General features: G+C 40.7%; 1 protein-coding gene across 13 annotated transcripts; it reads left to right on the forward strand.

Moving 5' to 3' along the window:
• The first annotated feature begins 1959 nt into the window (after positions 1–1959).
• KLHL13 (kelch like family member 13) lies at positions 1960–89276 on the forward strand. 13 transcript variants are annotated; one of them, XM_029996812.2, is made up of 10 exons: positions 12633–12697; positions 21340–21398; positions 24911–24956; positions 25782–25851; positions 66954–67095; positions 69090–69222; positions 69417–69613; positions 77218–78013; positions 85596–85709; positions 87720–89276. In XM_029996812.2, coding segments are annotated over exons 3-10 (1941 nt in total). In that variant the 5' UTR covers positions 12633–12697; positions 21340–21398; positions 24911–24955; the 3' UTR covers positions 88208–89276. The 13 variants fall into 13 exon arrangements, with proteins under 13 accessions (XP_029852673.1, XP_029852677.1, XP_029852675.1 ...); XM_029996815.2 differs by lacking the exons at positions 24911–24956; positions 25782–25851 and adding an exon at positions 2029–2065; XM_029996816.2 differs by lacking the exons at positions 24911–24956; positions 25782–25851 and adding an exon at positions 13555–13657 and having other exon boundaries at positions 12682–12697.
• Positions 89277–144179: the final 54903 nt, after the last annotated feature.

Raw genomic sequence — 144179 nt, forward strand, 5'->3', positions numbered from 1 at the left:
CTGCTAGAGAGTTACTTAACCAGAATCTCTTTCACTCTGAGATAGATGATGCACTGGCTTTGATAAGCCAATTTCAAAGGTTTCCAGATAAAAGACAGCTTTAAAAGCAAGCAATGTTGGAGATATGCAATTCTCAAATGATGTGGTATGGTCTCAAAGGTTGTTTAACCTTTCCTTTAGGGTTAAAGCTAGCATCTTTCAAGCCAAGGACATTTGCCAAGCTGAAGTTACAGAGCTGCTGTGAGGAGTGGGTTGCAGTCTTGGCTGGAAGGCTACCTACGGCTTCATAATTAGTTTTACATCCATTTCTGCCCTGAATTGCATTGCTGAAATTCCTGTAACTTCATTAGGGTTGACTGGGTTTAACTAAGGCATTATTTGCCCTAAGATACCTACACTCAAAAATTTGCTGAATGTTGGAGGTTCAGTAATTAAAGGTGTGTTTACAGAAAACAATACAGGCAGAACGGCAGAAAACAGTTCCCAAATCAAAGCCGCAGCCTCATGAAAGAGAGAAGAGGCCTGTGAAGAAACTTCAGGGTTACCATCCTGCAGTGCTACAGGAGCAGGTGAAGCAGTTCAGAGCTTTCTGGTAGCAAACGCCATGGCCAGGAGAGCAACTTGGGGCTGGCCTTTCACTTGCTAATAATGCTGGTCCCAAATTAATCCCCTGGAGAACACAAGGAGATGTTTTTGTACATCTATCACTCACATTCACTAAGTCACCAAGGACTGTTGCTGCCTCTTGCTGTCTGTCCTCCCTGCTCTTCCAGCCGCTCTCCTGACCCTGCTCCTGGAGACAGACCCCCTGCCAGCAGAGGTCCTGCCCCTGTGCACCCCAGCCCCCCCTCCCCATTCACCCCTCCATCCGTCTATCCACCCATCCATCCACCCATCCATCTATCTATCCATCCATCCACCCATCCATCTATCCATCCATCCACCCACCCACTTATCCATCCACCCACCCACCCACCCATCCATCCATCTCTCTATCCATCCACCCATCCATCCATCCACCCATCCATTCTTCCATCCATCCACCCATCTATCCATTCATACACCCATCCATCCACCCACCCATCCATCCATCCACCCACCCACCCATCCATCCATCCATCCACCCATCCATCTATCCATCCACCCACCCATCCATCCATCTATCCATCCACCCATCCATCCATCCATCCACCCACCCACCCACCCACCCATCCATCCATCCACCCACCCATCCATCCATCCACCCATCCATCCATCTACCCACCCATCTATCCACCCATCCATCCACCCACCCATCCATCCATCCATCCACCCACCCACCCACCCATCCATCCATCCATCCATCCATCTACCCACCCACCCATCCATCCATCCATCCATCCACCCACCCACCCACCCATCCATCCATCCACCCACCCACCCATCCATCCATCCACCCACCCATCCATCCATCCATCCATCCACCCACCCACCCACCCATCCATCCATCCACCCACCCACCCATCCATCCATCCACCCACCCATCCATCCATCCACCCATCCATCCATCTACCCACCCATCTATCCACCCATTCATCCACCCACCCATACATCCATCTATCCATCCACCCACCCACCCACCCATCCATCCATCCATCTACCCACCCATCCATCCATCCACCCACCCATCCATCCACCCACCCACCCATCCATCCAGCCACCCATCCACCCACCCACCCATCCCGCCCCCCTCACCGTCCCGCGGGCACAGGGACCACGCCCCTTTCCTCTAGCCCCGCCCCTTTCTCCACCCCTCGCCCCAGACACGCCCACTCCCCTAGCCCCGCCCACCGGGCCTTGCCCCCCCGCCAGCGCCGTAGCCCTCGGGCGCATGCGCACGGGCCCGGCGGCCCGCCATGTTGGCGCGGGCGGTGACGCGGGGTGCCGGGAGGCGGGGCCAGGCGGCGGCTGGGCGGGCGGGCGGGCGCGGGGAGCGGGGCCGCGCTCCCGGGCCGCGCTCGGGACTTCGGGAACGCTCCGCAGCGGGGCCCGCGGCCGGGGCCGGGCGGGCAGCCACAGCCCGCAGGTGAGAGGGGTGCGCGGGGCCGCTCTCCGGTTCTGCCCCGCTCGGGGTCCCGGCGGGGCCGGGGGGGCCCCTGTGTCCTGCGGGGCCTGTGCGGCCGGGGGTCGCGGGCCGGCCCTCTGTGAGCGGTGCGGGGCCGGGGCGGCGGGGTGGGGGCTGCCTTTCTGCTGGGGGAAGGGGGGGGGGGGTGTCCGCCCCGGGGGCGGGGGGAAGGGAGCGGTGTTTGCAGCGGGGGGTGCCCTGTTTGCAGCGGGGGGCTCCGGGGGTGCCCCGGTTGCTCTTGGGGGGAGGCGGGGGGTAACCTCTCTGCGAGGGGAGGGCCAGCGTGTTGCAGTGTGGGGGGACCCGGTTTGTGAGGGAGGAAAGGAGGGGAGCCCTCTCCGCGGCCGGGAGTGCCCTGCGAGGGGGAAGAAGGAGGGGTGCGCCGTGTGCAGGGGGGAGAGGAGAAGCGTGCCGTGCCTCCGGGGGGGTGTAAGGTGGCCGGGGAGGAGGAGGAGGAGGTTAGCGAGGGCAGGCAAGGGGGTCTTGCAGGAGTGGGGTCCTGGGTGGGAATGGCGGGGAACAAAGCGGGGCTGGCCCGGCTGGGGGGGGGTCACAGCTGGCGGCTTGCTTCGGGACTGGGCTGGCTGCTTTGTGCCTCTCTGAATAAAGTGTCTTCAACTCTCCTTTTCCAGGCATTGTTTTGCAGCCGTTGTAATCGTTTTCTTCCTTCCCTCGACCCTTTCTGCTCGTCAGTGTTTATTGTTCCCTGGGCTTTAAATAGGCTGGTTGAGGTCTGGGTGCAGGAAGGAGTTTTGGGGATTAGTTTTGAGATGCAGCCATTAGAAATGGGGATGTAACTGTAGGTTGTAATTAACTTGCTGGTTTCCTCTTCTCCCTGTTTGCATAAAATTTAGGCCGAGCTCTGTTTTTGCTAGGTACTCTTCAGGACTTTTCGCCTCTGTATGAAAAGTGTGATAGCAACTTGAGAGCCCTTTGGAGTCTTGGCTCAGGTCCTTTGTATAATTCAGGACATGCAAGGTGCACTTCTTTTTCGGTTTTGTATGGCAAAGGGCTCTTGAGCTTGGATGTTCTGGGCATTAATGAAACTGATGCTGACTTGGACCTGCTGTGAAGTCTGCATCAGAAATATCTCCCTTGGCCATTTAAATATGGCTCGTATATTTGAATAGAATGCCACAGAGGAGTCTTCCTTAGTCTTTCCCCAGTGTGCTACGTGTAGTGATAATGCTAATGAAGAACCTTCAGGGCACTCTCCCCACTTCTCTGATTTCACGGTAAAGCCTGTTCTGCAATCCCATTTAATACTAGAATACGCTGCGGAGTGTTGATAGTAAAAAAAGTTTGGGTAGTAACTAGGATTAAATGCTATCCTGAATGCAATTCTTGTGATCTCTTTGATTCTATGACTTTCAAAATTATGCTCCTAAACATTTTGCTTTACTTCTGAAGTTCAAAAAATTGTAGTGAGCTGCCAGCACAAATTAGTGTGCTGCTCTGCTTCAAAGAAACAAGACTGTTTCTAGTGAGCCTTGGCTTGACACCAAGGTGTCAAAAATGAATTAAAGTGACTTTGCCCCAGCCAGCATTTTTTTAAAAATTATTTTAAAGAGTTTCTTCTGCTTTACTGTAAAAGATTCACTAAACTGAAAGTCATCTGAGGCCGTAGTTCAACCGTACCTAATCTGTAGCAGTAATAGTGGCTTGGGGAATTCTGTGACTTGTGGTATCGCTGGCACAACTGGTGATGCCAGGCATGAAGCAGATCAGCAAACTTACCCAGCCAGAAAAAAAGGGTCATGCACAGACTCCCTGATCCAGTTTGCAGTGGAGTCCCACAAATGATAGCAGAGCATGTCTGTGGGGAGATGAACACTGGGATCATCTCAAACAGCCTGTGATGATTTGGCTCGCTCAAAGCAGGGCTGAGTGGGGAGAAGCAGAGAAGGGACTATGTTCAGCTGATATCGCTACAGAGGCAGTGTGTGAGATTGATGATGAATCCTTCATTAAGCTCTAAGGGGGCTCAGAGGGGAAGCGAAATGTAGCTGCTGCAGAAAGAGCTCCTGTGCTGGCGCATGAACTGGCTAGAAGCACAGTGGGATTGAGCATACAAAGTAAAGCCTTGCTTTCTTCCCCCTGAATTCTAGTAACCTTAAATGTTTTTTTTCTTTTGTTTTGCAACAAGCTGAGAAAAACATCGGAGTTCCTTAAAAAAAAAAAAAAAAAAAAATCAAACTGTCTCATGTTAAGTGTATCTCACAGTAATACGATACTTGTGTATGTTTCTTTGACAGTGGTGATCAAGCCCAGGATGTCTGGATCTAAAGGCATAACCTCTGCTGTCTGAATTAAAAGTTGCAATGATGTTACCTTAAGGGCTATATGTTCTTAGTGTGGTCCAGCTATTAGAAAGGGGTAATTAGTCCACACTACAAAGAAACATGTTGGTAGAGACTCCAAATGAATTTGCAATGTGCTCTGCTAGCACTACTGTATCACCTCCACAAACACCACAAGCAAAGCTGTCAAAAATGCTCTGCTTTTTCATGGTTGTTATATTGCTGAAGTAGCTGTGATGCTTAGTACGCTGCTTTTTTTTCTTTACTATTTTAGTTGATATATCTGTGCTGGCAAAACTTTCTGAGAAACTGCACTGGCAAAAATTGAACAATTATGAAGCATTTGTTTTAAGAGCTAGCAGCCTCAGAGAGAGTGTTTGGTGTTTGGCTGTTTCACTGTTTCACTGTATCAATAGTACAAAACTTTTCTAATGACTCATAACAGCTTATGAAAGTTGACTTCGATGGCCTTAGGCTAGGTTTGCAGGGATAGATAGATGCCTTTATCACAGATCTGGCATGGTGTATATGGGTGTCAGTGTGAGTGGGAGGTAAAAGCTTAAATACTTATATGGTCTACTTTCCTTTCAAGGTTCTCTGAGCTTTTTTTAATTCTCACAGCTGTATTGCATTGTCAGAATACTGGATGGAAACTTTTTTATGGTTTCCTTTTTAACTATTTGTGATGCAACAGGTTTCTTAAAATTGGGAGATTAAAGATTTACGGATAAATTGAAAATGCCAGTGTGGAAGAAACTTTTCTTAGTATATTTGCTATCCCTAAGCAAAGTGTCTTTGCTTAATTACTTCCTAGTTTTTCAATGTTAGATAGTATCTGGAAGAAAAAGCATGCTTTCAGTGGGCATTCAGGGTAACTGATAAGTTTGCTGGCTTCATCTGAATTATTTTCATAAAACTTTGTCCCTAAGGGTTTTTCACAGTAGTAAGTGTTTGGGGGTGAAAGCACACCTATGCTATATAGTGCAGATGGCCTGTATCCTGTGTCAGAAGGATCTGATAAGGGAACTAAGCACTAAGTACCTTGAGGTGCGAGATACAGGGAACTGCAATTTGTGACTTGGTATTGGTGACAGGAGTGTTTCAGAAGTGGATTTCTTGAAGGTATCTTTTGGATTATGAGGTAGGAAGGGATCTGTTTGAACCCAAGAGGAGCTTGCAAGCTGGAACAAAATTTGACTCCTTTATTTTGCCTGTGTGTTTCAGAAGACTAACAGTAAGAAAATTCAAAAGATTTCCCATGTTCAGTGTCCTATAGTGAATTTGATGTCTTCCATGCCTATTTTGAGAAGCTGTTTTTAAGTGAATCAGGTGTACTAAGTTTTTGAAGGAATGTACCAGCTACTGATTTCTGTTGTCAGTGTTTTTGCTTTAAACTTGTTCTGGGAAATATGTAATTTTGTTTCCTTTTGTGGAAACAGTGCTTTGTTGTAGATACTAATGACACTGGTCATATGATTTCTTGGGTCTTTTGTTTTAACTTCTTTGTGATTGATGCAGCTGCTTGGTGGTGCGTTCTATAGTTGTGAAACGCGAGAGATTTGTTTGGCAATGTCAACACGCTCTCTGTTTTTAACGCTACTCTGCTTCGTTTCTTTAATATGAAGTATTTAAAATATGAGAAAGCATAAGTACAGGTGAAAGTAGAAATGAAAATAGACTGTGAACGGAAGTTTTGCTTTCAAAGAAGTTCTCAACCTGTTGAGAAGAAGTTGCCCCAACTTGTAGTTGCTTAAATTTTGGGGAAAACTTAAACCCTTTTTCCATTTCCATATTAAAGAGCATCAGTCTTACCAGGTGCCCCATGCCTGCTTGAACTGTCAGGATATGCATTTTGCTGTTCGTTTCCAAGGGACCCTGCTCCGGAGGGGTGCCCGGACAGTGGTGCCCGTGGAAGGCCATCGACAGGTCAAAAGTGCTGATGTTTTTTTGTGCAGGTGTGGATGGGAGCGGAAGCGGAACTGGGTGTCAGTAGTCAAAGCAGCAGGACTATTTCCCCATGATGTCAGACACCTTTCTTTGGGTTCTTCTGCCTACTGGTGTACATACTTGTTTGTCCTGCCTCTCGGAAGTCTCTTAATTTGCCTGAAGGTGGGAGGTATAAGCTGCTTTAGGACAGAGGTCCTGTCTAAGCTGTTCCAGCTTGCTAGTAGAAAAACAGTTGGTACAAGCATGTGGGAATGTGTTGCGCAGGTCTCATGGTTAAAACCAGGGATGGGATGATTTGAGTTCCCGTCCTAGCTCTGAGGACTTACAAGTAAATGTTTTAACAGGTATTGCAGTCCTCAGCATCTCAATGTGTTTGTCCCATTATGAATGTAAATTTCCATCTTTGCAGGGAAGCGAGGGAAGAACCTTGTTCCTTTATTCTTGGTGAGAAAAATAAGCTGAGAGGGCCAATTTTATCAGTCTGTATCGTTCAGAAATTGCAGACCAGGATTTAGCAACATGACAAATGAAAACTGTGGTGCATTGTAAACGAGCTTGATTACACCTCCATCTGATCAAGTGCAAACTGTTGTTATAAGGAAGGTAAGGTTCCATGTCATGAAAAAAATAAGGCAGAGTTTTTGAGATGTATGAGTGATATGATTAAATATTAGAGAGAATCGTGTAGGTTGAAGAAAGCAAGGATAAACATGTGAATTTCAACCCAGTTTCCTTTTCCTGATTGTTTTTTGGTATCTCCATGTGAGTGGTCTGTTCTAGTTTCAAGTTGAATGTGTTCCATGTGCATTTCATTTAGCATCGTGGGAACTTTGATTCTTTTGAATAACTGACCTTATCTGATAATGCTAATGTGAAATATCCAGCAGTATGTATGTTAAGGTGATGATCTGAAATATCCAGCAGGATTTTACTGTATTGGCCCAAACCCCAGCTGCCTAAAGTTGAAGGCCTGTTTCTGTTATACATTGTTGTAGTATATTTTCTACATATTTAAATAACTCTGTAAGAAATAAATGTGGAACATTTCTTTTAAATTTAAAACTTCTTCATAAACCTGTTATGGGTTGAAAATTAACCAGAAGATTCACACTTGGAGGGCAAAATCTGATGCTAGAGGCTTTGGAGGCAGTTTGGTGCTGCAGGTCCCTCATCTGATGCGTCTCTGGGTGGTCCTGCCTTGTGCCCCGATCTCCTGCTGCAGCAACCTTGGCAGAGCTAATGCTTGTGTGATTGCAGGGTGATTTCTTTCATGCTGCTTATCTCATGGGAAACTAACCCACTCAGTAATGTTTTTATCAGTTTCCTAACTCACCCTGTGGCTACACCTTGCTATTGCTCTCACAGGTAGAGACAGGAATGATGTGGCTGGAGGTGAGTGGGGCGAAAGCAGGACTGCTTCTCCCAGCAGATGCTGGGGATGGAGCATCAAACTCAATGCTGCGGGACCTGGACAATGCTGTCACTTCAAACTAGTCAGGTTTCCAGATGCCTTTAAAGAGATGTTCCTGGGACTGCTGTTCTCCAGGTAGCTTTCCACCTGTGTAGGAGCTGAATGATCCACATAAATTCATGCTTTCAGTAAATCTTTACATGAAAGCTTGAATTCTGCACTGCAATAAGGTAGGGGGAAAGCTTTTGTCTCAGCTCTGGAGGAATCAAAGCACTGGCCTGTGTCTTGCTCGCAGATGTTATCTGGCTCCTGAAGGAAGCCAAGAGGGAGAAATGGGTTGCTCTTCTGCCTTGTCAACTTTTGGTTTCTCAGTGCCTGACTCTCAAGTAGCTTCGGTGTTACGAAACAGGCATGGTTCTGGGCAAGTTTATGGCTGCCCACAGATTTTGAATAGAACAGAGGAAGTGAGTAGAACATCCGTTATTTAAAGAAAGCTGTGAGTGACACTAGAATCTTACAGACGTTGGCATGTATTCTGTATATATATTTTTTTTTTTAGAAGCTGATTATCCACCACGCGGGCCAGAGTTGTAGAAGGCTTGTATTAATAGTTATTCCCCCCCCCCCCCGCCCCGATCATCTTTCTGCTCACTGCTAGTGAGTAACTTTAGTAGCGACTAGAAGTTACAAAATACATATGTGGTTGTATTGCTGTCACTTACTAACAACTCTATTTTATTGCCTATTTATGTTGGAAGCTTTTAACAGGAACAGAATGTAACCAGTTTTGTTCTCTTTAATGTTGAATTTGTAATTTAGCAGTGATTTTATTGCATCTAGAAATTTAAGCGGGCTCTTGTGTTTGCTGTTCCAAGCTTATTTCTATATAGTGGAATTAAAGTATTTCCATCAGGGTATATGTCCTATGAGATATATTTATATAAACTAAAGATTTTGCAAGCTTACACCTTTAAACTGGAAATCATGAATTAAACACTTGAGCTACAAAAGAATTAAAGGATAACTCTAGATAGTTCAGCAATATTGAATCTGAATTTACTAGATCACTCGAGTTGCCTTGCATTGCTCTTTTAGTGGCTATGCAAATTAGACCAGTCTCTTGTGGCTGCTCACATTTGTCACGGAGGAGTAATGGTAAATGCATAAGCATTCACTGTTTCTGTTCTTCATTAGACTTGGGCAATATAAAACATTGACATCGTTAATGGTAGAAGGGTTAATGTGGGGAGTTTTGTAATCTAGGTGAGACTTGGTACCATATCTTTCCCTTTAGTCTGAAAATTTTGTCCTTAATGTCCAAACAGGGAGTTTTGTTATTTAAAGGAGAGCAGTAATGAGATGATCATGTTATCGGCTATCTTGGAGTTGGTGGAAGTGTCATTAACTCAACTAGTTACCTTAGTGATGTTGGTGGTATCGCTTGCTATGGGAGAGCCTGGCCCATATCTTTGCAAGTAGGCTAATCTTTTTTGGGAATGGTTTAGTAACTTATCTTAATGTAAGGTTGAATACATGGAGGAGTTTGCAGTGAGGCTCTAAATGGACCATGATACAACTCCCCTAGCATCTCTCTTTAGCAAGAAGATAGAGGCTGAGATGTTGGGGTTTTTTTTCCTACCACAATTCCTTACTTGTGTTTTTTTTCTTTATTTGTAAAACAGTCTTGCTGATCTATATACCTGATGGCATGGACTTCTAGAAAGTTTGTTATTTTTGGATGATATTAAATTTTAGGATTTCACACCTTTTTTTTTTTTTTAAAGAAAATTTTAATCACTAGTAAGAAAGTATGCTGTATAACTTTTAATGAGTTACACCTAAATTATGTTAATACTATCCTATCTAGTCTATCCTCTTAATTTTTTTTCCCTATGAAATTGATGGTACTATTTAAGAGCCACAGTGATGGACCAAGACCTTGGTGTGATAGTGCTTCACATGCACAGACCAAAAAGGCAGTTTCTGTTCCCAAAACTTGTTATGCTACTGTAGTCTTTCTTTCACCTGTTATTTTTGTTGGGCTTGTGTGTGGTGGTGGGTGGGGAGAGTACAGCAGAATAACGAAATGGTTAACATTGTAGGCAACGTCTTAGTAAGCACGTAGTCTAACTTTAGCCTATGGTGGTAGCATTTTTCTCTTGCAAAACTTGTAGCCGTAAGGCAACATGATAGATTTTACCAGCATCTCTTGCCTTTCTTCGAGGGCAAAGGCTTGCCTGCAGTGTTGCTATAGGTGCTCATGTGGCTGTCCTGGCTTGTGGAGCTCTGTGAGTTATATATTCTCTGAGAGCTAGGGGAAATAACTTCCCTGGAAAGGACTGAGCAAATGTAAGCAAGACTTGCCCTCCTCTTAAAATTCATTCCTTGGGTGATGATGAGCGTGCCAAGAGCCCTAGTTTCTTTTGGGATGCCTGCAGGGGTTTCTTGTCTGGTTTTGCTGTTCGCCACCATTCCTGGTTTGTAGAAGGAGTAAGTCAGTGAGGGGGCTGTAAACTTTACCTCTGGCAGCTGAGAAAATTATGTGAGCTCTTCTGCAGAATGCCAGCTGAAGCTGGGGTGGTCTAAACAGCCTGAATAATCACTCTTTGTATTGGTTGATCCTGAGTAAATAGGTTAGAAAGTACTTAAGAGCAGCTCAGCTGGTAGCCTTCTGGCAGAGAGCAAGGACAAGCAGCTGAGGGTGCTGAGCTCTTCCATGGCACAGCTGTATCTAGAGGAGGAGATCCAAACCCAGGGCAGAGGTTCACAAGCTGAAAAGCTGCTCCACAGGCAGAAATGTGGCTTCTCTCCTGAAAATAACTCTGTGATTAAAAGTGAAGTGAGAGAATCCCAGAGTTTATTGTTCTTGTAGGGAATCAATGTATTTTCTGCTTAGGCTGTAGTGATCTCCTGGTGTGGAGTGAAAGAAGTGGTTAAATTTAGACATAGTTTATGGGGATGCAGGGGATGGCTGTAGTGCTAGCCCTGTTCTGACAGTGCTGCCAGGCTGGCGGGCGCTGTGGGACGTGGTGTGGACCAGCTCCCATTACTAGTTCAGATTGTTTATTCATTAGTAAAATTAATGGTAGGAGAGAGTTGGGCTGGAAAATGCGAATGAATGTGCAAGAGAAGAGGTTGCATGGCAACACTTTACAGTCCTGAACATGGAGTCAAGAATGAATAATGGTGGAAAGAGAAGTGGGAGGAGGAAAAAATGAGTGGGTTGGAGGAAAAAACGCTATCTTTGTATTGACTTTATTGTTTCAGTGCCATCCCAGATGTGTCTAACAAGTCTGACATTGTTTGAGATTTTCATTACTGAGAGCCTTTCATAAGGCCATCCACTGTAATGCTTGTGTGTGTCGCTGGAGTAGCCTGACACGGCTTTGCAGAGATGCAGGTTATGCAAAATGCTCTGATAAAGGGATGGTGAGAAGCCTGGATCTTACACCCAGTTTTAGACAGCTTCTTGCTACTAGGAACTACTTTCTAACCTCCTGTCTTTCCGGCTTTCTTCACCAAAATGACCTAAGAGGCTTCCTGATGACTTGTCTGTGTCATCCCCGACACATTAATATTCTTTTAATTCTAGAATGTATGTCTTGCTGATGGCTGGCATACATAGATATGCATCTGTAAAAAGCAAAATAATTTGACACATTTTAAGGAGGAGTATCAAAAGAAAGAAAGCTTCATGAAATAAGACTGAAATAACCTCTGTAATCTTTGGGTAACTGTTTTGGTAAAGAAGTTTGAATGTCCTATAGTATTTCATTTCTTATCTGTTACTATTGGTTAACTTGCAGTTTCCTATGTGATTTTTGTTAGTATTGTTTCATTGTTTTAACTGGATGAATAACTTCAGGTCAGTTACAAGGGCTTGTAATTGAAAAAATGTTCGTTCATTGAATTGTAGAAGTGACCCTCGCTTATTGGTGCTAACTGAATGTGAGAATACGAGTTGCCAAGTGTAATGTTTCAATTTTTTTCTTTTCTGAGAGGAAATGCAGAGGAAGCGAAAGCCGGCAGCATTGTTGCTGGTGTTTCCTCACTCTGCTTTACATTAGAATGAATAAAAAAAATGACTGCCATTGCAAATGACAATACTGCTAATTCCTCTTTGCATTTTGGGGTAAATGGCTGCTTTTTTCCTTTTCAATTGGACATGCTATCTTTTCAGCATTAAAAAGAAAAGCAGTGTCTCCTCCCAGCTCCTGCTCTCCAGTTGTTAATTCTGGCCAGTAAGATGACTTCCAAATGGCTGTGAAACCTTTTGCTGTAACTTTGTGCTATTTCAACTCTGTTGTGACTGGTGCTCTTTTTGCAGGACCAGCCAGATAGCTTTCTACTGTGATAGCAATTGTGGGGTGAATTTATGAAAAGCACACTTGGCTTATTGTCATGATGCAAGGTATTACTTCTGTTAGGACTTCTGTACCTCTGTGACTTGTATGCATTTAGTGATTTACATAAAATGGTGGCTCTACTTCTGAGATATACAGAGACACTGTCTGACTAGTTTAAAAGCAAAAATTAGCTCTGGCTTTTTTTTATTCTGCACTATTGTTGAAATTGATTTTTATTTGAAGCTGTGGTCTTGCAGAATTGTGTATGAAATACTCTGTACACATGGAAAAGAATAGGACGCCACAGATTTGTAGTGAGTGATGTGAACTTTCCCTCCAGGCAAGAAGTGGGGCTATCCAATTTTCCACTCACAGTGGAGATAGAGCTCAAAGGGCTGCAGAAGCCAATAGTTAACTCTGTTGGAGATGGTGTAACCTGCAGTTCTTTAAAATAACATCTACAGTGAATAATAGTGTGCAAACGTGTGTGACAATATTTTTTCTCTTCCTGAACCCTGTTCTAGATGTCAAAATTAACCTGGACTACTTGGGAATGGCGAAACATAGCCCTGGGATCCTGCCATGAACAGTAAGAAAGTTGAGATGCTTTCTGTATGCAAATAATTATTTTCTTTTAATGGCTAAACCCCAGTGAAACTGTTCCTGTTCAGTTAACATAACTAGGCAACACATTGTGTAGTTCAGTGTGGATGTGCTCCCAGCTTTTCATGCAGTTACGAGGCAGTATAGTAAGTCAGAGGGGTGGCTCAGTAGGGGAGCAGTCTTCGGGGAAACAATTCTGGGGAAGTCTCTGCAGCCAGTATGACACTGGAGGTGGGGAGGCTACTATGGGTGGTGCGTTATGAAATTATTGAGGTGGTAGCTGGAGAATGCTTTCCTGTAATGTGTAATTATATTGTGAGACTCCATTGTTATCTAGTGTATAATTATATTGAGACTCCATTGTCAGGGGATATCTTGAGCACAAATTAGTTTGAAATGTGATTAGACAAATTAGTGGAAGAAAAAATTGTGGAGTTGTAAAGACTATGTTCTGGATGCAGTTTGTGGGAAGTCGCTAAAACGCTGGCTGAGGGAAGCTATCGGAGTGCAGTGTCATGTTACTGGCGTCACTCCTGAATTGGCTGCTGTTAGTCAGGTAGCTTGGCTAAATAGGTCTTCAGTCTGACCTTTCATATCTGGCTTGTGTGTGGTGTTTTCCTTGTATGAAACTTGGCATTTAATAGATGTTGATTAAATGGTTTATGCATCCAAGAAAGCAGGCACCTTGAAAGATACTGAGTGTTGATCAAAATACTCAGATATTTTTGTGTTCTTGGTAGCTTGAAACTTTCTAGTTTGAAGGATACATAAATATTTATGTATGTACATGCTCTGTGATACATAAATATTTATGTATGTACATGCTCTGTATTCTTTATATAGCCTTTTCCAGATGTTGCAGGAGGCATCCTTAAACTGATGCACTGAAAATTATTCTGATTAATTTTCCCAGTACAAAATAGATGACTTATGAGAGACTGTGTGGGTGAGTAGCGTGCTTGTAAAGTGTAAATATTCAGCAGACGCTATTGATGCTATTTGTCAGCCTTCACGGGGACAGAAATTAGAAGGCTTTTGTATTGTTAAATATCATGATTTGGATATAGTCAACTGGAAATGAGAAGCTCTTGGAAACTCTTGTATCTAAACTCTTCAAAGAAGTTTAAATGCTTAACATGCAAATGTTCAAATTAAAAATACTTCATTTTCTCTTGTAGAACTCTCTGACCATGTCATGTTTAATTCTTCCATGGGAGCAGCGTTCTACCCAGGGCTTTCAAAAGCTGGTTGATATACTTGAAAAGTTAGGCACTGTTAATATCTTGAAAATCTCAGAACTCTTCTTTGAAGAAAATACTGTAATTGTTAAATTGCTGTGGATCAAATTATGTAGCAGTAGGTCATTTATTAGAACAATTGATAAAGACACAGGAAGCTGTTTAGTTCCTTGTACGAAGTAGTGTATGTAACACAAGGAGATACTGTTAAGACTGAATGCTTTCAGCTTTTTAAGAAATTTGTTCAGCTTAGCTGAAAAAGATAAATGTATGTATTTGTAGATTATTAAATAGTTTTGAAATCTTACCAGAATGCAGCTAAAGCTTCAGTTTACTTTTTCTCATCATGGATAGACTGAGCTAACTATTTAAGCTGTGCTGCTCAGAGGTAAAACATTCATGCATTTTGAACTGTCCTATTTAGTAAGCGTCACTGTTTGAAAGGTAAGTCAGGGAACTTTGCTGTTCACAGGTTTGCTCTGACAAAACCTTGTGATTTCTTGTGGAGTTGAGAACAAATGTCTGTAATGTCAGAGAATAATCATGCATATACAGTGTAGTTAAAAGGAATTTTAAGGATGGAAATGATTCTTGGTCCAAGTTGGGACATCTAGAATGATCTTGGGTTTTTTGTTCCCTGCCAATCAGTTATCTAAAAGTTGTGTGACTTCTCTGGCTCTTCTTTTGAGCTGGTTATTGGAACCAAAAGAGCTAGACTGTTGTACTGGTGTTCAAGGTCCTCGTGTTTGGGAGGTTCTTAATGTCCATTTCTAGGACAAGTAGCATTAGAAATCCAAATCTCATCTTGGCTATTAATACTGTAGTGTTAGAAAATGTCCACACGCTACTAAGTAATAAGCTAAATTATCAACATGTGAAACACGTCTTAATCAACTCTCATGTCATTTGTTTGGCTTATGATAAGCCACTGAGTGGTGTGTGCTATGTTGTGCTCTGGATAGCCTTATGACCTACTGTTTCCTGAATTGTCAGTTCAGTGGTTGTGTCTTTTTAAGGTATGCTCAAAATAGCTGTTAGAAAACAAGGGAAAACTAATGCCTTTAAGTTGATCTCCAGCTTGGTGTTCCCTTAGCTTCCACCTTCACCCATTAACAGCACTCCAAAATTAGTAAGCTTGCTGATGGTGATTGGCGTTTGAAGTCATGCGGACTGACTTGATCCAGAAGCATTTTTCCCAGGCCTTTATTTGCGTATGTAGATTTTTTTTTTTCCAAGGATGTGGTTTAGATGAAGCCTGCAGGTAAAGGACATGGCCGATGAAAGTAACAGCAGGTGGGAAGGCTCAGTGTTTAATGGAAAGTGATTCCAAGGTGGCTTGTCACATGGATATTTGAATGGTAGCTTAAGGAAATACCATGGATTTAATTTCTCAGTGAAGCAGGTGGCTCTGATACGCTGGTGTGTGATATAGGAGAGGGGTGCCAAAAGTTTTTACAGCAGAAAATGGGAAAGGGGGCTTCAATGCTCTGAGCTTTTTGGCTTTTGTTGTCAGATAATGTATGCTGGCTATCCAAAAGTCACTTTCGAAGACTGGAAGATTTCAGTCTACTGAAGTGTTCATTATTTTACTAGAAAGCTTCACAGGATTTCACCTTCTGTTGTTACCACTTGTTTTCAGTCTGGTGTGAACTGGCCTTTTCACTAGCCCTTCCAGAGCAGTTGATGCCTCTAAATCTGTGGCATACACTCCCCAGAATGGAGCTCCTGACAAATAGAAGCAATCCATGTAGGCTAAGAATCATGACTCTCTACTTTCAGGGCTCTTGAGAGATAATGATTAAAAACCTTCCTCCAGTCATAACACGGAGGCAGAAGCCCATGTTGCCTTTAATAGAGGAGTTGCATGGAAGATGCTTGCTTTATAGTCTGGGCACAGACAAACAGGAGTATAGGCATTGTCATCGGGAGGGACCTGCTCCAGATTGTGGGTGTAGGGATAGCAGTGGGACGACAACAGCATTTTAGACAGCTGCCACTGCCAGACCATCTGGGTGCCATGCACAGCTCTGAATGGTGCTTGGAGCTGCAGCTGTGGATGAAGAGATGGTGCAGATGTTTGGGCCAAGGGCAGAAGAGACAGAGCAGTAGTGCTGTCCAAGCAACAAAGCCGACGTGAACTCAGGAGAGTTACTAACCTGACAGGTCTGCATGTCTCTGACAGGGAGCTCGCTTGTCTCACTTGCGCTTTCCTGTGTTTTGGGACACTGGTCTGTGCTGCCTCCTTGTCCTCTCCCTGTGCTGGCACCTTAAACTCACTGCTGTGTGTTATCTGCAGCGTCCTCCTTGTCCCCCTCTCCTTTGTTCCCAGGCTGGGATTGCTGTGTGTGGAGCTGATCTTGTTAGGGCTCAGCCTAATGGGAGAAAAGTCCATTCTTTCCCTGGGGTTGGATTACACTATGCTGTAATTGCTGAAGCTCCCGATTTTGAGAGTGTAATATAGGAGCATCTGATGTGGCATAGCATTTTCCTGCTGCCTATGGTGCCATTTTAAACTGCAGGTGTTTTACTTGGATTTGATTTATAACCAGTGTAGTAATGGTTCTCGATCTTCTTCAGAGAACTGTTTTGACTTGCTATACGGGTGAAATACTATACTGAGAAGCTTGTTTTTATACATAAAATATTACTGAAGACTTCTAAGCTTGTGTGAACATGCTGAAGCTTCATTTATTTTGTGTTCCTAAAATAGGTTGAATAAAATTTTTATTGAACATATTTTAAAAGTACATTAACAAAGGACATTATGTAATTGCTGTTAATGAGCATGGTGGCATTGCTTTTGGTGGGTAAAACTTCGTCACTTAATACAATTACTAAATTTTCATTAGGATAAGATCTGTTCTGCTACCTAGGGTTGTAATTCAACAGTTTATTGGCTTCCTTTATGAGTTTTTTTCAAAATGCAGTACCTTGGTTGACTGAAGCAAATTGATAGCTTCGGTTGTATATTCTGCAGTGTAAGACAGGGGTTTCTTTTGTGCGTGGACTTGATTTTTATTGAAAATGTTTAAATATTTATATAATTCTAGTTTGAAGGTGGAAAATAGTAATGATTCTACTTGTTAATTATTGATTATCAGGTGATATTTGATATATGTTAATGCTGCTCTCAGGTAATGCAACTCTGATACCTGTTACAAAAACTGGGAGGCTATGCTCATGTCCAGAAATGTGTACAAAGTTCACACTGAAAACTGCCTACATCAGGCTGTTCTACATCCTGCTTTTAAGACAAAAATGCCTTTTTAGGCATCTACTTATCTGTATTGAGAGACATTCTCTTATTACTTCTTATTTAGAGATTGAGGCAGTTCTTTTAAGAGTATAGTTCAATGTCAGATTTAATGGGCTGCTGCTAGAAGGGACAACGCTGCTTTCTTCTGCTCTTTGCACGGTTGCTCAGTGGGTGCTGGGGATGTGCGGCTGCCACCAGGTGAGTGGGATCGCCTCGCCTGTCTGATGGGAGGCAGCGTGAGCTGTGCTGGGTGCTGCTTGCCCTCCGACAGCCCTTTTCTGTTGAATTGTGCAGCTGGTTGGTTTGTTAGGTTCACCACAAGGTAGGCAAGAGGAAGTTAGGTCAAACTAAGTGTAATGCGGAACTGTGCCCTTCATTAATGTTCCCAGGCTAGAATTTAGCCTCTTGCTCCCTGTGGATTTAGTCAACAGTCTGTTCTTCAGCAGTTCTGTTTTGTTATGGTGTTAATTTTCATTGGCTACTGTGCTAGAGAAAGGACTGTGTTAATGTTGTAGGTCAGCCTAAATCACAGTGTCTTCGGGCTTTGTGATTTCTGAGCATCATTTGAAAAGAACTTGCCTTCTGTAGAAATGATGTGTTTGGTGATGTCTGTCCTCTGACCAGACAAGTGTGTTTTTCATGTTCACTCTAAGCTCGTATGTTTGCCACTGAGGATGCGTGCGCTTGTTCATTTAATGGCATCCTAGACTGCCCTGCACACTTTATTGTATACTCTCTGACATGTCTTGTACCATTTCTGAAGAGCTGACTGTAACTGATACAAGTAACCTACGTAAGCCATGTGCATTGTCTATCAACTCTGAAATATCTAGAGCATTCTGATAGAAGATGAAATATAGGCATAAAAATAAGTTAGTTTCACAGGGTGTCTGCTATGTGAGTTGTGTGCACTGGCATATGACCAACATGTGATGTTTTTATTTATTTTATGGAGCTGGAATTAGAAATGCTAATGAATTTTACATGGGTCTTAACGACACCCCTTTTAAATTGTCTTCCTAAATTCATGCTGAAGGTTGTTAAAACAAATATAATGGGTCATATAGGAAATTAATCATTATTCATAAGTACATATATGTACTTGCTTTTGCATATCTGAAAGAAGGACGGCAAACTATAACAGCAGCAACAAAAGCAAACACCACAAACCAAAGAGATCTGAGGAGCTAGCACAGCAGTGAGAAATTCAGCCCCCAGCTCCTGGCGGGGGGGGGGGGGCAAATTAGTGCTGGTGAGCAGATTTGTCCTTTCTGGGGACATAGTGAGTAGCTGTAAAGTTTTAAGTGGAAGTGTGAATTTTTCATATTTGTGTGTTGGGCATGTAGAATCAACAGTGAGGATGGAAAAGTTGATAGCAGCTCTATTGTTAAAGTTGAAAATTAGCTAACACTTTTCTATTAAAAATTTTATTTTTAACATGGAATTTGAATTATCTGAATTTCTGTGGTAATGACACTTGGTAAATATTCCTCATGCACTTGCTGAATTTTGTAATTTGTTGGAAGAAAATCCATCAGCTGCCAGTTTTAGAACTTGTGTACATCAGCTTGCCCATCCTGCACTATTCATTCTTATAATCTTTAGTTTTCTTCTGTGTACAGGGAAAAAAACAACAACCCAAACCTGTAGCATTTCTCGTGATTTTCTACTGCAAGCCAGCCACGCAGCTCCAAAGAGGTAGTTTCTTTTGTCCCATCAGCAGTGGTTTTAAAAAAAATGCCCCAAATTTTAAAAAAAGAAAAAATTCAGCTTTCACCTGGCAGTATAATTGGCTCAGCTTGCTTTCACAAGCCGAGTAATGTGAGCAGATAACATAAGCTGTTCTGCTAAAACCTCACCCCAGAGAAACCTTCAAATGAGGGGCGGAGATATACAGGTAGAAGGGATTTCATTTTTGAAGTCACTCTAATAGCTTTTTATTTAAAACTAGGCAACAGGGTTAAATTTATTAGAAGTAGTACTGACTGTATGTAAATAGTTTGGCCAGTCTAATGTGTTAAACAGCCTCTGGAAGAAGCTGAAACTGATCTTTTCAGGAATTCAGGTCTAGTTTTGTTGGGTACAGCACAAATTTACTGTGTACTACTTACTTCTCCAAAAACTTTTACAAACTTGCAGCTAAGTTGACTTGGAGTGACCTGTTTAGGGAAATCGTGTAAAATGGAAGGATTTAAAAAAAAAACCACAACTTTTTTTTTGTAGTTAATAATTGAAAGATCAGGTTTTCTTCCCAATGTTTAAGCAAGCTGGAGTGAGCAGTATAGTTGATATATACAGATAAACAACCCTAATAAAGACCACATCAAAGGAACATGGTTTTGACCTCACTGAGCAGGTGTATGGAAAGAAGATGCTTAACTATCTACACAAACTCATCTGTAGTGTATGCTTGCTCAAGAAGAGGCCAACTTCATTTATTTCTTAGAATTAATTTAATCCCAACCTTAGAGTTTTGCGAAGTTGAGGGCCACCTGTCTTTTAATCCCTTCACACTGGTGTGTAGTGTATTCCCCTCATCAGAGAAGCCTGAGCAATGCCCACAGGATGGTAAAACAAGGATTGAGACTACGGTATCCATCCTAACTACGCTAACCACACTGCACATCACGTAGGACTTTGCAAATAACTATTTCCAAGTATGATGATGGGAAAGCAGTTCAGATTTACGTGGTACTTTTTGAACATGTTAGTTTTATGATGTAGGATAGATAAAACATACCCTATTTACTCAGCAGATTTCTTTAATAGAGGAAAACCTGAAGTTTATTTGAAATGAGAGGATGTCCCAAAGTGCAGGAACACTAGGAGTTAAGAACCACCTTATTCTACCAGCTGCTCTAGCATCAGTGGGAGGGAGTAGGCAAGTTAGATGCTGTTAAGCAATTCTGTTTGATGCTGTCTCTCTGTTATGGCACACTTAAAGTATTGCAAAGCACACACTGAATTTCTAATTCATGCTAACAAATATTGTGTGCAGTTTCCTTCCACTAAATGTCTAAATCTGTTTTAACAAAATAAAATTTTAGGCAGGCTCCTAAATTAGCATTCTTGTGACCTACTTTCTGAAGTCGGAATTTTATTTGTAATGGTATGGAGCAATTGGAGGGGATAGGATGATTTGCAGAAGTTTCCGTTTTCTGTTACGTATAAACTGACCTGTTATTTCAAATCTGTTACACAGATTTACTGTTTTGTGACCATATCTAAAAATACTAATTTATTTTTGTATGTTAAAAGTATTAATTAAGAAATAGGAATTACTGCTTTGGGCTGTGAATTAATAGTAGATTGCTTTAAAGAAATATCTAATTCATACAGCTACTAATTTTTTATCATTCACTTATGTTTATCAATGTAAAATATATACAAGACCAAAAATCAGAAGTGTGGCTTTTTTCAGGGATATTGCTTAGTTTATATTTTGCAATGCTTGCTGCTAAATGATGTCAGCAAATTGAAATGTTCCAACTTTTTCACTGTCCCTTCAAGTGGAAGTACGAGTTCACAAACTTGAATATAGTCTGCAGTCTTTCGTTTTGGTTAATGGCTGTAAGATATCATATTGAGACATAAAAAAAATTGAACAAGGAGTTTTTATCAACCATATTTGATCTTAAAAATGGAACTCATTAAAATTTTGGCTTCTTCTGTACAAATTAATGTGATTACGTCTTGCACATAAATAATTTGAGCTGTTTCTCTCCCTCTTAAAATAAAAGGTGGCTTTAATGAGTCACAGCTTCCGTTGTAGTAAATTGTTCATGGGATAGGCAGGCTCAGGAACAACTGGGTTAAACCAAGAGATTATTTGAAAAATCTAGGGCATGTGCTCTCTCTGTTCACTTGATTAGTTTTCATAATTCATCCTTGTTTCCACAGCAAAGAGCAGGGTAATACATGCAAACAAGAAGCAGTTCTCTTTCTTTTGTGCTCTGTCATATCTGTAATTTTACTGGAGAAAGTCAGTGAAGTGGGGAAAAAGGTCATATTGTGTGTGAATGTTTAGAATGAATCTTGGTTTGTTTTGTGAAAATCCATGGGATCTGAGAGGCAGATGCTATTTTGGGATGTCTGTCTGTGACTCTGCTTCAATTCTTTTCTGTTTGACTACAGGTGCATGAAGAACAGAGGAGATATTTCCGCTTATCAGAGATGATGTGGAGAGACACTTTGTGAGTAACTGACGTGTTTTCTAAAAAGCCCAAAATGCTAATGTGGGAATTAAATCCCCCACCTCAACTTAGAATAACTGTGCCATTTGCCTAACAGTTTCATTTGATTCTGGAAAGCTGTGAATATAGAGCCCTTCATGGAAACCATAGACAAAGCTGATTGTTACAATAAAGAGCCTGAAGACAGAGAATAGAATATGTATGGTTTCATAAATGATTAACCATGATGCCGAACTTTTCTATAGTGATCAGTCTACCAAAGGCTTTTACTGTTGACTGCTGAATGTGTTCTAGACATCAGTTAAAAACCGGTGACATTGCGTATGTGGGTAACCTTTAGCAGGGTTAACTCAGTACTTAACCAGAAGTCCTTCTGTCAAGCTTACAGGCACTACCTAGTCTACATGACAGGTTATTCACACTTTATTGTCCTTGTCCAATTCTGATTGGAAGTCTGATATATTTGCTGTAATGAAGATGGGAATAGTAGCAGTTAACAGAAGCTTTCCTGAAAGTTTTCAGTCCTGTCTGCTGGAACACAACAATACTCTGGGAGCATGCAGGTAAACTATGCTCCCAAAATATTACAGGAAAGGAAGAACGTCTATGACAGAATATAACTGTATCTAAATAAGTACTTAAAGGATTTAATTTTGTGGAAACAAGGTCATTTTTTTTATGATCACAATTAGGTGATGCAATGTCTTGTTTGTCAGATGGACTCCATAAATATGCTATGTTTCTAGTGCTGTAGACTCATCAACCAGCTCTTTCTTTTGGGGCAATTAGTCCCAGTGTTTCTTTTTTTTTTTTTTTTTTTTGCCAAATTTGTAGTAACAGTTGAGAATTAAAGCAGCATGTTATTTTAGGATTTTCCATTATAGTATTCAAGCTTTTTTTTTTAAAGTATGATACTCTGGAGCTACTGCTTTGTTCTGATGATAATTATCTAGGAGAACGGTGCGTTTGTGGACAACTTCAGTGCTTTTCTTGGCACTAAAGAGCTCAAGTTAGAATAACTGCTGTTACCTCAGGCACCTCGATTTCTAATTTTTTTTTGCATTTGTAGTATTAATGCTATACCATGAAAAGTCTGTTCTTTTTTTAATTGAAAAATATCCTTTTATTATAATAGTTCAGCCAGGGTCAACTTGCCACAACTAGTAATCGCTTAAAGTACTAGGTAGGAAGCAGTTTGGGTTCTTACATGGGATTCGCCTTTTTTGTTACCTTTATCTAAGGAAAAGGTTTTAAAATGGTTTTTAGGCTTCTGTCATCCTGGAGCCCTTTGTGTATTTTCACAGATACGGTTTTGTGATTTGTAGTTTAGTAACTACTTTAAAAAAATTGTCATTAATGATTAATTCCCTCATTCTGGGGTGAGGTTTGGCATCTGCAAATAGTGGCTGGTAGTCTGTCTTGCTTTCAGTCAAGAGAAAATGTGCTTCAAGATAATATTAGCTTGTAGTCATCTTTCCCTTGGCTTCTCCCAGGCTCTGCTTGCCAGTTCAGGATTTCTTTATTACAGCATCCTCGCCAGGTGCTGGATTCTTTATGAAGCAGCAAGAGAAATCCTTGTGCTGATCCAGCTGACTTAACTAGGAGATAGTGTTGATTTGATTTACTCTATGATCTTGAGATCACTCTCTTGTGGCCAAAGTCCATGAAGACTTTGCCACAGTTGGCTGAGTGGCACTGATAATATGGAATATTATTTAATAATAATATAACTTTTAAGAATAATAATTAACATTTTAAATAAAAATGTTACCTTCTGTGATACCCTTTGTGAGTAACCAGAATAGTGGATTATTAGATTCCTGTCATGGCCCACATTGTTCTCCTTGTTTTCAGATTCTGGTCAGGGCTCAAGCAGAGTTCCTGGATTAGATCTTGGGGGCAGAACTTCCTTCTGCAGCTCCTCGAACTGCTCTGGTCTGCCCCGAGACAGTCATCTTTTGGCAGTCCCACCTCTGACCCAGTAAGTCAGGTAGGACCTGCTCAGGGGTCTGCTACTTCCTCAGGCTGCTTCCTTCATGGATGACACTGTTCTTAAAAGTGTCCCTGTTTAAATTCTCCAAACTCAACAAGAGATTTCTGCTGTTAGTAATGAGGTGAGGGGGTATGACCAAAGACTTGGTTTGGTTCATATTCTTTTGTTTCAGCTTTCTAGGCTGCTTCCTTAGGACAAAGGAGCTTCTTCATGACTAAAAATCTTTAGCCTTTAAAAAAAAAAAAGTTCTTTAAACTCTTATTTTATCTTGTTAGAAGGTATAAGGGTGAATGAAGGAAGTAGAAGTTGTGTGGCCATCTGATCTGTACAGGCTACAGTGTGTTAGACAAGTACAGTTGTATTTACTTGCCAGCTGGGTATCACTCTACAGAGCTTGGAAAAACTTGCAGTTGAGAAATAACTTCATTATTTTTTTAATAAGAAATCTTTGTTATTATCAGCTTAATAAAATTGGAACTTGATTGATCTCTTTTTTTTCTAACAAAAATTATAGTTGAGGTATAAATGTTCCAAGTATCAGTCTACATAATTTAAAATATTTTCATAGTGATGCCACCGTTACTGATAATACATAAATTTTTCTTTGAGTGTGTTTACAGATGTTGACTATATTTTGGTGTGGTAATTTTTGGAAAAGGGTCCGTGAAAAATAGACAACAGTTATTTAGTGGGGCTAGCATTTAATTTGTACCCATGGTTGCTGTTGAGGACCTTTTAGTTGCATACTAGTCAGCTTTTCATGGTCTTCAGCATATGGCTGGGTCAGGTTGTGCTCTGATACTTAAGAGAGCGGATAAGGCTTACAGCCAGTGACACCCACCGTGAACAGTGTTTCTGGATTTGCCTACATTAAGACTCCTCTGTGTCAGCATTAGTAGCTGCAATAACAGGTAATATTTATCTGGCTAGTTTCATTAGTTCTTACGGGATTATTGCAAGGGTGAATATGGGTAAGATATAATGGGATAGCTTGTGAATTGAATAGAGTTTAGTCCTTATTGCAGGGTGGAGGTGCAGGAACTGGTTTCTTTTCTCAGTTCTATGCGTTCATAACCTTGGCTTTAACCTCTGTGCTGTAATACCTCTTTCTGTGAGTGGTATTTATACAGTTACATAAAGTTTGTGGGTTGTATAATGGAAATTGCTATTTACCTGTTACTATTGTTTTTATCACGGTTATTACTATGCACTTATGATGTGCAGTATTTCTGGTTAAAAGTGAAAAACTGTTTCACCTTTTGAATGTTCAAGCAGCAAGCTTTAAAGGGCTTAAAATATATACCGCAACTTAGTTCATTAAGTTAAAAAGTGGATTTGCTAATAAAGCGAGAATGTACAATAAAAGCTTTTTCATTCAGTAGTATTGACTCCTACATTCATAAACTTCAAAAATACTAATTCCGAAGTATACTGGATGTTTAACTTAAAATTGTAGAAATAATGTACTTCAAAACAGAGATGCACACCCATTCCCTATGGTGATTTTTTTTCCTGACAGGCTGAATGAGGGTGCCTTGTTCTACTTGACATCTGCCCATGTCTGAGTAAGTCAAATTTGTGCAATAGTAATAGGTACTTGAGTTGTGCCCTCAGTAATCAGTAGATTAGGGGTGTATGTTACAAGTTGGACACTGAAGGGACATGCTGTATCTAAGCTATTCAGTTTCCTCCTGAATGGACTAATATGTTCCGTTGGCCTTCCCTGATCTTAGTAACACATAAAGCTTTATGCTCTTAAAATAACTGACAGTGAGCAGCTGGTTTCTTACCAGGATTTTTTTCACCACTAGTGAGGAGAAAGTGGGATCTAAATGTCGTGAGTCCTGTTATCTTCCTGGAGATAATACAGGTTTTTCTTATTTGCTGGATTGTTTCTGTGTGGTTTTTTTTTTTTTTTTTTTTTTTTAATGTGCAATGCTTATCTAATCAAACTTTTGTCAATGGAGTCTTAGTTCACCGGTGTGGAGTTAAGTACAGGTGGTGATGAATGAGCTTTAATATGCTGAAGTTGTAGCCATAGGTGACTTACATTGGAGAAAGGCTTTATGAGGGATGGAAAATGCAGGTGAAATGCAAGTCCTTAACAGAGTACTGAAGATATGGTAAAGCTGTAAGGACTCAAATGTTTTAAGAACACTTCTACATCAAATTGATTAGATGTTTTTGGGCCAACTAATAAGCTTCATAGTATTTTGATTCATCTTGCCATAAATATGTGAGAGTTTACGTTTGGTTCATTGTGCAAATCCAGGGATGAAACAGCTGATCAGCTGACTTACAATTCAAAAGAAATATTTCATTTAAAACAATGTTCCGATACACACACCTCAGCATTGCAAAAATTCTGCTTTCTGCTACTTTACTTTCAGTGCAGTGGGTTGAGACTGTCCTTGCACAGTGCCCTGGCCTGGTGTCACATGCAGCCACTTGTGGAAGCAGGTGAGTTTCCAGTCCCTGCCCTGTTTGTGGGAAAGATGTGATGCTGTGTAGTAAGGTAGTTTTTTTGTCCTTGGAAATCTTCAGGTAAAAGCTAACTTTGCTGGCAGTAAAATAAAGGCATTGAAGAATGGGAGTGAAGGGGGCAAGGGAGAACCCTTCTGCCACCTGTAACACAGGTTAGGTACGTGGGACTCACCAGCCTGGTTCTTCACAGCTTACTGTCCAAAACCTGAAATACAGCCTGGAATGGTGGATGTGTGTGGCAGGAGGTGCCCCTTCCACTACAGTCTGGGGAGACGTATCTGTGGGGTCTACAGGATGGGAAGTGTTGGTGGGGAAGGGCTGTCTGTCTCTGCTCTCCATGAGGTTGTCGGCTACACAGGTGCAGCAGGCGGGCTGAGGTGTTAGTTTAGGCACAAGGTGGAGGTCGGAGGCAGTGTCATCTTCAAGGTCATTGGTGTGGAAAGAGAGGCTCATCTGAAATAGATAAACTTTAGAAATAACGTACAAAGAGAGGAGCAACCTCTGATGACTTGTGGCAGACACAAACTAGTGGATTAGAGTTTCAGTAAAAGAGAGCTCCAGCTATGTATTGTTCTACATGTCACTTAATGACTATTAGCAGACAGGTCTGGTTTTAAACTTTAGTTACATACATCTTTATATAAAATGCCAGTCTGCGTTTGCTTTGAAATTTAACAATGACTCGGGTATTGTCAGACTTGTCGCTCTTAGCGTTCAAATCGGAAAGCCCCTAACTGCCAAAACGTGGATTGACTTGAGAGCCAAGATCCATTAGGGCACAGATGCCAGTGTACTTAGGCAATGAAACAATCCCATTTTAGATCAGGAGCACAGAAGCATGATTGTGTTCCTGCAAATGTTATGCGGAGGTTGAAATTGCTGAATGGTTTTGAGATTATAGGTTTGATAGCGATTGTATAAAGGGTTTTCTTTTCCCATGTTAAAAGCTCTAGAGGTTTATTCTGCTGTCTGTATGTCTTATTAAAGGTTGCTGTAGGTATGCAGTGAAACAGTTTGTATTCTGATTTGGTGCAGGCATCCTTCTGGACCGTTTTGGCAAATGTTTTAGGAAGATGAGGGCAAGGCAGTATATCTTTTGGAGCTTTAGACTCCGCACATTGGTAATGTTTCCATTGCTAGCTTGCATCCTGCATGTTAGAGTATATTTTTCAAAGCCAGATGTTTACATTGGTTTAATGTAAGTGTTCTGTGTGCTGTACAAGCTAGTTTTGCAGTAGAATGGTTTACATAAAACAAGAATTACTTGCACTGATTTTAAATATGGTTTTGTATTACAGAGTTCAGTGTAGTGGATCCTGTTCTGTTAAACAGTCTCACTTCCTTTTTAGTGTATGCGGCTTACCTGAAATTACACTGCTTGTAAATGGCATTTCAGGAAGTCTGAACTGATCTAGCATATGCCTACTACTGAATTTTAATGAACTCCTGTGTACAATATGAAGTGTGTTTGGTTTTTAGTAGTAAAGCTTCCTTAAATTTTTAGACTTGGACAGTTTCACACAACTTTTGTTTTTAATGATGGTCTCTTGCTTTTGCTTCAAGGAGACAAAACTGAATAGTTTTGGAAATGGTGTGTTGATTTATTTATTTATTTAAAAAAAACCAAACCCAAACGTAGCAAGGAACATTGTCTTTTCAATTAAAGAGAAAAATCCATGGGGAATATTTCTTTTAAATGTTTGTCTGATGCCCTCTTTAATGCTTGCTCCTAAGCAGCCCTGACTCAACAGATGTTGCATCTGGGTGCTTGCAGCTGGATCAGAATAGCCTCTAGTGGAAAGGCCCGAGTCTCTGCTACCGTGCCAGCAGAGTGCTTGGCAATTAGCTTGCACCTCTTGTCATGTTTAGTTTGGGTGGCTTTTGATCAAAGATAATCAACATTTTGTACTGGGTTTGCAGGAGGTGAAGTGCTACTTCAACAATTGGTGCTTACTTGCACTTGTATTGCTCACCTGTGCTATGTCAACCCTGAGCTCCTGGTTCTTGCTGCAAAGGCTTGTGGATAGTCTACCTTACTGGAGGCAGTCTTGTGTTTTAAATAAAAAATAATAAAAAAAAAATTTGAAGAAATTTATGAACGTTCTTATGAAGCAGATTTCTCATTTTTTACTTCATCCATATGAATCACTGATTCTGTGACAAGTGTAGATTTTTTTTATTCTTTTGAATTTGAAGATACTATGCTTTTACTTAATTTTATGTGTATGTGAAAATGCTGTGAAAAGTACAGCTCAATATCTAGTTTGCAGAAGCTCTCCTTAGGTAATATGTTGTTTGAATACTCACCTGACAAGCAATGCTAGTATACAAAGATAAAACATCTTTCATCCAAAGTGCTTATAACTCAGAGCGCAAAATGAGAGAGCAGGTGCAGTTGGGGATCTATGGAAAATCAAACCGGGTGACTAAGAAGAAAGTTGCAGCATATCAGCACTCTGTCAAGTACCATGTATCATTGCCGACTTGGTGGTTGTTTTGAAGGAGAAATTATTGCTGCTTTTTTTTAAGGCACCTTTGTGCATAAGGGGTCACATGAAAGAAAACACAGAGGTGCTTGTTGGACAGTTTGCCAAAGGTTGATCTAATTAAGTGGAACAAATGTTGCAAAAGCAGCAAAGCTGAGCCCTGAAGGGCATTAGAAAGCAGCTTTTCATGCTTGATGTGGTGAGAGAAACAGGAGTATTGGATGGATGCACTGTAGTAAATTAACGTGTCTGAAGGGATAACGCAGGAAGACATTTCAGAAGTTTCAAAGGTTTAAGAAATGTGGAGCTTTTCTGAAACCAGGATAATTTAATTTTGTGAAAGATGGATTTTACCTGACTAGATAACGAGGGAGAAAAGGTTGCATCTTGAAGATGTTGGAGAAATAGTTCTGGAAAAAATTGTTGTATATTTGATGGTAACTTTATACAGGCAGCACACACTTGTGAAAGATAGCTTTTTTTGCAGTTTATCCTAATTGACTTGATAACATAAATTGATAAGTCATTTATCAATGTAACTACATTTGTTTAAGGCTCTTGCTAGCCTGAATGTGTAAGTTCTTTAGAGAAACAGCACCCTTTGTGTTTCCTGTATCTTCAATCTCTTGCCAAGTGAAAACATCCTTCAAACAAAACACTCTTTCTTTACTCCCCCCAGCAAACAAATTACCAGTCAGGCAAAATTGCACATCCCTAACAATGTAGTACTGCAGGCAAGATGAAAAGCATAAATGTAGATATGTCTGAAGACTCGAAGTAGTATGTGGGTAGAAAAGAAGAAATGAAAAGATTATTTTGATACAAATATTGTCACATTCACCCAAAGCTTTACAATATTAAAATGTCTAAAGGCCTAGTTCAACTTTTGAATCTCATTTTCATTCTTGATGCTTTGTTGGCAAAGAGAACAACTAGTAAAGTTCAGTGATTTTTTTATTTTTTTTTTAATACAGAATATTTTAATTGTCTGGAATGCTTTGTGGTGACAAAAGTGGCGTAATACTGATTTTCATTGGAAAGTAATTCAGTTTGTAACACATTTTCAAAAAAATTTTTTTTTTTTAAATGAAGAAAAAAGGAAAAGATAAGTGCATCCTTGTGAAGGGAGTACCTCCATCTTCTCTACAACTACATTTTAGGTATTGGAAACCTGTGATTAGATCCGTCTAAACTTTTTCTTCTCTAAGTTGAACAAAAATGAGTAATTAAGTAAAAGAACAATTCAATTTTCTCATTTCATTTACTGTTTGTGCTTCAAATTAGGATCAAGTCTGCTATTATTTCTGTTCAGACTTTTAGCAGTTGAGGAGCAGTGAATGGTCCTTGAATTGAAACGGAATACTATGATGATACTTCCTCCTAGATGTTCTCCTTGTGTTCATAAAGCACAGATGAATACATGACAAGTTAATTAGAAATTAGCATCCTAGATTAGATCCTGTCTTTGCAGGCCAAAAGAAGACTAATTGAAGTTTATGGTAGTCAAGGGAGTAGCAGAAATACAGGCAACACAGCTGAGAAGTAGAGAGTAAATTCATGGAGAAAGAATTAGTGTGCAGTAGGTTTTCGGAAGATTGGAATAAAGGCTTTTCATTGAGACTGGCACTTTTTATATTGTCACAATTTTTCCTTTTTTAACATCAGACTTTTCAGTTAATGGAATTTATTCTTGAGTCAGTTTTTTTTCTTATGCTGGTAATAGCCTTGACATATTTCTGTAAAAACCTCAAAAGGTAGTATGGAGATGGACAGCATGTAGATACTGTTGTGCCTGTTAAGATTTTAGAATGTAGCTCATCTGCTTTGTGGCTTTCTGTGACTCATTTTTATTTCTTCAAACAAAAAACCTAATTATCTTATCAAAACCAAAATATGGACTCCACAGATCTTTGGCAGGTATTTGCTGCAACTTCATGTGTTCTACCATGTAAAGCACACTTCAGTGTGTCTGCTCTTATCTAAAATTACGTATTACATTTCATCTCCTTTGGTCAACAGGGGAGTTACTAACCTGAGCGGCATGGATCATTCTGTGCTCAGAGGGGAGGTGTCAGCAGTGCTTCATGACAGGTATCTTGCAAGTTGTATTGGGTTTGTGTAGCAAGGTTTTGGTAGAGGGGGGGTTACAGGGCTGCCTTCTGTGAGAAGCTGCTGGAAGCTTCCCCTGTGTCCGACAGAGCCAATACCAGCCGGCTCTAAGATGGACCTGCCACCGGCCAAGGCAGAGCCCACCAGCGATAGTGGTAGCGCCTCTGGGAGAACATATTTAAGAAGGAAAAAAAAGTTGTAGCTGGCACAGAAACGGCAGCTGGAGAGAGGAGTGAGAACGTGTAAGAGAAACAACCCTGCAGACCCCGAGGTCAGTGAAGAAGGAGGCGGAGGAGATGCTCCAGGCGCCGGAGCAGAGATTCCCCTGTGGCCCGTGGGGAAGACCATGGTGAGGCAGGCTGTCCCCCTGCAGCCCAGGGAGGTCCACGGTGGAGCAGATCTCCACCTGCAGCCCGGGGAGGACCCCACGCCGGAGCAGGTGGGTGCCCGAAGGAGGCTGTGACCCTGTGGGAAGCCTGCGCTGGAGCAGGTTTGCTGGCAGGACTTGTGACCCCGTGGGGGACCCACGCTGGAGCAGTGTGCTCCTGAAGGACTGCACGCCGTGGAAGGGCCCCACGCTGGAGCAGTTCGTGAAGAACCGCAGCCCGTGGAAAGGACCCACGTCGGAGAAGTTCATGGAAGACTGTCTCCCGTGGGAGGGACCCCACGCTGGAGCAGGGGAAGAGTGTGATGAGTCCTGCCCTTGAGGAGGATGAAGTGGCAGAAATAACGTGTGATGAACTGACCGTAACCCCCATTCCCCGTCCCCCTGCGCCACTGCGGGGGTAGGTAGAGAAGCCGGGAGTGAAGTTGTGCCCGGGAAGAAGGGAGGGGTGGAGGGAAGGTGTTCTGAGATTTGGTTTTATTTCTCATTACCCTACTCTGGTTGATTGGTAATAAATTGAGTTAATTTTCCCCAAGTTGAGTCTGTTTTGCCTGTGACGGTAATTGGTGAGTGATCTTTCCTGTCCTTATCTCAACCTACGAGCCCTTTGTTATATTTTCTCTCCCCTGTGCAGCTGAGGAGGGGGGAGTGATAGAACGGCTTTGGTGGGCACCTGGTGTTCAGCCAGGGTCAACCCGCCACACAAGTGCCTGAATTCCTGCAGAGATGTCAGTGGGGTTTTTTTAGGATGGCAGCCTGGAAGCTTTTTTTCCCCATCTGGAAAACTGAGGAATTCTGGAAGAGCTAATTAGAAGATAACTTTAAGAAACAAAAGGACCTAGTTAGTGAGTTGTAAGCTAATTTGTTCTCAAATAATGGACTGTGTTATTTTCAAACAAAGCAGAAAAAAAATCCAGCTTTAGTCTTAAATGGTTCTCTAATCCAAGATTTCTGTGGATTTTTCTGATTTAGTTGATCCAGCTGCCCTTGCGTCTGCTTTTAGGTATCCAAAGACCAATTTTAGAACAAGGAGGCAATAACAGTTACTTATCAAATCTTTCAGCGTGCTAAAAACGTTTCTGATATGGCTCGAAAGGGATTTGTGTCTTAAAATATACTGAAATAGCTATTCTGTTTTTCTTGATTACAGTCTACCTGCTATTTAATCTTTTTGTGCTTATTCTTTTTTTAGAAAGAAGAACCACAGATTTAGGGCAAGAGTAGAGATGATCACTTTGTCCTGGAAGAAATTCCAGCAACCTTATTTCAGTGTCTTCCTTTCTTGAAATAAAGTTCTTAATAAAGGAACAATTATATTTTAACTAACTGAACCTAATTTCAGGAAGCTATAGACTTGTTTACATTTTTATTTTGTGCTGTACTTTGCACACCTGTAATGGTAGTTTTGTCTGATCCGATTAATTTGTTGGAGTGACTGGTTTCATTCTTTCAAAGAAACTAGAAAAATCAGTATGTTTCTAGCGCAGTATCTTTCTGTAGAAAACCTTTTAAGATATACACTATATCTTTGCTAGTTTTCATGCTTTTTGTAGTTGAATTAGGAACTTCATGCTTAAATGGAAACAAGCTTAGCTGCCTTAGGTTTATAATGAAATAGCTGCTGGTACAAAAGTTTCTGGCATTCCTTTGTAAAGGAGCTTCATTGTGCCAAGAATGTTAGTTTTATTTGATTTTTTTCTGAGGATGTGATGGGTCTGTTGGGTGCTTTTCTGCACTGCTATATGAAATATAGCAGCATGAATGAGAGTGTTTCAGTAGGGAAACAGTGTTGGTAGGATTTGTTTTCCTTTGCAGGTGGTTGAAAATATTGCTGCATCAAATGGCATTGTCCATGACTAGCAGTTTTCTGTTAATGCTGTTTAAGACTTCTACATTCTTAATTTTGATTGTTAATGACATTAAACCTTTCATTTAACTAGATTAATATATTTAAAGAACTGTTTTGAGCATTCTTCTTAAGAATGAATGCTCAATTATTTCTGTTCCAAAGGTTGTATTGGCATTAAGCAACCTTATTTTTCAGCAAATTTAAACTAAAGAAATCTAATAGAGCTGTTTCTGTAGTTTCATTGACTGATCTTGTGTACTTTGATCTCAGTCTAAACAGATAATTCATGGGACAACAGTTTAAATTATTGAAGGTATGTTTTGGCAGTAGCTAAATCGTTCTTGAAGAATGATCCAGCTCATCAGTATGCTGCACTCTGCTTCCGGGGGGATTTTTCACTAGTTGTTTGATCTTGAATTAGAAGCAACAGATTTTCTGCCATTTTTTTTTTTTTTTTTTTTTTCCTCCTCCAAACAGGCACACAAGTGCCTTTTGTCCGCTGGATGCGTTTATGGTGACTTGAGCATATTCATTCTCAAGTTTCACTTTTCAGACTTCTGTATGAGTGAAATTCTTATATACTGCTGTCACTCAGTGAATGCAAAGGGCCTTTTAGCAGTGTTTTGGTCAGTCACGTTTCTGCTTAGCATGAAGAATGGCTGTTCAATGAATAATGCTGTAAAACTTGAAGAAAAAATTCTAAAAGCTTTCCTTAGAGCAGAGTTGTTACGTGTGTTCTCTCCATCTTCAAAAGCTTCCACTCTCTAGTAATCCCAAACAGTACGTCTTTGCTCTATCTTATTTCCCTCTAGTTTCCCTCTATGATTTTATTTAGCAGTCATGTCTCTCTCTGTCCATAGCAGTAACATTACAAGTATTTTCTCTCCTTCTCATTTGGTCCATTAATTTATGTACTTTGTTCTTAAGCATGTGCACTTGAATATTTTAGAAGTACCTTTTCATTTGAAATGTGAATGTTGGCATTTTCATATGAAGTCTTTTGAATATATTCATGTAAGAGTTAAAGTTAGAAAAGAAACAACTGGAAAAAATCCTGTGGATTATTTTGAGGAGATGACAAGCTGCTTCTTTGTTGGACACTTGTGTTGGTCACATGTGGTCTCAGTATGGTGTGTGTGACAGTGTTTGTGCTTGTTTAGGAGGAAATGATTTCTTAACCTCAGTGGAAGAATTAAGCTCTTCAGTAAAGGGTTTTTCTCCAATTAATACTTCTAGCTTTCCAAATTACTTTTTTTAACCAACCACTCTAAATGAAGTAAAAACTCACAGCTTTAGTGTTGACTTGCATTTAAATAAAATCTCTGGAATTTTTTTCAAGATTGACTAGGTAAAAACAATGGTTTCTTTGTGATGGAATATTTGATAAGAAAGCAAAAGTTGATCTTGTATGACTAGAAATTTATGTGCAGGCTTGATGAATATATTGGAAGCATAACACAGGGTGTACTGCTGTTAATCTTTTTTTTGCATGAAGAAAGGAATGGTGGTTCAAAGTAGAAACACCCTCTTGCGTATTTGAAAGCTGGGTTTTGGTTCAGGTTAACATTCTGGGTTAACTGCAGTTAAATGCCCTCTATACATGGCTTCTGGATCCTAACATCTGTCCAAATGTAACTTTAGTATATGGCTTGTAAACCAGTGCCTTTGACACGTGAAATGTTTGCTACTTGATATTGATGTGGGAAGCAAATAGGTGTGGATCTGAAATAGTTTATACTACGTATGAAGGAGCTGAGCCTACTGCTTTTAGTGGGATGGCTAAACTTGCAAACTAGGCTAGCTGCTTGGGAGTCTGGCTGGTTTGTACTGTGTTCACTACTGCGTAAGCAGTTTTTGCTGAAGAGATCTGATTCTGGAAGGTTCTCCAACTGGTGACATGATGTCAGCAGTGTAATGTAATCTCATGCTGATTGTCACTTTCCCTTTTGTTTCCATAAGTCTGTCTTCTGTCACTTGGGTGGATGTGTATTGGTTATAACTGTTCTCTTGATGGCAAGTGGTGGGTGTAGTGTTATGAGTAATTGTTTCCCTGCTCAGTTTGGTGTTTATCTGGATGCATCAAGTTAAAAAGAGGGGCTTTATCCAAAGCAACTTTATGCTTATGGTAGGGTGCTTTAGAGTCCTAAATCTAAAATAATGTCCTAAATCTAAAATAATCTACTCAAACAGCATGTATAGCATTCTCCCTTTGAGGGAGTATGGGATTTGGTTTTTTCTGCGTGTAATTTGTCCACTGTGACCCTATATTAAACAGGGCGTAACGCTTTTGGGTACAGACTGACATAGTTCTTAAATTGATAATGCACAGAACATTCAAAAACTTAACTCCTGTTGTTTCAAAACCAAATCATTTTAATATGCAGTTTAATCTGCCTTAGCTAGCAGCTGATTATCTAAACAAACACCTCTGAAATAAAAGTTGTCATCTTGAAAAGCAACAATGCTATCTTTAAATTCCTTTCTTCCGGAAAATACTTTTGGTGCTAACGTTCAGCTATAATCAATGTCTTCCCCTATAGTCAAATATGGAAGAATTACATTGTTCTTTATTCATAAAGGGAAGGGGAAGAAAATAAAACTTCTCAGTGGGTTCATCTGATTAAGTTTTATTTCATTTTGCTGATAAGAAAAGAAGTCACCTAATTTTGAAAAGGGAAGTATACCTTTCTTTGTGGGTGCTAAATAGTTTGGTACTTCCTACATTTAAAAACAAATGAACAAAAGGAACCCCCAAAACAGCTGAAGGATGTGCCTTATTTGAAGGGGAAAAAACCCCCACACCTGGACACCAAAAAAACTTACATTATAAAACCCAACCAATCAAAAAAACCCCACTTGCATATTCCATTTTTTTTTTTTAATGCTAGAGATGTTCTATGTGTGTATGTTCATGTGTGCAGCTTGGTAATACATTTCTGATGATTCCATAGTCTTTGGACACTTAGGATGTGTCTGTGAGTCAGGTTTTAGTTCACTTGGATGCAAAACCAGGCATATCTTAGAAAATAGTTGCACGGTGGTGGAGACTATGCTGGAAAAACAGGATACCCAATCTTGCTTGGATGTTCACTGTATGGGGAGATCAGTAGGGTTTGCATCTGAAATTGATTTGTTTTAATGAGCTGCACTTCAAGCTTGCTGACATTGTTAAGGATATCTTATAAAAATGAGAAGTGCTAGGTTATATTTGCATTAGTGTCCTGCCCTAGACAGTGAAAGTTGAAGCAACTATTAAGTTTTCACATGATCTTCAGAGGTATTATAGAAGTATCCTGTAGGATCGGCGAAGGCTGTTGAAGGAAACAACTCTATTTTTCGGACAGTATGTTCTTCTACAGCCTGGTAACTACCGATCCCATAGATAGATGGACACTGAAATCTGAAATCCAGGTAGTAGTATGATTCCTGCAGGTTGTAGTAAGTTCAACAACTGAAAATAACAGTGTACTGTTAAAATGCAGAAGTATGTCTGTCAGAGAAAACTTTCAGCTATAACCACTACTATTCTGCCTTGTTACAATATTGTGTGTATATTTATGCCTGACCTTCCCATGACATTTCTGAAACCTGAGCATCTTGCTAATCTCCTTCCATCTTCCCAAGCTGTGTTATCACATCCAGCTCCATCACATTGGATTCCAAACGTTTTCAGCATGCAACTGCCCTGTTCCAAATTCCAGACTTCTAGTTTCATTCTTCTGCTCCAGCTCACCTGTTACAGGCTAGCTGAATCAAAGCTGACAACCAGATGGGTGAAGGTGTATCAGCCAAGGATCTGGAAGGAAACTTAATTTGAAGTGAATGTGTTTTAAATCTTCAGACACTCTCAATTTACTGCTGTTGTCCCAAAGAGCATGGAGGTCATGTATCAACAAGTCAGCAAGTTCCTCAGTACCTCAGCTGGACAAGGATAGCAAAGCCGTATTTGCAGTTGCTTAAATGTGGATCGACGTGACTTGAGTGAGTCAGAGCAGTGTGGGAGTAAAGCAGAACATGAGAACTGAAGCAGAGGAGTTTGCAGGCTTTGTAAAGCTGTTCTCTCCTAGCTAGAGCAGCATCTTTGGCAGTCGTCTGGATTACTCTGCTCTCACAGCAAGGTTTTCTCCTCTCTTGTTCTGTCTCCCCGGTAATTAGAGCACCAATGTGACTGTCTTCAGTTCTGTTTTCAGATAATTAGAGCTGGGCCCATATAGTAAAATACATAGTAGTCTGTCTTGGTTTTTGCTCAGGGGCTTTGCTAGGACATCACTGGTCTGTCATTGTAAACCGGAAATCCTTTTTATTGCTGCTGTTTAGTGGGGTGTGACAAAAACGTCGGCCGATGAGGAGTAATTACGTGATGCGTGCTGGCTTGGTCTGAAGTTAGACTAGCCATCTCTCTGCTATGCATGGTTTAGGAGTAATGAGGAGTGTTGTTTAAGAACAGGAATGGCCTTGTTCTCTGGACAGTTAACGTACTGGGTTGTAAGACCATTTACAATGCAGAACTTGGGAGCAAAGGGAGGGAGAAGGAGGGTAACTGAACTGAATCACGTTCCTGGAATTTGCTGTTAAAAAGAATTTATTCTGTGCATTCAACAATGGAAAGCTAAGGCTTAATAATTTTACTTTTGCCCTTTGGATTCAGTGTGCTTTCATCAGATTACAGCAGTGAAGTAAAAGCTTAGTCACACTGTGCCTTGTGCATTGTTCTAGGGTGTTGATAAAAGATAATCATAAATAGGCTGCTTATCTACAAAGACTAGATTGTTATTTTTACATTGAGGTGCTCGATACGATGGCTGAGAATCCTGGACAACTTCTTAACTGTTTATTGAATGTAATTATTTAACATGCCTGGTAGTCTTCAAAGAGGTCTCTTCTTTTTAATAAATCAGTATTTTGTGCTGAAGTTGAGTATTGCCATTGTTCTTCACTGAAAGCGTATTTCAGGAGTCAGAAAAATTTTGTCATGTTTTAAAAAAAAAAATTCTCCCTAGCAGCTGCTTTTTGTGCAGCAAGGTGTTGGTAGTGTGCTTGTGTTTCTACTTCAGTGAAAGAATCAAGCAGAAAAAGGTATGTTTGTGCATGTTGTTGCTTGATTCAGGATATGAGCCAGACCATAAGTTTGCAGAAATTTGATGAGAAGCACTAAAGAAAGAACACTCTTCTGTAATAGTGTTTATGTAAAACTCTGTGGTCCAGTAGTTGCAGTAACTGTTGGTTTCCCTGCACACATTTATTATTCACTGGACAGTTTTTATTTCAGTATTTACAGAGACTCTTGTGGTAAATGTTCCTCTTATCTTGAGCTACCAACTCCATTTCACTTCAAGTTCAGTACTGACCCTATTGAATAAATATCTGGCTTATTGCCCTGCCGTCCTCCCTTCCTAATCTGGCTGCTGTATCCTGTGCTTTTGGATTTGGAGTAGTGTATGGCTGGCTCAGCAGAGATTTCTGAGGTGCCACCAGAATTAATCTTGCCTTCTTTTCATGTGTCCAGTATATGCTATTCAAAGGCCTCAAAAGCTTCAGCTGTCAAGGATTTTAGTGTCATGAAAGTATTGAGTTCATTTGAGATTGCCTTTGAATCACTAGATGCCAACACTGGTTTAAGGTTTGAAATTTAGAATTGGTGTTCCAAGTGAGTGAAGAAATAAATGCTTTGCTAAACTGCAAAAATCATTCAGTGGCAGTTATAAATGTCTGTAAATACATGGGCAGGCAGGAGCAGTTCAGGCATGAAGGCATGACTGATGTCAGTGCTTGATTTTTTTTTTTTTTTTTATTATTTTAACACTTCATTATGTGGGATTATAGCATTGCATTTTCCAGGCAATGCTTTGTGCAATATGCAGCAAGACTTTGTTCAGGTGGCCACAGTCACATTATGCCTGGTCTGAGTTACTATCATGATTCTTCTGAAGTATTATTGTGCAACTTTAGTGTTATTTATTTCTGAGGTTCTCAGAAAATATTTCAGACAAATAATGTGGTGTTGCAGCATGACTTCTGGTGGTGTTTGTGACGAAAGTAATGTTTTGTACTTCTTCTCATGATGTGTGTATACCCTTCTGCATATTATCATTCTGCCTTGTGTGGGCAAAATGATAATTACAGCATCTCCAGAAACCAAACTGCTGAACTTAAGAGTGAGTAAAAACCTTAATTGTAAGAACACGTTAGAGCAAAGCTTTGCTTAACATAAGTTTTGCTTTGTTTGGAGATCCAGAAAGTGATTATACAATGGGACACATATTGCAAAGAGCTGAATATATATAGCTGAAAGAATATGCAAAGGCTTGCGGGAAGGTGTGATGAGCAAGTGGGGATGCTTATAGATGTCCTTGTATTTCAGCTGTGTCTTATGTGGGTTCCGCTACTTGTACATGTAACGTATAACCTGAGCATGGTCTTGGCTTTGTCTGATACCTACACCAAACTTCCTAATTACATTTTAAATTCATGTAATTAAACTCATGTAGTTCAAAGTTAGTGGAAAACTATAGCCAGAAATATCTAATTTGTGGGTCAAAGATTGTCTAAGGTTGGAGAATTATTAGATGTTTGTGTTGTGAGGAACAGTGGAGGATCAGAGTTAACACACTTGGAGTCAGTTATCCACATAATTTATTAATGTTATTTCATACCTAATTTTATGCTTGCTTTCTTCTTTCACTGAAGATGCACTGCTTTTTCTGCTTGAGAAATTGTCAGTGGAAATTTGACATCTAGAAATGGTTTTATATTGAAGGCTTATGTTGGAAATGATTAAAAATATCTTGAAGTTATAGCTTAAATTCATCCTTCCTTGTATGCTTAGCAGTACAGATTATATTGCATAGATTCAGGCATGATACAGAAGGAAAGGTGTTTATAGTTGTTCTTATATACCCATGTATTTGTCCTACTGTAGTATTAATGATGCTTTGGTAGTGAGAGGTAAGGGAGAGAAGTTTGATTGCTGGCCTTGTATGTGACTCTGCTTGAGTTGCCTACCATGCCTCTTGGTACAAACCACTTTTTAAAATTACATTTCACAGTTGCTTCTGTGAATCTGTGTTGTAAGAAGAAATGGTTACTGAAAAGCTGATGGTGTGATAGCTGAAGCATGTTATGTGAATAAATTTCCTCTTGTGTGTGTGTGGGGTTTTGTGTGGTTTTTTTTTTTTTTTTTTTTTTTTTACCAGACATCTGCTAGTTTCATTTGAAGCTTTCTCTTTATTGTGTTGGGGAGCTGGTGAATAATATGACTCCCTGTACACCTTTACTGTGCTTTTTGTGACACTATAGACTCTTGATGTATTTCTTGCCTATCTGTCTTCCATGCTGTTAAGTCCAATCTACAAGTTGTTCCTTGTAGAGAAGCCATTTCACAAGTTTTCTTATCCTTTTCCCTCTCCACCTTTTCCAGTTCCTTTGCTATGGCTGGTGAGATGGGTCAAAGAGCAGTTCGTATCTCAAACCAGGTGCTGTGGGGGAATGATGCTGCATTTGTCAGCAGGTAATACAGGCTTAGGGACTTTAAGGCTGGACACAAGCTAGTCCAAGCTAATGATGTTGTACAAATTAACTGAAGCTTTAAAAAAAAGTCCTATTTTGCATCAGTGTCCTATGTGAAGTGTGTTTTCTGGTTATGCTGGGGTTTTTTTGCCATTTAAAATGGGAATTCATGAAAATGGGTATTTGTCTTGTAGAGCAGTTCTTATGAATACCAGAAGGTGGCATAACTGATTTTCCTAAAAGTGTTTTGATGGCAAGAAATACACAGGATGCTACTAAGCTTTTTTCAAAGCTGTTGGTCAAATTTTGATCTAAGGAAAGTTGGATCAGTTTAGCCCTTAAATATTTAAGGGTGCTATTTAAAGGTATACTCATTCTGCTCTTTTTCAAAAATGTGAAAGCTCTGGTGGGATTCATGCTGGCTTTTATATCTAATGTTTTTGAAGTTGGAAGTAGTTTAACTGAAGTGGAGGAGGGAAGGAAGGGGTTGTCCATCATGTGTGCACTGGAATTCTTTCCTGAGCTGTTGTACAGAATTCCAGTCTCCTGTGAACACATTGTTTAGATATTTTGCTTTACCAGTCTGGAAAATGAGACCACTTCCTGCCTCTTCCAAACTAGTCAGGTTAGCTGGTACTATGCAAGAATAAATTATTAATGTGGTAACTTATAATTTTATGCTGTAGCAACTCTACCCACATGCAGATTTATAGGTGTACCAATGTTAAGTGTTAGAAGCAGTTAAGTGGAAAGAGTGTGCAAAAAAGACCAATAAGCATTTAAATGAAAAGCTGTTTTCAGCATATATATTTCATTCTGACAAACTGGGAACTTAGTCTTTGCGCAGTGTTGCCATGCATTTAATGACAAGTTGATGTAATAAGGCATTAAATACCATCTCATGTGATGCTTTCCTTCTCAGAGAAGCCTGTCTCTGGTGCAGACATCTCCACTATGGTGTGGATCGAAAAGTACTTAAATATACCTTGAAAGGAGGCATTGTTTCCATTCAGAGATCCAGGGGGACCTATTTGTAGAGCGAGTGTATTGGGCATAATTGGCAAGGTTTTGGTAGTGGGGGTGTTGGTGCAGGGGTGCCCTGTGTGGCATGAGGCTGCCCTGTGCCAGACACAGCTGGGTTGATTTTGCATTAAAACCTTTTTTTTGTCTGAATAGTTAAATTAATTGGGGTAGGACAAACCCAAAACTTTTGAAGTACTGAGATATATGGAATTTTTTTCTTTCCTTCAGCTCCCTCTGGCAGGCAAACACCTGAATTACAACTGTTTTATTTTGAACTATTTCGGAGAAGGGCTTGTCCCAGCTCAAAGTTATCACAGTTGTTTGGTGTTGTATATGTATGCAACAAAAAGAGATTTTCAGCTGTAGAAAAGCAGATGATGGCAGCTGTAGAAGGTGCTGAAATACAAATATTTTTTGTTTTAGCTGACTTTTGTACAGCCTTTTTGTGCGTCACAGCTGTGCAATGCTATTTCACCCCAAGGACCAATACACCATGATCCTCTGATTTTTTTTTTTTTTTTGTTATAATAGGGTCTCTCCTGAGCCTGCTGTGATTCACTAGAGCAGCACAGATGAGAGCGATGTTTTGCATAGAGTCTAATGTTATTTGCAGAATTGTTAGACCCTTTTTTTTTTTGCTGACTTAACTGGTACGAGGGCGGCTGGAAGGGAAGTGGTGCAGCTCTGCTGTTGGTGGCTGTCACCTGGGCCAAGCCCTTCGACCCACCTCCGTGCAGTCCTCTCCTCCTTAGAGCTTCACTGATTTTTTTTCAGTTCTGTTTTTCCGAAGGACGGTTTGTCAGGGTGAAGTGACGTGGTCACATGTACAACGCTATAAAGATGTAGAAAACTGCCTAGAGCATGCGGTAGTGCTGGTAAAACGGCTCAGCAGTGGGACCTGTAGAAGCTGCTACATGGACATTTCTGAAAGCACTGAACTTCAGTTTTCATTAGGAGTCAGATGTTTCAAGTTTTATGAAATAAAGGTTTGTAATCAGGAGACTTTAAATGATTTGACTTAAATATTTAATAGTTTTAAAAAATCCAAATAAGATTAGCATTCTTCTGTGGGCCTTTCTAAAAACAGCTTGTGCTTAGGCTTTTCATGATATGTACAATTACTCTATGTAACGCAGTATGTCCTAATTTGATCCTAAATTATCTGGATAGTTATGTTGTCACTAAATATGGATGTTGTAACTGCAGAGTTGTTCCAGTCTGCTAAGTGACTATCTTAAAACTGTCACTTTAAATCTGCTTTTGGAAATGAATTCATAGCTTGCATGTTTGCTCACCATGACAAACTTGAATGAAATAAATAACTCGCATCGAATGAAATAAATAACTCGCATCTTTTGAAACTTTGCCTAGGAAACATACAGTTTTCTTTAAATTCATATTCTCATAGATGCTAGAGAAGAAAGCAGTTTGTAATTTTCTTTCTACAATTTAATTATTACACAGGAATTTTGTCATTTGGTGAATTAGAATTAGAATATAATGATGTATTTCAGAGAAATGGAACTGTTTAATATGAAGTGTCATTTTTGTGATTATTCTTTTTTTATCTTCTGGAAAAAACTAAATGTAAGCAAGGTATACATTTTGAAGGTATCTTTTTTTTTTTAAATGTTACTAACCACTAAGATTGTGCTAATTCTGTGGCATGAACATACTCATGATTGTACACCCTCCCTACACCCCATTCAGCTGAATGTTAAAGGCTGTGCCTTTTGGGTCTGTTGTATTACAACACTCAACAGTGGGAATTTACAGAAAACCTCTTTTTGCTGTAGAAGATGACTAGGTATCTTCTGAAGAGGTAGTATCCAACTCTGCAGAAAACTTTCAATTAAAGCTGTTCCATGCACTTAGGACTGCAAGGATGGTTACAGGTATTATTGAGGTGTAAATCTTCCTGGAGCTGCAAACACACAGCTTCAGTGTCTTTGCTCCTGGCCCCCTCCCAAGTGAAAGAACCTGTGAAAACTATTCGGTTTTGTCAATTTTCACTGCTGCTGTTGGAATGGAAGAGCATCAAAACAAGACAATCAGTTATGTGATTTTGCTTTCTTTTGGGGAACAGGTAGTGTGGAGGCTATCACTAGCTTGATTTGCTGAGGAAGGGAGAATCCTGAGCAAACCAACCAGGGAGTTCCCCTACGTTGTCTTTTGGGAAGGACAACCTACTTTTGTCAAATGGGAAGACTTGATTCCCGATTGCCTCTGGCTTATAGGAAAAAAAAAAAAAAAAAAGAAGAAATTTAAAGTATGGGTGTTTAGTACAAGACTCCCTTTGTCCCATGTGGCCCATTCAGCTGTTTCAGCTTTGGTACTATTTCCACCTGTTCTCGTAGCATTTAGTTGGAATGATCTGCAACTTGAAACTCCTTTTCTAGTGTAGAGAAATTGTACCTTTTTTTTTTTTTTAAACATTGAATGGGAGAAATACTAATATTAGTGATAAATTTGAAACCAAACTTTTGGCTGCGTAAGTCTTTCACATGTCATTGTGTGTGAAGAACTTCAAGTTGCTGTTTCATAAAAATTTGTATCTAACATGTTTAAGACTAGCGGATGGCAAATAATTAAATTGATTGAATCTACGTAAGTGTCATATTTTTTGTGACTCCTTAAAGGAATCCAGCCAGCAGCAGTGAAGTGACCATGGGCAGTATGGTGCAGCAGTTTCAAGTCTTCTCCTAGAAGACTCATTGCCATGGTTTGGCTCCCAGGTTGCACATGGCGATTTCTGACAACCTAGACTTGAAGCATCAGCATCTTTCTCAAAAGTGCCAGTCTTCCCCAAGGGACTCTGGCCTTCAGCGAAAGATGTCAGACTTCCCACACTGGAAATTTTGTGGATTGTGGGTTAGGAGACTGGATCCATCAGAGGTGACAATGCTGTGGGAATTCCTGCACTCAAACAGTTAATCTTTTTGTCTTTTAAAGAAATTGAGTCATTACAGAAGCACACAATAAGAGCAATGATCAATGTGCTTTATTCTTGCCTCCCCATGCCTGCTCTTTTCAGTAGGGACTACTTTGCGTAGGTGTGCAGGACCACAAAAACCTCACTCCAGTGGGTAAAGACAATAAGGTTTAGGGAATGCAAAATGATTAACAGATTCTATGTAAATAATGGAAGAATGAAAGAAAAACTTTTATTTTAAGAATATTTTCAAAATACTTTAATCAACACATGACTAATGTAATTTGCAGTTTGCTGTCTGTGGTGCAGAAATACTAAAGTTCTTAGTGGCTGGTGCTCAATCCTAGCTTCCTTTTAATTACTAAATTGTTTAATATATTTGCATCATATGAGTCAGATGTGTAAATGTGTTTAGGCATACTTTACTAAAATAAATTGCGCAGCCAACAGACAATAACAGCTGTGGAGAAGTTGTTTAGAAATAAATTCTTTGTTGTTCACAGTTTGACCTAATAAAAAATAACTGTTGCTTCAGACCAATTATTTTCAGCAGGGTCAGTCTGGCTGCTGTGACTGTGCATTCAGATTTCTGTGGTGATTTATTATATATAATCACCTAGGGAAGATGAGCACAGTTGTCTGAATAAATCGGTGTTAATTCAAAAGCATTTCTTCTTAGCAGTATGTTGTCAGTAGAGTATATGGGCTTGGATCAAAAGTTGGAAACCTTTATGAACTCACTTTAGTCTTACCTCCTACTAAGTGTTTAAGACCTTATTTTACCTAATGCCTTTTATGTAAGAGTAGTTTGCCCAAGCAAAGCTGAACTTTTATTTTTTTGCATATTATAAGCTATGGCTTGTCATTAAGTTAACAGTGCGTCTTAACTTGTGGAAGTGATTCCTTGCTGGAAATCTTACCTCAATTTTAGAGCAAAGCCTTCTTCAAGAATACACACAAGAAAATGCAGGGCATCCATAAGTGGCATAAAATAAAAACTACTTTCATGGCTAGAAACACACACTTAGGAATAGATTTGAGATATTTCTGAGACTCTGTGTAGTTACAAAATATATCTGAAACTGACTTTATTATTTTAATACATTAACCCTTCTAAATATTAAACGTGTGACTACTACAGGGATTGCGCTTGTTCATTTCTTGTGTGTCCCCCTTTTCCTATGAATTTCTGGGAAGCTGACTTAAGATTTAACCTAAGTTATGTTTTTTTTAAATTGTTTTAAAAATATCTGATTGTGACATGATAGGAAATGGTGTGGGGTTTTTTAACTGTTTACTGTTGCTGAATAATTTCAGAAACTTCAAGACTATCAAGGTATTTTTCTCATTAATGAATGATACTTGCAAGGACCAGGGTTGTGGGTGTTTGAAGAATGTATGAAATGGAGAAACTCATTACTCAACACGATTACTTCTCAGTCAGCCAGCTGCTGCCTCCTTGGTTTGCTGAAGAACATATATTTTGGTAGTCTCAAAATCATGTGAGAACACGAATCTTTCTTAACTGAGGTGTCTGGGCGGGAAGGGGAAGTGGCTGTGTCAGATGCAGGGTGATATATATTTGTCATATATATAAATATAAAAATAATGTGTGTGTATATATATAGTGTATATATATAGTACACACGCTATATATGAACGCATACACATCTATAGTACGCATATGTATATTTATGTATAAAAATAATTTTCACTGAAATGATGCATCCTAAAATGTTACTGCAGCAATTTCCTCATTTATACAGGAAAAAATGCTGAGTGGGTGGATGGCAAACTGCAGTACTTCTTGTTAAACATGCGGTACATGCCCTGACTGCTTAACTTAATATTTAAAGATTTGGGGATTTTTTTTTTTCCTGTTTTACAAGTGGCCCTACACATATTGCTATAGAGACAGGAGCCTGTACTGCTTACAGCATTTAGACAGCAGGAGGGGTTGCCTACAAACCTAGTTTATCTCGCTTCTTTATGCTTTACAGTTTATGATTATGCCTTGTTCCTTGACCAGTCAGCCCAATTTAAAATAATTAAATATATTTGATAGTAACTGTTTCGTAAGCATCTCTGTTCCATTTATGAGGCTGTGTGCATCTTGATGTCTACAGTGTTAATTGCTTCCAAAAGATGCTGTAACTTATATCCGGTGTCTGAGGTCCATCCCGTGTCCCCCCCCCCCCCCCCCCCCCCCCCCCGGTTATTAAAAAAAATAAAAATTCTTTGAGACAACATAGTGGATAGTAAGTCAAAGTACATGTGTAATTCTCAGAACTGTCTTCAGCTATTTTAAAGCTTATTTCTTAATTTACTTTAATTGAAAGACTGTTTCTTTTTAAGGTCTTTGAGGTTTCTAGAAAAGTTGTAGTGTCGATAAAAGTATTGCCAGGTGCACATTGCCAATTTTTTTCTGTATTTCAATATTTGGGGCATGTTATAGTGTCGCTGTGAGGGGACTGCAAACATAACTATACCGGTTTGCTTTGGATTCCTCTTCAAGCAGAGATTTGCTTTCCCTCTGTATGAATTTTGGTGTGAATATTTTCACAATATATGGTTAAACAAATTGTATTAATTAACTGACTCGTATATAGGGCAGTACTGTCAACACCATCTTTTAATTATTCTTTTCCAGTAATTGGAACAGCTGCAGTTTAATAGATTGAAAAGCCAGAGGTAGAAGCATAAGAAACATCCATACAAAGGGCAAAGAGCTGAATAAGGAAGCCAATTAAACTATTACACTGTCAGGTTTTTTTAGGGAACCTGAAGAGAAATGTTATGCATCCTGATTTGCTCCTATTCAGTTTCTAGACTTGTGCCTTTACAGCTGTATTTAAAATGCTAAAATGAGTTGATGTTGAAATGATTATTGCATTTGAGCTCCATGGCTTTGATGTGAACATTTTACTGTATTTTGATGATTTTTTTCTTCTGATTATTTTCTTCTATATCAAACTGGTCTTGCATAGTCATATGTATCAGCTTAGTGGGCTGGTAGCCGTAAGATACGCAAAAGACCAGAGCAATTCCTTCCAATGTGAAACTGTGTTTCTGCCTTCAGTTTGGAGCAAGCTTTGTTAGCGCTAATATCACATAATACAGGTTTCATCATATAAAAACATACCTATTTTAAAATGGAAACATGGCTTTGAATCAATTAATTTTTAGAACATAGGTGTTGGGGAAAAATCTCAAAAATCTGGAGATGTTTACTGGTCTTAACACCACCATTTTAACCTGTTTTTGTGTGTTGGCATCTTTTCTTATATGAACAAACAGTCTATAAGTAGAAAAGCAGTCTAAAGTTAGATAACATAGTATTTGTGACACAAATATTTAGACCATTCTGTTTACATTTCTAGATGAAAATGGGAGATGTAAATCACAGTCACTGTAACGTTGAACTTTTTTTTTTTCTGTAAGGCTAAAATAAGCCTGGGGTTCTGGAAGTGCAGAAGACTTCTCAGGTCACGCAAGAAAGGGTTTGCAAGACTTGAGAAAGTTTCCATATAGCATAACCCTATTCCACCTAGTGCTTTCAGTTCCTCTGATGCTTAGTAGATGAATAAAAGGAGGGACGTAAGCAGCTTGTTAGAGCAGAACGGCAAATCTTTTAACTGTAGCAAATCACTTGACTGAACAAATGTTTTTTGGTTTTGTTTTTAACAGTTTAAGGGCTGAAAAAATGTTTAATTCAATCTGTGTGAACTGATGAAAATCCAGCGGCATGTCTAGAAGTTAACTCTTACTCGGCTTAGTTTTCCTACAAAAATTCACGTGGCATTTCAAGGCTAAGAATAAATATTTTCAGACTGGTATAGTTTTACACTGCCACTGGGGTCTGATACATCTTTCTGCCTGTGACTTGTTCTTCTTTGAACAACCATGAGGGGAAGTCTTATGGGAAATGCAGAGATGGTTTGAAAGTGTTATTGGAAGTATACATGCCCCAGAAATGTAAGCATACTGGGCTTTAAGAGGAGAACTTGTATTTTATAATGCAGGTAAAAGGCAGCAAAGGCAAACATATTGACGGTTGATATGTATGAAACAATGTGGTAGCAGCTTAACGTTCAATTTGTAGAAAGAAAAAGAAGGGGGTATCACAAGAAAAAGGAAGAGAATCGCAAGCGCAGCGGGTTTAGCTGCATTCCTACCCTGAAGATCAGGGAGAGCTTGCAGGGTAAAAGATGCTGTGATCAACACGCTTGCAAGGGCTGGTTCTGTGTGTGGTTTGCTCATGTGCTTGCGGAGTACCGTGCTGCATGCCCGCTCCCCTCATTTGGGGCCAAATCTTGCTTGTTGGTCAATAGTGAAGAAGGCTTTGGGGTGGGGGGTGGAGGAAGAGGGGTAAGAAATGCCTTGCTCCTTTAAGCACTCTTCTATGTACCCTTTTTTTGTGGGATCAGAGCTGCACTATGGTACCGCCTCAATCAATGGCTTCTGGCTTTGCTAGTAGCTCAGGTCTGTAAAATGGCAGCTTGGGATCTTGCCTTTGGTCTTTTTAGTTTTTTTGGGTTTGTTTTTTTTTTTCTTTTTATGCCACCTGTTCAGTTACTTTATGGAGGAGTTTTCTGCAGAAGTGCTTGATACCCTGTCAGTTATTTTGCTGTCAGTGCAGCTTTGGAAATACTAGTGTGGAAATGATTGCTTAAAACCAAAAGACTTCCTCTTTCTCATCTTCTGTATACAGAATAAAAGATATGTAAGAGACTCGGATAGTAAGTAGAATGTTAACTTTAAGCAAGTTATAAATGGTAGATGCTTTTAATCTTGAATGTGAACTTGCTTGGGAGAAAAATGTAGAAAACAAGCCCCGTGAATGATCCCAAGAAGCAGTTTAATCGGTGCAGTTATTGTGGGTCTTCAGCATTTAAAAGAGTTTTAAACTTAAAGAAAAGCAGATCTCTGGTTTGGCGCTCCAGTTCGGTGTGTTTTCATAGCACTTGACTAGGAATAACTGTTTCCTCAGCAAGTAGGATTCTGCACAGAGTTGTAATGCTGCTTTTGGCCTTCAGTACCAGTTAATTTGGGGATGAGTGGCAAAGCAATGTACTGTGAGAACAGAAAATGTAGTATATTCAGTGGGTGCAATGCACTCTAAGAGATCAGGTTATTTTTCCCATATTTTAAAATGTGTAACTAAACTGTTGTTTTGAAGTCTTCATTAAAATAACAGAATAATATACTGTGATTTTTTTTGTTGTTGTCTTAGGAATAGTTTATGTAAAGCGTAGAATACATTTAGGTAATCTTTTCTCTGGGAATATGCAACCGATTTGTGACTGTCAGGAAGAAAATGGTATTTGATTTTTTTTTTTCTCCTTACATGCAGATAGGTGATTCATTTCTCACGTGGTTGTTCTTTTGCAAGTGAAAAGCATTTGCCTGTTTTTAGAGTACCCGACACTGCTACTTCCTTCAATTACGTATTTTGTACATTGGCTGTTTGATCAAGTAATGTGTGCTGGACTTTAGGAGGAGATGAAGTTGGGCAGTGCTTGGGATGCATACACTTTTAAAAAAAAAAAAGTTACATTTACTGCTACTGGGTTTTCTGTAAAGGTTATAATTAGGTTGCTTGTAAATGAAATGAAAAATAATTGGGAATAGAAGCACCCCAAGGGGCGTAGGTATTTGAGCACTAATGCTGGCCTTTGTGCTGAATGATCTTGTTGGGGGTCGGAAGTGGGAAGTAACTCTGCTTTCTGGATGTGCATTGATTGACTTAAATACCAGTAAATGCTTGGGAATGACTGCGTGGCTTGAGTTGGCTTTTATTTTACTAGTCAAAAGGGTATTTCAAGAGTTACTTTTGAAATAGTGGCCCACTGATTGTCCTTAGCCTTATTCTTTTATATTAGTAATGCCGCTGTTAATAAATAAAATGTGTAATTACCTCCTTGGGGTTGGCAGAGCAGGGATATAGACTTTAACAGCAGTTACCAGTTGGTTGCACTGGCTGTGCGCTCAATGTGAGGAAGGGACTAACAGCATTTGCTTATTGTATTTTAAGACAGTTTCTGTATGATGGGAAATGCAAAAGCAAAATTGAGTGTATGAATTCAGAATTGTGGTATTTTTCTTTGTGGTTGTAACAGCTGCTATCTAACATCTCCTTCAACTTAATTTTTAGGCCTTCAGTGCAGAGAAGGCATGATCTAGTAGTCTGGTGTTATGTATATGTATGAGGCTGTTGCACTCAATATTTACAATGCGTGCAGACAGGCATGGCTGTTGGCATGTAAATGCATGAATTCTTTTACTGAAAATAAGACTTCTTTATGCTAAAACTGCATACTTGCTCTCTGCAGGGCTAGTGTTTCTTAATATTTATAGCATATAAACACTGTTGTCCTACACAGCAAATGTCTGTTCAGCATTCAAGTAGCAGTTTCTGTGAAATTTGTTGCCTGCGTCAATGCTGCTCATGTGTAATTTAGAACTTCTTCAAAGAAGTGGGAGAGAACTCCTCAATTGTTTGTCAGATAGGTGCATTTGGTTTTGAATTAGTTCTCTGCTCTGATCATACTGGGTTATTTTAGTTCTTTGCCTGTGGTTATGGTAACAGCTTTAAATGCCCCAAACTATTTTGGGCAAACATTTTCAATAATAATGATCAGAACCAGCAATTATTCCCTGGTGATTTCATCCCCCAAATAAACTTGACAGTGTAGGTTTCACCATTACGAATAACCTATCGGTGTGTTATTAAATGTTATTAAAACGTTTAAATTTACAGAAATTCTGCTCCCAGTTCTATTCTTTATTGCTGAGTAGCGTGACAGGGTGTTGGCTTTTTTGTGATAGGATTAAGCTGTCCCGATGAACAGAAAAATTGTCATGCTGTACAAAGACTATTCTGAAATCTGTAGATTAAACATCTTAGTATTGATTTGGTCTACTGTGGGAATATATTAAAAGTTGTTTGGTTTTTTTAAAATATTGTTTTTTCCTGTAAGGGAGTCAATATAGTTGAAGCTTTATATTCTTTTCGCGAGAAACCTGCTCTGCTTATGCACAATATGCTATTAAATTCCCCATTCCCTTTTTAATAGCTTGCCTTCTATGCTCCCTGCTGTCATCAGCCCCGGGAGGTCACCAAGCAGAGCACAGAGTTGCAGAGTGGTCCCTGATGGACACCTGCGTGACCGTCTGCTTCGTCAGTTCTTCAGGCAATTTGTGAGCTGCTGGGGGGGGCGTTGAGAATTAGATTGTTGATAGCGTCCCCACAAAGACCGCTATTAACAGCGTGCTACTCTCTGCTTCTGTACTGCAGAAGACAGGGTGATATTTGTGTTCCCATAGCATGTTGTAAAATGCATGAGATTTTGCTCATCCTCCTTGGAAATGAGAATAGGAAAATGAGAGCATCCTGAACCAGAAGCTATTAGAAGAGCATGCAGAAACCTGCAGTGATTTGTGCTTTATTTTGTCTTCCTAGCTATGGATTAGAAGGACTGATTTTTGCAATGGGCTTTTTCCATAATGGCATTCTTGTATTGTTTGGTCAGAGCTTGCACAGGAGGAAAACAGGCTGCTGAATTTAGTCACTGATCTCTATTAGCCGTGGCCTAAGGCTATGCTGAGATTTATATCCCATTTGTATTGTTGCAGCTCAAAAGAAGAATGTTCAGAGGATGACAAGTGTATTCTGAGTAGGTATGTTGTTTCATTTTCATATGAAACCCATTTTTTTTTTTCTGGTTCTATTGGTCAGAAATGAGGTTAATAAAAGAGAATATAGTACAGTGCTGCAGTGTCCCTGTTAAGGTAGAACAATAGCATCAGAAACAGTTCTTTAAAAATTAGCTGCTTTTATTAAATAAAGCTGCATTGTGCTGGTGTGCACAGTGCAGTCTTTTTTTTTTTTTTTTTTAAACATATACTGCAGTCAGCGCTTCCCTAACGAGGTGGCACTATTGTTGAGTTAGAAGGATAGAATCATCATATTGCTTTAGGGGACAGCAGGATTTAAAAGGAGATGCCTTGCAGCCCTGTTTTACAGATTGGAAGCATCGGTTTAAGGGCATTGGCAGAATCATTTCCTTGTTCTTAGCAGCAGCCACTGCTGTGTCAGTAGTGTGTGGAATGGAAGTCCTAGTTGGTAGTCTGTTATGGAAACGCTGTTTACTGTTATTGTAGTACCGTGGTGACAACATGCCATTGAAATGGAAAACGAGCTCTCCTGCTATCTGGAAATTCCCAGTTCCTGTGCTTAAAACATCCAGGTCATCGCCACTTTCTCCAGCATACATGTAAGTGAGAGAAATGAGGATAATAAGGTGGGATTGCTTTCGTGAGACTACCCTGTGGCAAAATACCCTGTAATATATTAAATGACATTGGCACTCAGAATTTTACCTTGTTTTCTGTGTAGACCCCCCAGATTTTATCCTGGATGTTTCCTGATGGATGTTGTGTTGAGTCTTTCCCTCCGTTGAAACGTAGAGAAATTGTGCAGATTAAGCCATATTCATAATAATATCGTATATGTTCATTTGAAAAGTTCGTGTTGCTGTTAATTTGTAGAGCTGATCTTGAATTGACAAGTTAAGCTTTGAGGCAGGCTTTCTTTGTAGTGTATATGCTAACATTTCCTCCTCCTGACTATTACACTTGGAAATTAAACATGAAATCACCTGCTGTATTGTACTGCACTTTTGTTTGTGTAAGTTCTCATACAAAAGAAATCATCCTGCTTTGGTCTTGTTTTATTCTTGGAAGTCAGCCTTCATACAAATTGAATGTCTTCTTACAAAGTTATAATAAAAGCTTAAAACATAAATATAAATAATTCATATCTGAATATTTATATACTTATGCAGTTTGTCCATGTAAAGTAGCTTTACATAAAAGAGTACTTTAATACACATGGAAACAATATGCCTTTGTCTTGCCAAATCTTGATGGAGCTTTTGTTCACCTTTTGTTGCTGCGAGTTCTGTGTTAGCATATACAGGTGGCTTTTTTCCTTCTGTGAAATAAAACTAAGCATAGGGTACTGAATTGCTTCTGCCTTTATTTAAGGAAGCAGGTCTTTCAAAATGAGGAAGAGTTGTTTTAAAATGCACAGGTAGCAGTGTAGATGACTTCCCTATCTGGAAATTACTATAAAGACTGTTACTTTCCAATAGTATTCCAGCCTAATACCTACAATATTAGTACTTTTAAGCTTGTATTGTCTTCTTGCAGATAGGCTTTTGCTTCAGCTACTGTAGGGACATGCTGTAAGAATTAGGTATTTACAGGTCCTCTAAATGTCGTCTTTTTTGGTTGTTGCTGAGAATTGCATTGATAAGCAGTGGAGCTGAAACAATACAATGCCGTATGCGTGGTCACTATTGTTCTCGGTCAGAAAGGCTGGGGTTTAAGGAGCTAACCTGGCTGTATAGAACCTGTGCTGTGCACGTTCAATTTAAGATTAATTTTCATGGAAGTGCTTCAGCTTTTTCACTCACTGGATGCATCAAATATGCTTAAGGCTACCCGAAGATAAGCTATTTCCCATAAATTGCTACTTATTCCGAGTTTTTAAAAAATATTACTAAATACAAATAAAGTATCATGATAAAAGAAGAGTTGTGAGGCTTTTGAACCTATTTCAGGGAGACACTGTCTTTAGTGTTGTATGTTATGCTTTTGGTTTTTAAACTATAGTACTTATTAAATGCAAGAAAAATCAGAAAAAGCCTAGTCTGATCTATGCGCTGCTGAAACTGAGCGTTTCTTTTGTGTGTCGCCTTTAAATTGCTAATCTAGCTCTGTGTATGCTCTGGCTTTTATGATGGGGATCATGTAGCTGATTATGTCACTGTGTTGAAAGTATGTGAACAGGTTTAGTGATCATGCTTAACTATATGATGCTGAGCTTGTCTGGAGCATGAGAACTATGTGATCAGCAGCCTTAATCATCTTTTTATAATGAGTCAATGTATCCCAGTGTTTATGGAGATGTTTCTTCACTGGCACACAGTCCTGACATTAGCAGGACTCTTAAATGTAATGTTAAATTATTCATGTACTTTATAATAAAGAATGAGAAACATTACAAGACGGCACCTATTTGATTAGGCAGTATATATCAACTGATTAAAAAGAACCTTGTAATTTAGGTTGACCGGTAAAATAGGTGATGGAATTCATTATCTTCATTGCAGAGATTACAGTAAACTTGCTAATATTTTACGTGATCTGATGTTTTTCACATTCATATTCGTAAGTTTTCTTTCGTAAGTTGTACTCTGCACACTGGCAAAAGGCTTGTGTTTTGAGTAAAAGATTCAGGAATAAGTGGCATGTGAAATGGAACATGTATTGATGTAAAATAAATGACCATAAAATTCTTGAATTCACAGATGAACACTTGATATTTTGGATCTAGAGTGTACAAGGGTATAATTGAGCTTTTAATCCCTTTAATACTTGACATCTTAATCTTACAGGTTTGTAGTGTAATTTGGAATGTGCAGAGGTCTTAAAGGTGATTTTTTTTTTTTTTTTTTGTACCTGAAATTTCTAGTTTTGCAGGTTTTTCTAGTAAAGTTGACCTTAACTTTAAAAGCTTCATCCTGCTTATGATTTACAGGTAACTTGTCTAGAGGTTAAACTGATTGTCAGGACACATAGATTTTATTAGTGTTTGTTTTTGGTCTATATACCCGATACCTGACCTCTGCCTTAGTTTTCTTGTATCGAAATGCCGAGACTGGCAGTTATGAGCATGTTTGGCTTCGTCGGTGAAGCAGGCATCCACGTACAAAGTACCACTGTAAACTGTCCTGCAAGCTGTGCAGCTGGGGCAGTTTAGCTGCAGTCTCTGCTTGAAAAGTTTGCATTAGTTCCTGAGGTGGGGAATGAGTACAAAGAGTTTATTCCAGAGAGATCTCTGCTGCAGGGGAACTTATGGCTGGGGAATACATGAAATAAAGGACCTGCTGAAGTTGAGTTGATGACTTTGTAGGCAAGGACGTGGTTCTGTTACTGAGAAGTCTGCTGGTTTTGCTGGGTCTGGTACTGCTTTCCTGGCAATGGGAAGGAGCAGCAGTGAATCACTGTCTCTTGGCTGGTGGTTTTGTTTGCCACCAGTTATTTATTAGTGATATTTTCAGGATATCGTGACTGCAAGAGGTAACTTCATGTTATACGGAGGGCGAAGGGTCCCTCTGAAGGGGAATTCAGACATCCTCTGACTTCTGGTGGAACCGATCCAGAGTAGCTTGAGCCTTCCACCAAGTTGATGGAGAGATCCAGTGACATTGCGTAGGAAAAATTAGATAGTATTAGAATTGGAGCACTGGCATGTGACCAATATATGTAGGTGTAATGCAGCCTGGCTTAGTGCATGAGTTAGGAATGTGCAGATATGTGTGCCTGCACGTGCATTTGTCAAGCGGCTTTACATTTTCTTTCATGACACTTACGGCATTGGGGTTTAGAATATAGATTCCTTTTGTCAAAATGAGTGTGAAAGCCGTTACAAGTTAGCTAGTGAAATCATACTTAAATTGCAGTTGTGTTGACTGTGTGGGGAGAGACATAGGTGACTTATATTACGTGGGCAGATGAACAGTTTCAGCTAGTGAATCAGAGGAAAGGACAAAGTGAATAATACCGAGTTGGAAAAGTGGTATTCCTTGGCATTGTAGATGTGTATTGACGGCCACATGTTAGAAATAAAAAAAAAAGCTTGTGACTGACATAAGCAGAGGTTAAGAATTGAAGCACTACTTCAGAGAGAGTGAGGAATGGTTCAGAATTTGGTTGTATATAACAGCTTTGAGGTGTAAAGGAATATGTGTCCCAATTATTGTTCATGGGTCGTGTCATCTCATACATAAAAGAACTAAGAGGACAGTTCTTACTTATTCACACTCGCATTGTCATTTATATTGTTTTCCGAAGTTGTGCACATCTTCCAATAACATGAATGGAAGAAATGTTTGTGGAAACTCTGGAGATTAAAGTACCATGATGGACATCTATAAAGAATTCAATAATGCAGAAATACTATTTTCAGAAATACTATGACACAGGCTTGTTCTATAAGCCTGTGTCAAGTGAGAGTGATTGTTAGCTGTTTTCTGAAAAGTTAAATGTCCAGTTAAGTGTTTTTAGTCTCCAACATGCGATGTTTAAAAATGAGTAAAATAAAAAAATTCTTAATGCCGAATAATCCATTTGTAAACTTAGTGCCTTCTATTCTTTTACATGGAATAGTGTATTGATATTTTAATGGAAACTATCCTTTGCATGTCTTTTTATAAATAACTCGCTAATGTTAGGAGAAATAAACAAATGCGGTATTCCAAATATATTGCTATCAAAGGGTTTGCAGCACAGTCTGTCTATCCTGAGTCATGTGGTTGTGAAATTTGTCTGATAGGAAATGCTTTGCAGTAATGGAAATCAGTTACTGTGCAGAAAAGTAGAATAAATTCTTAATACTCTGGAGTAATCAGCATTAGTTTTAGCTGCTTATATAGGTTATATAGGTTAATGCTTTTGTGTCTTCTTTCAAATCTCTGATTTGCTCTACAATGAGCTCTTTGAATTTATGCTATACAATGATAGATACTTAAATGGGAAAAGGTGTGTATGCATAATTCATCAGACTACCTGTATTAGTTCACTTTTGTGAGACAACCCTATGTGTCTTTATTGGTCATTTTTAGTAAATAAACCCTTTTGTTGGGCTCTTGAGCATTTGACAGACTATGTGGTATTCACACCAAAACAGACTCACCTGTCTTTGGCAACATTGCCATTTTAAAGAATTACTTCCTAGATATTTCAAATTTCAACATGTTGAAAGTCAATGTGCAGGTCACTCCAAATTTTTTTTTAAACTAATCGAACAGTGCATGCAAACAGATGAATTGGGTGGATGGGGAATAGAAGGGGCTTATATCTTATAAATAGAAGACTGCTTTTAATCCCAGCAATTTTGTGTACAGAGTTCTCATTTGTGCCTGTTGATCTTACTTTTGCTTTTTACATAATAGGTATTTCAATAGATTATTCTAAGTTCAAAATGTGAAATTTCATTGCAGTAATAAACTGGCAAAAACAAGGAAAAAAACCCAAACCTGGTTGTCATGAAGTTTCCTAGTGCTAGTGGTTTTTCTGGACAGGCCTTTATATGTGATGCTATGGTTTACAGGTCCTCAAAATCGCATTCTCTTCCTTATATACCATGACGTTGCAATATTGACATTACGTTGTGACATGCTAAAGCATCTTTATTGAACTGTCTTGAATATGTTACTCAGCTTATTCTGCCAGAATGTCAGTTTTGCCAGTTTGTATTTTTTGCCATTAATTTCATTGTTATTGTGGAAAAATCTCGTTTTGTGCCATCACTGTCTACTCACTAGCTTTTCTCGTGTTATGCAGTACTTTCTGTTGAAGTTTGGATGGGGATACCTATGGATTTTCATAAAGCACTTGGTGAATATTTGGGGTTTAAAATAATAGTCACTTGTTCTAAATGGCAATAGTGGGAATTGTAGTGTAATAATGTGTAGCTATAACACTTAAGTGGAAGTGCACATCTATATTATTGCTGTAATATTTTGTCCAGCAGTGACTGAGATTGTTGCAGTATTTAAGTTGCAGAAATGTGTTTTTTCATGGGATGGACAACTCACCTGCACCTGTTATCTGACATACTTAGATTTAAACTCTTTATCATGTAGGGGAAAAATATTTTACAATTTAAAGTAACGCGCCCTCCCCTTCTCCCCAGGAGATTGTAAAAAAGGAACGTTAAAACAACTGTGAGAAGTGACAAAGCAAGAGGAATGGTAGAGTGGACCTAGGCAGCAGAAAGAGCATGGGCTAATTACCCAAACCCTAATGTCAGAATCTTCTTTACTATTTTTGCTTGCTTTTAAGCTGTCAAAATTATTCTGTACATTATATAGGGAAAAACACCCCAACACTCCAGAAAGGAGTTGTTCCTAAATCTGTTACAGGAATACAGTGGGATGTATATTCTATGACCAAATCTTGATTGTGCATGTGCCACCTTAGACATATATAAGTTTTTATCTCCGAGGAACCATTCTGCAAACTTAACAATTTCCGTGTGTATGAAAACTAACTTTAAAGACAAATCAGGTAGAACTGTAATCTGCTGGTGCATGCAAAATGTTTTTCTGAAGTGTTTTGTAATGCACAGGAAATATTAAGCTGTGTAGCTAAAATTATGACTTTCCTTTTGAACACTTAAGACCAAATATAAAGGGTAGAGAATAGGATATGCAGTGTCAGTCCAGTCTAAACTGTGAAACCTTTGAGTGACTGTTGTATTTTACCTTTTTGAATGTCAAGGAAATAAACTAGTTCTGCTTCTGTAGAAAAGCTACAAAGCATGTGTATTTGCTTTTTCTGTTTTTAAGAGTAGGAATCAATAGACTTAACACCAACTTTGGCAAAAAGTCATTAAAGAACCGTTTCTAATTTAGCATCATTAAACAATCTGAGTCTGCAAATTTAAGCTACAAATGGCTCAATGAATGTAAACCCTTTGTCAAATAGATAAATGTGGATGTGATACTAAGGCTCCCAGAGAGACTAAATGCTGTTAGGAACAAAAGCTTTATAGCAATGACTGAGCCAAATATTGCTTTGTTTCTGTGGAAAACAAATTTGAATTAACCAGCGGGCTGTTTGAATTAACCAGCGGGCTGTAATTATGCTGCAAACAGCTTGAGACCTCCGATAGTTTGGTTGTTTAAGAAGGAATTTTGAGGAGACTATTTTCTGTGTGTGTATCCTTGGGAAATCATACCAAAACATTTGATGATGTTGCGCAGTCCTCTTTTGCTGGCTTTATGGGACCTAATTTTGTGCTGGCTTTGGTCACAGTATGGCCTTGCTAGGAAGTGATACAAAAAGGTTCAAGTGATGTTGGGAATATCCTCATATCTGCGTTGTCCTCCTTTCCACCCAGATCCATTGGCATTTGGAACAGTGATCGTATCTTCAATCATCTGTTTCTAGTAGCCTTCATCATTTCTGTTGACATTGTGGGCTTGTGTACTTGGGCAGAAACTTTTTGTCAAGATGGTGATTGTATGGCAAAGTCCAAACAGATGTGACTGTATTTAAAAAAAAAAAAAAAAAAATTCAAGGCTTGACATTTATGCACTAGTCTCTAAAACTTTGCTTCTAGAATAGCTGAAGTATGTTACATTGAACCTGACTCTGGTTGAACAAGGTTCAGTGTCCCTGTCCTTCAAGTCAGTTTGTGTATGTTGTTCCCCTCGTGGCCTTGCTACCTTTGGTGATTGTGCTTGCAAGTTGCTCAGGCTATGTTGCTTCGGTACTTAATTTCCTCTTCAGATACCTTCTTAAGCTAGTCATTGCAATGAGCATCTTGTGCTGTAACTGTGTCCGAACAGCAGTTAAAGTTGGTGAGCTACCTGCCTCTGCTTGCTGCCCATAAGCATGTGTCCAGAAATGATCTTTGTCCTTCTCTTCTGATTTTGGGGGTTTGGAAAGCCTATATCCTCCTGTCCCGCTGCCCTTGGCCAGAGCCATATGAAAGTAAAATGCTGCTTCTCACTGGTTTGCTCTGCTATACAGAGCCTGGTTTTCTGTTCTCTTTTTACAGAACACATTTTAGAGGAAAGGTAGAAAATGGATATAGGAACATCTATTTATTTTTTAATTTAAGAAGCAGTAAGCTTTGCTTTATGCCTTTCTCTTGGAGTGGAGATTTAGAAGAGCTCAGTATAAAGTTACTAAACAAATGTTTAAATGTTCTGCTGTCCTAATCCATAAACAAGGTCAGGTGTAAAAAGTGAGATATTCAAATGTAAATATCAGAGCATTGCCCAAGGTGGGCAGTATTCTGCACTAGCTGCTGCAACTACTTTTGAAAATTGCACCCACAGCAGTTAAAATGCATGTTAATTCACTTGAGGTGAAGTCCTGCCTTCCAGTGCTGTTCTTGAGTTCATCCTACTTTCACATCTTTATCCACAGCCTGTGTCAGTACCTGTATGCCCCCAAATCAAGAACTGAAGTTTGAGGAACATGTTGGTTGGTCTATTAAGAGAGGAGTTAACTTGCTCTGTCAACATATTGGAACAAAAATGACCTTTTGTCTTTGTTTTTCTTCTAGCTGGAGTAATTATCTATTTTAAAATGAAAACTTGCATTTCCTATAGAAACTTTTGCTGTATTTTGTAATAAGAAACCATTAACAAATTATAAAACTGGCTAGTATTACTGGGTTACTGATACCACAAAGGAATTAAGTTTGAGACTCCTGTTTAAAAAACAGTAATAAAACCATGAGATGTTATTTTAGGAGAGGACAAGCGTAAAAGTAACTTCTTTGCCCGAATAAAGGATTTCCTGAAATTGTATGGGTAGAAGATATGGAATGGAAGAAATGTGAAATACCATGATTGTGTAATTTGTTCATCTACATTATATTAATATTTGAATTTCTTAATAGAAGCATTATGAGATTTTCTTTTATACAGTGCTGCCATATCAGTTATGCTTATTGAGCTCCTAGGTGGCCATGTAATTTGTTGGGGAATTCCTAAATTCATTACTCACAAAGCTGGAACATCTGTTCATAATAGGAAGACAGTGAGATAGTCAATACTTAAATTATTTTTTGGCAGACTAAGCATACTAAAATACTTTTTGGCAGATTATGCATACAAAGTAAAGAATTACTCTATATCTAATAATAAATGAGAGTTTCATTGTATTTCACTGGCTTTTTCATAAATAGGTTCATTAGCAAAATACTTGCATAGCTGTATGTATAGGATAGCCCTGTAATATACCAGATTTTTTTGATAGATGATAAAATAGTAAAGATTTGTCTTGTAAGCAGAATATCTTAATATGAAATTGAAATCTGGTTCTTTGTTTGCTGATAAATACCAGAGTACTGGCACATGCCAGGAGTGATTGCTGAAGCTGCCATTTACCAGTGACCAGAACACTTGCAGTCATGGTTCATTGAACAGTAATTTGACAGAGAAAATCAGCTTATAATCCTTTCAAAAACAAACTATTGAGCTTTACCAAATTAAGAATTCACTGTCTGGCCAATATGGCTTTGGCAAGCTTTTACTGAGTTATGTAAAGACTGTGGGTATTAAATAAATCAGAGAACATGCACTCTAAAATGTCTGTAGCTGTAGGCTGATCTCCTTAGATTGTTTTCAAAGACTGCACTATGCTCTGACAATATCAAGCAGATCAATGGTTTACTGATACAAATGAACAATCCCAAATAATATTCATAGTTCCCTTGTTTCTGTTGCATCAGAATGAGTTCAACTACTTTTGAAGAAAACATCGTAACAGAATGTTGTTTTATTTCATTGCTGCCACTGAACTCTATACAAATTGGCAACTTCATACTTTGAATATTCTAATTGAGAGTAAAACATGTCATAGTTTCCACAGATCTCTGCTTATCATGGGTCACCTGGATGCTTCTGAACTCTTAACAGGTTAATATTTGCTAAGTGCTTTAGAAAGCAATTTGCCTCTGTGAATCATGTTGTAACTCCAGCCAGTTAAAAAATATTTGTCAGTATTTGCTGGAAAGTTCCAGTACTTAAAGCATATTTTGAAGGAAGGTACAAATAGCAATTATGCTAGAGATGTGGGCAGCTATGTTTGTCAGCAAGCCTTCAGCCAAGGATTGACTGAGTAAAGTTCAAATTCTGGGTCCGACTACAGGGTCTGGTATCCTGTCCTCGTCACAGGCTTAGTGGCTCTTCTGTTTTCATATTTCAGTTTCTACTTTAAAGTCAGTTCACAGTTTCTGTAATTCACTGCAAGTAATCTATAGAGATTGCATACAGAATTGGGAGCAGTAGTGGACAGAAGTCCTGTAAATACTTTGGTCAGTCTGTGTGTTTTCAAATTGCTTGTTTAGTATTCTCCTGGAATACTAAACTCCTTAATGTTTGTGCTAGCCTAGATATTTACTTGTGCCACTTCTCTGTGTGCAGGGGCTAGCAATTAAACCTAGAAACTCATGAAGATCCATTGAGATGATTTCCAATCTTTTCATTAACAGAAGCCAACTGTTCTTGTTGTTACCCCACCATATTTTGTCCTGTGTTGTGACAAGATTTAGGGAATTATATACCTGATAATATTTAAAAGCCGCTGAACTTGTATCTTTCAAATCAATGAAATATTAAGTAATACTACTGAATTGTTCCAATTTGAACTCTTATTTTCTCCACTAGGGTGGTGCTTAGCTATGGTTTTCCTCAGCCTGTGCTGCGAACCCCCCCCCCCCAACCCCCCCAAAGCCCCAAACAAAGAAAAAAAACCCCAAAACAACCAAAACCCCCCAAAAGTCAGTGTAGCTTCACATTAGCTTGGCAAGACTATTGAACTATTCCCCCTGCCCCGTAGCTCAACATTTGGCTTATGGTTGTCTTTCTAGTTCTAAAGTAGTTGCACAGATTGTCAAAGGGGGTGTTAGGTACCTTTTAGTAGATGAACAAGATTAAAAATAATATCTTTAGAGAGAAAATAAATGAAAGCGCATCTAGTGGGCAATCATCTACAGAAAGAAAACTTGAATTTTACATCCTTTTTTTAATGGTAAAAAGCAAAGCTATCTTCCTTCAAAATTGACAGGAAGTTAGGAAATTAAGATACATAATTAATATCCATATAACGCACACTCCATATTTCATTCGTACAAAAATACCAGTTGGAAGTACTTGGAGGGTTAACTTGGAGTAATGAGAAAAGCATGATTGGATATAGTAGCTAGGAAAAAACTAGCTGTACTTGAAAGAATCAACATAAGGTTACAAAGAAAATTCTGACTGACAGGTTATTCTGTGATAACAACTAATTAACCTCCGGTGCCTTTCTCTGAACTCTAAGCCACTGCCTCCCAAAGTCTTCAGAAAGAGTCAGGCAGCTTGCTATTGCAATGTTAATATTAATTTCATGTTAAATGCCAACATTCCCTTGTTCTTAACACTATAATGTTCAACCCCCTCCAGACCAAGTGTGTGCATTGAAAGTGGTGTTAATATCCCCATTTAGAGCAACTTGTTGTGAATTATCACTACACGTTATTGTAGTTTTAACTGTCTCCTCCAACTTTTCTTTTTTAACCCTCGTTAAAATGCTACTGTTGCACTTCTTGTTTAATGATTTCTATTGATCAGAACAATAAAATTAATGAGAAAATGAATTAGCTTTCTTCTTTGGTAGTATGCTTAATTGTGATATACTGTACTTACGATAAAGTAAAAAAACCCAATATGTTTACATTCATTATTATCTAATTAATTATAGTGCTTAGCAGACCTATGTTAATGAATGTAAATAATGCCTTTGGTAAGTGTCCAAACAAGACAGATGTACTTACTGTGTTTTTGCTGGGAATTCGGTCAGATATAAAGCATGTTACCCGTCTGTTCTGGGTGTGAATGGCAGTTACTTGTGAATATTCACTTTACAGCTCCCCAAACAGAAGTTATATTCTCAATAGTTTAAAATTTCTTTGCAGGGTACTTTAAAATTACTATTGTTGTATATGATGTAGTGCTTGGGTTTTGCTGTTTCTTTGTATATTGGTATTAACGCAGCGCGTAAGAGCTGTTACATTTTCACTTTGTCTTACAAAGACGGGTTTCTCTTGTTGCGTGAAGATAAATGCTGAAGCTGATACAAAGCCAATGACAAACTCATAATTTCTGGTTGCTCTGGGAGTGCTCTTTCCCTCTCAGTGAATGTCGCAAGGCTGGGATTCAGGGGATCAGCGTGCTGTCGCCAGGTCTTATTGCTGACTTGCATTGTAACTTCTGCCAAACTCAGCTCCTGAATGTCACTTTCTGCGTGATGGGAGAGGTACTCTGCCTTCCTACACTGTTAAGCTGTAGGTAAAAGAGGTGGTGTGTTTTGAAAACAAAACAAAGCAAAAAAACCCCAACAACAAAACCACATTTTTCTTTTTTAATTTGTCATAGTTGTTTAGCTATAAAGGAAAAACTAGTATAGGAATAATGCAATTTGGTTATTAAGTTTCTGGTGGAGTCATATGCAGCCAAGTTAATGTTTGAGACTAGAACTGTAACATTCATATTCTCATGGATTTTTATAATGTGGAAGTTTGTGATTTTTAATGTCTAATTCACATATGCAAGTTCCTGTACATGCATAACAGCAAATACGGAAGAGAAATAGTGAAAATCTCTTTTGCAGAGGAGCATCAAGTTGTGAGCTGCTGAGCTTGTGTGATATAGGTATTAGACAACTGTCCATTATGTACTGAAAATCAGGTAGGGGAAATAACTGCTTATAACCAGGCATGTTGAATGCCTACTTTCAAGTATTGCAAGTATTTTGAAATATATTGTATCCTCTGTGTTGGCTGTGCAGTTGTAACAAGGCATCTTGTGCTATAGAGGGACCTCGTAGGACAAAGCTTGGGAAGTTGTATGTCATGTGGCCTGTTCAGAAAAATGCTTCCATTATCACTGCCATTCTTGGAATAAATGAATTGTGGTCAAGGTCTTTGTCTTCATTTGTAAAACTTAGGAAGTATGCTGGCTGTTGGGAAATAAAGTAGCATGGTGCATGTGGCAAACGTGGTAAAATGCCCGTTTCAAACAGCCAAGAAAGTTGGTGTGCTTGTACATTTCTTTTCCTAATGCTTTTAACTGATGTGTATATCTTCTATTTTCTTCTGAGTTTAGAAAAAGTATTTTAAAAGCCCCTTGATATAATGGCTATCTGATCTGACATTTCAGGAAGATATTTCAAGAGCAAATAGTCAGATTCATGCTAGTTGAATCTGTGGTTCCTTCCCACCCATGCTTACCAGTCTCCCCGCATTATTTTGTATTTCTTCTTAGAAAGACATGTACAAATTTAGAGACTGGGTGTCCTTTGAAATTACGTTAGACTCTTTCCTTGATGTGATTGTATTAAAACTAAAACAAAAAACCAAACAAAAATCCACACAACCCCCACCCCCAAATGCAAAACACCCCAGAACAAGAACAAAAATATTTTGGGTCATGAGCTAGCAACTGCTCTGCTGCTGTGTTACATTGTTGTATGCATTTGTTGGATGCCAAAGATAGTTTGGAGAACATTTTTTTTAAGGTATGCCCTGTAAAACTTTATCTACATTACACTCTGGGTTTGTTTTATAAAATAGAGATAATATTGATTCAAAAATGACACAATTCTTGTATGCTGCAGTACATCCATATTCATTAATTTTTCAGATGTCTGAGTATTGGGTTGCTACATTAGAAGTCAAAGCTATTTAGATGTACCCTTGTTCCTATAATTTGTTGTTATGTCTGTGTGCATGATATCTTACTGTTTCAAACCCATGTACACTGTTGAATGGTGAATTTGTTTTGAATATGTTTTCATAGCTGACCTTATGCACTCATGGGTTTGAACAAGGCACATCAGTGCTATCAGGGTAATGTGTGAGTTTCAGAAACTGCTCTACATAGTCCATGTAACCAAAGAGGGTGGGGGTAAATATTTTTTTAAAAAAAGAAACAAAACTTTTGGGGGGGGGGGGGAATATGAAAATTATTTTTCATCTGCAAATTCCAAATTTGTCCTTACATAGTGATTGCAGTCAAAGTTGGGGGTGGTGGTGGTGGGGTGGAATTTAAGCACATGCGTGTCCCTTATTTAAAGTAATTTCTGAAACTAGCTTGGAGGCCAATGTTTTAACCTACACGTTTAAAATTTGGAAAACTTATTGCATCTGAGATTTGCAGCAATTATGTCAAACTGCTGTGAATCTTTTTTGAAACATGGAGTCTTTATTAATAATGAAGATGCCCTCATCTGTGGGTGGATTAACAGCTTATGTTTGCTAATTAATATTGTGTATATACGCATTGTACCACTATGCATACTAATAGGTAGTATATTAGATCACAGAAATTACAGGAACTAGTTATTGTTAATATTTCTGGAGATGAAATTTATTTACATTTTATAATAATTAGGGGTTAGGGTAGTTAGAATCTCATATGCATTTCTCTTTATGTAAACCTAATTTACATCTCAAGATTAAAATGGAAGGCTAATAATAGTGCAGTAATTCTTTAACAGTTCTACCTAAAATTCTACCTTCCTATCTAGATTTGGACAGTAATTGCTTGGAATCAAAAACATAAGTATTGACTTTACACTAACAGATCTTAAATTAAATTTATGAAGTGGTTGCCTGCAGTGGCAAAATACTGGATATCATGTCCTAAAGGAGTTTTTCTAGTTGTGTATTTCTAAAGGTAGCTTAGTGTTACAGCTTGAAACTCCACTATGTATATTTTCTATCATTTTGCTCATGCTTGAGCAAGATAATGGAAGCCATAAGACTGAGATTACTGAACTTTAACATTACACTTAGAGTTTCAATCTTATAGCTTACCTTGGCAATCTGGTTAAGATGCTTTATTTTGAAAACTGGATGAAACCCCTGCAAGCATCCTACCATACTGGAAGCACACACAGAAATAAAATAGTGTGCAAGTGTCTTAATCAGGGAGGTGGGGGTGGAAGGAAAAGGAAAAATTTATTAACTGAAAATTTAAGTTTTTGAGTTATGCTGTTTTAGAGACTGTTAACACTTCACTTGCTTAGATTAGCTGAAGGGGACCATTAAGGACTGATTCTGTCACCTGCTGATTTTGACCTATAGCCTCCATGCTCCTATGTTTCATCCCAGAAGACTGTGGTCTTAAGGTTTCTTTGTTCTAATCTTCTTAGATCTCTGGTGGAAGAGGAGGATCCTCATATGAAAGTATCTCTTGGTAGCAGCGATATGGGCGTCTCTGCCCATCTACAGTCTTCTAAGACAGGGACCACAAGATTTTTCACCAGCAATACTCACAGTTCTGTGGTATTACAGGTAATTAAATATTCTTGTGTTAGTATTGATCTGTATTGAGAATTTTGGCTGCTCTAAACAATGCTTTCACTCAATAGACTTTATCAGAGTAGTAATTCCTAAAAAAATCTCAAAAAAAGGCATGTTAGGGTGCTGTGTTGACAATGCCCACAAGCAAGCATGGCTTGTAACTTCTTTTACCGTGAGTTAAAGGTTTGACTTTTAGCAACAGCTTGGAAAAAAACCCTGGCCTTTTCCTTAGGTTGTATCCCTGTCCACTCTCCATTTCTAAGAGGTCATATCGTTTAAACTATGAAGTGACAGCTGTATCAAAGAAGCTCACTTGAATATAATCATGTAATTATGTTAGGCAAACAGTTGTACCATCTCCTGTGTGAAAGGTGCCTTAGGGATGTGATGAGGAGAGCTCCATGCTCCTTCTTCATGTCCCTAAGGTAGCAGAGCCTTGCCAGGTTTAGTGTAATGCCCTGTGCTGGGTCTGACTGTGTGGCACTACCACAGGGTAGAACATTCCTCTAATGGATAAAAATGTTATCCTCTCTGAAGCTTTAAGAATTTAAAAGTAAAGTCATTTTATCCTCTTGTTTCTGCTGGAGCTTTTACATGCCATACAGAGTCAAGCTTACAGCTCGCATAGCTCTTGCTGCTTTCCAATGCAGTCTTTCTCAGGGGTGCAGACAACTTCTGTGTGGCATGACTCCTTGGAGAACTGCCACTTCTTTTTTCGATTTGCTGCCTAAATAGATTGCCTAAGTTCTGGGGCAAAAATTTGACTTTCTTTTTTTTTTTTTTAAATTCAGAGAAGCTAGTGATTCTTTTGGTTTAGTTTTGTAAGGCTTGGGCATCTGCGCATAGCTCTCCATTGTTTGAACACTAGGCAAAGTGTGCAGAGCTTATTTCCTCCTCATTCAGTTTTTTTCTTCAAAATGAGCAAATGGAGAACCAGTAGTTGTAAAGCCTTGTTTGTAGGAACTACAGGCAAGTCGTTCAAGTCATTGAAATACATTAGTTTTATATAATCCTGTGTTTGGCTTCTGATTTATTGGAGCTAATGACTCATTTTTTTCCTTTGCATTCTGTTCTTTCTGTGCAACAGATTTGAATGTTAATTTCTACTTACCTTTGCATTTTTAAAAATACTGCCTTGGTTTAAGATACCTTAAATTTTAAACCATGAGGGCTGATGCCAAGACTTCTCGAAGTGTTAAATCATAAAGACAATATTTATATTCTTGTTAGTACTAGAAAAACAACAGACATGCCTGGTTAAGGGAAATTGGTTTATGTTTGAGCTTCTGTTCTGCAGTGAGTGAAGAAGGTAAGTATTCCACCCATCCTCCAGTATCCCCAACCAGGCATATCTTTAGATGAATTCTTACTCTAGGATGCTGTTGTAGATTACTTTCTTTTTTATTACAGTTAGCCATTGTAAGTAATTCATAAAAGATCAGATATATAATGTGAGCTTATTTTGGACTTTTTACTGTGTAAACTTTGATAATAAATTTGATCATCATGGAACCAGGTGACAGCTTTCCTTTCAGGCCCCAGTATTTTGCAGCCTCTTAGGTTGCAAAGCACTTAAACTGGTGTGGAGTAGAAATATATCTAGAATGCATATGTGTCCAGAAAGGGTAGGTCCAAAAAAAAGTATCAGTCCCTACCTAAACAATTGCTGGAGTGCAAGCTTACAAAACAAACTCCTTCCTGAAAATAACTTAATTAACGGAATAAAGCTACTTTCTAAGGCCCAGTGTACTTTGCATTCTTCAGCCATTTCTGGAAAATAATAATTATTCTGCTTGTTTTCCAATGAATAATTATCATTGAATATATTAGAGATAATGGTTGTAAGATGACAAATTGTTTCTTGGTGACTTTATGGAACTACAGTACATATGTGCATAAAAGTAAATAAGTATTTACATGAAGGAAATGAAAGAGATTCCTACTCCCAGATCGAATGGATGTTTTGCATTATGCTCTTCTTGCAGGGTTTTGACCAACTGCGAGTGGAAGGTTTGCTTTGTGATGTGACACTTGTTCCAGGAGATGGTGATGAAGTGTTTCCTGTTCACAGAGCAATGATGGCTTCTGCAAGTGATTACTTCAAGGCTATGTTCACAGGTGGTGTTTTTGTTAAAGTAATGCATACCGCTATCTCCAAATTGCCTTTGACTGGACACTCAGACACGTGTTCAGTGTTGCATACGGGTTTTTAAATTAAACTTTAAAGTTATATTTTAATTTTGTGTAAGTTTATGAAATTATTTCAACCCAATCAAAATGATCATATAAACTTACCTACATGCCTTTTTCAGGTGGAATGAAGGAACAGGATTTAATGTGCATTAAGCTTCATGGTGTGAACAAAATAGGCCTAAAGAAGATCATTGACTTCATTTATACTGCAAAACTTTCCCTTAACATGGACAACCTTCAGGACACTCTGGAAGCTGCCAGTTTTCTGCAGATTTTACCTGTTTTGGACTTCTGCAAAGTGTTTCTTATCTCTGGGGTAAGGCTTATTACTTGTTTCACATTTAAAATGATTAAGGCCTCAGTATGATTCCTTTTTTTTTATTTATTTATAAGAACAATGACTATATAATAGTCAAAGTTAAGTCTAAAACTTGCCATTATTCATAATTTGGATTCACAGAGAACAAGTTTGCTTTGTAGTTTTCGTGAAAATCTTTTTTCTTCTGAGTATTATGTACAGTGTGAGTTTGATAAAAATGTTACAACACATTAAAATTCTTCCAATTCCTAAGTGTATTGCAGTGATGATAGTGATGGTAATCATAGTTCCCAGATTCATTACTGGATTTCTTAGTTCATGCCCTCACACTCTACATCCCTCCATAAGAAAGCTACTTGGTGAGTTAAACTGAAAAAAATAACAGAATGGCGAGCTGCTGTTGCTGTCTCTTAATATACTTTCTCGAAACCTTTTTGTTTTGAGGAATGAAGGCCACAATTGCAGTGATCATCACAGAGACCATTACATCATCTCCGTAAACCAGTGAACTTGGTCACAGTCCTTTAGAATAATACATTCTCTAAAGGCTTTACTAATAGGGATGTTACAGAAATGTTGGTTATACGAGAAAAGTAGCTACAAGGATTTTATGTTGATTGCCATATTTTGCTAGAACTAAAAATGGCTTTGCCTACTGGGAAATATTTTTTCACAATCACCAAAATAAGTGCTTTTGTTAGCAGGGGACTGCCACCAAAGTAGCAACTCTCTTCTTTTCTACCAATAATAGTTAGTTAAAAGAATAATACCCATGTGGCACAGTTGCTTTTGTGCAATTGGAACAAATAAAAAGATTGCCCTGCAAAGCAGTATACTGTAGTTCCGATGCAGTACAGTCTATTTATGGTTTAGAGTTGCCCTCTTGATTTTTATTTATTAAAGAGATTAAAGTCTCAGGTCCCGAACCTGCTCTTGGGGGAGAGGAAGCTTCGATAACAACCTTTTTTCTTCCTCCTTTCCTTCCCTTTTTCAGACTTGGTGTCCTGTTTTGTTTTGAGGCTGTGCTTTAGAGAAGAATGCCATGCTCCCTTCAAGTTGAATGTCAAACAGTTTTGCAGTTTTCTCTGTATTAAAAACAAACTTCTGTTTCTGCAAAAGCAAGAGTGCTGCTAAAGATTCAGCTTGTTAAGTGGTAACTGGCTTCCTGTGATAGCTTTTTCCTGGGTTCCGTCTTCATGGGTGGGAAAGGCATGTAAGGGAAGAGATGTGATGTGAAAACACTCCATTTATCTGGCTCCAACCTCTTGTTAAAAGCATTGGTTTTATACTCATCTGTTTAATCTTGTTGTTTATTAGGCATAGCTCACATACCCATTTGATCAGCTTGGGTTGTTTTTCAGAGGTTGTATTTTTTGAACACTTTTTACTTCCTAAATCTCAGGTATCAGAGGTTTCAGGGTCTCGCTGCATGACTGCACTCATTCTAGCATTACAGTCAACTTACTGCATACATTTTGTATGCTTCAGTTACGTTCACTTTATTTCTGTAGCTAAAACAGTGCAATCTCAGAATATGGGTGCAGTTACCTGTTTTCTGACTGAAACAGAGTATATAAGCAATGCCAATATATGATGCTTCAATACCTTTCCTAGTTCTTGCCCTGCTTTGTTGTATTAATATAACTCTTTGTCCTGCCAACAATAAGGAGCATCTACTTTGTGGGGTTGCAGAATGAGAGCTGTAAGAGCTGTGCTGTCAAAGCAGTTCTGCCTAGAGAGACACTTTGGCATTATTTCTAATGTTTCCTGCAGGTTTTCTGATGTTAATGTTAATTGCTTATATACCTTACTAGAAATCTCACTTTACCTGTAACAGGGAAATGAGTGTGTTCTATGTGAATTATATTATTATTTGGAATTCAGCTTTCTGATGGTCTGTAATGTGAAATAAAGACGCAGGTATTCGCATTGCTCCTCAGAGTACAGGCTCAGAAATATGACCTCTCTAATGAAGACATGTACCGGGATTTATGCAAAGAGGACTCCAAGCTGCTAACAACAGCAATCGTGTTTCATAAGGAAAGTGTTGAGAGGCATTTAGGCTCTGAAATGCTACTGTTTTGCTTTTATTTTTGGCATATTTTCTAATTGGCCAGTTCTCTGAGAATTTTATGATAATGTTTCATTAATCTTGATACTCTTAAATCCTACACCACCTATTTTGCGTTGCTCAGGGTTTTTTTACCTTCCAGAATGATGCAGTCTGCCTCTTTAGGATTGATGTTGCTATAAATGCCAACATGGAATAAGGTCTTGGTGTTCTTTTGCATCGGGGATTTGGAGCAGCCTCCCTCTCTGATGGGAGGTGAGCTCCAGGGACGCTGTGTTGGCCTTTCCCCTTTCTGGGTAGGGCAGCTGCTTGTTTGTTTTGCTTTCTTAGGGAAAGAGCTTCTTTCATGTTAAATTGTGTTATTTGGAAGAATTTTTTTCATTGTTTAAAATTGCTTGTTTTCTGAAGGTTCCTTCACTTACGATGTTGCCTCAGTCGCTGTTTTGACTCAAGTAAGAAATGTCTTGTTTGATACATTTTGAAAGAATCAGGAAGATTTTATTCATTCTCATAATTTTATTGATTCTCTTTTCTGAAATACTTTCATTTATACCGGTGTCTAAGGGGATATAATCTCATTCATAGTATAACTGTAGAGGAAGTACAAAACTAGGTTTGTGCTGTTAGTCTAGTTATGTTCTCAGCATCCTTGTATAAAGAATTTTTGAATGAACTTTTGAACTTGTTGGAACAGGAATGAGAGTTGGTGAGTAAATGGGTTGGATTTTTTTGCTTTTTTTAATTACCATATCTTAGCTTTACAAAGATTATTCCCCATTGTACGAGTTTCACTCCATTTTTGAAGGAGCATTTCTGTAATGTAAATGAGTTTTCTGAGCAAGTCTTGAGCTTATTCCTACTGAAATTAGCTGACTGAGAGCAGCAGCTGAGAGGTGATGTAACCATTCCCAGACAAATACTTAATTGTCTTTGAATTGTCTAGGGAGTCTATTATTAAAGAGATTATAGAAAGTCAGTTTATGTAAAGCATAGTGTAACTGTGTTACTTCATAAGAGGGTATTGGAAATATTTACAAAGAAAAACATAAGGTAACAGCTTAATTTGTGTTAAAAAAAAAAAAAAAAGTGAGACCTCTCCAAAGAATGATATATGTTGTAGCTGATTTGTAAGTGTTCTTTTATTTGTTCTGCATTTACACCCCTCCTGTCAAGTAGGCCATTGCTCTGATAATCTTTGCTCTGCAGCCAGACTCCCAGAGAAACGCTGGAACACTTCCTGAGATGTTTTCAGTCTCGCTTTTAGTGTTGGTTTCAAATATTTACAGCTCTGCGATAGACTAGGACTACTTCCAGGTTCACATCTAAATGAGCCATAATATAATTAAAATTAATAAAAAGGCCATGGAAACGTTTTCAGAGTAGTGATTGCTAGAGAACACACAATAATGTTTTTGCAAAAGTAGCAGCGCTGTACAGAACAGAGAAAGATGAGAAACCTATCCAAGTAAATTACAACACTCAGGAAAATCACAGTGTAATGGGGAAGGGGATGTTATGCTGTAATTAAAGAAAATGTTCCAAAACACTGAAAATTAATGTCTTGGCTGCATAAGAAAATTTTATTCCTTCTATAATTGTGCTTTACATTTTTGTAACAACTAGCAAATTGTCAAATACTGAGGTTTCAATATTTGGAAGTCTGTCTTGTCACAAGAACTTGGTTAACTGAGGATGGAGCCAGATGGTCTCAGTTTTGTGGGGGCGTGGGATCTATGGGATCTAACGCCAGGGCTGGCTCTGACACCCACCAGAAATCCACCTTTTCTAATGTGGGGGTATGACTGATTCTGTTTTCTGACCTGGTCAAATTTCTGTGCTGTTATTTCTGGACTTCTCTGTATGGGAGTCCACAGAAAAATTGAGGATTTCAGGGGAATGTAAGCTCTTTTAAACTTAGACCCTTTGAAACACCATGTTAAGTCCTTCAATGTCTAACAGTCATTGAAACAAAAGAAAGTTAGATGCCTAAATATTTTGTGGTACTGGGCTTGAGGACTTGATTTTCTGTGCATGTTATTTCTCCTGAATTGTTCTCCAGGGTTCTCATGCTTGCAATCTTTTTACTCTGTGTCCAGTTTTGTAGTATTTTATAGTCAATTAAGTTTTTACCAGAGCTTGGGAAGCGATTGCTTCAAAATTTCAAAGAATTAAGTCAACTGCTTTCTCAAGAAAGTACCTTGGCTTTTGCATTTGGTTTGGTTTTTCAGGCTGTAATAACACTGTGCTGTGCTTGACCTTGCTTTTTTGAAAAGCTTTTTAGTATATTCTGGAATTTTTACTTCTGCTTTGTAACAAGCAATTACAATGAGTTATGTGAATGAGCAGCTCTGTGCAGAAGTCAAAGCCCAAGGAAGAAAATAGGGTTTATTTAAAATTCTCAACTTCGTAAGAAGTTGCTTAGCTATTTGACCAGTTATGGCTTTTAGCTGGTTCTGTGTGAGTATCTTTACTAGGTACTGGATTCACTGTACAGCCAGTCTTATATTTTCATCTTATATTTCCATTCCTCCCATTCGCTTCAGTGGGATTTCCCGAAGTAGCAGTTCCTTCTGTTGATGAGCTCCTGATTGACTGACTTCCATAGAGAATGGTTTCCACACCTCTCATAAGTACCATAGCATAAGTCAAACTTTTTTTGAAAATCAACACTTGAGTAACTGAAGTATTTAAGTGTTTAAATAACATTATTGTACTTTAACACTGTCCAATTTTGAATATTTAAGTGGAATTGACTGTTGCATTTCATTCTGTTGAAGGATTATGTTTTGGCTCAGGACTGAAGAATCTCTAGAGTATATATTTTTATGACTGTGAAATCTTTGCAATATAATTTAGCCTGGTACATTGGTTGTTATCTTAGAGCACAATAAAATTGGTAATAGTACTTTTGGCAAGGAAAGTAACCTTTAAGAAAATATTTAATATGGTACCCTGATTTGGGGTGAGTGGTGGAATTTTAGTGAGCCAAACAAAGTGCACAATTTCATAAGCATAATGGAGAGTACTTGCAATCATAGTACGAAAAAGACCAACCCTGAGTGCAGTACAATTCCAGTGGTTTAATTAAGGTAGTACGAGATAAATTTTCTGCAAATTAGGGGGTGACTGGAAACGGCTGATGTCACTTTCATCAGTCATTAACAGTGTGTAATGTGTCAATAAATTTCTCAAATGTAAGTATTCCAGGAATATATTCAATTGCATAGATTTACAGTGTAACATAGTTATGATAATACATCAACTGGATGCGTGCTGGGCACTTGATAACTGGCATGCATTCTGCAATAGGTCTAAACACTTCATTGCAACCTGAATACCATGTACCAATGGTACGTTATCTGTACCTTTTTTGCTTTGATCTTTTGACTTCAAGCATGCCTTTTCTGTATGTGATAATATCCTTCTCTCTGCTTACCTTGATATGGAGAAATTGCTGCATCACTGTAGTTTGATGCCAGTAAATGTATTCCAAAGTAGTTTTTAAATACAATAACTGTATAGCAAGAGTTAAGATTTGTGGTACACTGTAAGTCAGCTGTTTGTTAAGAGGTGATTTTTCCGTTGTTTTATTTTTATTATACAGCCTGAAAGAAATTTTAGAAGTAAGAATGCCCTGTTTCATTTACTTAATTTAAGGTATGCTGTTACTTCCATTATGCAGTTAATTTATGTAAATTAAAAATCCTAAAATGAAATGTACAGAAATAAGTTTGATACTGACTCTCAAAAACAGTCAAAAGAAGAAAAAATGTTTCTTAAGCATCAGAGAATGTTTATATCAAAAGATAATCAAATCAGCTAGCAATGTCCTATAGAACAATTTGACTGCTAATACAAAAATAATTTCCATGTGTATATTGCGCGGATATTTTATAATAGAACTCCTGACAGTCTGCCACACATTCATCTTCTAGGTAGGACCTGATTACAGAATTAGCATTCGTGGAGATGAAGAGTAAGATTTGGAACCTTTGACTGTATCAAGGTGTTTCAGGATGTATGAATGAAGACTTTTGATGACTGCAGATCTTAGCTCTAGGGCAAGTTAGATTGGTTTCTAGTGAATTAAAAAAATCTCCTATTCCTATACTCATTAGACTTTTCTGTTGTCTGGTATTAAAGGGCAACGATCAGATTGAGTTATACAGTATTAAAATCTTGTAATCTCTGTCATGACCAGAAGGTCATTTGAAGGTTTTTGAATTCTTAGGCTGCAATCAGGTCATAGTCCTCAATCTTTATAATCTTTTTAAAAATAACCATGAGATTCAGAAGCTTAAATTCTTCTGGCATTACAAATATAATGAGAATCACAAAGTTGTGGAAATTGTCAACATTGAGTAGGACTGACATGCACAGAGACTAGAAAGCATGTGTAAATGAAGCTTGGATTAGAATAAGGATGGAATGCAAAAAAGCTGCAATTCTCAGCAAGAAGCATTTGAGAATTGACTTGCTTTGCATATGTACCATAGCTTGCCGAAATGAATCGGCTGGGTTCACTGGAGACCCGCTTTAAGTTATGTCCCATCTTTCCCATCTTTTTTCCTCCCTCTGCCTTGGATCCCAAGTGACCTCAGAAATTTAGGAGCCAAAGATGTAACAAAGGTAGATGCAGCAACAGTATAAAAGAGATGGTTACAAGATATGGCCACTCGGTTATTGAATTAAATTAGGGTATGATCCATGCTGCTGAAGCATTTCATGTACTGGGTATTTCTAGGGGAAATCCCCCTAGGTTCATTATTTAAAAAAAAAAAAAAAACAAACACAAAAAAACCCCCCAAAACCAAAAAAACAACAAACAACCACCCCCCCCCAAAACCAAAAACCCCATATATATATATATATATATATATATATATAAAAATAAAATCACTATCTTTGTCTTATTTTTGACATGTATTTAATTTTGAATATATTCTGTAAGAGCACCACCTTGACTTATTAAAGATCCAATTTTGTTCATTTCTAAGGAATGTATTCATGGGATTGAACACCGTAAATAAATTATCTGAAATTGTGGCATTGGAGAGGTAGCTGTGCCATTCTCTTTGGCTGCATTATGACAACACAATTATAATAATACTAGAAAATGTCTAATGGCGGAACCTACTTTTCATTATTGTCTGTAACCTTGGGCTGGTCACCTCTCCCTTAACTTTCTACATGTTTTTCTTACAAAGATGTTTGCAGAGCTTTTCAAAGATGAAGTGCTGTATAATTGCTATGTATCATCATTGTATAATGTATTTGACATAACAAGCAGATGGCATATATTAATTACTTGTCTCGTTTCTTTCTTCAAAATAAGGAATACATTGGATCTCCCCTTGCAGTCATGAATATATAAATCACATAGAATATTTATTTGCTCATGTGTAAATCACCTTGAGCATTGCAAAATAATGAAATATTGCTGATTCTGTAGTATTCTTTAAATTCTACATTATCATTTAGGCACCAGATTAAGAAAGTGTTTTGATTCCTCTTTCTGTTTACTTAATAGGTTTCGTTGGAAAACTGTGTTGAGGTTGGGCGAATTGCCAACACATACAATCTCACCGAAGTGGATAAATATGTTAATAATTTTATCCTGAAGAACTTCCCTGCATTACTAAGTACTGGTGAATTTGTGAAACTCCCCTTTGAACGTCTTGCCTTTGTGCTTTCAAGTAATAGCCTTAAGCACTGCACTGAACTTGAACTCTTCAAGGCGGCTTGTCGCTGGCTACGGTATGAGGAGCCTCGGATGGAGTACGCCGCAAAGCTAATGAAGAACATCAGGTTTCCGCTGATGACGCCCCAGGATCTTATTAACTATGTTCAAACGGTGGACTTCATGAGAACTGACAATACTTGTGTAAACTTGCTTTTGGAAGCCAGCAATTACCAAATGATGCCATACATGCAACCGGTTATGCAGTCGGAGAGGACAGCCATTCGATCGGACAGTACTCACTTGGTGACGTTGGGGGGAGTGCTGAGGCAGCAGCTGGTTGTCAGCAAGGAGTTACGGATGTATGACGAAAAGGCCCACGAATGGAAATCCTTAGCTCCCATGGATGCACCAAGGTACCAGCATGGCATCGCCGTGATTGGAAACTTTCTTTACGTAGTTGGCGGCCAGAGCAATTACGACACGAAAGGAAAGACAGCGGTTGACACGGTCTTTAGGTTTGATCCTCGCTACAACAAGTGGATGCAAGTTGCATCTTTAAATGAGAAGCGCACCTTCTTCCACCTAAGTGCCCTCAAAGGACATTTGTATGCAGTCGGTGGTCGAAATGCAGCGGGTGAGCTAGGTGAGTGTTTCTCCAGAAGCACGGCTTCTTGCCTTGCCTTTTAGGCCTTGAAATACCGTCCTGCCCTGTGAATGGGTGGAGAGGAAACAAGTTGAAGTTGTTGGCATGCAGCTTCTTTCTGGAAATACTGCAAATGATAGAGAAATTTATCTGGATAGTATAAGCAGTTAATTAAAGGGCTTCCACGAAAAAATTTGTGTATTGGTACATAATATCCAACATCTTTACCATCAAACATGAAGTAAGCATGTGTGTCTCCCTGTCTAAACGTGTGTGTATATATATAAGCGCAACTATATACAAAAAAAAAAAAAAATCATTACTTAAGCTGAGAAACCAAACCCACTCTTTTCACTCTTAAGGGATACATGACTTTCTGACTGAAACTCACTGTTGAATGAAGCTTGCGTTTTAAAAGATGCAAATTTTCTGAATAGTCATTTTGAAATGCTAGTAATTTTTTTTAAAGGTAGGCTAATGACCGAGTGATTTGTTTCACTCGCAGATTGGTGAGATCCAGATGTCCTGACATTCTGGACTTTTTAATTACTAAAAATGTTATATTTTGCCTGTGATCTCTGATCTTCTAACTACACAGTTAACTTATTTATATGAATGACTCTGTGCTGCTGCCTCCTTTTTCGCCCCTTGCAAACGATGATTCATTTTACTTAACCAAAAAAAGAAATAATCCATTTCAGGGAAATGAGATGGTTGGAGACAAAGCATAAATACATGGTAACTTTTAATTTAACAAAAGTCTATAGAGGATGGCCGGTATTAATCCACTGCATTTTCCAAAGACATAGTGGTTAGCATTTGCAGTCAAGTCTGGGAGCGTACACTCAATTGTAAATTTGTCTGTGCTTTAAAATTGAAATGTTACTGTGATTATGCTTGGAATTTTAGCATAATATTATATCTAAACCAGATGTAACATTTCATTGTTTTGTTTGCTGCTTTCAGCCCAATACTTAACCGTGTCTTGTCAAGTCTTTGTGGCAGTATGTCTTGCTGCTAAGATTTGCTTTTTAGAAATGCACTGGTATCTTTTAAGTGCAGTGAGAAACATGTTTAATTGAAACAATACAAAACCTAATTTGTGCTGCAGCATCTGTGATTTTCTTTTTTTTTAATGAATACATCTCAGTCATTCACATACACACTTTGTTTCATGATCAGGCTTCCTTAGGAAACATGTAGTACATTGCTTCCACTACACAAAACTGGGCTGGTTTTGCTAGAAGTTTAAAATCCATTCTAATATTTGATGAAATGAGACATTTAAAAATGCCGTCTGTTTCCAAACAACATGTGAAACTGTTTTCCAGTAACTTGTTTTCCCTAGACAGCCATTTTCTGATGCAGATCCAGAGGTTTTCAGAGTTTTTCTTACATGCCACTTTATCTATCTGAAAATACATTCTAAAAGCAAGCTTAATACCCTGCAAAAGACCAAATGTACAAACTAACCTGTATTGATCTTCACCTTGAGTATCAGAAAACCTGACCTTCACTGAGCTGTTTTCTAATGGTATGAATTAATAGCAGATAATCAAATTGCTGTCCTTGTATACTGTACCATCTGAACAGAGCAGGTTTGTAAGAATGTCAGTGAAAAAGTTGCAAGTCTAGCAAAATCAATATGAAATAATACTGTCACTAAGCCAGTGCAACCTGTGTGTACAGCAGGCTTTAAGTGCAGTGTTTTTCTTAAATTAGATCAAGCAGTATCATTCTGCTGACCTCAACTGTTCTGCAGCTTTAATTAAAATACAAAATCTTTGACCTGTCTAAAATGCTTCTGCAAGGATATCATTAAAATGCTGCAATGATTTCCATTCAGACCTGAAAAATGTCATTGGATCATTCTGCGGGAAGAGCACTCTATAAATGCTAAATATCGTAACTGTCTGATGCTTTGATTTGGGGCTTCAGTTTCTTTTCTTGTTAATTGAGAGGCAAATCACTTTTCATTTTCATGTTTCTTTCATAAACCTTGACAGCTGAAAGATGAAATCCAGCTTAAACTTCCCATTCTCTTCAGATAAGAAAAACTTCCAAGCTTTTCATAGAAGGTCAAATGTGTGTTGGACAGGTATTAAAGAAGTTGCCCTTGAGTTCAAACTAATTTCAATCTGTTGCTAGAGAGGAAAAATTCCCAAAAGCTAAATTCAGCTTTCCAGGAGATCAGCTCTAATGGAAAAGGGCCAAAGGATTAAAGTTACTAAACTGAATTTCTTTATTATTTTTTCTCCTGACATTCATTGGAATAAAAATTACACTGTTTTTTGAGGCTTTTTATCAAGCCTTCCCAAAACAGTTTTCAGATGTTTAATCTTCTGAGAACTTTGTAAATACGATTTCCTACCTCAGTAGTATGGGCTTTAGCAGTAATAAACAGCTACTGTTTTAACAGCGTGCTACTGAGAAAAGTTCGGTTCATTGGTAAGGATGAGTGAATTTGCATCTGGTACATGGATTGGAATGTGGTAAATGTATCTTTGAAACGTACTGAATTACGAAATTATAATTCAGATTTTTCAACGCTGTGACAACTTGGGGCTGCGCAGAAGCTCGCACCACTCCTAGAAGGATTGTGCATAATTCTGGTTGGTTCTTTTGAAATGTCAAAACAGGTACCTGCCAAAGATATTCCTAGAAGGCAGGGAGATGAGCACTCCGGCACAAGGATGAGACCAGCCTGGAGAGGGCAGGTGTGCAAAAGGCAAGACTTTTGGCAAAGGAGACAAAAGGAAAACCAGATGTGGTTCACGGAGATACTCATGAAGCAAAGCTCATTGGCAGTTTCCAGCTGTGCTGTTGTGCAGAGCACTGGATACTGTTTTGTTTTCTCAGACAAGTAGATTTTTGTAGCTCTTTTTTGAAATAGTTCGGTCGTGGTGCTTGATGGTGATGGCAGAAGCTGTGCCTTTAAGTATGAGAAAACTTGTGCAGTTAGGTACTTTCCAGACACTTCAGGCTCTGCTGTTGATAGGCTTGAGTGGAGTTTGAGATTTTTATATATGGGCTTTTCCTAAGCACTTTAGAGGATGTTGGGTTGTGAATAAACCACAGATTCATTGATACCTTCATCATCATGCTGCAATGAAGACAGAAAGAGAAGACGCCTAGTCCAGGGCAGGACAGTTACGTGTTCTTCTGACCCCCTGCCCAAAAAGTGGGAAGGCATTTATTTTCCAGGTGCCCTCTATGATGCTTAACCCTCAATTCAAACAACTCCTTCTTTACATAAAAACTTCTCTGGTGAGTCTATATAATAGATATATACTTTAAATGTTGTTGGTTAAGAAGAAAAATATGCATCGTTATCCAGCTGGGCTGTTTGCTGTCTGTCTAGTACTGTGTGAACACACCAAGGTGGGAACTGGAGGACCTCTTGCATAGGAGCTTATGTTGAAGTGACTCCTTGCTATGCTAAGGACAAAATTACTCAGGGCTCTGTTTAACCAAGTCAGCTTTGAGATCTACAGAAGCAAGCTGTATTATAGGAATAATGTAACAAAATGAAGATCCTGGGGTTTGGGACATCACACACACATTGCTAAGTGCTGCTGTAATAAACCTCAAGATGCATCAGAAGCTACTGACGGAGGAGTGGTAAATATCTGTATACTCCTCAAATAGCATCACAGATGGCACTATAAAATGAGTGCAGACTGAGCATCCCTTGGGACTGCCAAAGCTTTGTGTCTTTTTGAGATTGCTTAATTCTATTAAAATGAGGACTGTCTTCCCTGGGTTATGGTAATGAACAGATCAAAAGTTCCACTGTTAAACATAAATAAAGCCTGATTTGAATCATTCATGCTGTTAGGAGAATGAATCCTTCAGTTGCATGCTATATAGGATATATGCTTAGGTTCAGTAAAGTAGCAGTTTTTGAGTGTTTTGCGAACAGTGCTGTCTGGAGATGATGTATAGAACATCCTGACGCCTCTCTTAAATTGATGGGCACCTTTAATAGCTGAAATTTTGAATATTTTTTTCCTTTTCAGTGCAGAGGGAGATCTTGTTAAGAGAGAGAAGTGGAATGACCTTGCAAGGAAACAGGGAAACAGCTACTCAGAACAACCAAATGGAACAGTAGGGTTTTTTTCAGCTGGGAAATAATTATCTTCATTTTAGAGCATGGTAGATTTGAGACTTGAGTTGGAATGATTTGTCTGAAATACTGTCAAACAGTACTTCAGTTCTACTGGTGATGTTCAAATAATTTTGAAGCCACATCAGAAAGTGAGGGATCTTGGACTCAACAGCGTCCTTTCTCAGATAACTGAAGGTGATAGCGATGGCAGTAATGTCTACCAATTTCTGCATGTTTTATCTTCTCTTGCTAAAGTGGTCTTTTGGCTATGGTTTCTCTCTTAAATGCAATCGGTAGTGCAGAGTGAGATAAACAGTTGTCCAGCATTGAACATCATGTTAATCTCGTTGCTGCTGGCTTTGCGATTGCTTTGAACATACTCTGCTCTTCCTGTCCTTATAGTGTATTAGAAATTTAAGTTCCTCACCTCAGCACAGAGTGGAAGTGCAATGGGAAAGAGGATGCCTTTGTTTTTGTGAAAGCAAGTAGAATGATGATTTTGGTGCAGCATAACAGTGAACAGCAGGTCGGAAGGGTCTGCTGTCAGGGTAGAACTGGGACAGCTATAATTACTTGCATGTCAAATCTGTTTTTCTCTGTTCTTGAAATTTCTGTACATCTTTGTTTTCTTCTGATTGCTAAATAGAGCGGAGTAAAAGGAGCTTGCCTTTTTAGAAAAAATATTGGAATGGATGAATACATTTATAGAAGAAAGAGCATGGGTTTATTTGGGGATTGGGCAAATACTGCATGTGGTGTCAGGATAGCAGTATGCAGAAATACAACCCATAGATTTAATTTTAGGTGTAATTTGTGGAATCAATTCTCTATGCCTATACCTTTATTTGGGCAAGAGGCTGTCCAGCCTTCATTGGCTTTATGGCTATGTAAGTCCTTGATGGATATATGAAGTCTGCAGCATGTCAAATAGGAAAAATACCCAAATTTTTTAAGATTATTTTTTTGACTTTATTAAAAAAAAAAAGAAATCAAGCCTGACTTTAAAAATATTCATTGTAGAGGAATGCTTGGATGTCATTTTGTACCCTCCCTTATGCAGACTTTTATCTACCTGTACATGTGTGTAATGTGAAAGGCAGCTCAAGACTCATTTCAAATGGCTGAGGTAGGAAATGCAGTAACAAAAGGCTAGATGGTAGGAAAAGTGTTTAGTGAAGGACTGATCTCTTAGAGTAAACTCGGGATCTTGCTCATATTGGGCAGGCTTTTTAAATCACGAATTTGACAGGGTAACAATAGCGTATAGACACACTTGACTTCAGTTACTTTGCATCAGTTTTTTATTTTTTGTCCATTGTACAAAGCCCTGAGATGGCTGGCATAACTGGGAGTCTGTGTGCAAGGCACTCTTACAAACCCAGAAGCATTTCAGGCTTTGATTCGTAGGTATGAAATTATTAATTTCATATTCTTGAAACTGTTTAAAAATTATAATCAATGTATATAATTCATTTTGAAAGAAACAGGAATTTAATGTGTTTTGCCTTATATCATGAACTTAATGTTCTGAACCAGCACTTTTCTGTATTTCTTAAATTTAAATTTCAGCTCCTGGCTGAGGAAAAGCTGAAGAAAATCCAGAGTGCTATAACAATTTAGTAATTCTTATGTGCAATATAGAATTTTTTTAATTTTATTTTTTATTTTTAACCTTAGATGATGCTGAACTGGTTGTCAAACATTATTCCTGACACTGGAACCAGAAGCTTCTATTTTGAGTGTGTCTGCTTGAGATACTAATTGCATGGAATTACAAAATGTCATTCTGTTCTGCAACAATAAGGAGGTTGTACATTTTACAGCAGCTAAAAGATGATTCAGAAGGTCACTATAATGTGCTCTTTGCTAAATTTTTCCATGACTAGGGATTTTTTAGTGGTAGTCTGAAACCATAGCTCTACCTTATTCTTCAAAAATGCCCCAAAGGATTTTTTTAAAAGGCAGATTTGGAGTTAGGGTGAGGTACCTTGTAGTCACTGTATGAGTGTTACTGATTGATATACTTTACTGGCCTGGCTAGTACTGCTAATTCTGCAGGCTTATACTAACACTAACTAGTTTCTGCCTTTTAAAATGGCAAGAATCTCAGATTCTGGGTTTTTTTTGTCTCTTTCAATTGATGTGTAATCCTGAACTGTAAGTCACCATTCCTGATTCCATACAGCTGGCTCAGATTTTTCTACCCTTGATTGAATAAAAAGCTTGTTCTAGAGCAAGTAAAATGTCACTTTCAAAGACAGATTCAATTTTGTACGCATAGTTCATAAACATCTCAGAGAGATTAAGCATTGTATAACAAGCATTAGAATCTGATTCTTAATTTTAATTATTTAAAATGAGATTTAATTTGTCTTTAAGATAACACAATTGTCAATAATTGCTTTGTGCATCATAAGGTCACTATATTACCGGGTTTTTCAGGATCTCTTACCCCTCTGGTCATATTGTACTATTCAAGCTGCCAATCTCTACAGATCTCAGATCCATTATTAAATGTTTTCTATTTCTATCCTCCATGCTTATTGCATAGCCCTTTTCCTGCAACCCTGCATCTCTTCCATCTCACTTCGAAGAGAGGTTTCTTTCTCAGAAATGCTTTCTGCAAGGATGCCTGGGCTCTGGGATTCTTTTTAACTTAGTACTAACCTCAGCGATTTCTGATATGATAAATCCTTTGATCATTTTAACACTCCAATTCACAAAGAAAACTCCACAAATGGAGCTGTGTATCAACACAGGCACTGCTGCTCTCTATTCGAGATTCAGTGATGTTTCATCTTGGTTTTTTTTTTTAAGCTTGGCTTTTGTAAACTGTTGGAATTTGTGACTTGCATATGCTGTGCTGTATGTTGCTGTGCAAGTACTTAATAAAGCATGGCAATACAACAGTTGCTGTCCTCTTTTGAGGGCATAGGACCATTTCAATGTGAAATACCAAGAAGAAAATCTAGCCTGATCTTCTGCATGGGTGGGATGTTGCTGAAGACGTGGGTCTGTTCTGGTTGCCAGATCCTCTTTGAGATAGGTTTTAAGTTTATTCCCTATCTCTCCACAGCAGACACTGAAGGGAGTTGTACAAGAGGAAAGGGTAGAAGAACTGAATTCACCCAGCTTCTTTGCCGTTTTCTCTGATGTCCCACAGCTGTACTTCTGGCAGGGTTCATGAGCTGGGGCAGGTTGTGTGTCAAGCAGGAATGGGAACGAGACAAGTGGAAGGCAAGAATGCAAGAGGGTTTTTTCTTCCTTTTTGTTCCTCTGGGACGAAGCTTGAGGTTTTTCTGTATTGTTTCTCAACATGGTGCTTGATAATTCCCCTGACACTTTCTCAGCTGAACAGTGTTTCTCATTGATACTTCCTCTGTTCATGAATGTATTACTGCCACTGTGACTGTACTCAAAACCAAATTGCCATGCTAGCTTCAACATTTTCATATTCTCATTTGTTTTAAACAGCCACTGTGGAATGTTACAATCCCAGAATGAATGAATGGAGCTATGTCGCAAAAATGAACGAACCCCACTATGGTCATGCTGGAACTGTGTATGGGGGATTAATGTATATTTCAGGTAAAAAATTCCTATGATCATATCATCTCTATGAAACAATTACTTGTCTAACTTTTCCTATTTCAGTGGGAGACAATAAAAATTAGTCTCTGGTTGCAGTAGGTTTGCTGTGGTATAAGCAGTCATGCAATTTCATATGAAGCCAGTCAAATGTTGCAGAGCCTGGGGAAATTATTTTAGATAATATTGTGCATTTACATAGTAAATGACAGCTCTGAATTCCAAAGCAGCTATTCACTTTAACTGTCAAAATACATTTTTCTGTGTCAGTACCACATATACACATTTATATAGCAATAACCATTAAACACATCTTCTTTGATACATTTTGGAAAGCATTGGAAATCGTAGTACTTTAAAGAACAACATCTGCCTTCATTGAGCTAATGGAAAGGGATAAGTACTTTCACCAGTCTTTCATTTGTAATATGCTCAGTCCTATATGTCACCAAGGTTATAGTTTCATTCCTTTTTGTTTTTTTCCCAAGCTGGGGGCAATAGGTTTTCTAAAAATCTGGTATCTGCTCAATTTTTAAAGATGATTCAGTTTGTCTGTCAGTGATCTCTACAGAGATCACAGACCTATGTATGTTCTCCTACTGCAATTTTAAAGGACGTCCTCTAAGAACTAAGCTGAAATGCAGGGCAGGAGGTGGGACAAGGTTGCTTAGCTGTAAAGAACTGGTGGGGAGATGCACTGGAGCAGATTGATTCTCAGGGTATTTTGAATCAGAGGGCCTTATGCCAGTAGACTAGGAAGGATTTGTTTTTAAATTTACCATAAGGTACAACTTCTTATTTTTCTATGAGTGAGTCCAATAAGCTAGCTTCTAATCATTGTGTTGCTATTTCTATTTTTTTGCCCATTTTGCTTGTTTTACTGCAGGTGGCACGTGTATATGCTCCCTGCTGTGTTTTTTCATGTAGATGCCGTGTATTTCCCACAGCTTTTTCTTTTCCTCCTGTTCTTTCAGATATCCCAGTGAGTCTAGGCAGTTTTGGGGTTGAAAATGTGAAGATTGGTTCCTTTGTCATTAAAGCCTCTTCTCTCTGACAGACTTCCAAGCACTGCCACTACTATGGCTGTCATTAAGTGTCAGGGCTGGACAGTCTTCCTATGTTTTCTGTATTTAATTCTTACTGCCCAGCTGAAGAATTAAGTACTTTATTACATAACTCCTGTAGATGCCATGCCATCTCTGTCTGCTAATTATCCAAGCGTGACAATTCAATGTAGAATGGTTAGCCCAGCAGGAGGTTCTTCAGTAGCAGTGTGTTCTCTGCATATTTTTAGCACCTCAAATATAGTTGCATTGTGGTCTTAAACTGTAGCTAATAAGCCTACATTGTCTGAAATTGGTGTGACTGCTTTCTGACCTGCCTAGTGACCTTGCGGAAAGGTGGGACATTTCATCCACTGATGGGAAATTGTCCTGTGATTTCCCTTGAAGCCTCCCCAACTGCTTTTGCAGGGAACCATGGAGAAGGTAAACAGAGACAGAACCATAGGCATCTATTAACAGAAGAATACTTGAAATCTGTGTCCTCTCTCTCTTCAGTTCAAGTTGATGAAAAAAGTTTTCTGAAGAAAATTCTGCTATGTGATAAGACCACTTAAAACACAATAGCACAGTATCAAAATTTGAAAGGGAAACAGATTCCTGTTTTCTTGATGGTGAGAAACAAAACTAGCAAACTGAACGAATGTAAGCAAAGAAATAATTTTGCCAAAATGAAGCATAGGTAACAATTCTTTGTTCTTTTAATATGCCAGTATCATCTTACATAACGAAGTACTGTATGAGACATGGATTCTTTCCATATTCAGATTTAAAGGAACAAGGTACATTAAAAATGTCACTTGAAATGGAGTACATGTGATAGTAATCTAAGCTAAAGTGAAGAAGTTTAAAGGAAGATGGAATTCATTCACTAAAATGTTTTTTTTTTTTGCTTATTTTAATGCTTATTAGGGTGAGCACTATTCTAACATGTGTTTTATTTCTCTAGGGGGAATTACCCATGATACTTTCCAAAAGGAACTTATGTGTTTTGACCCTGACACAGACAAATGGACTCAGAAAGCTCCGATGACAACAGTCAGAGGTCTGCATTGCATGTGTACTGTAGGAGACAAGCTATATGTTATTGGTGGCAACCACTTTAGAGGAACAAGTGATTATGATGATGTTCTAAGCTGTGAATATTACTCACCAACTCTAGACCAGTGGACTCCAATTGCTGCCATGTTACGTGGGCAAAGTGATGTTGGGGTTGCTGTCTTTGAAAATAAAATCTATGTTGTTGGAGGATATTCTTGGAATAATCGGTGTATGGTGGAAATAGTTCAGAAATATGATCCAGAAAAAGATGAGTGGCATAAAGTATTTGACCTTCCAGAATCACTTGGTGGCATTCGAGCCTGCACTCTTACTGTTTTCCCACCGGAGGACAATACAGGGTCACCGTCTAGAGAATCTCCTCTTTCAGCACCTTAGAAACATCCCTTGACTTATGATGTTGTAGTAACACCTTTGCACTGCATCATGGAGTCTATTATTTTTCTTCAGTAGTTTCTGTTAGGCTTAGCCTACAGCATTTCGTACAATTACTGGGAAAAAAAAAAAAGACTTTGACATTATTTGTGCTGTTTGTTTGGCCTAGAATGTTTGTCAAGTGGTTAACAAAAAAAGATGTACTCACCCGAGCCAAACGTTTAACAAATGAGAAGATACTGTCTATAAAATGTATGAACTAGGTACGTTATAAATGTTGTGTATTGGGTGTGAGATACCTTATAGCTTACATTTGGAAGCCCAATGAGTCAAATTTGAAGACTGTATTGAACACATTCTTTCACTAAATTTCATAGTTGAAATCTTTTTTCCTTTCATTTTTGACTGCAGATTACAAGGGGAGGTAGACCACATCAATGTGAACTCTGACAGAAGGTTGCCAAGGGGCCTGCGCTACCTCCCTCTTTTCACAGAGTATTTTTGACATATCTGTTTACCCACCTGACTTTGTGGGTGCTTTCAGAGCATATGAAGTTTCTTAGGCAGTGGGGAGAAATAAAATAATTTTAAAATATTAGCACTATACAGGAAGCGGACCTTGTAGAGGCCGGGAGTTTTTTATAACATATATCGAGTGTTTTTCCTGAGTCGGTTGAGTGATGCTTCAAACAAAAGACTTAAAACATTTGGGTTTTTTAATTCGGGTTTTTTCAGGAATTGGCTTCCGCTTGCATGGGAGCACACACTATTAACAAATGGGAATTCAGTGCAGTTGTATATTCTGTTGTATGCCTGTACTGAATATAGGTAGATAAGGGCTAGAAACATTAACTTAAGCCACTGAATTTGACCAAATCGTTCCATCAGATCAAATTTAATCTACCTTTTCTCCTTTGCTGTTGAGATAACTTGCATAATGTGTCCTCTGTATAGTCTCAGTTAATAGGGTTATTTAGCACAAAGTGCAGCTTCAGCGAGAGAGCTGCTTTTGCTCAGTGAACTTGGACTACCACGTTTTACCTTCTTTTGTTCAATAAAACTTTTAACTGCAGTTATTCAGTCTAAGCTACCTCATTAATGTATTTGGTTTTCTTCCTCTGTCTCGCTGTCTCCAGGATACGCATTACGTATATCTGTGTGGGTAGATTAATTTGCTAGGAAACCAATGCAGAAGTGATCATGAATGGGTATTTTTGACCTACTTTTAAGAAACTGTTTTGGCCTGATGTGTTCATTTTATTGTTAAGGACTGACAAAAGAACAAAGGGTCTTAATTTTTTTTTTTTCTTGGAGAACTACTGCTTATGTGTGCAGCCATGCAAATTTACAGAAATCTACCTGCTCCAAAATACAGTGCACTGCTGACAAATTGCAGCTCTGAGTGCTTATAGAAGGCTAATAACCATCATGCTTGTTCTGAACTTCCCATCATATGTTACAAGTTGTTTTGCTAATGAACACAGTCAGAGGGGCATCATCTGGGGAAAACTGTTTAAATTGGTTAGCTTATTTTATTGTGCTACCTATTACCAATAACCATGTAAAGCTTAATAGAATTTTGTTGGGAGTATGCTATTTGTATTTTGTCCCTGCTTGATGCATCAAGCAGCAGTATTACTATGGTGTCAGTTTTGGAAGTACTGATATTTATTCTTTATTCAGTTTACTTACTAGTAATGATCACTACCAAAATGTACATGTAAGCTTTAGGTTTTATAATTGTTTTGGTTAAAATCAAAAGTAATTCTTCCTCTTTAAAAAAATAATCATCTTAATTCTGCGTAGCTGTGTGAGGTTGTTACAGGTGTTAATAGTGGCACCAGTGGATACTCTTGGAAAGTAGCCAGTCAAGATGAATTGATTCATCACCTTAAGAATACTCTTATAATGCTGTGCAAAGCACCGCATAGGAAAATGTTGCTCTGTCATTTAAGTATGTGTCAGTCATTGAAGTGTCACATGCTACTAATTTTTTTTTCCAGCTCAGACCAGATTTTAGAGCCTGCTTGAGTTTAAATCCCCTGAAATCCATATTCCATTTCCGTTTTATTAATGAAACTAAAAAGTAGTTGAAGTAGTTGCAACTCCTTTTGGATAACGTAAATATATCCTACTGTCTATATGCTGGCGATGAAGAGATGCACTGTTTAAAAGTGAATATCTTCGCTGGTATTCTCCATTCAGAAGAAGCTTAGGGTAGGTTCTAACCATTATGAGACAGTTAGAAGTCAGGATGTCCAAGTTTTGTGTCTGAGCCTTGAGAATAGCCCAGGGGCTGGTATATGGCCACAATGTAGAGATTTATTTTTTTTAGTGACTCATCTATTCTACTTAAAGTGGAAGAATTCTTTTTGAACATCATTTTGTCATCAGTGTTGGATGCAGCGTAGTGAATTAAATGTAGTGCTTCAATCAAATTAATCTTTGAGTTTTTTTTCTTAAATCTCCCTCTGGATTAAAGTATTCATAATGACATTAATTACCATCTATATACCAGGATTGAAATGCAAACATCAAAGATTTGCCAAAAACTGCAAACTGTTTTCTACTGTAATGCAGTGTAAAATGACTTGATGCTCATTACATCTTTCTTAACCATAGGATAACAAACCCTTTCCATCTCTGAATCTACAGCTGTAGGTGTACATATAGATACAGCAGATATTCAATCTCCATTTTCAGTAAGGCTGCTTTTATGAAGAGTAAGTCCATCATAGTATCTAGAGCCAGCAGTGTCCAGATGATAAGCAGCCACCTCTTTTTTCATATATCTTAACTGCTTTCATTTTTGCAGTTATAGTACCTAAATTAGAAAAGCATCTGGATAAAAAGCAATTAGTAGCTATTTGACCTGAATGCGAATAAGACTACATTAGTGTACTCGCAGGGAGAGCCGCTGGAGCTGTCTGCCCTCTCCTGATGATGGCAGACCCACACTGCAATCTCAGAATTCATTTGGACTTTGGTTTTTCTGGTGCCCAATTAGTAGCAAATGCCAGAAGTGCTCACTTCCATATACAACTCGTCAAAAGGCCTGGCCGATATCCCTGCAAAGAAACACAGCACTCTGAATGACTTGAGATGTCTAGGATGACATTTCCCTTGTGCTGTGTTTTGAAACGGGACAAGAACAATGGAGAAGAAAACCTGGGAAAACCCGGGTTATTTGAAGTTTCTTTGCGCTATTCACATTGAAGAGCTGATTGTCTGCAGCTGTCCAGTTTTCAGTGGTTCCCCTTCCCTCAGAAAGTTGTATAAAGTCTGACAGTCTGGCCCAGGGAAAGCAATTCATGGCAGGACCCAACCTATCTATCTTGGGACATTTGCAGTCTTGGTGTTCTTGGGGTAATAGAGTTGTCATGAAGGGGTGAGAAATGGAGCAGCAGAAGGCAGCTGTCTGACAGCCTGACCTGTGGCTCTGGAGTTCCCTTGTACTGAAGAATCACTGTGAGTCTTAACCTGGCTGCCAGGACAAAAATAAGTTGTTCTCTTGTACCAATGCCATTTTTTAATTGCCCATTCTGTTTCTGGGCAGGGAGATGGAACTGGAAGGAGTAGCATTTTAGTAACAGCCGGAAGCTCAAACCAATAGTCTGATTCTTTAGTGGAATAATGGAAATCTTGGATTAGGGCAGTTTGCATACAGATGAATAAAATTCTCCCCAAAGGCTTACAACCTTAATCTGATGGGCTGGTTGGACATCAAAAAATAATTTGATGCCACAGCAATAAGTGCAATACAAATGTCTGGAGAAGTTAATAGCCAAAGATTTGGGGATTATCTGATCTGGAAAGATCAGAGCACTTTTTTTTGCAAAGTTCTTTCTACCTACTAGAATTGTTGTTGCTTCTTAATTTACCCTCCAGCTGGTAATTACCTCATCTTTGCATTGGTGTCTGATTCTGCTGGTTCCTAGTTTTTTAATTCTTCCTTTTTGTAGCTGACATCTTTGTTATTTCCTCTGCTCCTAATCAGAATCAATAAAGCTGAAGCTTTTCTAGTGGCATGGTCCTCATGTCAAGGGAGAAAATAGCCCACTGCTGGTATGTAACATACTTTTGATAAATGTTATCATAATTCAGCTTGTGCATACTTGGAAATATATAAGAAGTTTTAACCTAGTAAAAGGTATGTGTGTGTTGAAGGAGAAACGCATGTCCCATTTGCTCCTGGCTTGCACCTTATGTGGTGTTTTAGGCTGTGTGTAGTGATAGGTTACCCAGAGATCTGGAGGGTGAGTCAAACTCTCTTATGTAGCACTTTATGCTTTCCACGCTCTGTGAAAATGTACTTTACTTGCACAGCATGTGTAGCTTATCAGGTATTTTTTTCTTTTGTATTTTAGTTAAAATGTGAATGATATTTCCTTGTGTACAGATGTGGTCAAGGAAAAAGAAATGTCTTAAAATGCAGAGTTATGTATGCTTTGCTTAATGATAAAATTTGTGGTCCCATGAGTATTGCAGGACCTGTTCAGCTGTGAAAAGGTGATCTCAGTTTTGAGAACAAGCTAGGGAATTAGGATGACTACTGACTGGCACCAGTTCACACGTTCTTGTTGCCAGTCTTTTACGCATCATTAAGTGAACTTCTTTTCTCAGTCTGTAGGCTCTGTCTTTTGATGTCCGGCTCTGTTGGACCTGCTGATTACCTATTCTGGGGAAAACGTGGTGGGATTTGGTCCACAACAAATATCTTACTCAGTAAAACAGCATGACTAGTTTTTGTCATGAATTCCAGCATCGGTGATGCACAGCAGTCCTCCAGAGTTATTTAATGACCTGGTGATTTGTAGAAGATGCAGCCCAGATAACCTGGGAGTGGTGCTACAGCAGAAGCCCTGCATGGTTGACTTTCCAGAAGGGATGATCTGGAATGGGGATTGCCTCCCCCTCTGTGTATTATTTTTGCTCTTGAATGCTGTTTTTTTTCCCCGTTTGGGGAGTTTTATATTGCCGCTGTTTGGATTTTTCACTTTTTATTCATGAAATGAGTAATGCCTCTCTGAATCTGTAGTGGGAATGAAAGGTTCAGTTCATTCTTTCTGTGTTACGTGCTGTCAGGCTATCCACATAGTCATTAAAAAGTTTTCTATTTGGGGCTCTGTTTCCAAAGAATTCAGTTTGCAATGTGAAGAGATCTCAGATGAAAATGTGTTTGGGACTGGAAACACACAAAGCTAGTAAACTTGCAGAGTAAAATTATAATTCTAGGCAGAAAAAGCTTTTTTTTTTTTTTTTTTTGAGTTTGTTGGCATGGTTCAGAGGTTTGTTTGGACATGGAGCTCCCACAGACTGTCTGGAGTGATTTTTTTTTTTTTTTTTTTTTTTTAATAATTTATAGTTGGCTTAGATGAAGTAGAGCTCAGTTGTTCATACCTGCTTGCACTCTTGGCTGGCCTGTTGCTGTGTTCTCCCTTAGACTGCAACATTCTGCACTGGCAGGTGTCTGTTTTGTCTGGGCAAATGTAAAAGCACCTCTCCTGTTTTCCATGCTGCCTGTTAATTGAGTTACAAAATAAATCTGACCTTTGATTCTTATATCTAAAGTACATTGTGGCTCTGGCCTGCTGAAGACCATGTGGAGCTGTGGAATGAGGACCATGGCTTGGACATCTAATTCCCTGCCAGCCCCTTGCTGCTCTGCAAAATGTTCCCAAACCCAGCAAAAATCTGTGTGCAGGAGGCAAATTTCTAAGGCTGACCTAAAATTTTAGTTAGCCTGGCATCTAGAGACCACCAGCATCTCTTCGTCCTCTTTTCAAGGAGGGTTGTGTACCAGAGCTGCTGAGTCCCTCTGGAAGGGGATAAATACAGCGACTCTTTGGTATGCAATGCTTCTTTCTTGGCCATTGATTCTGCCCTTTCTTTCTTCTGTGCCTGTATGGAAATTGCAGGAGGGAGGGTCAGGGTTTGGTCACGCTTTCCAGATCTCAGTAGAGAGCAAGCTTGTTTACTCTCATCTGTCTGCACAACACTGTGGGGAGAAAGAACTGTAGGAACAGTTCAGATTTTAAACATTAACTCATGGAACGGTATCAATTAACGAAGGAAAAAATTAAAATTGCTCCACTTTAACATGTGTTCCCCATATCCAGGATTGTTCCAAAATACTTGGCCTCTGCTGAATTAACAACGTTGCCTTTACCTCCGTTGTTCAACATCACTGTAAAAAAACTGCTTGGTTTCTTTTCCATTTGTTTTTCATTGCTTGTAACCTTTTCTTAGAAGTGTGGAAATAAATTTCCTTACATGTTTTATGCACTGAAATAAACACACCACTGATCACCTGAGTCCCCTCCCCATGTTTCTTATGCAGTGCCTGCCAGTGTATCTTTCCATATTTTTACCCAACCCTTTGACAGCTGTCAATAAATAACATTACAAAGTCATGTAACTCCAGCTAATGGGTGCAGGCTCCTGTGCTGCATCATTAGGTATGGTAAAGAAGGCTCATCCCTTTTCTTAACAGTTAAATGCTTCTGGAAAAAAAAAAAATAATTAGCTTTGGAGAACAGGCCTGCCCTGCATCAGGCATTTAAATGCAGATTATTTTGGCCTGTGCTTGTTAACTTGAGTTTTGAATATTTTACTCCTTCAGTTATATTTTTAGCGAGTAGTGCCTATGTAGCTTTTTTTAGAGAGTGTGTATTCCTTGCTAATAGATGGGTAGAGCACTGGCTTGTGAGGTTTACTCAGCCTTTGCCTGGCAGGCTCCCTTTCTGTCCACAAAGGCTCGTTGAGAGCGATGCTCTCCAAGCTTCAAAGGAACAACCTTGTGTAACTAAAGAACCTGCACCAGGGACAGGAGAACTCGACTTGGATGGAAAATCAAAGCGGCTTCTTAATTGCAGTTAAGAAAGAAAAGTCAACGTCTCGATTTGAAAGCCTGTGTTTCTAGAAAGGGGAAGGAGAGTTGCTGTCCCTTAGGCATGTTTTGTCGGGAGTTCAGGGTATTAACAATGAAAGGATTGTTGCTGTAAATAAAGACAATTAAGTAAATCCCCGAGTCTGTCCCCAAAACGGAGACAGATTGCTTCTGTTGATATGCTACACTATTAACATTTGACTGTGTGTATATACGGGATGTCTCAAGTGCTCATATATAACGAATGCCTCACTTTTCTGCTGTAATCACATGAATGATGCCCTAGTTCCTATGAGTCATGGTGTTTTCTTTATAGGCAGTTCTGAATAATGTTTTAAAATTATATAGAATATTAAGAGGATATACTTTTGGGGGGGGGTGTGTCACCGTTTTTTTAAAGCCAGTTTCTGTATCTAGCTGTTACAGCAGTATTGTGTTTAGCTGAACCCAACAAATGTGAAATGTCAGGTTTTGGTTCATCGTTCAGGTTTTTTGGAATTGCTGCTGCTTCTTTTTGCTGTAGAGAGTTTTAAGGAGGGGATGTTTCTTCCTGTGGCAAGAAGAAACAAAGAAAAGGAAACATCGGATGCCAACCGGATTATAGTGTATGCTGTCACCAGGTCTGCAATTTGGGACAATTTTATGATTTACGATCCTGTCAAATTTATCTTGTTTAATAACCCAGGAGATTTCCATTTGGCCTGCAGTGACACAGTGCTGGGAAAGGAAAAAATCAAATGTCTTTGCGTTATTCCCCGAGCCGTGACTTTTGTCATATGCCGTGGAATAGCAATGCACACTCGTCTGCACCGAGGCACCAAGCCTCAAATCCTGTTTCCAGGCACCTGCCTGGGGGACGGGTCTGCGGCCGCCCAAAGCCAAAGACCATCGCCCGGCTGCCTCTGCCCCAGCTGGAAAGCTGAAGGTCAGTGGAGGGAGCGTGAGTTGTGAAGGCAGGGTGCTGGCTGTGCCTGTCTGAGCAGGGACGAGCAAGGCTCATAGTGTGGCTCCTGTGCAGACAGCAGAGCCCTGAGAATCTCTTCATCTGACAACATAAAAGGCGGCTTTTTTTTTATCCTTGATTGTTCATAGGAACTATTTGAATCTTGGCTCTCCAAAAGCATAGGGCAAGCTTGAGCTGCAATCATTGTGTGTAGAGGTCACTGTAAGAGGATGTCTAGATGAGGTCACTCAGTTTTAGCACTCATCAGCCACTGATTTTGGAGGTAGTCAGGGTACCGTCCCCCCCTTTTCTGCCAAGCCTTTAAATATTTCTCACACATTTTGTGTGTCTGATTCCAGGCAGGTTGGGGCATGCAGGGGCTAAGTAGTTAGGAACGTGACTGAGACCTCCTCGTGTCACCAAGCATATGTCCTGTACTTAGGGATGCTGATGAGAAAAAAGCTGCAGCCCTGTTTGCTATCCCCGTCCTTACTTCTTCCTCAAAGAAAACCAATCCTATTTGTAAACAGACATTTTCATTAGACCAGGCATCAGATCTGGGAATTTTAAAATGATGTCTCACATTCTCCATCTCACTCCTTATTTTTGCTGTCTATTCCAAATTAAGATGAATTTTTTTAGTCTTCTGTTAACACCATGTGGTGCGAGAAACCATGCCATTCAATAAACAGCTGAATCTTGCAGCTTAGGGTTACTCCGGAAAATGTGCTTCTTAAGGAATTACATTTCATTTTCCTCTTCCATATTTATACCCTTATAAATGTGGACTTTCTGGAATTTGTATAACTTGATAGAGATGACGTATGCCATATGGTCGCTGGCACAAATTCCAGCTTCGTTAACAGTCTACTGGCTGAAGGGAAATAACAGTTACTATTTTGAGCAGTATAAAATCAGCCCATCAATTAGCAAACAAAAATTACAGGAGTTTCTTTTTACAGAAGCCCCTGTTCTGAGTCTTCTCCTCCTCCCCATGCCCTGCACAGATCTGACTTTGCAGTATCAAGCTGTTAAACCCTGTGTTGATCTTACTACTCGGCCATTGGAAATGGGTTGGAATTAAGTACAGGAATGCTCGATTTGCAAGATGCAAATATGAAAGCTAATATGCAAAAGAAACCTCTATATTACTAAATCTTACTGGCACAATGTTTACTCAGAGTGGAGGGAGCGGCGACCTGCTAGAAGAAGCCCCGAACGTTGCAGCTGGTGGGCAAAACCAGTGCCCTGAGAGCAGGAGCACGGTGAACCTCCAGCGGTACGTGACCTCCCAACAGTGTGGCTCTTCAGCTTCACAGTAACACGTGCTGCTGCTTGTCTGAGTTCTGCAAGCAGGTTCTGGATGGAGATCTGGGGAGAGCAGCGCCAGGGTCTTGGAGGGGCACCCTTGGCCCTGGCTGTCCATGAGCTGAGTTCAGGGACTGGGTCTTAGTAGGAGGGTGTGATACATCTTTATTTTCCTAGTTCTCCTGCTTGCTAAAGGAAGACCTTTCTCTTTCCTGTTTCTTTTCTAAGCCACCTGGAAAGTCTGTGTTCCCTTATGCATGAAATGGGAGCAAATAATTTATGACACTCTTGATGCTGGTTATCATCTAAGGTTTGAAGGACTTATTGATTTGTTTGGTTGGGGTTTTTTTTTTTTTCCCTTAAAAGCCCTAACATCTTGTGATCTGCCTGAAGGTAGATGATGGGTCAAATTCAGAGCTTTTTGATGTCAACAGTAAAGACTGTGCTGTCAAGTAGCTGTATTGACCACACATAGAAGGCATAGGAGAACCTCATGAGGAAGCACTGGTTGTTTTATGAAAACATTTCTTGAATTGCTGCAAGTAACTGGGCTTGTTGCAGGCGTGATTGAAAGTCTGGTGTGGTACAGATTAGAAGTCTAACATGGTACAGGCTGCCCCTCCTGGCTCTGACCCATCTCTGCTCAAGTGTGGGAGGTGGCTGCAACCTGGCTGGGTGTCCCATTTGGCTGGTGCTGAGCTTCAGCCAGGCTAAAATAGTACTGCCACGTGCGGGGTGAGAGGGCTTCCTCTCTTCTGACGAGTAACCACTCAAAAAGTGCGGTGGCATCTCAGCCAGCTGCATTCTGAGCCAAGAGATACCTGTCCTTGTTGGTTTAATGCCTCTGCCAGAATGCTGCGCATCGCTGCTGTGTGTCAAGACCCTAGCAAGGAAGACCCCAGGTATCTGAATTTACTAACACTAGAGATACTCATTTGGGTTTGTTAGGCAATTTCTTTGGTTTTCCTCTTCCTCCCTGTCCCTACCCCTTTTTCTTGGAAAATACACAGGTGTCTTCGTGTCTGACAGCTCAGAATACTGGAAGGGAGTGTTTCCCCACAGGCACCTCTGCTCCTGCAGATCAGAGCAGTAGTGGCACTCTGCAGTGCCTGTTGTGTGGGCTCCTGTTACCATAGCACTGCAGAGGTGGCATCAAGGAGAAGGTCACCAGTACAAGCTGAACTGCAATAATTATTTTAGTAACTCTGCTAATGATAGTGGAACTGAGCTGAAAATGTTCCTGTCTGAAAGAGTCAAGCCATAGAAAGCCACCTACTTTTTCCTCTATAATGCAACAGAAACTGGGTCTGCTCCTAAATGCAGTTAGTTTTGAAACCTAACCTTGCCTGGAATTGCAGGGGTTAATGCCCATCTCTACTTTCAGATGAAAACTTCAAGACTGGTAGGTATTTTGAAGCGTGCAAAGTAGCTTGCAGTTCCATTGCGTGTCTTCTGCTGTGCTGTCTGCTCTGTATTTAGGCTGTCTTGTCTTGCTAATCACATCACATCTGTCAGCTCTCTGGCTGGAAACAAATTGTAAACAAGCTGTCAAGGTGGAGTGGGATGAATTGTTTGAAAAAAAAAAAAAAGGCGAAAATCAAACCACCTTGAATAGCTAAATAAAAAACTTGAGTGGCTAAATAGCAGCTAAATGGTCTTACTTCCATTTTTAGTGCTTGTTCCATCATGATGGTTTATACATCAACATTTGGTTGTAAAAATGCGCACTAGAGTGGCAAATATATGGCAGTTTCAGCCCTGTTCCTTCTCATTGCCTGTAGGAAGCTTTACCGCTTCTCAACAAGCTCCCACCTTTGCTTTCCATCATTAAGACACTGGAAAGAGGTGCGGTAGTTTAGTGGCAACTTGTTCTTAGAAACTGTACAGCCCCACCAGCCATTTCACCAGCAACATTTTTCTTATTCAGACCTTTCAAATTGCCTGATATTTTTGTGCTGCTTTTACCAGGTTTGCATAATAGGACTCCTATAATATGATCGCACACAATATAAGAGAAAACACATTCTGTAGGCAAGCAAGAAAGCTTTACAGCTTACTTATTCGGTAAAAGTAACTTTGTTTACTAATTAAAAGTAACTTTGGTTACTTACTAGAATATCTGTCACCAGTAATTGTATGTTCACAGCTGAATTAAGTGTTAAACAAGAAGGATGTAACAGGGGAACTGGTTTCCCTCAGTTGAAAAAAATGCAATGTTAAATACTCAGGTGCAAAGTTTTATGTTCATTTAAGGTCCATTTTTCTTCCAGCTCCAGTGAATGATGTGGAACAAGGTGAGATGTTTGTGTATGGGTCACAGATCAGATTTACGTGTCTTGATGAAAAGCTATTTTAAGTAATTTTAGGCTGAGGAAAAAAATCCAGAGCGCATTGCTGGCATTACTACAGGCATAGGGTGGTGTGAGTTTTGTTTGTGGTTGTCACCAAGCAGCGAGGGAGATTTTTTTTTTACCCAAACGATATGATAAAATTAGTGGTAAAATGAGAGTTTTTTGAAAGCTACAGTGATTTTTTTAAAGCCATTTTAGTAAAAATACTGCTTACCTTTCAACATGTTTGATAGGTTCTTATGGTTTTGCTGCTTAAAGGCAGTGGAGGCCAGGGAAGCATTCAGCCTTGTGCATGTCCTTTTGCAAGGCTGCCTGGTACCCGAGAGCTTCGACACCCTCCTGGGGCACAGCTTTCCTCCAGGCAAGGGAGCATCTTGCCTGCAGCCAGGCTCACTGCAGGCGCGCTCAGCTTCATCTCTCGCAGCCTCTGGTTCCATTTGTGAGAGGAGCCGGATTCAGCTCTCATCTGCCCTGCAGTTTTGGGCTGCCTTTGTTGTTACTGGCTGCTCCTCGCTCAGCCACGCTATTTGAGTGAGCCAGCTCCAAAGTGGATGCTTTCTGGAGAGTATAAGAATTACTTTGGTAACTTCATTTTCTCAATATAGAAGCTAAATGAAGCAGAGAAGGCAAACGAGCTCTTGCATGCAAAGTGGTTATTTGCTGCCTATCCACATCCCTAGAGGGTCCTACTGCCAGGCAAAATCTCTAAGTCTGGGTTTTGGGGATTTTTTTTTTTTTTTAACCCCCAAAGAGTTGTCCTGTATTTCAAAAAGCATCATTACATTTCTTCACTGATGGGTAATCTTTGATATGACAATAAAAATAAACATGTGGGTGTGATTGTTTTCGTTTTCCTGATGCTATTTTGCAAGGTAACTAGCTGCTTTCTCTTGCCTGTAAAGGTTAGAATTTATCTAAATAAATAGCCTAGTTGCTGGTAAATAAGGGAACTGACCTTGAGGGGCAGGGAGTGAGAAAGGGAGATCCTGATTTGTGCAAGGTTGAGCCCAAACCAGCCAAACCACCCCCAAGAGCAGCACGCTCATGGGAGGTGCTTTACGTAATCTTAAGAATTCCTAGTTGCTTGCTTTAACACTTCTGTAAAACATACATTTTTCTTTTGCAAATTAGGCCTTTGTGTGAAAGGGCAACGCAGGGCTCGTGCTGCATCCTGCAGGCTGGAACACTTCTGCAAGGATGGTGTGAAAGCAGCACCCACTTTGGAGAAATTCTACAAGCAACTGCCTGTAATTCAGGGGCCAAGTTCTTGTAATGAAGAGACATTGGAAAGCTATGACTTAAAAAACCAAAATGAGCCTGGTGTAGATGTAAAGCACTTTGGTGAGGTGGTGTTTCCAGCTGGCACATAACCCTGCGAGGTCAGTATGGCTCGTATCAAGGACCTCCAAGAGGTGCCATAAAGGGAATGAAGGGACGTAGCTCTGGGTACGATGCATGGTCTGAGCACAGTGAGGTGTATGGTCTAATTTATACATGCACAAGATTATTGCTAGCTTTTGCGTGTAGTGGTTTGGGCTTGTTTTTTTCTGTTATATTCTCACAAGAAAATAGCTGATTGCTTTGACTATTTTTACCACGCGGAAAGGCATAAAGCCATCGTTTAGTTTCTTTGATGTATTTTCCATGTATATTAGTCTGTGCTGTTGTATTAGATAAGACTAACCATGATTTGCTAATGAGAATTACTGTATTCCCAGAGACAAACCAGGAGTATTTTTAGCAAGGGGATAGACTAACGAGATCACCAAGAGGATACGTGGTCGCATTAAATATTGCTACTTAACATACAGACATCTTGCAACGGATTAGACATTGTAAATCCAGTGCTCTTTTCAAGTAGGATAAGTATCACTTTGAAATTATATTTAATTGTCCACTCTAGACTTTTATGTCATTTAGTGTGTCTAGCCATGCTATTAGTGACTTACCAGGGAAAGCCTGCTGTGACTTTACAATACACAAACCTCTAGACAGCCCCTCTCCATCCTTCTCTCAGGGCAGCCTGTTGTTCAGGAATAAAGGCTTGGCATAAAGGAAAATAAACTTCAGCTGTACCAATGGAGGGGGGGGATGCCTGTTTCTATGTGTAGAAGAGCCCTCGAGGCTGATGGTCTTGGGATACCTGGATGGGTCTGATGGCCGGGGGCCCCTTGAGCTCTGGATCCAACCTACCTTAGAGAAGGCCCTGAAGTTGCCATTGTAGAAAGGAACCTGCTTTGAGGCTGAGAGATCTCTGAGAAAGACCAGCAATGGGGATTAAAATACTTTCTTTAAAATAATTAAGCCCTGAGGTTTAGCAGTAACTGCAAAATGGGTTAATTCCCAATTGGAGGTGCCTCTTACTAAGTGTCTGATGGCGTGAGAGCTGACATGCAGAGCTCCTGCCGAACTGTGCTAAATGAACTCCTGATGGCTTTTCTCCTCTAGCAGGATTAAAGCTGCCTTCCCCAAATTAACGCTGCCTTTTTCATGCAAAGAGTGCAGCAGCAAAACTCACTGGCATGGTAAGCACACTGATCAGATGACTCATCGCCCTCGTTCATGGAAATGATCCTTGAGGGCTGGTTGCAAATGCTAAGTGATGATAAGTGCACCCGCCTGAAGCAAAAGGACCACCGGAGCCCTGGAGCATATTGCCCAGCATGCCAGAGGGTGAGAGCTCGGGAGCATAGCTGGTCCACGGGGAGGAAAAGCTTTGCCCTCCGAGGCTCCTGTCCTGGGGGGAAGATGCTGCAATTAAAGCCGGGCCCTGGGGCGGGCAGGTTTTCCAGCTCTCGTCACTCATCTTGGTGCATAACACCTATGAGTGAGCAAGAGACTTGCTGATGGCCAACACATTGCTGCCTCTGGCTCAGTAATTGGGCTCTGAGACAGCAGCACCTGCCCAGTGAACATTTGCAGCTGCCTGGCCTCTGTGTGGAGGGGTCCCAGCCCGCACCCCCTTGCGCGCGGACGGCTCCAGCAGCGGCCCCGTGTCGCTGAGCTCGCGTGTGCAGCGAGGTCCCCGTGCACGGTGAGCCCTGCGTGCACGTTCCTGACGACGGCAGGGACTGTGAACCTCTGTGTGAGCAGAAAACCCTCTTCATCGTGTGCAGGGGAAGAGCCCAGGTTGGTATCCAGTTCTCTGCAGAGATTTTTAGCTGCTCGAGATGGGATACGTGTCTCTGTGGTCTTTGGGCCCTGCTGCTGATCTTTCCCTGTGCCGCCTCTCCGTGTTACAGCTGCCGTCCCCTCCTGCTGAGGGAGAAGGTTTCCCTTCTCTGGGCAGCAGCTTGCGGGAAACCCGGGGGCCATTTACCCCACACGGAGGCCATGCGGGCATTGCTTTGGCGGGCGCTGGCGAAGCAGTCCCTGACGCTCCTTCCCGCACTGCAAAACCCGGAGGTGGGAAAGGTACCTGGGCAAAAGGGGGTGTTTCCAGCAGGATCGGTGCCCAGTGTGGCTTGGCAGATTGTGCCCATCTGGGAGAAAGCAGGTCTTTTTGAGGGCTTTGAGCTGAGCAACCAAATGCATAAGTCATTTTGGGAGCTGCAGACTTAAAGGGTGGAGGGGAGAGCAGCACCCAGCCCTGTCCATGGGCAGCAAGAGCCCCGGGGCTGGGACCAAGAAGAAGACAGAGCCCCACGGGCACGGCATGCTCAAGGTAGCAATCTGCTGCAGCCACCATCGTGGTGTGCACAAGCAAAGGGAGCAAAGTCACCAGGAGCGTGCATTTTAAATAATGTCAATATGTTCCTAAGGTGAAAGTTGGCTTTACGTAATTGCTGGTAAATACCAGCACTATGATATTTCCTTGTGTCTAAACAGGTGCAGGCTGCTTCTCTGCAGCTGGTGACTTGGATGGAGCCTGGGGCTTCAGCAGGAAAAATAATGAAAGGACCTGCACTACCCAAGCTGCTTTTTGGGAAGCTTATGGATACACGCTAAAACAAGAAAATCCCAGCAAGCTGCCAGCTCAAGCAATGCCTGTGGGATCTCCAGGGGGAAAGTGCAGTCGTCAGTTATCAGTCATCCATCATCTTGTAGGGTTTTGCTAAGAAAACTTTTATCTCCCTCTTCCAGGTGAGAAGACTAGTGCTTGTGAGAGGGACGGTGTGAGCAGGGTCACTGGCTGTTCGCAGTGGGGAGAGCTGACCTGGCTGCATGGCTCAGCACTGGTGGGGAAGATTGAGTCTGGCTTGGTGGGAAGGAAAATACAGAATATGTTAGAGGTCTAAAAAACTGAAGGAAAAAGGAGTGCAGTAACAGGAGCAAGGGCGCATTCAAAGGGGAAGATGTGTAGGAGGAAAGATGTTTTTGTATCACTCCAAGGGCGTATCGTGTCCCCAGCACATCCAGCACCATGCCCTCTCTGCCCTCGGACGCTCCTTCTCTAGCATGGCACCAGCTCCTGGATCACACTTCAGAGGGTCTCAGTGGCCTGGGATTTCTGATCCGCGTGTTGACGATGCTCGGGAGGACAACTGCTGTGCTCAGTGGGCATGCAGTGGGCAGGCTGCTGCTTCCCAGTGGTGGAACTGGGAGCAGGGCTGAGCCCTCTGGTTACCTCTGGTCTCTGCACTTGCCATGGTTGTGAATCTCAAACCCCAGGTCGTAATGAGATTGTCATACAGAACAAAAAGTGGTATTAAAGTAAATTAATAAATGTCAAAATCCATGTAAAAAAAACATAGTTCTCATTATTCATGGAGCATAACACCCCCCAGAATTGTAATTTCCAATTTTGTCTTCTCTGGCTGACCACATATATGAATTCATTCAAATAGCGAGGAAGGAATTAAGTGTTAATTTAACAAAAAGGAAAGGCTACTAAGGAATTAGATTAGATTCTTAAATTAAATATAAACCTGTAAAAAGGCTTTCTGAGTATTCTCAGTCTGTCTCCTTGATAATTCTCTGCAGTAATAAAACAAAATGGTATCAAGTGTCTGGCAAAGTGCTGAGGCACTACCCCCAAGCAGCAGAACAGAAGTGAGCTGATTCTTATAATGTCATTTTTTTTGGAATAAACTTGAAAATTTCAATTTGCCTCCTTGATGTACCCAGAGTGGCTCAAGCTGGGAGCAGCTGAAACTGCTGGCAGGAGTAGGTGGGTTTGAGGCATGTCCTGGGCTGAACATCATCCTTCATCGTCCGCGAGGGCTATACTTAGCAGCAAGTTATCGAGGCTTGTGCATCAAATTTTAAATGGGGTTTTAAAAGCCCTTTCTCTAATGGAGCATCTGATTGTGCTCCATAATTAAAGATCATGGTCCAGCTGGCTCTGCCTGTGGGGGGGAGGCAGACCCGGTGCACCGCTGCTCGCTTCTCTCTTATCTTCCTGGCTTGGCAGAGGAGGCTTCAGAGACCTGTCACAATGGCGATAAGGACAGAAGCAAATTAAGATTTAGGAATTTCTTCTGGGACTTTTCTAGGCAAAAAGAGGTTTTTAATTGGTTTTCAATTCTGTAGCAGTCAAAGGTCTTTAATTAGGTTTTACATCATTCTCTGGTATCGCTCTCCTTTTCTACATTTAGCCCACTGTGATTTGGGCTTCTTTAAACAGATAAAAATTTATTCTTTGTCTTTGTTTCAAAAAATCAAGGTGCTGACTGATTTCATGTAGATGCTAAATAGCAAATGAATTGTCGAAACTTAAGCCTGCTAAAGACTGTTTTAGTCTAATGCTGCTATATTTAGCTCATATATTCAGTTTGTTTGATAAATGTAGTATTAAAGACCTACTAACTTTATTTTTAATTATTTTTTGTTTTCCTTGCATCATTTAGCTCCCAAACTGGCTTTATACTTTTCAGCTGGCACTCTTTTTATTTTTTTTTTAACTCGCTTCCCAATTTTTAAAATCTTTAGAATAGCCTTACAAGTATCCTGTCTTGCAGAACTCTGCTGCAGCATTGACAGTTTACAGAGTTGATTTTGGCAAATGTAAAAAAAAAAAAAAATTATGCTTGTAAAATCCTTAATCAATTGGTTTTTTTAATAGAGCTCCTGCCCTGCAGAGTGATAGCTGGGACTGGTGGGTGCTGGCTTCGGTCCAGGCAGGTATGCAGAGGAGCACCAAAGCCCCTGCCCTGTGCCTCATGCCTGGGGCAGCACAGCCTCCGGGAGGTGAGCCCTGACCAATACCTTCCAAAGTCAGTAAAAATGGTCCTCCTGTCTTGAGCAGATTTAGGGTTGGACCAAAAATGCACCAATACTCTACTAAGAGTCCAGGTCGTGGATTATTACTCAAGTCCAGACAATAGATTTGTTAAAAAAACAACCAAACAAGTGAGGAACCACACTGTCATTCATCTCATCTGGCTCAATATGAATTAACTTTTGGGACTAAATTGTTTTCTAGGTATTTCTGTTGATTTAACTGGAATTACTAAGAGTAAATGCTGCTCTGCTATACTGTGTGTTGTCAGGAAATAGGCTTTAACAGTAGATGGGGAGATTTGCCTCTGTATACTGATTTACTCTATCCCCCAAAATGTTTTTATGCCCAAAATCTGCAGTGGTTTTGGAAGTTGCTCTCTCCCCTGTGCTCACATCTGCATGTGGACAATGTGGTGACGTCTCGGCAGTGCAGTTGTTTCCCATTGTAGTACAGGCAGAAAACGTGGGTGAGTGCGTGGGTGATGACGAGCCTGGAGGAGCTGCTCGGGACAAATGCTGGCTGATCCTGGTGCATCATGCCCCGCTCGAGGGAACAGCGCTTGTCTTCAGCCAGAAGATGCAGTACCAACCTGGCGGTGAAATTGTAGCCGCCAGCACCAGTCCAGCACCATCCATGGACACCTCCGATGTTGTTTTCCTCCCAGTGATCGGCAGTGCCGTTTTGGTAACGCTGCCAGTCCCCGCAGCTTGCACAAAACCCTGGGTGCCTTTGGACATGGGTCCCCTATGCTGCACCCGTGTACCCTGTGTCTGTTCAGCTCCCAGCAGTGCAAAGCAGGAGGTTAATCCCAATTACAATACGAGCTTATGTTAATAAATAAATGCTAATACAAGGGCTTTATCCAGGGGAGGGGAAAAGCCCAAACGTGTGGTCAAATCACATTAGTTCCACTATTTGAAATTATTATTATTATTATTCTGTCTGCATGGGAGAAGTTGCTGGGTTTGCTAGTAATTCCCATGAAGAAAGGCCTTTTCATGTGCACTGGGGTGCCGCAGGCTCCGAAGGAAGACACTGCTGCTGCTGACTCGTTGAATGGATCAGGCCTTGTGCTTTAACACTAATTGATCATTAGTTAGATAATAAGCTGCTGTTCGTTAGTCAATAGCCGTGGCCATACAGTTTGTTCCACCCTCTCTCAAGGGTCTTGTTCTCTACGCTTTCTGGTGGATTTTCTTTGAGGATAGTCCCAGTTCAGTGCAGCTGCCTGCGATGCTGAACACCCCATGGCAGATGGAAGAAGTTCCCCAAAATTCTCCTGCTCTGTTTGACTCCTGCTGCTTGTTCCAAGAGGAGCTCAGCTCCCACCGGGGCTCTCGGGGAGGGTTCAGTGCTTCCTTAACACCTTGTGAACGGTTTCATCGCTGCCTCCATGCTTTGGCCGTGTTTCAGCCCCTTGTTACCGCTCAGGGGCTGCAGGGAGGATCAGCATTAATATGGTTAAAAATGTGTATTTGGCAAGGGAAAGGCTCTGGCAGACCCCAATCAGGCCATGTACACCATATTGTACATACACTGTATTGTATGTACACTGTGTTGTACGTACACTGTAGTGCAGCCTCGGGAAGGGCTGATCGGTGACCAAAGTGTCTGCAGTGCTGCTGCTCTTCCTTGGGACCGCTCCCTCTCAAACACGAAGGGATAAGCTTGGTGGGTAGATTTCCTTGGACAAAATTAGCAAATTGAGTGTGCTGAGAAGTCTTGGAGCTTTGCTTTCTATCCTGGGAAGCGTTTCTAGAGCAGCGGATGCTCAGCAAAATCTATTGCTTGATGCTGACTCCACAGCTGATCCAAAATAGCAGGAATTTTTCCATAGATATTTATAAAAGCTTTTTTATGCTTAAAAGTCCTGTGGAAATACTTCTATTAATTCCTGCTTATGCACTGTCTTGTAATATTTTTTTTCTTTTTTTGGCCCTCTTTGGAAATCGTGGTATTTTCAGTTTAAAAATTCAGTGGGAAAGAGTACAAAATGCTACCTGTTTGTTTTCCTGTGAAAACTGTGGTTTCTGATGAGCAAACATCCTCTACCACATGTGTGCTTTGGTGAGAGGGGCTGGGCAGCTCTGCCTGACCATGTAAGAGCCCAGGGCTGCCTCTGTGTCCAACCCCAGCACGCTGCCGCTTGGGATCCTGCTCAGGTCCATCAGCCGCCTTGCAGTTGCAGAGGGATTGGGATGTTTTTGGATGCAAGCACAGATCCTGCTGTGGGGAAATCAAGCAGCGTCAGCAAGCAGGGTGCCTGTCCACCCTCCCCTGCATCTCCCGTGCTGCATCTGGGTCTCGGTGAGCTCCTGCCTGAGATTTGGTCCTCCAACCTGGGGCTCATGGGGATACGGAGATGCTACCGCTTTAATAATAAACTGCTGTTTGTCTCAGCGGACACCGTCAGGTAAATGGAGTGCGAAAGCATAATGACTCTGGCATAAATGGGAGAGCATTAAAATTAATGCAGTTTGTTGATGTAATTGGAAGCTCATTAGGGTGAGTGCTAAGCTTGCCTCACTGCGATGCTGTGGTCCAGAAGCTGAGCCTGTCCTGGCAGCTGGCTGTGCCGCTGCTCCTGCTCGTCCCTGTGCCCTGAGGGTCCCGGCTGAGCTGAGGAAATCCTGCAAACCTCCAAGGGTTTGGTGACCACGGGCAGGTCACCGCAAGGACTCCTAGCTTGGTGCAGGAGTTGCTGTCACCCCTGTGTGGACTAAACCCTTTGCACCAGCTGAGCCTTCGCTGCTGCTCCCTATGGGGCAGAGGCCTTGCAGACACAGGCTTCAGCAGCTGGCGTTATAAAACCCCCTTTTCCTCCACTGCTCGATTAGTTAGATGTGAAGTTTTTCTGGGAGGCAAATGAGAGCATCTCATACTCTGTCCCCTGCACATCTCCTTGCACAGAGGAGCTGAAATGCCGTCTGGGGCCCCAGGCTCAGCACAGCACAGCAGAGCCAGTGATACACCGACCTGTGCGGGGCTGGTTAGCACGGCATTAGCGTGGGTAATATATGCTAAGAAGTCACATGTGCTGAAGACACTTCAGCAGCAATACTCGCGCCTCTTCAAGAGGGATGATTCTGGTGGAGTGGCTTTCGATTTGTTCCCGGCCCGTACGTCTCTCCTCTTCAGCATGGTGGTGGAAATTGCTTCATTATAAACTATTTCACAGCAGCAGACCTCGAAAGTTTCTGAATTAGAAGCAAATTACACCATTGATTACATATTTATTTACTTATTTATTTTCCAGATCTTGATTCTTCAGGAGATGAAACGTGTTTCTTATGGCTTCTCTTCCCAGGGACCTGGGGCAGTAATTACCAGCCCGATGCAGAGCAGAGGCGAGCCATGTCTCTTTGCAGCACACTCTGCTCTTTAGCTGTATTAGTCTCTCTATCGCTACCTTTTATCTGACTCTCAGGCTGACCATTGCAAGTATTAAAAAGCCTGGTAGTACAGCGCAGTTTTACACAGGTTTGATGTTATGTCTTCCTCTGTAAGACAGCTATTGCCTTGAACATCACAGCTCCTTTGTGGACCAGGATCCTTAATGGCCACCGTGAACAGGATTGTCATCACCAGTAATGTCCTTGCTCTGAGAAGTCCCATTTCAGCACAGCCTGCTGGCAATCCCCAAGGAGCTGGTTCCTGCTGTTAATTCCCAACTGCTCCACCTCTGAGCAGTAACTCACACAGGAAGATTTCACTGACTGCTGTGCCCTGGATAGATGAGGGCAAGTGTGTTTCCCCGGTCCAACAAGGTAGTTTTCTTATAGGGAGTGATGTGCTGTTGGTCTGGCATGATTTCCCATGGATGAGAACACATGGCATTTTATTCTGTTTTCCACTTGTTTTTATCCTGCTGTCTTACAGCTGATTATTGCATTCTGATAGGACAACAGAAATGCTGTTCCCCTAATTAGATTTATCACAAATGCCCAGCCTCCCAAGTATTGACAATTAGCAAGTGTTCTTTGGATGGAGGTAATTGTCCAATATGGGAACATCGATAAAGCAATAGAGTGATTAACAAAACGCTGAAAACGTGTGGATAAATCTGAAGCTGTCTGATCTGGGTCTTCTCAAAGCAAGAAAGCAAATAATAAGGTTAGTCAGAGGACAGGTTCATCACCATCATGAAGCCAAATTGGTTTTTATAGGTTCATGTGATTGAAAAGATTCTTGCAGGCTGATCTGGCTGGAGGCCAATGAGATATGATTGAAGGTATTTGGGAGACTGCAGCTTCCTCGCTGTAGCCTGCAATAATTACTTTGAGCAAGGTTAGTCAATACCTGCGTACGTCTCTTGTTCATATTGCCTGTAATTCATCTAATCTCATATGTACAGCTTTTCAAAGATATTTTTTGGTTCTCTGCACTGTGGTGGAGGAACAACAGAAAAAAATATACCTTAATAGCAGTTTGCATTGATTCTCACACCAGAGAACTGCTGAGGTGATGATAGGCTGTGCTGTGCAAGCACTGCTGTCCATGGAAGAGCAGTTTGGGCTATTTGGCTGATGTGGTTGGTATTGGCCAGCGTTAGGAAAAGAAAGGCTAACAATGAGGCCTGGGTTAACACTTCTCCCTGGATAAAGCTAACGACCGTATCTAAGCATCATGAAATGTCACAGTCAGACTTGCAATTTTGCCTTGTTACTAGCTACTTTGTGTGATGCTGTACCAGGTACCCTTGTCCTCCAGCAAGTTGGGCTGAGAACAACTTCCCTTAGAGCACGTTACTTTTGTACATCTCCGTGTTTCAAACGTGTTTCTGGATCTAGCCACCTATTTCTGACCATTTCAAATGTTTCATTCCATAAGATTTCCTTGATAACTTCCTGGCACAAATGAGAAGTCTAAAGATGCAATGCCCATGTTGTTGTCTCTGCCTTGTTTGGTTCCTTGCCAAATGCTAGAAAGTGGGTTGCTATTGTCTTAGGCTTCTGTTTGGAAGTATCAGTTCCATAAATAATTATGTACGAAATCAGATTTTTTTTAAACACTTTGAAGTTTTTACAAGCATGACATAGAGTAAGAATAGTATGGAAATAGACCAATATTTCCCCTTACTTTGAAGTTACTAAACCCACATCTAATTACAAAGTGATTAAGACTGAGTCACCACAATTGTGTCTCTTCTGCACACAGTTTTCAAGCAGTATTAATACTCTTAAAAATAAAACATTTCATAAATAGGAGTGCAGGAGCTAGGAGGTTAGACTCTTCATGCAGACTGAATTTTGTGCTGAACTCCAAGTTGCCTTTCAATGAGTGACAGCGCTACATAAAACATCAAAGCCATTCTGTGTGCTGCATGGAAAAAAGACCTACCTACTTAAAAAAGCAAAATCAATGATGGAAGACATTGCTTAGTTGTCTGTTTCTACAACTTTTCCTAGTCTTTTTTTAATAATCATTTATTTATAAGTTGTAGGATTAATGCCTGAGTTGCTTTAAAATGAGAACCTGGGGATGCTCCAAGGTTAACAATCGTATTTTTATTTTCATAGTGTTCTATTTCAGTTATTAAAAGCTATTGCACCCGGTGATAACAATTACCCAGAACAACAGATAATTGAATAGGTTTAATGGAGCCTTGATTTTAAAATACTTGCTTTGAATGACAATGTGCAAAGTTAAATAAATGATGGATGAGCAAGATTAAATGGAAGAGAACTCTAATCTGCCTTACATAATATAGAAGACATTAATATAATTCTAAAATACCTGTAGTTAAAGGCTATGAATGTCATAGTCAAGGAGAACATGGATGCCACTAGCAACAGTTATGTTCAGGGTCTGGGCGCATTTTTACATAGAGCAGGAGCCCCTGAGCAAGCTGAATTTGAAAGTCGAATGCCTGAACACATCTGTAGGAAAGCACACGCTTGTTCTGACCCGACGGTAGCAGCAGCTTGTGGAGGTGTGGGTTAGTTTTGGGTTAACACCCGGGTCTTGTTGGGTCCATCTGGACTTTTTCTTTGCCCTCCAGTCCACTGGGCACTCAGTATTACAGCAGTTGTGTCCATTGTGATAGCCAGTTTTAGAAGATGGATGAGATTTCTGCAGAAATCCTCAAATTATCTTTTCAAAGCCCTTTGGGTGTGAAGAGAGCGGCTGGGACAAAGTGCTTTTATCCCACTATCAATTTAAGCAAAGGCTCTCATTTTGGAAATGGTGCAAGGTTGGTGAACCTGGCAGTGCTTCAAAACTATTTTAAAGAGACACATGAAGGTCATTTAGGTATTTACAAATCTAACAAATGTTAGTTAAGGCTTCCTGCATGTGTACAAGCCCAGTCAAGGGAAGAAGTCTGCTGACCACTGCTCTGGTCCAACAAAGCCGTCTGCAGTGCTGGCTGAAACAACGTACTTGTCCTGTGTTACTCTCATCTCAGAGAGGTACTTTCCTTCTCCTAGCTCTGCCAGTGGATAGTGTAGAAAAACTGGCAATGTCTTCATGTCAAATTTATTCTTTCTATTGTTGGACAGTGTGCCAGTGCTTAGTAGGTATAAATTAAAGCAATTTGCCGAGTAACATGGGGTTAGAAAGGCATTCCTGTTATCTAACAATCCAGAAGAAATAGTATCAAAGTAATAATATGGTTAATTTAAAAAGTCACAAGTCTGCCCTGATCTGATTACGCACTGTTAAAAAATACAAAGGCACTGACAAATTCAGTGCAGTTGCTTCCCGACATTTTTCACCAGAAAACCCCAAACAAGCATGCAGTTAGGAGTGAAGCCAGAAATGCTGGGGATGGAGGGCTTTAAAAAGGGAATGATACTGCAAAGCAACATGCTCATTGTGATCTAAGCCCCGGGGAGAGGCCATGGCTTTATGCAATCGGAGCTGTGTTTGTCCAGGATGTGGAGATGCTGCTTGCCTGAGCCCTGTGTCTTCATCCTGAAGCCACAGACTCTCCATGCATTGCTCTGCAGGAGCATTGCGAGCTTCATGTGATCCGTGGATACTGCTGGACAAACGCCTTCTAGAAGTTTTGTCTCTTTTAGCAATCTCATTTTGTCTAAGATTGATTTTAATCAGAAAAGGAAAGATATCATACCTGTTCATCCTCCTGAGACAGCTTTTCTCCTAGGCAAAACAGGGACATCCATGCTTGTCCAGAGTTGGGGCTGTTTTTTTCAGACCATCTTGTTAAGGATTCAGTTCAGAGCCATATTGCTTCTGCACTGAGTCATCTGGATCAAGAAAAGGACTGTTTTCAGCCACCAGACTAGGATGATAAACAAGTCTCATCAGACATTTTTCAGGGTCATGGGTTAATAAGACCGTAAATCTAAGGGTAATTTCTCTGAAAGCCACAATGAAGTCATAGTCTTCAGCACAAAATGTCAGCTTTATTGTTCCAACATTATTTATCTGAGAAGAGCAGTTATAGGTAATTTGTGAATTGTGCAAAAACATGAACTCATGCATAATAATCTTAATGGAGCTTGTTTACGTCGTCTTCTTGTGCATAATTAGCAAAACATATGATCCAAGTTGTTCTCCTCATTTAGAGCCCTGTTTTGGCTGGTCGACATAGTGGAGTTGGTGTTGCCAAGAGCTATACTGGGTAATGTTTTCTGATAGATTTAGTGTGTGATATCTGTGCGCAGCAGTAGGATCTGTAAATTTATGACAAAAAGATCAAGGCTATCATAAACAGTAATATCTGCTGGAAACGAAAGCTGCGATTCCAGCACTGGCGTTTCCTCTGTGCCATGCACAAGTGAGTATCATCAGCTGTGTCTCACATAAAAGCCTGACATTGAGTGACTGATTATATCACAGCCTTGAGATTGTGGCTTCTAATTAGATATGCAGAGTGAATAATTTTAGTTCAATTAGGTGTTGCTGGCTGGACAACCAATGGCATAATGCATGTCTACACTAAATATTATTATTAAACTCTTTCATGTCCTTGGTTACTGACACTTGGGTACTGGAAATTGGTCTTTTGGGTTGTTTTTTTGTTTGTTTGTTTGTTTTTCCTACTTTGGCATTATTTTACAGCATCCAGCTAAATTAAAAACAGCAGTAGATGTTATTTAACATTTTTCTACACACTTTATAGGAAAGCCAGTGTTGTTTATATCACTGTAGTTATGATACTAGTTCTGAGGCTGATCAAATGTTTGTTGCCAATTAGGATTCAGTCAACTTTTACCTTTTTTTCCTGCTTTCAAGCCAATTCTGACTCATGCAGATGTAATAAAGTTTCTGAGAAATTGTTTATGTAGCCTGCTGCAACTGGAGACTTATTTGCAGATAGATCTCTATGAGTTACCTCTCTCCTATTCACTCTTCATCATGTTGCGATGTGTAATTTGCTCGCTAATTATGTTGTTTGGTCCCTTCTTGGATTTATGAAGCTCTTTTAACAGCAAAAATCAGTAGGCTTGAATAACCTGGGTGGATGGCCTCTCCCAGAAAGCCCCAGTGAGTAACCTGCCCTCTCCATGGCCATCCCTGGTGTGGGTGCCCACCTTCTCCTCAGCCCTTCCATGCTCTTCCACCCCTCCTGCTGCCCCCATGCCCCCCGGCGCAGGGGTCTCCTGCTTCTGCCTTCCCTTCCTTGCCTGCTTTGCTTGGGCAGGAGCTGGAAGCTATCCCCCCTGAGCATCTGGCACAGAGCCCCTGCCTCTCACCAAGCATTTCAGCTCCATTTTGGCTTGCTGCAGGTTGATTTTCTTGTGATTTCCCTAGCCCCTGGCATAAAGGGTAGGAGGGAGAAAGAGTTTTGGGTAACAGATAGTTAGTTGCCTGTTGTTGAAAGTGCTGCTGGAAGGGGGAAATGTGGCAGCAAGAGCCTATGCAGACAAGATAAGGAGAGAGTGCAGCTGAAAGGAGGGAGAGGATCAAACTTCACAGCACCAGGGCCGCTCCGATCAAATCCCTGTACTCAGTCAAGCTGGCTGCAGCCGCTCCCCCCTCCTGGAGCCAGCGAGTGTCTTCCATGCTTGAGGCAGAGCTGAGCTAGGGAATTGGAAACACTGGGTCATAGCTGCTCCATCTCCAGCTCAGCTGCTTCCTCATTACCTTCTCTAGTAACTTCCTTCATTTTTGCTGCTTTTCAGGATATACTGTGGCAGCCTTTGGGTGAGAGCACCCTCCTTCTGAAGGGAAGGCAATTGCGCTTCTCCTTGACACCCCTTTGTGTTTTCACCCTGCTCCAGGATCTCTCTCCCTTGACTTTGATGCTAGCATCTTCAAATAATGACTACTCATTAGCACAGCAGAGCCAGGCTTTAATTTCCCCAAATCAAAAGCCTTTTATAGCTCTGCAGTGTGTATGATCTGTCCAGAAGGTGTATCTGCTTGAGCTGGAGAGAACAGGTATGCCTTACACACAGAAGTGTCCCACGTGTTTAGGCAGAGAAATTGCTTATCATGTCTTTCCTATAAATGAGGCTCTTGCAAGTAGCTAGTGAGCTCAGCATGGACTCTTTCTGAAACTGAGAGTCTCATCTGAAACCTTTCACTTTTGGAGCTTTCTGGTGCCACTGAGACTTAGTGGTGCTGTGCTGTAGTATCTGCAGCACAGAGTGCTCCGATCCTGCAGCTCTGCTCCAGATACTGCTTGGAGCAGGTATCCTAACCCCCTAGATGGGCTCTGGAGCATCCCACGCAGTCTGCGGTTTTGGTACCTTATTAGTTTCTAAAAAAAACCAAAAAAAAACCCCAAAAAACCCAAACCAATTTTTTTTAGTATTTCAGTATAAGGCCAAGATTTTGCCAGCGAGGTGCAGTTCAGTTAATGATGCTCCAACATAATTGCATTATTTCATGGGGGTAGAATTTTGCTGTTTTGATTCCTTATGCTGTTGTGCAGTGGCACAGACCTTGTCCTGGCTCATGTCCTCTTGGCACATCTCTGGGACCTGCGACATGTGGTGCTGCTTCGGGGCTGTCCCACTGCAGGTACCCCCATGTCTGTCCATCAGCTCCGCTTCCCCAGGTAGCATCGTGGTCCCCAGTGATGACCATGGAGCCTGCAGGCAAGTGTCCTGGAGCAGAACAAGTGCTGAGGAGTAGACAGTGTGGGATTTTCATTCAGATGGACATCTTGGGGGAGGATGAAGTTTCCCTCAGCATGGGCCCATTGATACTATTCCTTTGTATCAACACCCTGCTCCTCCTGAAATTGCATGGGTCCAATCCTGCACAGTATTTCAGGAGATGCCAGGCTGTTTCTTTGTGGCTGTTTATGGCTTCAAATGTTTTTCCTTTTATTGCATACTTCAGATGCAATAAAAGAGAAATGAAGGGGCCATTAAAGGAAAATGCTCTTCCCTGGCATTTATCTACTCTGTGGGACGTTTCCAGAATTGCTCCTGAGTGAATGCTGCCTGTACCCCTGCACCATTTGCCCTGTTACCTTCCACATGATGTTCTCTTTGCTTGCTGGTGCCCCTTTTCTGAGGCTGGTTTCCCACCCCTCCAGCCTGCTGTGCAATTTGCTGGAGGCGTACCAGCGGGTAGGACTTTGTTGCAAAAAAGCTGAGATGCGGGAGCCCGTGGCTGGGGGCAGCCCTGCAGCCAAAGCGCAGCCAGCACTTCAGGTACTTCTGCATCTTTTACAAGCCAGGCCAGTTGGTCTCAGCCCTTGCTGAAAAGCTTGGCAAGGTGCTACTCATTCCTTAGCTTTCCATGTTGCTGCTAAGGATTTGATACTTTAGGAAGCAGGCCTGGAGGATGCAGGTCTGACCTTATCCTTACGGTTTATGAATACAGCTCCTTCTAAACGCGTGGCTTATGAGCCAGCCCTGCAGCATGTCCTGCTGGTCCTTCACATGTCCTGGGAATCTGGGGGAGAAAAATAGTGTGAAAGCATGTAATTAAAATTGGTCTAACCCGTATGAGCATGGAGCGTTTCTTGGAGTGCAGGTTTTCTGCATGCACTCACCTTAGTGTTAGGAAAATTCTGGGCTGAGCGCGGTCACTTGTCAGGGAGATGCAAAAGGCAGTCCCAGCATAAGCGCCCTTCCCCTGCCAGTTCTCATGAATTGGCTACAAAGGCATTAAAGAAAAGTGATTAGGGACTTATTAGCTGGCAAAGAGACATATCTTCTTCTGGCTTTGGTCCTGGAAACAACTGAGCAGTTTGGAGATTTCCGAAACATCTGCAGTGGGATGTGGCCATTGTCTGCAGAGGCCATGGGCAAGGAGCACCAGACTGGAAAACGGGTACCCGCAACCTCAGCAATCAGACACCCCTCTTTTTCTTTTCAGCACTGATGTAGGAGGCAGTAAATGATGAAACTGCTATTGATTTTTCAATTACAGCTCTTGCCTTGCAACTTCTGCCATCTGCTAGGGGTAAAGGTACCTTGAAGGCATCTTTATTTTAAATCCTACTTCATAACCAGTAAAATATTAAAGGAGGGCAAGATAACCTTGTCAGACAAATTTGATACTGGTTTTCTGATTGTTTTCTTTATAATAAGTTTACAAGCTTGGTTGATTAAGTTAAAAGGATTATAGGAAAGACTCTCCCACCTTGCAAATCTTTCTTACTTTGAAATTAACAACATGAAGAATTTATAATCATCAGCAGCATAATTTATAGTCAGCACTGGACTGGTGTAGAATAAGCTGATTTTAAGACAGCTAAATACAAGGTGACATACAAGGCAAAATAAATTTAGGCTGTGTTGGAAAGATAGTGAAGTTTTTGCTTTAACAGAGTATTTCAGAGGAGAGTTTATGGTTTACAGTTGCCAGATGCTTTAATGTTTGCAATGGCCCCGGGTCTCCAACTTGGAGGGCGGGTGCCTGGTGTCAGCTTGGTTAGAGCCAAAAAACCGAGCTCATCTCTGTCGTCTGTGCTGCAGAAGTGAGAGGTAGCCGCACAGCTCTTGGCACCATTGGTGCTCCCACAGCATCATCCTGCACCTCCTCCAGCTGTTACAGATGCAACAGCTTCCTCCTTGGCTCTTCCTTTGCCCAAAGGTCGTTGTTGCCATGTGTTGTTTTTCTTTTCAATCTAGCAAAGTCTTACAAAGCCTTATGCAGGGAAGAAAAGCTCTCTTTGTGCTAGTGCTCAGAACTGTCAATGGAGACTTAATTTGTCTTTTACAATTTGCAGCTCTCTGTTGCCTCACCGCTCCAGGTGTGACCCCATCCCAGTGGTGGTCAATACTTTTGGTGGGTGGAATTGGCAGGGATCTTGCATAGGCAAGGAAAAATCTGTCACTGAGCTTGTCATTAGGAGACCGCTTTAATATTGCTACAGGTAAGCTCACAGGAGAGAAAGGGCTTGCAAAGGTATGAAAAAACCCATGTGTATCCAAAGGCTGCGAGCACAGGGCTGAGCAGGCGGCTATGGGTGCTCCGAGCAGACCCCTCCGAGGGTGCTCACACACCCGATGGGCTGCATTTCACTAGGAAGGGACCACCCTTCCAGAATTTGCCTTTATGTTTAACCATGTTTTGAGCCGGCCCTGGAATATGGTGGTGACAGCAAAAGCTGACATTTTCTGTCTGACAATTGCAGAGCAGCAGCCCTGGGCTGCAGGGATGTATTCAGCTCTCCAGCATTTTCTGCACAACCCTGCAATCTGTTGATTTATTTTTGTGAGAAAAAGAAAGAAAATTTGTGTTAAGTTTTGACATGAGTCTCTGTTATTTATAGGAAAAGTAACAAAGGGAGAAGTTACTTCTTTTTTTCTTTTTTTCTTTCCTAATTGCTCCACACAGTTCTCCTAGCTTGCGTGCTGATAGCAGTCATTTTTATGTGAGTAAAGGGGATTATTGATTGTTTCTTTTCAGTTAGGTCTATCTATAATGTGTGTGAACACAAGCCCCTTGCTGATCTCTCTGCTGGTGTTCAGTATCAGAATCAAGATATTTTTTTGTTTGGTTTTTTTTTTAAATTCTGAGGGCTGACACGACTACTATCTCCCAAGGAATTGTCAATGCCTTGTTAGAAACCACGCTAACAATAACATGATTTTTCTCATGAGATACTCCAGAGAATCAAGACAAAGCCTTCTAAGCACCAAAAAAACATTACCAGAGTTTCTTCCACAGGGCTCCTTGTGTCTCTTTGGGATGCATTGCAGATGCCAATAGAGAAATTAGTGGGAATTCATGGATATTAAGAAAGGATTGAATAGCAGGGCTGGCAGGGAATACAGAAAGTCATTTTGTCCCGTGCTTGCTCCAAGGCAGGAACCACTTACGTGAAGACCTCTGCGTGCCCTGATCTCGGGGAGCCCATCCCAGGAACACTGAGGGACCAATTTCCAGAGGTCACAACCATCCAGCCCTGTGGTCCTGTCAAACCCTCCTTTCCTCTATGAGGAACAGACATCAAAAAGCATTCATCCTTGTCAGCTTCCTCAAGGTCTGTCTTGTTGGCATTTAATTTGCTTTTTCTTTGCTTTCTTTTTTTGGTTAAGTTTGCTTGAAATCAAATTTCATCCCAGTGCTTCTCCCAGGGCAATGCCAAGCTCATTTGAGACTAACTCTTGAATTCATGAGTACAAAATCACTGCTAATGTTATCTCCTTGCCTTGCACTTCTAGTTCCTGCACTGAAGTGGTTAAGTTTCAAGCTGAGGCTTCTGTGGGATAACTGAAGGAAAAAAAAAAAAAAAAAAAAGGCATCTTGCATAGCTTGTGTCCACCGCAGGATCTTCTGCTTTCATTCCTTCCCCTTTATCACCTTCAGCTCATCTTAAAAGCTGCCAATGGTGGTTGTGCTGCTGCTCTGAGCCGTGTTTGTGGCAGCAACCATGTCACTCGTGCACTTTACGAGGCTGACGTGCGAAAAGTCACGGAGTGATCCCAAATTGCCCCGTTCTCACATTGTCTGTGGCTTCAGAGAAACAAGGAAACCGAGGCACTAATCACTTTGGGCAACAGGCGTTCAGGCATGCCTCAGCAGCTTCATAATACAGACTGTTATATCACAGGATAAAATTAGACTCTGACCTTGAAACCTATCTGTGGTAGAGCAGGAGCTGTAGCCTTGAAGCCACCCACATCCCATGTAATTCTCTGGAAATTATGCACTTTGAAAATGCCTGTCTTTCATTCTGACAAGCTTAAATCTTTTCTTATGGCACAAAGTGCTCCTGCCTTCTTTTCCAGACTTTGTCTCCCCCCTTCTCTCTCCGCTGTGCACTGTGCTTAAAACATTTTCTCCTAGAGCATCTTCACCAGAAAAGATCCTTTTTATCATGCATACAGCAGCGTGAAATAGAGCGCCGTGCTAATCGTCAGCTCTTCTCAAGAGTTACTGCAGTGGATGTGTTTATCTCCCAATCTCAGCTCCCCCTGGCAGTCCATTCACGGGGGAAAAAAAAAAAAAACACCAAGAAGAAAGCAAGACTGAAGCCTTGATTGTAAATAGGTTTTGCGGAGAGGCAATATTATCTGCTTAAAAAGCAAGCAAACAAACAAAAATGCACACAAAGAAAGCCTGTCTCTCCTTTTGTCCTCTGAATGCAGCCTTGCTGCTCTTGATGTGAGAGTAGAAATGAGCAAACTTAATATAACCAAAACGCTTAGAGATAATGAATGTTTTAGTACCTGTATTTAGTGACAGTGTCAACTGTCCCTCCATTAATAATAGGTATGTTTTCAGTTCGGTGGAAGTATAATAAATCTGTAGCAAGTCTGGGTAGATACCACTGATTTCCACTTCAATGGAAGCAGATAGCAACGTCAGGTCTTTTATGACACCTAATCAATGATAAACCACCCAGTAACCCATACACACAAAAATATCCAATAGCCCCTGTAAGCCTAAACCAGTCTGGTTGGACTTTGTTCAGTCTAGCAGGAGTCACTACCTGGTGTAATACATTATCATTTCTATTTAATTTTATGCCAGTTATAATGTGCAAAAAGCAACAGGGTCATATGCTGTAAATCAGGACAGGAACTGTGCTCTCTAAGTTGTTTTTGCACTGTTCCTTGCTCTGTCAAATTGTTCATTAGCAATTATGATTAAAAAAATAAGTTTTTAAAATTAAACATTGAAAAATTACTTTTAAAAACATACTTCTCACAATAATTGTCAACATTTTTCTCTGAGGTTTTTATTAAGATGGATATTGAAACTACTTAGACCTACGGTTTGGTAGAAATATTAATCTACATAAAAAGGTGTTAAAAACAAGGCACATCTATTCCAAATCTTGAAAGCTAAAAGCCCTTTCCCGAAATATTTACATTTTAAAGCTCAAGGTAGTAATAATGAAGTCTGCATGTTTAAAAAGCAAGAATTTACTGTCAGTGAGAACATTTGATTCTTTTTCCTTGCAATAGCATGCTTTCCGTAAGAGTTGGGTCTCTCCACTGGATGTGGTTTTACTCACTGTAAAACAATGTGAATGAATCCAATGCTCGATTATCAGAGTGTGAATCAATTTCTCCCTTTCTTCCTCAGTGAATAACATGTTGCTAACAAGCACTCTTAGTAATACAGAATATTTTTGCAGTTGCTGGAAGTGGGGACTCTGTATCACTCATAGACCCCAGGATAAGAGCAAAAGAGAGACTTGAATGAGTCCGGGAAATGTTTGCTTTTGCAGTGAAATGATTAAAATAATCTCACCATACATAATACATAATAAGAGTGTAGGTACCCTCCTGAGACAGCCAAGGAACCCTTTAATAATGAAACACTTCACCTCTGACAACGATGGGTCTTTTGAATTACTAGGTCTTGGAAGAAATGATTTCTGGTTTGATTGGAAAGATCTAATTTATACCCAGATAAACCCTGGGCTGGACTGATGCTCGCTGGGAGTATTGGTACTGTCCTGGACACAAATGTGGGAGAGGGGATGGCTCCTGGGGCTGTGCTTAAAGGTGTTTTGGGTGTCTCTTGTCATGCACAAGAGCCTGAAGAGACTTTCAAAAGTTCATTAGAGGATATGTTTCCACTCCCACTTTCTCTCTGTCTTGGTCTCATGATCTCTTCTTGTCTATTCTCCTTTCTTTCATTAGCACTTTACATCATTTGACACTTCATCAGGATGATGGCCTGTTTACTGTATGCAAATAATTCCTGAATTATGCATGAATAATTATGAATTTGCGTATTGGTTTCCTGAACTGGCATATTGCCATGTAAAATTAGCTTCACTTGAATGTGAACACAAAAACATGCCGACATGGTCAAATTAAAATTGAAGGAAGAGCTCACCTTGAAGGGAACACAAACTATTGAGCTGCTGCTAGAAAAGAGCAAAGTACAGCTGGAGCCTGACAGATGCAGCCATGATCTGAGGACGTGGCAGGGGACTGGGGCGATGGTGTGCGTCGGGATGTTGTCTTCTTGCATTGTAACACACCTCTTCTGGATCAAAGGTACCCTCCAGACATCATCTTCACATATGGCAACTCCGGGCTTGACTCATTTGCCCGTGCCAGTGGAGTGATTTGGTGCCTTGCCAGAGGTCAGAGATGGGCCGTAGGACCTGACCTGACCATGCACACCCTTCGTGAACAGTCTGCCTTCAAACTGCATGCTGGAAAGGAGCCTGTTTTGGGGTTGTGTTGTGGGGTTTTGGGAGTGGGGGGAGGGGCTGCAGGGGTTGCTCCTGTGAGAAGCTGCTAGAAACTTCCCCAGCTCCAGGTCGGACCCGCCGCTGGCCGAGGCCGAGCCCATCAGCAGCGGTCGTAGCACCTCTAGGATAATGTATTTAAGAAGGAGAACCTGCAGCGGAGAGGGGAGTGGAATGTGAGAGAAACCCCTCTGCAGACAGCAAGGTCGGTGAAGAAGGAGGGGAGGAGGTGTGCCGGAGGAGGGGATGCCCCCCAAGATGGCCGGGACGCCATGGGAAAGCCCACACTAGAGCAGTCTGTGCCTGAAGGACTGCAGCCCATGGAAAGGACCCACATTGGAGAGTCATGGAGGACTGTCTCCCGTGGGAGGGACCCCACGCTGGAGCAGGGGAAGAGTGAGGAGTCCCCCCCTGAGGAGGAAGGAGCGGCAGAGACGCACTGTGATGCACTGACCACAACCCCCATTCCCCATCCCCCTGTGCTGCCAGGGGGGAGGAGAGAAAACTGGGAGAGGAGTTGAGCCGGGAAGGAGAGAGGGGTGGGAGGAAGGCATTCTAAGGTCTGGTTTTACTTCCCATTATCCTTGTTTTGATTTGATTTGTAGTAAATTAAATTGATTTTGTTTCTTCCCCAAGCTGAGTCTGTCTTTTGCCCGTGACCATAACTGGTGAGTGATCCTTCCCTGTCCTTGTCTCGACCCATGAGCCTTTCTTCATATTTTCTCCTCATCCCACCTGGGCTAGAGGGGAGGAGTGAGCAATCGGCTTCATGGTGCTTTGTTACCGGCTGTGCTTAAGCCACGACAGAGCCACAACGAGGATTTGAACCCTTTTGCATTTCCCCAAGGTCTGACAGGACTGGGTCCCAGTTCAGTTGCTGGGACTGACTGGGGCCAGTGTGGGCACTCCTGAGGCCACACACGTCTGTCACCGGTGTGCCGAGGTACACTCTGTCCCATCCTGGCAAAACTGTGGATGAATTATGTTGGATCATTGCAAGTCAATTAATTAATTTTAAATGGGGTATTTAAATTTTATTTCTCTGCCATTATAATTTCCTACCAAATCTACTTCCAATTAGCCAGCCTGTCTCTGATCAGATGAACCGACCTGCTTAAAAGAAGACTTCAAAAGCTGAAGGCACCTTGTTTTCTCTTGCTACCAAGTGAAGGCCGGGGGTGTGCCTGCTGTGCTCTGTGCTCTGGCATCATCATGTTAAGAAGTTTTGCTATGCAAAACCCCCAGCAGACCCACTTTGTGTAGCAGATCTAAGAAGGGAGGTGGAGATGGTAGCAGCCCTTTCGCAAGAAAGAGTACAAGTACTGAAGGTCTTTTTTCCTTTTTAATATTTCTTCCAAGATGACATGGAATGTATTTAGAGAAGGGTTGAAGACAGACATTCAGTAGGCACAGAGAAACCATTGAAGAACTGTTCTCAGTTGGCAATAAGGGATAATTCTGGTTTGAACCTCTGTTGCCTTTTCTAGTAAACTCTTTGCTAGGTTTGCATTTAATAGTTGCAAACTCATGTGTCTTTGCATAAATGTTCCAGTTACTCTCTTCTGTTTGAATTTCCTGCCAGGACAGAGCTGTTGATGACAATCTGCTTGAGCAAAACTTAAAAAATAAGCACCAGCCTTGGTGTGCTGGTATTACAGTGCTTTGTTCTGTGTTGTTTGACAAGCATTAATTAAAACAATTGTTATTAATTATGCTATCTGAAATATTATCTGAATTATGCTGTCTGAAATGTTTTGTATGTATTGCAGTGCAGGAACCCCAGGATAGAGGCATATTGCTGTCCTGTAATTGCAGGCACCCTTGGCTCTGCTCCAGGTTTGGTGAGTGTTATGCTGGATCAAAGTTTGCTTTTTGGTGGGGCTCTGTCTAAACTCATGACTGTAGTGAGCAAAAGGTTAATATTTTCAAAAGCATCAGTTAAAAGAAAAAAAACGTGTCCCTTTTCTTAAAATCTTACCTGTGGACACATTATTCTCCTAGTAAGTCTGTTATTCTTCAGAAACAGAGTTCACTGTAGTTAACTTTTTTCTATTTAAAAGAGAACCAGTGAAAAAATCATGATAGTTTTATTACTTTTTAGAGTGAATCTGATTTCTTAGCAAAAGGAGACATAATATTTGCTTCGTTTGCCTTACCTGGTTTCATGGGGCCATAAACTCAGTGACATCTATAAAAAGGTGAGCTGGTGCTCCTTACTCCATCCAGCAAGCAACAAAGATGTCTAAACAAATCTGAGCAAATCCCCACCTATGAACAATGTCAAAGGAGAATTTAATGACTAGTTTTGCAGAATCAGCAGAGATAGTGCTCCTATATGATATTTTGCTTGTCTAGTATCACATTTCCTTCAAATTCAAAGAGCTGAGTAACTCCAGAGTGCTTCCTCTTGTCTCCCTCCTTTTTTAAGCAGACTCCTGTACCAGGATTCAGGACAGGGACCATCTTTTGGCTGCGTGCACATGGGTCATCCTGCACAATTGAGCTGTGAATGTTATTGGGGTGTTCTAGTTGCTTAAACATATTGTGTTTTACCAGTGTCTCGTGCTGCAGTGAGTGCTGGAGTCTTCCCAGCTTCCCTCTTTAAATCTCTTCCTTGCTCTCTGCCTGGGGAGGGCTTGGGGATGCTGACCAGTGATGGCCCTTTCTGTAGCACTGAATTGTGCTGATTTCTAGGCAAGTGGCCTGATCCATATTCCTCACCTAGCAGCTCCACAGGCATTGCACAGGGCTTGTGCTACGCTGTCAGAAGCAGGCAGAGGTGCAGCTGCACTGAGGCAGGGAGGAAGAACATGCTGGGGAGCTGGCAGAGCTGCTCTAAAAAATGTCGGGGGAAAGGTAGTGAACTGGTAGCAAAGGGGAACTGCAGCTCAGTTTGCATAGCATCATTATCATTCTGTATGATTATTCACCACTTTAGTGGTGAATACCCTTTTGGTTCCTGCTCAGAAAGTGACTATTGGGGTCTGTGATCAAGTTGCCTTTTCTGCTCACCTTTCCCCCTCTGCGATTTATCCTCTGACTCCTAATAACCCCCGTGGCTGAGCCTGGGGGGGCTGGCGCAGGGCTGTGGGTTCAGGAGGGTGGGGGGGGCGCTGGGCACCCACCTGGTCCTGGCTCACCCACCCCATCAGCCACCTCCCTTCTCACCCATTCGTGATTTACCTCTGCCAAATGCTCTGGGTGTGCTGGGCCCATCGTTACAACCTTGTCTCTTGATGTTTGTGATGATTTTATTAACAGAAATTCAAGACAAACCTCTCAGCGCAGACGTGCGTAATCTTCAGGCTGGGGATTTGAACTGGAGAAACACAGACATCTGGCACTGGGTCCAACCCACAAAGCTTAGTGGGTCCTGAGAGGGAGAGAGCAGAGAGAGAAAAGGGAATTTCTGGTCCCACCATCTAAGGATGGAGGAAATGGGCAGGCTGTGAGCAGCCTCTTCCACCAGTGCCAATGGGCACAGCTTGCTGGAGGGCTGAGGTTTTCACCTGCTGACTGTCTGCCCCTCCCTGCTGAAGCAAAAAGATGTTTAATTGGTATGGAAATGAGCCAGCAACATCCTACATCTTTTCTTTTCCTGGAAGCTCGCGGGGAGGGTGAATGGGGATTCGAGCTTTGCAGAGATCCAAGATATTTTTTCCCCAAACACAAATATTCAGTCTACTCTGCTCGTGCTCTGTCTTGTTATATTTTTCCCTGTTTTTCATCTGCTTTCCGTGTTTTTCTTATCATGACAATGGTGGTAAAAGATAAACACTGCAGCCAACAATGCTGTTCTAATAAAGCTGCAGTTAAAATAGCAGAGAGAATGCAAATTAAATACCATAATCATTTAGAAGCTGTAGTTTCTATTAAATATAAGTACTTTCCATCTCAGCTTTAGAACGTGGGTGGATTCTATTAAATTTAATTATTTTCCTAGAGGTTTGCAGGGTAGAGGTGTTTCACAAATGCACAGAGAACGAATGAGGGTGATTTCTTTTAAAAATGGCACAGAACGGTGCAGTTGTTAAATATATGGATGATAAAGACATTCTGTTATTGACTCAACCTCTCCTTTCTCTTTTCAAGTCTGCTTTCTTCTGATGTTGCTGTTCTCTAGCGCTCCCATAATGAATCTTTCAGAAATATTAATTATATATTTATAAATATAAACACTAGTAAAGTTAGCTCCTTAGTGCATTGGAACGAACTTTCCTTTTGGCTTCAGTCAGAGCTGGATTGAGCACCCAAGAGCTGAGCCTTTGGGCTTGGACTTCAGTGCTGAAATTCAGTGCTCTGCTCAGCTGCTGCCTGTCTCCAGGGGCCCTGCCAGTCTGTAGATACAACATCGTTCAATATTTGCAGCTTGCACCTGGACATCTGAATGCTGCGGCCAAGTCTTGGCTAACAGGAGGCATCTGCTTTTCTTCCATGTCTTTGCAGGCAGCTCCTGTATGTAACCACGTAGCAGTTGTGGAAACCATCCTGTGGCAACCTGCTCTCCCCAGGTACCATGCTTAAAATGGAGTCCAGCACTCAAACCGTTCTATGGATCTGGACTTTGGTGACCATTTCCCAGGTAATTCCTGCTCTCCAGGAAACCTTGTCATCCTGGTGCCTCTTCATAGCCAGTAGCTAAATGCCCTTGTTCTACAGGAATACTGAGCAAAGCTGACTTCTTGCAATTTTGTGAGTGTAGCTGAAGGTTGGCTGCAGTACACCACAGCTTTGTGCTGCCTTCCAGTTGGTCGTTGGCTCTTCTTGAACCATCCTTTCTTGGCAATTTCTGTTATCGGTGTACTCTGGAGCACTTGGGGAGCTCTAGCAGGATATGGACCTGGCTTTGCAAAAAGCTCTGGTGTTCCTGTAGTTTTTACCTGCCAGGGGATCTGAATGCCTTTTCTGTTTCATTTGCTCTGAATTTCCCTTCCGAGAAAAAAATCAAGGACTCAGAAATAGGAGCTGGCTGAGGGAATGTCCTTGCCTTTCCCACCAGCCGGGTCACTGAGCCGTGTATGCTGCTCACGTGAAGATGGGTTATATCCAAGATCTCAGTGCTCATCCATTTGGTGTTCATGGAGTACTCCAGTGCCAGGAATGGCCACACTCCAGAAATGTCCATGCTGAGCTTGGGATTTCTGCAAAGCCTCTCATTTTGCAGGCATTTGGTGCAGTGTGGGAAGGCACAGCATCACCTGCATGGAAGCAGCAACACAACATGAATCAAAGGACACCACAGCGTGACACTTCCCATAGGAAGCTATCTCCGGTCAGAATTTTTCTTGAGACAAAAATACACCTCACTGGATGGTGCAATTAAATTATGGATGATAGGGAGAATAAAAGAAAATAAAAGAAAATTAAAAAAGTCCCTCTCCCAGCCTTCTGTCTACCTACTCTGCAGCTCAGCAGCACATGCTGAAAACACTGCAAGTCCCTTATCCATGGTGGTTTTTGGGGCATAAGGAGTTCAAAACCTGTGCCAATTGTCTGACCGGAGATACCTGGTGGTGCCTGAGTTTGGGAAGATCTTCTGAATACCTGAAAAATTTGCACATGTGTCTCAAACCAGGGCCCAACTCCGGGAGGCATTTTGAATTAGGTTTTCTAAAAATCCATAGTGCTGTATGGAGAAATTGCACCCCTGTGTGCTTTCCCACTTACACAAAGTACAGCAACTTTGCTGAAGTTGAGTCTGAGATAAATGTGGGCATGTGAGAAGAAAATTAGCTTCCATATTATTTCATTCCATGTAAGCAGAACAGTGAAAAGGCCTGAGGATATTTTCCACTGTTTTATGGTAAAAACAGAGTGAGGAAACAGATTCTTGGAACTGCCAGTGCTAAACCTCATCATCTGTGTTTGTGAAGCTTGGAGAGTAGCTGTTAGTAGATCTTTCAAGGTTAATGTAACTGATCTTATTTTGTTGATTGAATAAATGATTATTTCCAGAGGGATTAGTTATAATCCAGAAGTTAACACATCATTTCATCTTTGATGGTGTTTGTACAAACCTTTCATATAACCTTTCAAGCAAACAGCCCTGCTACATCAGCACTTTTTATTGAGGCATTTCTTGCAAATCAAACTATTGTGGTGTATCTTCGCATTAGAGCTAAAGGGGAATGTTCTGATGAAGCACTTTCTCCTTTGAAAATGCCAATTCATTGAAAATGAAATGTTTCACAGAACTTTTGCCAAGATGTATGCCAGTTGGCATGCTGAGAGTCCTGGGTTTCTACACCCACTTTCCTTGGAATCCTGGCTTGCACATATCCTTTTAAACATCTGTAGCAGGTGGTAAAGGGCAAATTCTGCAAACCTTGTGCTGAAAAGTCCCTCCATGGGACTTTGCGCATGCACAAACATGACTTGGCATGTGTAAGGAACATGAAACGGGGGCTGGGAGGAAAGGAAGCTACGTGGTGTCTGAATGCGTATCTTCTCTAGGAGATCTATTGTACCAGCAGCCCAGTTACGTATCTGGAGCTCAGCTGGAATATGCTGCAAAGTGGAGTCACCTTTGGCTCTATGCACAGAGACAAAGAAAATACTTTTAAAGCAAGGCGTCTTTCCAAACCAAATCAGCCAAAACATTTTTAAGCCTCACTGATCTAGCTTGCACAGCTTTTTAAACTTAATTGGCACTATTAAGTTTGTGAGGAGGAGAAGGATACACAATAATGCAACTGTGGATATAGAAATATCTTCAAAATATTTAGAAGTAAATCAATTTGCCTTTGAATGAGACATATTAGTGAAAGAATATGGTCTGCATAATGCAAAATCTTTGCTTTCTCACCAGGTTCCTTCTGCCAGAGGAATCACAAACATTCAAGAATCTCAGGATGTTACAGCATCACTTTCTGTTAGGCTGTTGCTTTTTCATCTTTGCAGAAGTCAATGCTTTCTGATGTTGCAATAAATTATGGTTTGCTTTCCACAAAAGCAAATCACTGCTTTATTTTGTTATTGCAATAACACCTTGAAGAGATAGCGAGTAGATCTGGGTTTTTGAGCGTTGTGGGCTGAGAAAGGTATCTGCTCCAGGTGGATTTGCTTTCATGTATATCTCAGTGCAAGAGCAGCAGCACAGAGCTGATGCATGGGCCCAAGGGGTTGGGGTGCGCTCAGCACCCAAGGCTGGGCTACAACATGCACTGGGGCTCTTGGCAAATAATTTGCCACGGGTGGCATGTCCCGATAGGCTACTAAGGTGTGTTCTAGACATTTTCAATCTCCAGGTCCTCCTTTTCATGGAGAGATAATCATTGTCTCCTCAGTAGCAGGTTTTGCCTCTGCCTGCTGGTAAATTAACATTCCTCTGAGTACTTCTATCTCTGCATCTGTCTTGTTGTGCAGCTCTCTCTGAGCTACCTGCAGCATCCTCTGCCTGTCTCTGAAGAAGGTTCAGCTGGCAAATGCATTCCTTCCCTCATCCCCTATGGGGGATGCTGCCTTTCTGCTACCCCCCTTCACATCTCAGATGCCTCCCCGCAGAGGGTGAGCTGGGAAAACTGCTTGGGCATGTCTGGGGCTCCTCTGTTGTAATATAGATCAGGCAGGAATCCGTAAAAAGCAGTGCAACATGGGGGCCATACAGGGGAGGTGAGGCTGTGGTGCAAAGCCTTGCTGGTTCAGTGCTCATGGAGAAGTGAGGCCCTCGGATGCGTTCGTTACAGGAGCACATTAATCCCACCGAGGAGGTGGGATATGCTGCTGGGCTCAGTCCCTGCGTCTCTCCCATCCCTCCCTGGGCAAGGTGCCTGCTGAAACCCTTGGTGCAGGCAGGACCTGGCTGCCTCTGCTGAGGCTTTCTGGGGCTGCTGAGGGCTGACTTTAGATTGCAGTCCTGGATTTAATCACTGTTTTGACAGGCTGCAAAAAAATATTGCCATTGGCACCAGGAGCAGAAGGAACACGAGCAGCCCCAAACAGAACGAACCCAAGAAAAAGTGCTTGTCTAGCTGGGGGCTTTTCTCTCCACTGAATTTCAGTGTCTGGCAGCAAATGGCAGAGGTGTAAGACCTTCTCAGAAATAGGTGTCAGGCATCATTTCTAATAGAAAGTATTAGACAAACTCAAGAAATGGGTTCCAGGGAAAGGTGAGCGCTCTGAGCTGATTTGCTTTCAAATAGAGTTCCCATAAATAACAGCTTCCAGGCTTTAGGTGCAGTAATGATTTCAGTGCTCCTGTCAAAGACTAAATGAGCTGAGACCCTGTAAGCTTTACTCCCTAGACTTGCATATCTAATATTTTGTAAGATGTAAAGTTTTCCCTGGCTCCTTCTATTTACTTGTGCACATAAATAAGAGATTATATTGAACCTGTTGTACCTGTCAAGACGTGGTCCTTGTGGGGAAGATCCCTGCGTATGTGTGAGGATGTGCTGAAGGAAAGGGAGGCGTTCCCAGCCAGTGCTAGCTTGCTGTTTCTTATTTTCTTTACAGAACTTTAATATTTTTATGCTCACATTTCTCTTTACCGCTCTGGGATATCTACCTAAACAAATCTGTATATCTGTAATGCAGAAAACTGAGGAAGCTATACTCATTTCCGCATTCAACGTTAAGTTATACATGATTTTCCATAATTAGCTTCCTTCAGCTGTAGTTTTTCCTTGCAGTTTTCTGTCATCCAACTGGCATGAAAGTCTCTGTAAGTTAACAGATGCCTGTGGTACAAAATCAGATCTGTAATTGTGCCTGTAGATCCTCTTCTATGATGTATTGATTTTTATTACCTGGCATTGAATTCATATGTGGGGAAATAGGTATTACAGATTACTTTTATTGCCACATGTGAATATGTAGTATGTCATCGTGGTGTGTTTCACTTTTCTTAGCAAACTTACGGGCAGTTTTGTTTCGATATACATTCCCCATCACTTGTCTGGTATGCACAAATGTGGGTGATTTTCAAAGCCCAGCATTTTAAAATCAACATGTTTTAACATTTTACTGTCGGTTCTCCGAAAGAAAGTGATTCTAGGAAAATGGAAGAAACCAGCCAAATGTTTAAAAATTCTTCCTGTGAGATGATCAATCTTTCTCAAATAGAATTGTGACCCCTAGCATGCTTAAATTACTATTGATTTTATGGTAAAAAACCCCCAATTTTATTAGGTTTTATTTTATTTGGCCTTTGCTCTCAGATCCCTCAATACCATAACTAGTTAGACAAACAGTTGATGTTCATATAATAAATAGTCTTCACAATTTAATTAAAAAGTCAAGCTGTGCAACTATTTATCAAGCCCAATGAGTAAAGATCCTGCCATTTTTATGTCATAAATCAGAATATAGACTGTCAGCTTAATCTTCTCTGTTTGCTGATGCATCCATGGTATAACATTGTGTTGGTATGAGCACTTGAGCATTTTCTACTGTCCTAGTTTCAGCTGGGATAGAGTTAACTGTCTTCCTAGTAGCTGGTACGGTGCTATGTTTTGAGTTCAGTATGTGAAGAATGTTGATAACACTGCTGTTTTCAGTTGCTGCTAGTAGTGTTTAGACTAATGTCAAGGATTTTTCAGCTTCTCATGCCCAGCCAGCGAGAAAGCTGGAGGAGCACAAGAAGTTGGCACAGGACATAGCCAGGGCAGCTGACCCAAACTGGCCAACGGGGTATTCCATACCACGGGACGTCACATCTAGTATAGTAACTGGGGGTGGGGAATCGCCTCTCGGGGTACTAGCTGGGTGTCGATTGGCGGGTGGTGAGCAATTACACTGTGCATCATTTGTACATTCCAATCCTTTCATCATTGCTGTTGTCATTTTATTAGTGTTATCATTATCATTATTCGTTTCTTCTTTTCTGTTCTATGAAACCGTTCTTATCTCAACCCGTGGGTTTTGCTTTTTTTTCCCGATTCTCTCCCCCATCCCACTGGGTGGGGGGGGGAGTGAGTGAGCGGCTGCGTGGTGCTTAGTTGCTGGCTGGGGTTAAACCACGACATCTACAATGCTTCAAAGTTAGGCAGCCCAATAGCTGCAGTAAGCCCAGGTTGCATTTGTATTTCTTACTGCTCTCAGCAGTGGATTATCCCCGCTCTTGCTGGTGTTTTCTTAGGCTGAACCATGTGTGGCAGCAGGTAATGGTGAGTGTGTGATGTGTGGCTGCATGGACCCCTAAATAAATGTCTTTTGAATGCCTGTTGGTTCTTGCCACAAGACAGTGACATTTTCTGGATGTAAACGTGTTGTTTAGTCATATGGAAAGCCACTAGTGCCTATTGGCATATTGACATTTCACTGTTGTAAAACTCTTAATTTAATGCATTCTATCATTTATCATGGACAAATTGATGGGTTCATTCGCCTGTTGTCCACGGAAAGGTCAGCCACGTCTGCCTCACCGGGGAAGGCTGGTGTGTGGCGAGGAGGAGTGCTGACTCTCGTTTCCTTCTGCCATCACTCATTAGGATGCTATTTATTACACAGGGTTATAAAATTGTCTTCTGCTTCAGGCCTCTGCTGGGAAGGCTGGGCCTTTCTGCAGAAATCACCTGTTAAAATGCATCAGTCCTTTCCAAAAGGATCCGCAGAACTCTGCGGGACCTCCAGAAATGGGTGATTGAACATGGTGGCTGCCGTTGAGGGGCTGTTAGCTGGGACAGAGGGGATGTTGCAACCTCTTCATGGGAAGAACAATGTCACCTCGGCTGCGGGTGACATCCTTGCATCGTTTCAGCTGTGACAACCAAGCTGGGTGCCCTGCATGGCACTGAGGGTGCCGAGTGGCTCCCGGCATCATGGCTTTGCTGGGGTGTGCGGCTGTTTTGGCATCGCCAAATTCGAGTTCTGTTGCTCTCTGAATAAGTTTCCATTTAAATTTTTCATGATGGCTCTGTGAAAAGACATTTGAAGAAAGACTTGCTGCATGGCCAGTCGTCTTTTGACTTAAACTCCCATGCTGCACTTACCTGAGTAGAGGGTTTCTTCCCAGCTGCAACTTGCCTGAGTAGATGCCTGAGTGTGTCTGCACTTACCTGTCCTGTTCAGCTTTATCATTTGGAAGATTTTAAACTGAAAATAGGAATATGGTTTCTAAGGTCGGATACCTCATGCTGAGCAGATAATGGCACACATGGACACCTGTGTGTGGGCTCTGCGGGAGCTGCTGGTGTTTGGGTACCTACCAGTGATTATCTGGATCTAGCTCAGAGGGCTGTGGTTTATAATGGAAGCTCTAAGAAGTTTTCCAGATTTTTCTTGGACTGCCAGAAAGTACCTCCCCATCCTGACAGCCCCTCAGCACAGGGCTTTAGTTCTGGGAGACAGCTCTGTATTTTCTAGATAGTTGAAGGTTTAAGTGTAGAGCAGTGATAACTGCCTCAGTAATAATGGAACTGGGAGATTTTTCATCACCATTCTCCATCCTGGTGGGGTGCATTGTGGCTCTCACCCCTTCACTGTGATTTCACCATCATTAATGAAAGGAAAATTTTGAGGTCTTGAAGTTTTCTCACGTCATTTCTACAGTACTATATAATTTTATATAAATGCATTCATGCATTTTCAGAAGTTTATTTCTGTTCAATAGTATTCATTAAGATCTTTTCATCAAATAATTTAAAAGCATTATAAAACAAGTTTTGAATAGAATAGCAAAAAATTACTGTATGACTTTATCAAAGTGGAGTTAAGCCAATTGTTTCCTTGCACTTCCATAAGAATACAAAGAAGTCTTTGAGTTCACCTAGCTAAAAAACTAAGCTAGTCATCCCTGTTATCAACTCATTGATCTTCTAACTTTATTAAATTTTCTGCACTGTAAAGAACAAAATCCATGTGGGCACATGTCCTTTGCACTGAGCTGATGGATCCATCATGAGTGCTGCTCTAGACACCAAATTAAGTGGAGTTAGAAAAAATTGCTACTTCCGTAGTAATATTCATCATTAAGTCTACACGATTAATACATTGCATATGCATTTCAGGTTTATCTTTCACAGGTGTATAATAGTGGCCTACTTGTAAGAGTTTTATCCTATAATTTGTTTACTGATAATGAAATAAAAAGAAAAAATTAATTGTGGGTATCAAACACATGATACCTGCCTACAGCTATTGCAGATGTGTCCTGTTTGAATCAGTGCACTAACATAAGGGTAATAATATTCTATCATGTTTGTAGTAGTAAGGAATGAATATCTTTTAATAGTTTTTATTCAGTAAACAATCTATTTAATTGTACAGACACTGTTGAGTACAAAGGACAGGAAAATTTGTCTTTGATCCTTCTTCCTTCTTCCTTTCGTCATGGCAGAGCACTTGCATAGAAGTTCTGAATATATCAGGTAAATGAACAGCTGGAATGACCTCAAAGCAAAGTAGGCTTTACAAGACGTGGAGTTGGTGTTCAAATTTCAAAGTAACAAAAGAATCCTATGATGTGCAATGTGTAAAGTGGATGTAGTGATTTTGATTCTGAGCAGTGGATTCAGCTTATATCACCTTGTTTCAAAGTCTCCTGAATTCACAGTTTGATTATTAAGGATCTTAATAAAAAACCCCCAAAACTGTTACTTTCGATAACTATTGTTTAGTCTCGATTAATTAATATATAATTTCTTGTAACAGAATGAAATCAAAGCTTCTAAATTTTCTGTGATGTGAACTTAAAAAAAAAGTGATATTTTTTCATGTGACTGCAAGATTTAAAAATATTTATAGAATGTTTTTTATTGAAAAAGTACCTTTTGTCTTAAAACAGAAAATTACCACATTCCATATGAAAACACTGGGGCCTTCCATCCTCCTTGAAACAAACTCTCTTCAAAATCCCAACAGGAGCAGAGCGTGGCTGAAATTGGGGCACTTCACAGCAATTTAAACTCCAGAACATCAATGAAAACCTCCTGGACAATTTCCTGCTGAAGTCGCTGAGACCCCTCCACCATCGGGGCTTTGTGAAGGGGACCTGCCGTGTTTGGGGTGCCGTTGGCAGCACAAAGGTGATGAGAGTAGGGCTGGGTCCCTTTTAATCAGAGCTGTCAAGCTCTGGATGCCCTGCTGTGCTGCTGATCGCCCTTGTGCCCTTTTTCCTCACCTACTGCAAAGGTGAGCCTGCTTCCCTCTCTCTATGCACGCCCCAGGCTTTTCTGTTGATGTGTCATTAATTTGCAAGTTATCAGAAAAAAAAGAAAAAAAACAAAAAAAAACCTCAAACCCACCTGTAAGCTATGGGCAGATGGAAATAATGGCCAATACTGCTGCATCAGCATAATGAGGTGAGTGCAGGCAACAGCCCCAGGCATGGAAGAGCGAGCATCCCCTTAGCTGTGGGATGCTGCCCTGGTCTTAAAGTGTAGCTGAGAGCGCTGCCTCTCCCTGGCACAGTAAACATGGCTTTTTGCCTGTTTTGCCTTTACTGTTTGCTCTTGCTGTTTATCTGAAAATGGAATTTCAGTGCTCTTTACCTCCATTTCAGTCTGCTGAATACATGTATTCATAAAGGTGTTGGTGGGGGATTTTGCAGGACCTCTAAGAGAAATAGTTGGAGTGCCCTGTTGCGGTTTATGTCTTGTGTACATACCAACGTGGTTTTAGGCTTCCCTGGATTTTATGCTGGGAGAGTAATAAACTGCATACAGATGGAAACCTGAAACACGGTATGAGCTAATTGCATGGACAGGGCCAGGCCAAAGAAATGCAACTAATGCACTGGTCCTCCTGGTAATGATGCGATGAATTGTAAATTGTGCATGAGAAGGTAAGAGACGCTGCCTAATATGCTGCTAGCCTGATCACCAGAAAAATCTGTAGGTAAAGCACTGAATGTGTGGGGAATTGAAATTCAGTTCAAGTGAGGCTGAGTAGGTGTTTGTTCAGCAGATTGTTTAGACTTTAATCATGGTTAAATCTTTTAGTTAGATAATTGTTCTACCAGCTGATAATTTGAATTGTATTGAAGAACAATATGCTAAAACATCTTCAGCAAGAAACAGCAAAGGAGATGATTTTGGATTCCTTTTTGTTCATTTCTTGTACATCGTCATGTCAGTTCTTATGTTTTCTGATCAATTTAATTGCACTGCATACATTTTTCCCTACAAACACTGACTCCAAATACATTTACTGCCATTGCCTGTGACACTATAGCTTGGGAAGCTGGGACCCATTACCAAAGGTTGAGGCCTCTGTGTAATTTGTCTTGGGTCAGGAGATGTTGTTCCACTTCCAGCTGTGCTGTGGGAATTGGGGCAAATTTCCTAGCAAGGACATGCCTGAGTTTTCCATTTGTATAGTTTTAGGATTTGGGATCTGTGTTTCTCACAGGCTTTGCTCTACTAAAAGCCAAGTTGCTTGGTGGTTTCAAAGTCCTTAAAGTAAAACTATCTATCATTTTTTCAAGTGGAAATGAATTTAAGCTGGGCTTTGCTGCTATGTTTTCTTCTTTGCTGCTATGTTTTCTTCACTTTATGGCATTGTTGTGTGCTGGGACAAAGAACATTACAAGTAGAATGGCTTTTGCGTTGTCCTTCTGTAGGACACAAGCCATTGCAGGGGTCTGTGTCCCCCCCAAATGCTGTGTGGTGCGTAGCAGTGAGCCTCGACCCGTGCTGGGCTGGAGGCGCTTGGATGCTTGCGGCAGCTGGAGGAATTACTGTTTCCAGCCAGTTCCCTGCCGCTCCCTGGGCTGATGCTACAGTCAGGAAATCTGTGCATGCTGCAAGTCATGAGATGTACCGAGTTCTCCATGTTGCCAGGGAAACATCTAGTTTTAGGCGCAGCCCTAAATGTGCTTTTTGCTCAGTTTGCTCAGTCCCACCTCCCTTGTGGACTGCCAGTCTGGCTGCTGTTGGTGGGAACTGGGATTGCTGCAAAACCTGAGAGGGAAAACTAACTTTGGAGACATTGACAAAGAAGAAATGTACAAATGAAATGGGAAACAAATAAGGAAAAGTGATGTGTTTTGGTTTTTTTCCATCTGAAGGATGGAGGGCTTTGCTTTGGTTTGGGTATTTGTGCGTTTTGGGATTTGGTATGCAGGTGCCAAAAATAGTGTGTTCCCAGGCAGGGGATTGCAGGGACTCCGTGGCCACCGTCCGAGACTCAGTAAGTGCCTTAGGAGACCCCACGAGAGGGGGTTGAACTGGTCCAGGCGATGCTGAGCACCAGGGCAAAGGACCAGCAGTCTGTGATGTGCATTTACGTGTGGCACTGTCCTCTGTCCCCATACCGGGGCTCAGCCTGCCTTGGGCACAGCTTTAGAGCCTGGGTGCATGGGGCTGTTACGGGGCACCCAGCCTGCGGCACAGCCTGCTTTGGGGAATTAAAATGAGCTTCACACTGAACTGAGAACTGGGTCCTGCTGTCAATGAAGCCAGTGGCAAAGCACTGACTGATTACAGGAGTAGGCAGACTGAGCCAAAATTTGCTGTTGTGTTTCATTTGCATGGAAGTTAATTACCTGTACCTTCAGGTTCGCTTATCTTTACGGAGACGGGCATTAAGTCTGGACCTTGCTGGTATGTAAGTCTCTTTTGGACTGCTTTCCAAAGGCTCTGTGGCAAGACCCATTTCAGGTGTTTTTTTTTTTCTCATCTCTGCAAAAAGCATATTGGTTATTGACAGTCATGTATTTCTCTTTGCTCTATTATTCAACCTGTATGGAAATTTGCTAAGAATGTAGTAGTGAGGTGGAACATCTGCCAGGTCTGAAACTTGTGAATGGCTGTCTGAATAAAGCCCCAAACAAGGTTTCCAATAAAAGTGTTCTCACTGAGCATGCGACACCGAGAAACCTTGTCCAACATTGAATTTGGCCCTGCTTTGAGAGGGGGATGGACTAGACAACTCCAGAAGTACTTTCCATTCTAAGTTATCATTACAATCTATATTATAACAGCAAATTTGAATTAGTAATAATGGTAAGACATACATGAGCTCTGGGTAAATGTAATTGGAATATATCCCATGATATCCTCATTCCTCCTATCCTCAGCAAAGCAAGATGATGAAAGTTTGTGTGCACTTTGTGTAGACAAATATTTGTGCACAGCACTTGTCTAAATGGAGGTCTAAAAATCCAGTTTCTGATTATTCTAAATGCAGCCTGCAGTGATTTGGGTTTTTTTTTTTTTTTAGTTTTCATTGCATTTTTAATCTGTACTTGAATTGACTAATAAAGAGAGAATTAAAAAAAAAGGTCATATGACAAATCATGAACCTGGTAATGAACGTAAGATTGCTAATTGTCCATGGCTGTCTAAGCTCATTTCAAGCTGTTGGCAGCTGTGATTCTGCAGTGGAATTTTTTACCATCCTGGCAAGTAAAACATAAAGTCTGATGTATGTCTTTAAGATGAAAGGGAAACCCTCTCCTTAGATAAGCAGTTTGTTTTCCATGTTGGCCTTTCCACTGGGGAACAGCCAGTTAAATGTGCAAGTCAGTGCCTTGCACTGGGGGAAAGTAACACCAACTATTTCTGCAGCGTTACAGGCTGATACAGGGTGTTGCCAGAGCTAGGGGGGCAGCAGGGCTGTAATTGGGCTGAGGTGGCTTCACTGTACACAGCATCTCTGAAAGCAGCCCAAAATTAGGGGATATCTTATGTCTTTTTAGTATCCCATCTGAAAATACATTTTTTCCCGTTATCTCTGCTTTCCCTTTCTCATCTATTGCTTAACTAGTTTCACAGATTTAATAGTTAAGATTTACCATTAAGAATCAAATGAGGTTTGCCTGAAAGATGATGAAAATGAAGTATCCTGTAGTTTGTGTTTGGATTGACTGTCTGTTTTCAGGCTTTCTGCTGTCAAGATCATTTAATGGGTGGCAAGTTCCTGCTAGCTCTTTTTCTATATTTGGCAATACAAGGGGAGTAGGAAGGCAAATGAGAACAAAAAAACCCCCCTCAAGTTAGATTAACAGAAAGATTAAAGCTTTTAAAGAAGAGCTGACACTGTTTGCTCATGTGCATATGCTAAATATTAGAAAATACACATACAGATTAAAGAAAGCTAGATAAGAGTAGTAAAAAAGCTAGGGAAGCAGCTCCAGTGTTTTTATTTATAGAGGAAAATATCTGGAGTGGTAGGACCAGCATTCCCTGAGTTGCTGTTGGACAAGGACTGTGACAGAGGTTGGTGTTTAGCCCTTCTGGCAAGGGAGTGCTGGAGAAATGAGGAGTCCACAGGGTGAAAGACGCATATCAAAAATTCAGAAGGAAATGACAAGCAAAGGTTGAGGCGAAATAGCTGGTTTTCCTCATGGGTGTCCTGGTTTCAGCTGGGATAGAGCACAGATTTCCAACTTGGCACAAAGTTCAAAAATGGCTCCATTCATCTGCGTGCATGTTCAATGTGCAGCTTGTGCTGTGCGTGTGGCCAGAGGCTCATGCAGATGTTTGTGCCTATCCACCATTTCATTTTGTCTCCACCCTGGAACATGTCTACACCTCTTGACAGTCAAAATACAGCACTCTTGATTTTTTTGGCTCATGTGGACCTGGTGTACTGCATGTTACCGCCTCTACAGGACAGCACAGGAGAGGACAGGAATTTGCCAAGAGCCCTTCCGTGGACACACCATGGTTAGCCCGGACTGTAATTGCACTAGAGAAATCTTGCATTTGTTTTGGTAGATAGGATGTTTTGGCTGTGTGGTCCAAGCCAAATGCCTCACGCTTCATGTGTGCCAGGGGAAGGAGGGTCACAGGTTGAAGACCAGAGCAGGGATGAGCACCCAAGGCTGCTACAAGCCCAAAGGGTGAAAGAAGCTGGGAGGAGGTGGGTGGGAGGACGTAGTTGCCGTTGGGGTCGGTGACATCCTTCTCTGGGATTTAACAAGGCTTCACCCTACACCTTCAGCAAGCCACTGGATCCTAAATTTGTCAGGGAGGTGACTTTAGCCACCATCTGAGTGCATGGCTTCACTAGACCTGAGTGTCTCTGGACAAAAGCTGTTTTCCATATGCCTGCCTTGCTCCCGTTGACAGCTGAGATTTATTTGAGAAGTTTTAGCAAGTCCCTCAGAAGACACTCTCCTAACTGCCTGCAGGGGAAGTGTAGGAGAGCCATTTCTGGCTTAAATTGTGATTAAATTTACCTGGTCAAAAATTCCTTGGAAACACTACTGCCTTTTCATCTGGGCAGAAGCATAGCTTAACTGCTTTAACATTCCTACAGATTCATAACACCCGAATGATCACAGTATTAAAACAGTATAAAGGGTTCTATAATTCAGTGTCACCTCATTACGGTTAAGAGAAATGTAATGCCAACAGTGACAAATGCAGAATAACTCCAGTTGCTGATGGTACAAATTGGATTCAGCTGAAGCTTCACACACACTCAAAAAGCTGCAGAAAATCAAAAGGCTGTTTAACATACTTAGGTGTTTGGGAGTAGTTATGAGGTAGATGGTATTTCATGCTCATTAATCAAGGGTTAGGTGAGAAACTGAACTGTTCAACATTGATTAAAACTGTCCTTACTGCTATAACTAGAATACATCTTCACTTCGAAGCCTTCCTTAAAAAGATAATGTGTTTTAGATTGTATTAACAGAGTGTCGTGTTTGGGTTTTGCTGGGTAATATTTTAGTTCTCAAAACTGCAAGAAGGGCAGCTTTTAGGTGATACAAACTGCAAGATGAAATACGCAGTGTGAGAAATCATCTCTCGAATCGACCCAGCTGAGGTCAGTTCTCTCCATCAGCACGAGTAGGGAAGCCAGGGAATGGAGGAGCCGTGCAAGAGGCAGGAGCGCAAGAGCCTCCCAGGCTGCCCCAGGGTCTGCAGAGCCAGACCCCGTCCTGCGCCCCAGCAGAGCTGGGAGCTGGGAATTCAGCTTTGTCTGTGCTGAGAAATTTGGCCACTGCAGCAAAACACAAACACAGTTTCAAACCTGTTTTAGTGAGCAAAATAAGCTCAACTGGCAAATGCAATTCATGCTGGCGCTATGCATCTCTGCTACGTATTTTGCCAGCAGAGAAATGTGGCAGATAGAAACAAGTATTGTTTAAAAATTCCACCGCTGGTAGAGCTTGGCAGAGCCTGGTGCAAACCTGGTGTGAGATGCCAATTGCCTTGGCCCCCAGAGTGCTAAGGGAAGGACTGAAGCAAACACCATATCTTTCCTGGACTCATTGATAAGCTTAATGAGGGCAATAAGCAGAGGCAAAGCCCCTCTCAAACTCCCTGCCATAGTGCTCCTTGTTCCCAGAGACATCTGGGGGAGGAATTGCTATGCCAACTCCAATTCTCCAGTGTGGTTTTACGAATATATCATCTGCTAAATGTGGGGGCCTGGGGATGGGGGGCAGATTTCCACAACCAAAACACGCCAAAACAGGGTCCAGAGCCTGGTGGTCACTGCAGACTGGGCAAGGCTTGTGCCTCCCTTGGGTTCACAAACCACCAAGTGACCACTGTTGTTGCTGGATGGATCCAGGTGCTGTCAGATCCCCAAAGCCATGCATTTCAAGGGGAAAGAAAAGGTCTCAAAATTATTATTTTTCTGGCTTTTCTGCTGAGTGCAATCTCCAAATCCCTTTGGAAATGGATTTCATTGTTGGGCTTCATGAGTCGGGCATTTTTGTCTGCTCTATGCTGCAGCGTGCTTCATTTCTCAGGCTATTAGCCTTGAAAATGTAGATGTTTGAGACTCAGTGATTTAAGCAGTTTTAGTGCTTTCCTGGGGCCTGATATATTTTTGCTGCAAATGCATCATTACAAAACTTTATTAGGAGAAACACTACCATTAGCAGAGCTCTCTTCCAGCATAGCCCAGATCAGAGTTGTATGTGATGTCTTGAGGTATATTTTCTCAGCTCGTTACACAGATTTTTAGAAGTCAGGCTTTTGGACAGGGGGAGGGAGAATCTGTCCTCTTTTACCTGCTGAAATTAATAATAGCCAGAAGCTGTCAAGTGATGAAAGAATAGGAATGAACCCAAGGAAGGACACCAGTGTTCTACCAGAGCCAAACTCCCCTCCATTCTCCCCTCACCTTCTGTCCTTTAGGGATTTCTGAGTCACCATCCCTGAAGGTATTTAAAAGACGTGTAGATGTGGTGCTTAGGAACATGGTTTAGTGGTGGACTTGGCAGTGTTAGGTTAATGGTTAGACTCGATGATCTTAAGGTCTTTTCCAACCTAAGCAATTCTATGATTCTACGAAAGCAGAAAACAAGGAAAGCAAACCAAAATGGCACTAGGTTACTTAGTCAGTGAGTCTCTGGCAACTGTGAGAAGGTCTGGCTGGTCCCCGGGGCCATGCCGTTGGGGCATTAATGTTTACTCTGCAGGGGCAATTTTTCTTTCCTGCCCTGTTCCTTCCCAGGTGGATGTGTTGATTAAAAATCTGTTTGCATTGTTTCTAGAAGAAAATAGCTGCAGTGGCTTGATTAAAATCTCTCAGAAAGCTGCAGTGCCAGCTCCAGCTCAGCAGATAGTAGCTGTTGTGGCTGTTTGTTTGGGGGGTTGCGGCACCCCAGTGGAGGAACTTGCTGGGCTTCATGCTACTGTTAGTATTGCTTCTCTCCTTGGTGCTGCATGGCACGGTCCCTTCTTGTGTCATGAATACCACACTCAGCTCTTCCTGCAGTTTTCATTTTTTTTCTCTACTTTTCCTTGTCTTTCAACATATGTATAGGTATTCATTAAAAATAATGTGAAAGAATGAGTAAAATGGATAACTATATGTATATATTCCCCCTTAATCCCCCAAGAATTTAATGATCTAAAATCCTGTTTATTTGCTGTCTCCAGACCTTTTCCACCAGCAAGCTGCTCTGCAGGACTCTCAGCCATCAGCACATGGCAAATGAATGAGAAGGGTGTGAAAAAGGGAACAGCGTGTTTGTCTCAAAGCATGAAAGAAAGTGCTACTAGAGCAGAAACAGTGCTGTATTACCCTGTGTGATTCTCATTCCCAAGAGAAGTGTTTTGGAGGGAGCCCGGAGGGCTCCACAATCCAGCTGTTCCCCAGGGTATCTGAGCAATCAGCACAATTGAAAATGGTCCATGGTGCAAGGGGTAAAACCCTCTGACCTGGTGCACTGCTGGGAAGGTTTTGCTTCCTTGCTGGGGAAAGAAAACCAGGAAAGAAATGGCAATGAAAGAAAGGCAGAAAAGAAAGTGAAATAATCTGCTTGCTTTCTGAGAAGGGAAGGACCTGTGGGACATTCAGTGGGGTTTGTTGGATGAGATGCTACTTCCATGTCTAGCTAGCTCACTTGTCCTGCGAGCATCGCTGTGGTCCTGGGGAGATCACAAGCCAAGGGGCACAGCGCACTCGTGCAGCCTTTGCTGTTCCCACCCCTTCTAGGAGGCAGAAGTTTCTTTTCCCGGTTTTCTTTGTGCCACTGCTGACAGCAGCATTTGCCCAGGCAGAAATTGTTCTTACAAGAGTTAAAGAAATTGCCAAGAATTAAGAAATTGCCTCCACAGCTGATTGCTTAAAAAGAAATCGAATGGCTGCCATGCCAGCTCTCAAATAAGTGCTGCTCAGAGAGCAACTCAAGAGCTCTCCAAAGAAGTAGCAAATAAAAAGTCTCTTCTGTTACTGGCTAACTAATCTGCTCTAAAGGGGGGTGGTGAGCCAGCAGGCATGGGGAGAGCCGTGTCCCTCAGTACAGTGCCGAGGACCAGGCAGGCTCACTGTGCTGGCTTACTCAGATCAAGAGCTGGGGTGCTTGTTCTCCCTCCATGCCTTGGCTTTCCTTTTGATTTTAAAAACTATGTTTGGAGCCAGAGCAGCAAATTGGAGGCCAGTTGTGTGAAGACACTGTGGGGAGAGACCTGGACCAGAGTAACGTCTGTGA

Source organism: Aquila chrysaetos, chromosome 21 (assembly GCF_900496995.4).
Source record: "Aquila chrysaetos chrysaetos chromosome 21, bAquChr1.4, whole genome shotgun sequence".
Lineage (NCBI taxonomy): Eukaryota > Metazoa > Chordata > Aves > Accipitriformes > Accipitridae > Aquila > Aquila chrysaetos.

Bases quoted from the DNA above. Each gene is read 5' to 3' on its own strand.
- KLHL13 (XM_029996809.2), top strand. From the start codon at position 52,344: ATGCCATTGAAATGGAAAACGAGCTCTCCTGCTATCTGGAAATTCCCA. The intron at 52,442-66,953 runs GTAAGTGAGAGA...TAATCTTCTTAG, and splicing joins CCACTTTCTCCAGCATACAT to ATCTCTGGTGGAAGAGGAGG. The intron at 69,614-77,217 runs GTAAGGCTTATT...TTTACTTAATAG, and splicing joins AAGTGTTTCTTATCTCTGGG to GTTTCGTTGGAAAACTGTGT.